The 121,896-nt window shown below is 39.5% G+C and overlaps 9 protein-coding genes across 9 annotated transcripts in view; 6 read left to right on the forward strand and 3 right to left on the reverse strand.

Moving 5' to 3' along the window:
• tspan4a (tetraspanin 4a) overlaps positions 1–13,997 on the reverse strand; it is a gene marked incomplete at its 5' end in the record, with an annotated part of 119,093 nt that extends 105,096 nt beyond the window's left edge. Inside the window, one exon of the mRNA XM_080041679.1 lies at positions 13,902–13,997. The remainder of the gene's footprint in view (positions 1–13,901) is intronic.
• Positions 13,998–36,361: 22,364 nt separating this feature from the next.
• Positions 36,362–49,601, forward strand: taldo1 (transaldolase 1). Its single transcript, XM_080033162.1, has 8 exons — positions 36,362–36,552; positions 40,401–40,524; positions 41,345–41,452; positions 43,218–43,349; positions 46,349–46,524; positions 47,980–48,177; positions 48,826–48,971; positions 49,124–49,601. Exons 1-8 carry the CDS (start codon positions 36,453–36,455, stop codon positions 49,154–49,156), a joined length of 1,017 nt encoding a protein of 338 aa, XP_079889288.1. The 5' UTR covers positions 36,362–36,452; the 3' UTR covers positions 49,157–49,601.
• Positions 49,602–50,077: 476 nt separating this feature from the next.
• Positions 50,078–65,576, forward strand: LOC307255858 (uncharacterized protein). Its single transcript, XM_080034664.1, has 15 exons — positions 50,078–50,154; positions 53,538–53,708; positions 55,013–55,203; positions 55,496–55,600; positions 55,986–56,124; positions 57,766–57,916; positions 58,325–58,457; positions 58,999–59,151; positions 59,680–59,717; positions 59,862–59,891; positions 60,010–60,176; positions 60,919–61,547; positions 62,063–62,162; positions 63,092–63,422; positions 64,160–65,576. Exons 2-15 carry the CDS (start codon positions 53,577–53,579, stop codon positions 64,240–64,242), a joined length of 2,382 nt encoding a protein of 793 aa, XP_079890790.1. The 5' UTR covers positions 50,078–50,154; positions 53,538–53,576; the 3' UTR covers positions 64,243–65,576.
• Positions 65,577–67,024: 1,448 nt separating this feature from the next.
• Positions 67,025–83,230, forward strand: LOC307252957 (paired amphipathic helix protein Sin3a-like). Its single transcript, XM_080030778.1, has 21 exons — positions 67,025–67,182; positions 68,957–69,173; positions 69,454–69,642; positions 69,853–69,959; positions 70,117–70,450; positions 71,137–71,388; positions 71,511–71,663; positions 71,810–71,977; positions 72,236–72,322; positions 72,453–72,571; positions 72,767–72,992; positions 73,259–73,375; positions 73,680–73,918; positions 74,036–74,219; positions 74,686–75,271; positions 75,794–75,963; positions 76,390–76,563; positions 76,666–76,758; positions 77,326–77,420; positions 79,757–79,964; positions 80,655–83,230. Exons 2-21 carry the CDS (start codon positions 68,979–68,981, stop codon positions 80,871–80,873), a joined length of 3,915 nt encoding a protein of 1,304 aa, XP_079886904.1. The 5' UTR covers positions 67,025–67,182; positions 68,957–68,978; the 3' UTR covers positions 80,874–83,230.
• Positions 83,231–83,477: 247 nt separating this feature from the next.
• Positions 83,478–90,119, reverse strand: LOC307271242 (cellular retinoic acid-binding protein 1). Its single transcript, XM_080053655.1, has 4 exons — positions 89,989–90,119; positions 88,478–88,656; positions 88,011–88,124; positions 83,478–83,692 (listed from the first exon to the last, which is right to left on the reverse strand). The coding sequence occupies exons 1-4, from the start codon at positions 90,056–90,058 to the stop codon at positions 83,642–83,644; spliced, it is 414 nt and encodes a 137-aa protein (XP_079909781.1). The 5' UTR covers positions 90,059–90,119; the 3' UTR covers positions 83,478–83,641.
• A 3,216-nt stretch (positions 90,120–93,335) lies between these two features.
• Positions 93,336–97,617, reverse strand: slc25a44b (solute carrier family 25 member 44b). Its single transcript, XM_080025282.1, has 4 exons — positions 97,444–97,617; positions 95,810–96,477; positions 95,402–95,529; positions 93,336–94,884 (listed from the first exon to the last, which is right to left on the reverse strand). Exons 2-4 carry the CDS (start codon positions 96,429–96,431, stop codon positions 94,693–94,695), a joined length of 942 nt encoding a protein of 313 aa, XP_079881408.1. The 5' UTR covers positions 96,432–96,477; positions 97,444–97,617; the 3' UTR covers positions 93,336–94,692.
• Positions 97,618–98,866: 1,249 nt separating this feature from the next.
• Positions 98,867–101,939, forward strand: thap11 (THAP domain containing 11). The gene is made up of 2 exons (XM_080025361.1): positions 98,867–99,588; positions 99,999–101,939. The coding sequence occupies exons 1-2, from the start codon at positions 99,183–99,185 to the stop codon at positions 100,439–100,441; spliced, it is 849 nt and encodes a 282-aa protein (XP_079881487.1). The 5' UTR covers positions 98,867–99,182; the 3' UTR covers positions 100,442–101,939.
• A 3,082-nt stretch (positions 101,940–105,021) lies between these two features.
• LOC307262423 (neuritin-like protein) lies at positions 105,022–109,138 on the forward strand (the record flags this gene model as incomplete). The annotated part of the gene is made up of 3 exons (XM_080043302.1): positions 105,022–105,076; positions 107,154–107,301; positions 108,832–109,138. The coding sequence occupies 3 exons, from the start codon at positions 105,022–105,024 to the stop codon at positions 109,136–109,138; spliced, it is 510 nt and encodes a 169-aa protein (XP_079899428.1).
• A 3,428-nt stretch (positions 109,139–112,566) lies between these two features.
• LOC307271342 (putative sodium-coupled neutral amino acid transporter 8) lies at positions 112,567–119,111 on the forward strand (the record flags this gene model as incomplete). The annotated part of the gene is made up of 10 exons (XM_080053762.1): positions 112,567–112,755; positions 114,370–114,568; positions 116,001–116,157; positions 116,252–116,356; positions 116,451–116,508; positions 116,823–116,937; positions 117,060–117,207; positions 118,110–118,312; positions 118,569–118,620; positions 119,009–119,111. 10 exons carry the CDS (start codon positions 112,567–112,569, stop codon positions 119,109–119,111), a joined length of 1,329 nt encoding a protein of 442 aa, XP_079909888.1.
• Between the last annotated feature and the right edge of the window lie 2,785 nt (positions 119,112–121,896).

Here is a 121,896-nt window from a genome sequence, read left to right on the forward strand (position 1 = left end):
GCTTAAAACCACAATGCTTGTGGGTGAATGTCTAATCTCTGGGTACTCAGAAAGTATTGTACTTATCAGTATCTCTGATTAGCAGGCGATCTATTATCGTTTCAGTTCTTTGTGTGTCTGGACTGTTACAACAAATGCTTTGGAAGCGCAATGAGACACACTGTGGAGCATATAGGGCATATTCATTTAGCAGAATGTGTTCATAATGCCCTAAAACCACTTATTTGTCACTGTTGTATAATTTCCTTGAATTCACTGGGAATATAGTTATCAATGCTTTGAATAAATCCACCGTTTCATTTTGCCTCAAACTCACAGAAAAACACATTGACATCTGTCCTCCCTCATTTATTTTTCCGCATTAAGAGAGAAACACATCAAAACACTTTCACAGCAAAATAAGAGAGAGAGAGAGATGGAGAGACAGCTGAAACCCCCCCTGGTATTAATCTCATCAGAGAAGTGTTCAGACAGGTGGCTGTGTGGAGGCAAGAGAGCACCGCACAGATAACCAGTGATAAGGTCCCCAGAGCAAACATGAAACAGCTCGCATCAAGCTACATCAACTGAGGCACAGGTTTGCCTTTGTGCACTCGTGTACAGGTGTTGACGTGTGTGTGTGTGTGTGTGTGTGTGTGTGTGTGTGTGTGTGTGTGTGTGTGTGTGTGTGTGTGTGTGTGTGTGTGCGTGCAAGTTGCATCCTTTCCTCTAAGGGCCTTGGTCCATCTTGTTCCGTCGATAGTTTTTTTCTAAAGCGCAGATGCAAACAACATTGCTGCAGTTTGAGTCCCAAGGGCGTCTGACGAGGCTTTATTTAACCCGACAGGCTGCGAGGAGCAGGATCCCGGAATGTTAATGTTAGAGTGTGTCATTGTTCAATTGTTTTCTCGTCTTATAGTTCAAGTTGTATTATCTCACTTGTTAGAATGATATGCTCCCATAAAGTTTAGATTAAGACCAGTTTATTTATCCACCTGTTTTTGTAAGCCATAAATCCAGACAATGTGATTTGTGTTTTTTTTTTGTTGTTGTTTGTGTAGTGCATTGTGGGTTGCCTTGTCGGTTGTAACAAGGAGCACATGCCATGGCTAGTGCTGATGTTCCAGAGCTGTGGAGAAATGAATAAACATATACTATATGGACAGAGATCTACTACGTTGTATTCTATCGATGTTGCAAAGGAAAAGGAAAATGCAACAGTCTGCTTTTTTTAAACTAATAAAATACTTCTTGCATAGTTCAAGACTTTCAAAAAACACACTCATTCAGGTTTATGGTGAAGGATACCTTTTGCAAATTCCAACAAAAGACCAGGCTGGAAAGGATGTGGGGCAACCAGCAGAGATGAAAATTCAAGAGCTGCAAAAAAGACGACCCAGAGCATTTCTCTTTTTTTAATGAATCCCGCTAGTGTGATAGTATTTTTCAAGGGAAACTGAGAACCAAAACTTAAAATCTGTTCAGATAGAGGGTCGCCATAACAGGAGATTTTGTAAGTTTATCCAAAATGTGGTAGGCGGCTAATTATTTGATTGTGTTTCTATGGCGATGTTACACCATCCGCCAAAAGTTGATGATTCATCCTCCAGGTGAAGAGAAAAGAAGATAACAACAGTTGGCAAGGTGAAAGAAAAAGCAGTGATTATTGTGTGTTTGTTTGTGTGTTTGTTTGTTTGCTTGCTTGTTGTTCACGTGAATGATTGGCCTTTGCTGACACATCCATCTGCTGCTTATTATTCACATGTGAGGAATGACTGAGAGTGGTTGTAGGCAAAAACTACAAACCCAACAAAGAAGTGGTTTATATTCAAATTAAGAAATGATTAGAGCTACTTAAATGTGAATTATGTTGCAAAGAAAAGGAATCAATCATGTTTCAGTTGTGGTCGTCTGTCATGATGATGTAATAGAATAAAATGCCTGGGTTTAAATGTTCACCTTATGCCGGGCATAATAACATGATGTAATGTTTTCTGATGAGTTCAATGAGTCTTGTGTTGGGCTTACTGGTGTAATCAATCAGCGATATTGTTAGACTCGAGAAAGGGCTGCACAACACAAGGTATATGACGTTTCACTATTTTTACTTCCAGGAACGCAGCAGACTTACAGAAAACAATTTGCCGGGAGCCAATTGCACAATATGTCTTTGTTTAGCCTAATTACGTTGGAATAAATTATACTAGTTAAAGCGCACTAACACATTCATTAAATATGATCTGATACTACTAAGTCTTTACACTCAGTGACTGTCAGGTTTCAGGTGTGGTAAGGCTAAGGTAATGTTAACGTGCTGATATAAAACCTGTTAAAACAGAAATATAAACATATTTAACCTGATACAATGCTGTTTTAAAATGACTGATAACAATGCTGTTAACTGATGATAAAATAAATTTCTCCAAAAACTAAAAATCAAATATGACAAACTGTTAACTTATAATATGTCTATATTAATTTACAATGAATCGGCAGTTAAGCTCAATCTCTGGCAGTAATGTTACAGCTTGTCCTGCTACACTGACTAAGTCTCTAAGATCAGTATTGATCTCTTAGTTCTCACCTACATAGCACCCTTGTCCTTTTTAATTAATCCTCCCTCTGATCAGCCCTGCCCCTGATCCATAGTGGATCAGCTAGTCAACGACGGTCAGTGTTGCGTAGTGAATCATTTGCTCTCGGAGAGAAAAGGGATAGATCATCAAATGTGTGCAAATTTTATCTGATTGAAATTACATGTTTCACTGAACAGAATCATTTTCTTTCAAGGAATTTTGTAACCCAGTACTCAGCAGTTTACTGGCTGTGTGCTGTCATGTAAAGAAAACACACACACACACACACACACACACACACACACACACACACACACAAACACACACAAACACACACAAACAAATGCAAATAGGCTTTCATTCTACCACCTATTGTGAAAAAATCCCACACGTCGTTTTGCTTTGATAACTTGTAATCATAAGCTATTGTGATCGCAGCTGCTATTTGGCCTTGAAACACAATGAATATTCTGAGGCGTTCTTTCACATGCACAATACGCCTCTGTAGCCAATTATCACCAGCAGCAATATGGCAGATCAGTTGTTATGTGAGTGAGTGTGAGGAAGGTGGCATTAGGAGTGTACGTTGTGTTAAATGCACAACAAACACAATAGTGAGTGACAGATAGAACTGCTGTGAAAAGATTACACAGCATGTTACTCAAGCTCTTTATTTTCCTGACCAAGCTTCAGGGTAAAATACTAATGGATTATTAGAAAAACCTGTGGGATTAAGTACCCAACACTTTACAATTAAGATTTTTACTTTATATATTTTAAATGCAGCTGCAGGTTTCATGAACTAAGATTTTAATATTTTAATCTATTTTAAGATCTAAAACTGTCATTGGGTATGTTTCCATCAACAAGTTCATATGCAAATTAAGTCATTTTGAATGAAAAATGCCACATGGAAAGAGTGAAACTATTGATTGAATTTCATTGATATCAAGTTTGACCTCACCTGATTTTCTCTTAATGGGTAAAAGGCTTATGCGATAAACGCTGATGGAATCATTATCTTCTGAATAAATTATGCACGGCCACACCAGCATTTTTGTGTGGCATTTTTTTGCATCTCAATCTGCATCATACTGACGTTATGATATGGTCGTTGTTGTCGTCTGATTATAGTACAATACTGTATACTATTCAATGTGCTAATATGCAAACAAAACAGCATGTGACATCATTACGCACAGGTGTTTTAGTCGTGCTGTGCCAATATATCTGCCATATGTCGAGTACGGGCTGATGCTGTGTGTGTGTGCGCATGTGTGTTTGTATATTGTATGTACTGTTGGGTATGGACACACCCTGATGCTCCTCCACATATGAAGTTCCTAACGGAAGAATAAAGTTAATTGAATGGAATTGAATTGAATTGAATTGAATTGAATTGAATTGAATTGAATTGAATTGAATTGAATTGAATTGAATTTATTTGAATTGAATTGAATTGAATTTATTTGAATTGAATTGAATTGAATTGAATTGAATTGAATTGAATTTATTTGAATTGAATTGAATTGAATTGAATTGAATTGAATTGAAACCAAGCGACAATGCCCAACAGTCTTGGCAGGAAGTTAATGAACAATGGTGGATTTGTTGACAACAACAAATATATAAAAATACAGCCTTTCTCAATTGCAGAAAAACTGTTAAAATTGTTTTTCCCACACCAAATGCAAAACAAGTATTCACCCTATGAATATGTTTTGTTATTTTTTTGTTTTTTTGTTTTCCATGCATTCCTCCTTAAAGGAATACTTCACCCATACGGAACCAGCGTTCTATCATTATAAAATAACTATTATAATATGATGAATGAGGTTTTTCTTCCATCAGTCTTCCCTTAGTCTTCCCTTGGCCCAGCTCTCCTGTTAATCCTAACCCTTACTGTGATGTCACAAGAAGGAAACTGTAGGGTTAGACAGTGAGACCATAAAACACTCTTTCTGCCTTTTCTCAGGCTAAAATGATCCGATTTCATTTTTCTTTGCACATTTATACTAATTAGGATCTCTGAGTTCAATACACCTTCATATTCCAACTGGTGAAGTAGGCCTTTAAGCATGAACACAGAGAAGTCTTTCAGCTCTGACCGTTCACCACCGACTAAATTAAATTAAATGGCTCATTAAGCCCCTAGTGGTCAACTGCAAGACTGCAGGCTGGTACTCCAGTCTCTCACTATTATCGACTTTGAGAAAAGAGGCTCTGATGTGTCAACCCGAGACACAAGTGTCAAAACAAAGCATTATAGAAAACGCCTGGATGTCCTTTGTTAATAAAGCCCTGACAAAACTCTATGACAAAACGAATGGTATTCAAAACAAAAGATTATGCAACTCATCCTGTTATTAACCCAAACACGTTAATGTCACTTTCTCTAAGTGTTTTCCAGACATGATTTGAAGCACTATTTGCTATTAGTTTTAAAGTAATAATGAGTAAACCAGAAAGTACAATCAAAACAATCTGAGAGGAGTTAGAAAAATGCAAATTACTCAAGGTTAAGGCGGGAATAACACAGAAAACATGCTGGAGCTCTTCAGATTGAATAATTCATGAAGGAATTATCAGATTAATTCATGCAAAGTCTGTGATGTTCTAGTCTGTTTTAAACATTGCACAGTTGGTTTTCAAGCTCTCCATCTGGTTGGCCATGAATCCATTACCACAAGTCAGATGTAAAATGTCAAAACCTCAACCAAAAAAAACAGAGCGAGTTAAAGGTGGTGTCTGCAATTCTGGAGACATGTTGTTGTCAAAATCACTTCTTGTGAAAAGCAGTTAATATCTCCTCACGATACCTGTCCATACTGTGTTCACATTGTAAAAAAACAGATGTTAACACACAGCCATAGGCTCTGTAAACAGGTATGTAGACAAAGGGTATGTAAACAAAGGGGGCCCACCGTAGCTAGCAACATGCCTGTTTACAGAGCCTAGGCTGTGTATTAACATGGGGCTTTTTTTCAATGCACACACAGATAGGTAGTGAGGACACATTCACTTATTTTGACAAAAAGTGATTTTGGCAACAAGTGTTCTCCGGAATCACTGACTGCACCTTTAATTTGAGGAATAAATCCAGAAAGCAAGAAGTGGATGGGCAGGATGAGGAATTAAACTCTTGAGATTTCTCCCACACACTTGTGTCACACATCAGTGAGTCCTCTGAGAGCTCCTGAGCCTCTGTCAACAACTCTCTTCAAACCTTTCCTGTAACGTATATCCTCCACTGAAGGAAGTAAACACAAGTATCTCTGTAACCTATTCCTCCTGACATCCCACAGCTTTGTTTTCATGGCAACTAATCCGCAGGCTGTGGGAGTTAAGAGATACCTTGTGAACTTCTTGATGAAAACAAGTCACAGAGGACTAGGAAGTGGCAGCCTATGAATTATAATTATATTGCAGACCGACTGTGAGCTGATTACTTACTTACTTACTTATGCCTCTTCTTCCCCCATGGGAAATAAGGCCGATACAGTGTGTCTCAGTGTGAGCTGATTGCGGATATAATTTTAGGATTAAAACAAGATTCTATTGGTTGTTATCATGCAACTCAGACTTGGAATAACCTTCCAGATTATAACAGACAAGCCAGGACTATGACTGTCAAAGCTAAACACGTTTCTATTTTCTAATGTCTATTCCACCCTGTAAATTAGCTTTTTAAATGTTTTTTTATGTCTTTTTATTTATTTATATCTTTATCTTTTTAGAAAAAAACATCTTATTCTGTTAAACTGTATACTTACTTTGTTGTTTGATTGATGTTTGATATTATAAATAGTTTTTCACAGTTTACGACTTTGTAGAGCACTTTGAGTTACATTGTGTACGACAAAGTGTGTGCTATAAAGTTGCTTTGCCTTGAAGTGGAATAAGGCAAATGGCAAATCAAGAAAATCCAATAAAAAAGTGGTATTGCTCAAAATCTTTCTTGCTGATCAGGGCAATATAAAGCAGTTCTGAAGTTAAGAGTTCAGCTTGCAGTATTAGTCTTCATCACCAAACAACTTCTTAAAGATAAAAACACTCTTAAAATTCATCTGAATTAGATGTCATTAGGTTGTTTTAGTTTGTGATCGACACTCACTAACCCATGCATGTTGAAGTGTGTTCTCTCATATGCATATAAAGTTGTTTACAAATCAATTAAAATGAAAAGTTCAAATGTTTTCAAGCAATTAATACTACGAAGCCTCGCAGTGACACTTCAAATCAACTTTGGGGGCATCCAATTTGCCTTCAATGTCTTTCTAGATTCTCTGTTTCTTGATTTAGCTTGTCGGCTTGCTTCTCAAATGGCTTGACACAGTTAAATTAAAACACACAACATACCGTTTACGGACCAATGTGTAACAGCCCAATAAAGTACGATGACAGAGCAGAGGGACAGAACGATTGCGTAATATCCAAGGGATTCAGAGAGAAGCACTAATTAGAAACTAAAATGTAAAAGCGCTCAGCATGTGGCATCGTTAGGGAAAATGAAAGCTACAACTGTGTTTCTTGTTTGTCCAGTCTTAAAATGAACTGAACAACAAAGACAAAGGAGAAAGAAAAATCCTGCGTAGGTCAGACTGAAGATCGAGACAAATAGGGCGGGTTATTTTGATGTAGCAGAGACATCTTAAAAGAAAGTTAACAAACAATTATTGAAAAAAATGTAAATCTGGGCTGGAAAAAGTTACATCTGGTAAAAAAAAGAAGGGGGCAACATGATATAAGCCTGGAGATGGCAAGATTGCTAGAATTATCATTGTAAAAAAAACTACTAACACTAACGGAACTTATAAGCTTTAGTAACCAGCTACATAATATGGAGACTTGAAGCAATAATAGCATCCCTGTGTATGTATGTGCATCTTTTGTTATAATCATTATCACATGGACTATTTTTCTCTTAGTATGTTATGCTACTTGCTGTAGTTTGGTCTGGCTTTGCGAGACTATGCTCAACATAGCTCTTACTGTAGCTCATAGCGGTTATTCCTAAAGATACCTCTAAAAGATTCTGTCTACAAAAAGTCATCCAATTCCTCTGATAATATCCAAAAAATAAGATGCTTTGGAATCTGAAAACCACAGAAGCATGAAATTATTCTGATTAGTAGCTATTTTCATATCTAGACAGCTACAACTGATAGCAAGGTACAGCTTTAAACCATCTACAAAGTGCATAAAAACCACTTATAATGCAAACTAGAGTAACTTAACAACTGTGTAAGAGTGACTGAAGGGAAAAAAACTGTCTTGAATGAATCACATTCAAATGCTCTGCACTGACATGTAGATAGCTGTTCACAGAGGCTCTGTGTTGAGCTGGAGAGAAACTGAACTTTTTGAAACAGTTATTACAAAACCTCCCAATCCAGATGGGACAAGTACACAAAGACACAGCTGCCGCTACCATTTCAGCTACACATTGTCCTTGTTTAAATGGACGCACCACTATATACCGCGAAGTACTTCAAGATTACACACATCATAATCACACATATTTAAAAGACAAAAAAACAGAGAGAGGGAGATTAAAGCAATTTAAAATCTTTCATTCTAACAGATAGTTTATTAGATGGTTGAGAACTAATTTCAATTGACTTTGTATTCAGTGTGGCACACTTCAGAGCATCTTGGGGTTTGGAAAGTTTTTGAAGCCATTTTTTTCTCTCCATCTTAAAGTCATGAAAATTGATTTTCACTCTGAGGATATCAAGATCTGTGTCCAGGGATCCAACTTCAATAAAGTTAGAATAAATCTATTAAGATCAGCAAAGACCGACTGCCGGAATGAATGTAAATGAGAGAGTCAAGCTCTATAGTTTTTGAGATGTGTCATTCAGTATTGGCTGCTCGCATAGAAGTCTGTGATTATGTAATCGTATCAAGAAACAGAGCGTGCAGAGAGAAAGCTTTGTGAAAAAACTGGATGAAAAATGAAAGCAAAGATAACCTTGGCCACACAAACAGAAATGTACAGGAAATAGTTTGACTTAGTGGGACGCAAAATTACATATTATGTAAAGTTGCACCATCAAGAGGCCTCAAAAGAACAAGCTAAATATAGACCGTGAATGCTCGCTGCTATTTCTGTCACCTACAAAGAAAACGAAGGAGTCTAAACAATAAATTAAAGATAACATATAGCTGGGAATGTGAGCCACGGAGGCGTAAATTACAGTGGGCAGACGCATAGTGAGCTACAGACATGTATTAAGGGGCAAAAAACAAACAAACAGAAAACAACCTCCTGCCTTGTATTTGGTTCTGTGTTAAACTGGGCGTGAGACTGGGAGTCAGCCGTAGTGAAAGAGTGTGTGGTTTTGGCTTGTGGTTTTGGCCCAGCACTAACATCTCAGCAGCGCTCTCGAGCAGGAGCAACAGAGGGAACAAAATAGACCCTTCAACATGTTAGAGCCCGGGCCCAAGCCTCACATCATGAGAAGACAGGCGGAAAAATACAACAAGCAACTTGTTTGACTGACATCAAGTGTGTGCAGTTAGGTGAACAAATAGTGTTGCTTTGGCAATGGACGTCAAGCACAGTTTGCCTTCTGTGACCGTTCTTGTTGTTGAGGGCAGCATCTTAAACCCGTTCAGAATCCAATTGGGATCCACACACAGAAAATAAAATGCTCACATAGATCATAAGCAAGAAGAAAATAGATCAATTACATTGTTTGTTATTTTTTTCGGTCCATTGGAATGAATGGCTTCAGACGAGAAACCGCCCAATACTAAAATCTCTGTCTTCTTTGAAATTAAATTGAAATATATTTGTTTAATTTATCAATGAATATGCCTAAAATAAAGTGATGCTCTCAAGCACATTGCATGTACATATTTATTATTTTGAGGTAAATAAATAGTATTACTGATTAAAAACAGCGGGTCAGTGCAGTCTCTTTTTTTCTATAATTCTATTATTATTTATATCTATTCAATTTATTGGCTTAATATCGAAATTGTTTATGTTCCACAAGATTTTTGTTTTGGGTATAATTTTGGAATATCTCATTTCAACCACTCAAATTCACTGCCTCTCCTCTGTCTAACTATCCTGGAATAGTTATGTCCATAGGAATGGACGGGGGATCTTAATGGGGTTTTAAACTTGTCTGTCTTAATCATATCATGTGTTAATTAACAGCTTTAGAGGCGCCTGTGAGTGGGTTCTGTTTCCAGTCTTCGTGCTAAGCTTTTATGGGCGATTTGAGATTGGTATCTGCCTCCTTATCTAACTAGCAGGGGGAACAATCCAATACGTTTTTTTTCCCAAAATGTCAAACTACTGCTTCAAGATAACACTATTGTTATTTTGTTAACAAAAGAGGAGTGATCCAAACATCCAGCCTGTATCACCTTATTTCACCTCAATCCTGATTTCCCATAAGATACTGAATGTTTTACATTCTTATGCTAATGCAATTCTATCTAACAAGGCAGGGGTAGAGATCAGAAAAATATATTAAAGTAAAAAAAACATTTGCATACGCTCACCTATATTCAAAAGCTCTTTCTTCTTCTGGCAATACTGAATAAAAGTGGGCTACGAGAACATGAGAAGATGAGGCTGAAAACTGCATAAAGGAATAAAATATATTTAAGGAACAAAGTGGTGCAGAACTGGCTGAAGATCTGGCAAAAGAAAAAAAATACCAATGAAATATGAAAAAAATAGCTCGAGTAAAGATACACACACTTACACACACACACACACACACACACACACACACACACAGACACACGTACGGCTACAGTATACTTGTGAGGACATTTATCGAAATAATGCGTTACCTAGCCCCTTACCCTAACCATCCAAACTAAATGACCTTACCTAAACCTAATTCTAACCTGATCCTTGAAACTTAGTCTTAACCCTCAAATACCCTATAAAGGCATGTCCTCACTCCTAAGTTCTGAAACTCAAATTGGTTCTCACAAAAATAGTTGTACAAGTACACAGGCACACACACACACACACACACACACACACACACTCCCCTACAGTCAGCAGTACAATGCAGCCTTGTTATATCCCCTTCAGTCAGTAGAGTCAGTGTTCAGGGCAATTATCCAGAAAGTCACCACACCTAGAGAAGCCCGGGAGTCAGCCACAGAGCCATATAGTTGAACAAACAACCCCAGCTACTGCAATTAAAAGTAAACACTCGACAACTCCTCTCCTCTCCTCAACGTGTTTTCAGTGCCTCCCTCTAAATAGCTGGATGCTGTTCATTTATATTGCACCTAAAGCTATAGTGCGTAACTTCTGTTGCCCCAATGAGTAATTCTGAGTAATTACAACAACACTGTTGGAGCAACTACATGAGGTAAGCCTTCGTGATCGCGCATGAATTGTATTCCTTTTGCTGTACGTCCAGGTTTTTTCTAAGCAGTAGAGTCAGCATCTGAAACATTTCGTTGGCGCTTCTTGGTATTTTTCCGAGCTCAACACCAATTTGTAAACGCTGAGAAGTGCAGAGAGAGAGAGTTATGTGGAGCTGATAGGCTGCATCTACTTTGTGTCAACTCGTTAGGACAATGGCCTGAATGTATCCAACATTCATTTATATGGAGAAGTTACACACTATACCTTTAAAACAGCATTGGGAGAAATGTAAGAGTCAGGTGTAAAACCTCAGCAGCAGCTTTGGTCTTGGCCGGAGTTCCCAGGCTAAATGTTAACAGTGTGCAGCTGCCAACTGTCCGCAGCACTCAGTCCATCAGTTCATCCCTGGTGGAGCTGATGAGATGTGGGAGGACAAGAGGAAGAGAAGCTGCCTCTTCCTCTTTACATGTCCCTCTGTGTGCACATCCTGCAATGTGCCCATGCAGTCTGACAGTCACTGTGTGAGCTGGAGACTGCAGCAGAATGCCTGAGACTAGCCTTTAGGTTATATATAGAACATGAGCTACTGTGCTTGTTTATGACAGGAAAATAAGGGCCTTAAAATTGTTTTATGCAGTTTGAGTCAGTGTGTTTCATCTTGGATCAGTTAAGGCCATTACAATTACATGTTCTGAATCAATTAATCTACATACATGTGTACATAAAATGTGTCAACATAGCATGAAAGGGGGGAATATCACCAGTCACAAATTTAAGACTTGCACTTCTCAATCTTGTAAGGTTGAGAAGGATTGTGATGCATCGTTTAACGCCATTTGAAGCTTTTAAATTTTTGCTATGGCTGCCAAAATAATTGCTTTCATTTTAGCAAAAAATCTCATCGCTTCTTCCGCCATGGGATACTTCATGTTGTAAATATGACTTATGAGACACGTTTATATGACTTTAAATCATTGCCTTATTCGTCAGTTTCAATTGTTTGATGCAGTTTGATTCGGTACAGTTCGGCAGTTATTCAGTGATGTAATCTACACATATTTTGCCTAAGGGTTCCGCAGCCTATCTTTGTTTGTTTGCCACATTCCCCAAGCTGCTGCCGACAATAACTTACATCAATGATTCATCTATTGATTGATATCGATTATCAATGGTGTGGGAGTTGGGAAATGTCAAAGTGGGAATGTCAATCATTTGTAGCATTGTTCCAAACCAATCTTCCAGATCAGAACCAGCCCTAAGTGCTACTCTTCTACTGATATTTCTGACACATATTGTTTTTTTCATCAATGTCATTATACTATTGACTAGTCACGACTGAACCCAATACTAAATGTCGTCAAGCTTATTTTTGTTTGACCAAAAATCCCTAGTGGGTAAATGATTGTTCATATCACTATAACACACTATAATAATAAAAGAATACATTTTGAGAAGAAAGGGAAAAGGCAAGTCCTCCTATTTAAGAAGCTTCAACCAGCAATTGCTTTGTTTGTAATTGATAAACTACTTAATACTTCATTGTTTCATTAACAAAGTATAATTATCAGATTCTTATATTCTTTAATGTCTATATGGGGAGAAGCGCCACAACATCATGGCCACCAACAAAACTCAGCAAAGCTTGTTCTAGCTCCGGCTTTAATTTCTCGACATTCTGCAGCGTTGCCACATCAGACCGAATAGCTTCTCTCGCATCCTTCTTCTCCATGGTCTTCTTGGTCTTCTTCTGACAACAACTGAAACTGGCGCACAACCTCAACATCATTGTTCTCAGCCGCTCCCTCTGTTCGCTGATTGGACAGCCAAAAATCTGTCTGAGAAAACCCACAAATATACCGCGGACCCAGACCATTTTGGTGTTTATTTTACTAAAACTTGTCTGTTTACATTTGTATATTTCTCCTATGCAACCATCTTGGCCAATATCTCAACAGGTTATTTTCAATATTCTAAACTGAAAATCTCAATTTCTAATGCACTTACTGCACAACATCTAAACTTTCCATAATAATGCTCAGCACTATATACTGAAGGTTATTACAGAAGGATTGCATTTTTAAGACGTGCAGATAATATTTTTTTATTTATAAACTCCAAGGTGAGGTAAAAGCGAAAATGTTACCCTACTCACCTGCTATGCAGTGTGACGCCTTGATCTGTTTTTAGGATAGATATCCCTTTGTTACGGCCTTGCTGCCTTCAGGAAAGTTGATATTAATTTTTAATGTGCCACATGTAATATAAAGGACGACTTAAGACCTCCGCTAACCTAGCATAAGGGCACATTGTATGGCAATGAATTCCTCCGCAGTCTGCCAGCAAGTCTTGGCTTTGAGAAGCCTGTGAGGCCTTAAGTTCCTGTTAACCCCATCCAGAAAAAAAGAAGGAAAAAAAACACTAAAGGGAGGGAATCGCTGGAGGAATGGTTGGTATTCTGAAATGTTGTTCTTCTCCACAAGGTTATTTCTGTCTTTCATCGAGGTCCAGGTCCAAAATTCCATCTCTCAGCCAATCAGTGAGCTCTATTCTCACCCAACATCACCCCATTTCCACAACCACTGATGAAAACAAACTCATTGTATAAATGGACAGCAACTTACAAGCTAAATATAAAAACATACTCTGCCAGTGTTAAAGAGTGGTTTCGTAAGCAATCCATACTTGTGGTGAACAGTAAACTCAAGTATGATTAATATAATCCCAGCCGTAAGTAAACCCAGTGAAGCAACCATTAACCAATTCACACAAGACAAATGGAACCAGGATATATAGTTTATCCCTTCTAATTAGACAAGCTCAGCACCCAGGAGCTCCCAATTTATCAAAGTTAAATCCCTAACACAAGGGCACTGGCATCTGTGTAGGAGCTACTAGAATATAGAATTAAGGAGAGAGGATAAGAAGGCGCAAAGAGGGTAAACAAGAGCTTTTTCGTCTTATTAGAATAGTAAGTAATGTATAAAATGACTTACCATTCACTTATCTCACAATCTACTCTCTCTCCCGGCCGTCACTTCTTCTTCCTACAGTGTATGACAAAACTTCCCAAGTTGCTCCCTTTCCATGCCTCTCTCTCTCTCTCTCTCTCTCTCTCTCTCTCTCTCTCTCTCTCTCTCTCTCTCTCTCTCCATAGATGCACATGTGACTGTCAATGGTCCACTGAGCAGCGAAATGGCGACATCTAGTGGCAAGAAAAAACTACAGCCCTTACCATCAATAATCATCCTTTGTAAAGCTTCACTGTAAAAGGAAAAAGCCAAGAAAACTAAAAATGTTAAGGCAGTGTTGAGGCCAACTAAACCTCTTTAAGTTCCAAGGAAAACTGCCAATTTGAGCCAATTGATTATTATTGTTGAGAGTTAACGTATCATTCATATGTAGGCCTAATACAACAGTTCCACATACTAAGAATTCAAAAAGTAAAAGAAAGCTGGGCCAACTACTGTTATTGTTTCAAATTGTAAGTATGAAACAAAATGTTTAGTTTTTATACATATGAAGGATACATTTTCATTATATATGTATGATAAGTTATCTCCACAAAAAATAATTAGGTAGCTGAATTGTGGCCAACTGAAGCTCTTAAAGGTGCTGTAAGCGGAATGGTTATTTTAGCTAACTTCCTGTCAGTTACTGCAGTTAGCAGTCCCCTCGCTCCTCCCTACATCACCACCATAGATAGTAAATAATATGGATGTAGCATCCGGGCTGACCTCAGTTATTCACATGGCATCCAATAATCCTGGTTTGTGCGCGTAGCTATCTTGTGAGATTTTTACTCCGCCTCACGTCGGGGGGAGGGAGATAGCTGACGTATACCTCCGAGGCAAAGTGAGGGACAACGGGCGGAGCGCTGTCACTCAAGAAATCGCGGCAATACATTTTGGTCCAAAAAAATTCACCCCCCTCAGTGTTGTCATGGAGATATGACCTAAACATACAGACTAAAACGGTTTTGTGGCCCAGGCCTGAAATAGGTTTAATAAGACTTTGAAAACGGCCTATCTAACAAGTGAGTCAAAGAAAAACTGCTCGGTCTTGGCACCACCCCCCAGTGGCACTTCCTGGTTACTACAGTTGTGGTCACTTCCTTATTGGATGCTGGTAAAAATCGCTGAGGTTGGGGCTTGGTCACCATACTAATGCACTGCGGTCTTCAAGCAGTAAGTTATCTAAAACATGATAAAAAACATCAAAACAGACATTGGGAAAGATTTTTACCTGCTCTGCCATTGTGGGCGAATAAACATTCGCCCATCTGTTGCTCTACGGGTGCCGGTTTGTAGCGTTCTTTCTTCTGATTGGATACCATTTTCGGGATCCCCGAACAATTTAATTTGCCGATTACATGCAGAGCGGGTGACTGAGAGATTGGAGGTATGAAACGTGCACACTATACAGTATAAGTGATCACTGTATGAATATAGAGTGATTTAATGCTTATATTAACCTAAATATATCGCTTACTTCACCTTTAAGTTGTAAGTAAAAACGGCTACATTTAAACCAACTAATGATCTTTAGTTGAGATTACTTATTGTTCATATGTAATGAAACTAAGACTTCCAAAAAATTAAAGTTGTGCCAACTTATTATTTTTTGTTCAGACAGTTTTAACACTGTTTAATGTTTGAATAAACATTTTGACAAGTTGGCCCAACTCTTACTTTTTGAAATCCTAATGTATGTAGAAATTAAAATTGGGAGTTTTTTATAAAAAATGTCATCATCACATATGAACGATAAGTTATTTCAACAAAACATATTTGTTAAAATGTTGAAGGTTTCCTTGAAACTTGAAAGAGTTTAAGTTTCATCCTCAAAAGTCAAACTCCAGTGCAGACAGCTGCCTTTGTAAATGTAAGTTCTCCTAACTTTTTACAGTGTACTCTTGGCTCACTGACATTCTCCAAAAGGAATTCATAGGCTCACTTGTTCCAATTCAGCAGGCGGTTTAAGGGCAGCTTGTGATGAGTACAAATGGCTACACATAATGAATACAAACAGCTTTTGCAATTCACCAACCCTTTTTTTAAAAAAAGAAAGTCACCAAAAGTAATATCTTTATCGTGTACTTCTGACAACTTATTTTCACACCTCATTGAATTAAAGACGTTGTTAAATGATCCTCATTCAGTAAAATTATTCTAAATGTAAATTTTAGGGAATGAAATAGGGATGTGATGTGGCCCTTGGCGTGTAATACAATTAAATATTATTTCGAGTCAATTCTGTGTCACAAATTTGCTTCGGGGGAGAGTAAAACAATATGTACAGCAAACGACACCATCTGTCCACAGAGCATAAACAATTGTAAAACATCACAGTGTGGACAATCAGGATGACAAAATGACATACAGATTGTTAACATTTAAAGGAGCAGTGTGTAATATCTGAGTATCTTTTAGCCTCATCTAGTGGTGAGATTGCAAAGCTCCATTGCTTACCCCTCCCTCTCGGAGAATGTACTGGAGCTACGGTGGCCTGCAAGGACAAGAAGCTAAAGATGGCATCATCAAGCACTGTCTCAAGTCTTTCCACAATAACAAGTGATGGGGTGAAGATTATTCTACAGTAATTCTTCTTTGTCTTCCAACAGGTGTATTTCTGGCGGACACCCACTATATATAAAACATGTAAGGCCTTTAAGTATGTCTGTTTGGTGCAACTGTAGAAACACAGTGGTGCAACACGCTGGCGAGCCCAGCTCCTAGATATAAAAGGGTAATTCTAATGTTATAAAAATACTTTTATTTTCAAGTTTACAATCATATTATAACATTCAACATACTTGTGATTCAGGAATATTATACTCCATTTCTACCAAGTTTGTTCTGATAAAAAAAGCCAGTACATTCTACACACTGTTCTTTTTGAATGAATGGATTCAGGAGCATCTTCCGTGTGCTGCTAAACACAAATGAGCCGCACAACCTCGTCTGCACCTGTTACGCCCCTGTAAGGGGGGTTATAGAAAAACAACGAGGACGCAGTATGTTTAGACTTGAAGTCCAACGTTGTAATGATGTTCACAATATTCAATAGACAGTGCATTTTTCATGCAATGGATCAGCCAACCAATCGTATAACGCTTGGTCGTGTCGTATGTCATGACCTGGCTTCTGGCGTTGCGTTCCAGTTGTACTTCACTACATATTGTAGTCTATGGATCTACCAGTGCCTGGCAATGCTAACTTGCTAGAGCCTAACGTTTAGATATTTGTATGAGAAATAAATAAAGGAACGCAGCATTCAACTGAAACTGGAGCGCGACTTCGACGTCATCGTTCTCAGCCACTCGCTCTGTTCACTGATTGGACGGAAATACATTTTCCTGAGCTCGAAAACATGAATTCACCGCAGCCCCAGACTGAAGGGAAAATTAAATTTGAGTAGGTAGGTGGGCGGAGCCAGGCTATGAAAAATGTACACTTGACATAAAATGCAGATGCTAAAGAACATAGAATATAGCATTGAAAGCAGATCTCGAAACAGCTATGAAAATATAAGAACATGTTATCAATTCTTTATTTAAAATGTGTATTAAAACATATTGATGTTTATTAGAGAAGGGAATTTATTTTGATTTGATTTGTAACTCCTAGTATACAGCAACTCTTCAAAACAAGGACAAACATCTAAATAAATAACATGGGTAGAGGATAAAGCTGTATGAATACAAATGTGTACTTTGATTTTGTTGCGGACTTCTTTTATCATCAGCTAAATGCCTGGAAGTATACCCTACTGTTTCATCAACTGTAACTTATCAATACAAATGCCTCATACGCAGCCTTGTCTTAGTACCTCTGAATACTGTTGTCCAGGTTCATCTGATCCACTAGCCTGTGGCGATGGGGACACTGGAGGTGTGTGCTATGAAATAAAGACAACCAACATTAAGTGTAAGGCTGTGTGCCCCCAAAAAATATGATCAGAGAGAGCGTACACATGCAGCATTGACTTAATACCTCACTAAGTACACACCCTTTGAAATGATTGATGTGCTCTTTGAAGTCTTTTTCGATTGATTTTTGTGTTAGGATTTTTGTGTTAGAAACCCCAAAGTCCATTTCTAGCCCAGGCATTTTTATTTTGTTTAATGCCAGTCTTTAGCAGGTCCTCACACTTTTTAGAAATCTGTTCGTCCAAGATTTCTGTTGTTTTGTTCTATTGAAAAATGAATCAAAGTTTATCAGAGTTTCATCAACAACATGTTGGAAATAAAATTGTGACTGTATATGTGTATCACTCCCTCCAGGAAATAAACGACACCATGGTTCTCGATACTGATGGTTTTATTGCTGCTCCTTGTCATCTCACCATCATCATATCCACAATCATCCACTTTAATATCCACAGCAATTATCCACCATCAAACTAAACAGTATGACAATGTAAAAATAGACACTTTCACATACATACACTGTAAAAAGTAAACATTAATATATTCCGAAACTTGCACTTTATACACATACCTCGCTGGCTGCACATAACCGTGAGGGAATGAGGTTTCTTCTGCAAAATACCTGGTTCAAAATACAAAAAGGAAAAATATCTTCATCACCTCTCTGCTCAACTTACGAGTGACTTCTCAAATTAACACACGGGGAAACGCTTGTGCTCACGTGCATTGGCTGTTACACCTTACACAGATAGTAACCCCAGTGACACGAATGAGGGGAAATCATGTGTGTATGGGTATGTGTGTGTGTGTGTGTGTGTGTGTGTGTGTGTGTGTGTGTGTGTGTGTGTGTGTGTGTGTGTGTGTGTGTGTGTGTGTGTGTGTGTGTGTCTTATGACAGCCAGTGCACGGTGTGCACACAGGAGACTAGTGCTCCCTGCAAACATGGACCCATGGGAATCAGCCACTGACCCCTTTGGGTCAGGCGTGTGTGTGTGTGTGTAAGTGCATGTGCATGTGTGTGAAAGTGTGCTTTTGTGTGTGTATGAGAAGAGGGAAATACAAGGGGTACAGATTTGCAGCCCTAATAGCCTATGACACATGCAAACACACACACCCACCCACACACAATCTTATTTTGTCATGGACATGCAGATAGCAGTCCCTACTATGCATTTTAAAACACCTTTGACATTTTTCTTTAGAATTTTTGTCACAGTGGCCAGTAATCCTGAGGTTTTACAGAAATTATGAAAATTCCAATTTTTTTCTTGTTTGTGTCATTAGGCATGTTTGTTCCTCAGTTGGAAACCATATGAAATAAATAAATCAACTAGATATGAGTTAAAACTTAAAATGTGATGCCTTGTCTTCAAAATGACTGCAAAACATTATATAAATTCAGATTTTATCTTGCCATGGCAAAGGAATCAAAAAAACTGGTTTTATGGCTTTCTATGAGTTTACGAAATGGCATCTTTTTACACAAGGATTTCAGTGTATTTGAGTACACACAGACTAACTCCTGGAAAATATTTTTTCACTTCAACCGTTCTGACTAAAATAGGTATTCACTAACTACACATCAAAACCATTTTAGTGATTTATTTTAAATGTTGTATTGGTTTACAGCCATGAATTACACAAGGAAGCCTATTTGTTGTAAAGGGTCACCATATAGGTCAGTGTGGGGAGGGGGGGGGGCTAAAATGGGGCAATTCTTTTATTGAGCTTATTGTCATGATCCTGCTTGGTAGTATGACATTGCCTGTCCTTGTCTTGTTTCTTTTGTTATTTCTGTGTCTTGTTTTTATACTGCTTTTAACTTAAATTGCTTGTTTGTTTTTTCTGTGTGTGTAATGCACTTTCAGTCGGCAATCCCAATTTCGTTGTATAGGTGACTGTACAATGACAATAAAGACTATCCTATCTTATCTTATCTTATCTTATCTTGTAAAATTATTTGGTTTGGTTTCATGCACATTAAAGGGTCAAACCAAAAGTATAACCTTTATCCTTATGAATATGTTTACAGTGCAAACATTGAGATAATGAATCAAACACAAACAAAAAAAGATGTCTCCAGTAGATATGAAGGGCCTGAAAGGCAAAGTGAAAATATCTATGTTTTTCTGTGTTCCTGAGTTGATCTAGTCTGGACGACATAACTAGGCCTGATACAATAACTACTAATAATCACTAGTATTTAACTTCGTTTATTTCTTTAACTCACCTTTAACTTTTTGTAAAAGTTTTTTCTGGTTTTAACAGGTTAAATTCCATTGTACATTTAGCATTGACAAGTGAATCTAATATTCTGTAAATTACGCTATAATTATTGAAATCTCTTTGCATGGTGAAACTTAGACAGGTTTAATATAATGAAGTGGGTTTACTGAAAAGGTAGAGAAGCGATGGCTCAATACTGTGTATATATTTCAAACAAATGTCTGATAAATGATTGACATTGATGGTAGTCGAGCAAGCTGACATCCTCATTGTCTGACAGGAGTTTGACTCCATCTAGTGTCTTAGTGACTCACTGACCGTCAGCCCTGCAGGAAGCCTGTTGGTTCAAACAGAACATCATTTCACTGATTGTGCACACACTTGTCTGATCAACCGCTATTTAAACTCAGGTGTGTCTTGCTGCCCACTTCATAATCATTTTGTGTGTTGCTCTGCGTTCTTCATATCGAAGCTCTCAGCAAGGTAAAGTGACTCCCTTCTGTGTCAACAGACAGCATGGATGTGGCTTATGAAGGGTTTGGAAGAGTGATTTCAGAAGCTAAATGAGATTTTGGACCATTTAAAAATGAATAATGCATGTAGTTATTTAGTTGAGGACTGTTGTTCATTCTCTCATATCTCACTCCTATTCATTACATTATATACATTTAAATGTTTTTGAAATCTGAATCACTTCAGAGTACACAAAAGCAAAGATGTGTTTTCAAGAAAAAAAACAGGATATTAGAGGGTCTGACATTTTGTACTGTCTAAATGGTGATGAAGCACTTATCAATTCAGTTTAAGAGAATACACTCATGCTTGCTGTAGAAATTTCAACTGATTTTAGCAGAAAAAATGATAGCAATGTTATGTTATTTTGACATGGTTTTCACTTGGTATAGCTGGTAACGCCTATAACATTTCCCTGTCCCTTCCTTTAGCTCATCTTTAAAAAAATGTATTGAGCAATAAGTAGATATCTCCATGTGTAGAGACAACTGGAAGCTGGAACTTTGTTTAATATAAAGTTGAACACTTCAACAACAAAAGTTTCCCAGAATTCCTGTTACACTTTTCAAGGTTTTAAATTGCTCCAATCAACACGATGTGGATGAACTTATGTCCTTGCTGTACCTCCATTCTTGTAGGTTGAATATGGCAACACTATCGGCTGTTGACCGACCGCCAGCAGCTCACCCAGGACTGAATGCAGGGGACCCACATGCTCGGCCCCACAGCGGTGTGCCACACTCTGGACAGCAGGATCCAGGCCCGTACAACCCCAGCCAGTATCCAGGTGCTTCATCGTCCCATCCCCAACACCACGCGCCTGCCCGGCCTATGTTTTATGTCCCTGCTCCATCTCCACCCCCTTTCCTCCACTACCAGTGGCCTATGCCCTTCTCCTATAATCCCTTTGCTGGATTCCCAGGCATGGGTGAGTCTTCCCTTTTGTATAATGTAAAAATATATTTTTCTAAATTCAGCTTGTAGAGATTGTGTGCTGCATACTTGACTCAAGAAGAACAGGTTGTCAGAATCAAAACTGAAAGAACAGCTGACTCAAAACTGTTGCTGCAAAAAGCAATTAAACTTGACTCAGCGGATTTGAACACGTCACTCAAGAGTTTCCTTTAGGTCAGACACTGTCCTGTAATGACATATGTGGGAATCACTTTAGTTTTGGTCCACATCAATGTGAAATGAATTGTATCGATTACATATTAATATTACCTGTGGTAAATACCAATAGACTATTTAAAAGTCTGTGCTGATATTTCTGACACGTCACCTGACAGGAATGAGTTCCAGTTTACTTTCCCCTGAGGCTCCTAATGTTGCAACCTGTGATTTTTATAGGTTTGCAGATATCGGCAACGCTTGTCACGATCCGTTACCTGGACGTATTGTGTCTGCTGAATTTATTCAATGTTAATACACAGCCTAGGCTCTGCAAACTGCTATGTAAACAAAGGGGACGAACATAGCTACACGCCTGCGGCCTGTTGCATAAAACTAAGATAAGGGATTAACCAAGTATATTTCGGTTATCCTGGCTTGCGTTAGCCATGATCTGGTTGCATAAAAGCGGAGAGACCTAAGTTACCATGGAGATTTATACTTTAAGTTTAGCCTAACTCGGGACCAGGCTAAACGTAAAGGATAAACTTATTCTGTTGCCTGATTGGTTCAGCCAGCTGTCACTCTGATCTGAAATCAATGTGTTTAACAGTAATTCCATGATGTTCTGTGTACTGCTTTATTTTCATTAGCATGTTTTAAAGTACCACATAAAAGACTGCATTGTCATTTAGTGAAATAGTTCTTCCTTTTTTGTTTATTTAACCTGAACAATTTATAATTAACTTAATTATAATTAGATTAAGATGAAATTATTATAATAATTTATGTGATGGTCTGTTCATATTGCAGGCTATATTTAAACAATTGATTATCGATGGCAGATGGCGTTGCAAATGTGGGTCAAATAAATTCACTTTGTACTTATAGCCATATACAGGTGCGTCTAAAACAAAATTGAATATCAATGAAAAGTTCCTTTTTTCGGTAATTTAATTCAATAAGTGAAATTTAAATATATTCTAGATTCATTACACATGAAGTGAAATTAATCCAGAATAAACATACTTTTCAGAAGGTCGACATTTCTGTATTATAAATCCTTTTTTTGATTTGTTTTATGTAATATTCTAATATTGAGATACTGGATTTTTTTTATTCAATGATCAATCAATCATCCAAAAAAGGCCTGATATATTTCACTTTGTGTAATGAATGAGTTACACTTTTTGTATGGACTTTCCATGATTTTTTTATTTTTTTGCATTTTTATGCTTTATTGATAGTGTAGAGACAGAGTTGGAATGGGGCAAAGAGGGGAGTGACATGCAGTGAACGACCGCGGGCTGGATTCGAACCCGGGTCCGCTGCTGGACGAGGCCCATGGGGGGACGCCCTACCAACTGAGCTAAGGGCGTCCCCGATATTCTTTTTTTTTAGATGCACCTGCAGACTGCTCACTGTAAACTATTTTAGCATTAATCAATACAGGGGCATCAAGATCATTTGGCAGATAATACAGGTCCTCTATGAAATGAACAGCCCCCTCACTTATGGTTTAAACTAGCAAGGCTTTGTGGGAAAATGGGTAGTCTTTTCCATTTTTACATCAGTAAATCTGTGTTCGATCGCTGGGTCTACTTCTGAAAGTTGGGGGCTGGCACTTAACAGAATAATTTACACTTGGCTTGACAAAGCAGCCCCTTTTCATCATTTATGCAACTGACTAATCCAAAGTGCCCAGGCTAGACTTGGTCAAGGCTTGCTTTATCAATCATCCTGGATATCTTTTTTCCACTTTTATGCAACAGGCCCCTGGTAACGGAGCCTAGGCTGTGTATTAACACGGATTCTTTTTTCACATGGTATGTTTGGATTGTGATGATCACTGATTTTGAAAACAAGCATTTGCCATCTACATGACATCTTGCTTTTCCAGTACAACCCTCTGAAAACAACTAAGTCTTGTTTGTGCACTTGATCTACAAATGATATATACATGGGTGCTGTTAATGTAAGCTAGTAGTTATTGGAGTTTATCACTGAAAGTATTTTTAAACTTGGTTTATTTGTTCTTTCCCCCAGGCTACGGTATGGTCATGCCTCCATTCCCTCCTCCCCCCTACATGGAGCATCCAGCCTACATTTTGCCCCACCCTCATATGCAACCAGTGGATTACAGGCGCTTTGTTCACCCCCAGGTCCCGGCCTACCACCACCCAAACCAGGCCCACAGAATTCGACCGGCTCATACTGGCCCTGTTCGAGAGACTGTGAACTGTGAGGTCCAAACTGAACCCACACAGAGGGGCGTAGGAGGTTACGCTGAGGGAAGCCCACTCGTCGGTGCAGATTCTGGGCATGGAACCGCCGCAAACTCTCCATCCTCCTCAAGCTCTGGCTCACAAAAACAAGGCTCTGCTGAAGTTGGGCACTACACCTCACCCAACGCTAATGCAATTAGCAAACCTGACTTTATCATTCTACATCCTACAAGGGAAAAGGCCGTCCAATCATGTACCGAAGGAACGCAGTCAAGCGACAAACATGGTGTTGGTCAGGAGAATGTTCCCCCTTGTAGAAACGTTCACTGCAATATGTGGTCAGTGGATTCTCCAGATGGCATGGTTCCTGTGTGTAGTTCTTCTCAACAAGAGGATGAGGTTGTCAAAGAGAGGCGTGTCTCTGTTCCTGACATCCTGATGAGTTGGGGTGGGGGCACACCACAGGCAATGAGGCTGAAGATGGCCGACGCAGGGCTGCCTCACAATGACCACAATCTGCCATCTTATGACACTGAAGTGGAGAATGAAAAGTCTGTTTTCCAGAGTCCAGAGAATGGTCAAGTGGTGGCGGACGGTGAATACGCTAATGACGATTCTGAGGGTAACTTCAGTTCTAAGGATACTGAAACCCTTCTCAAGATTCTTAAACTGCCTTACGCTATTCAAGAATATCGCTCAGAGTCCAGAAGAGAGGCTTCGGTTGGCTCTTCAAGGCACAGTCCACCCACCAGGGATGAACTGCTGCTTTCCCTGAATGATTCCCAGAAGCTCCCTGAAAATGAGACGAATCCACACGACACTACAGAGATCATTCCCTATGAAATGTATTTAAGTCACAGTCAGATGAAAAGAAGAATGAATGAGTCTGTTTGGTCTGTGGAGGCCCTATCCCCCTTCTTCCCCACTAAGGATTGGCTGCAGCAGAATGGCGTGTTTGATCCTGAGGTAATCGTAGAGATGCTGGAGGAAGCTGACAATGTTACTCCGACAAACCAAAATATTAGACCTATTGAGGGACTGAGTCGGAGTCGCAGGATTTCCCCTTCTGACTATGTTTCAATGTCAGACAGCTGGCTGATCTACAGCACCCCAGCTGAGAAACCAACGCCAGCAAAGAAGCCAGAAACGGAGATCGAAATGGATGCCTCTGAAAGGAGGGAACCGAGGCCTGGCCAGAGCATGGCTCCTTCACAAAAGGATCCCTTAACTTCCCCACCTTGTCATATGCCAAGTAAACTGATTTTATCCACCGCCACTGAAGAGGACATGGCCAGGTCTACTGAACCAGAGCCTTTTGAAGGCTCAAACCAGGAATCTCTCATTATAGATGAGCAGCAGGAGCAAAGCACCCACACTCCTGAACAGGAAAAAACTCTCCTCTTGAACCGTTCTTCAGAGAAGACCTCTCCTACAGGCCATCTGATTGTAAAGAATGGAATGGACATAGAAGTAGAGGATGGGCCATGTGGGAATGGACAAGTCAATGGAAACCAGAATCTGTGTGTCCCATCGGCTGACCAGAAGATAGCTGAAGTGTCTCCGTCAAAGGCCAATCTAGTGGACTGTGGTGTCCAGTGTACTGACTTCCAAGGAGTGAAGTGTCCATCATGTAATGAACCAAACGGCAGCATGGGACCAGTGAACAGAAGACCTCCTTTTAAATATTCAGGTGATCTACTTTTGTTTAACAATATGTAAGGAGCCCCTTTGCCTCTGGAGGAAAAAATGTGTTTTGCTTTAACTATTAAATATATTTATAGATGTGACGAAATCAAACGATGGCACAGCTGAAGGATTCTGCCCAAATGGGCACATGCAGGGACCACAGAACAAGAGGCCTGGTTATTGGAAGAAAAGGGGTCAAGGTAATGTACAATGGATGTAGACAATAGTGTGCTGTAATCAGGTCAAATTCAATAGGTTTTATTATGACCAGATACAGTTTGACAATCCCGTTTAAAAATGTTCTATACTAATTCTTTCAATTCCAATTGCGTCCCATAATAGGCTTGTATGCAAAACACAGATATGAACAAAGGTGTCAGCACTTACATACCTGAATGCTTCCTAAAAGTGTGTTTTGAACACACCAGTTCTTCAAATAACTTGACAAAATGTTCCAGAAGATGCATGAGAATGCAAAAGACGACCCAAAGCCAGAACATGCTGTTAACGTAGAATGCATTTAATCGGTTTCAGGACTGTGTGGTTTGATGCACTTTGAATGATGGGGACAAATGTTCACTTATAACTTTTGACTGGTGGATACAATACTGCTACCCCCCCCCCCCCCCCCCCAACTGAACAATACCAACTTTGAATGAGTAAGAACAACAAAGAGAAATTAACATAAATCAAATCAGTTTTATTTGTATAGCCCAATATCACAAATAGACATTTGCCTCAGTGGGCTTTACATTCCATACAATATGACACCCTGCCCTTACACCCTTAGCTCCGCTGAGGAAAAACTCCAAGTAAAAAAAAAAAAAAAACCTTTATCGGGATTAATTTTTTTTTTTTTTTAAATCTCAGGGAGCGTCGACAAAGTAGTAGTACACATACAGTGGGGTCTAAAAATCTGTCAAATCATCTTTGTCTACAGGAAAGCAGAACAACGGGCAGGAATTCAATGGCTACTATGGCAAACCTGGGAAATCAAGAGGTAAACATTAATAAATCTTATCATCCCTTGTCAGTATTGTTGTTTATCTGGTGCAGGTTGCTCTAGGCTTTCATTTCATCCAAAGGACAGAGTAAGATATTTTTTTTTTAGTATCATGGGTTAGTCATAACTCAAATTGCTAATAGATATTTAATATTGACCATCTCTTTGACCAGAAAATGCAACCAAATAGCACTAGAGGCTAAATCAGTTATCATACTAAAAAAAAAAGTAACCGAGCAGTACCTGTGTATTGCATACTTTGTAGTCCGGGCTGCTGGTCATATCCCAATACATTAAACAAATAAGCAGACTAGTGAAACTTCCTTTTTTCTCTTCTTTTTTTTTTTTAGTAAATGTGCATATTGCTGTCTTAAACGGCTACTCCAAAATTCTTCGGTTCATACAGTGGCTATAATTGAGGAAAGTTCTATCAGACTGCATTACATTGTACACAGGTTTCTACTGTTCTACTCAGCCACTAACATTTTCACCTTTTTTAATAGTTCATTGCTTTTTCTCCCAGGTGGAAATGGAAGGAACCCACGGTATGAGCACTGACGACGCCTGGTTTTAAATGATCAACTTAATATTCAAATGAATTTAAAATTAAATACTATTTTTCAATAAACCTTTTTATATTTGAAAGATTCAGTTTCCTTTTTCATTCTTCTTTAATGTCCCTTTTTAATAAAAAAAAAAAAAAGCCTTCACCTAGTGAACTGAATAAAATGTTTGGGCTTCAAGGTTCCGTGCTCGTTTTATTCTAGAGTAAGGTATGCCTATAGAATAAGACGATAGGTATAATTGTATACACAGAGGGCTTGCTACCTGTTACTACGACGATCTCAAACAAGACGAGCTAAGACGGTAAAAAAAAGTTGGAAGCTCTTTGACTGTTCAGCAGTTGTTGACTGAAGGAACTAAATGTGCTTCTTGGAACAGGCCTAGTCCAAGTTCTGGAGCATGTGTAGCCCAAGGAACTTGTATGGGAATGCTTTTGTTCAGAAGACAGTGTTGCATCAGATTAATTAACTATCAAAACATAACAGGTTTTTTCTTTAATATAGCTTACTGTACAAATGTAGTAAAAACAAACGACTACACGTCAAAACTATTTAGCTACACCTGTCCACAAAAGTGTATTGACTATTTAGGTGGCGTCACTGCCCTGAATTTTCTTTGCAATTTCAAAGCATGTGTGTTCACCATAGACAGTAAAAGATTCAGCTACAGCCCTGTTTATTTTCTGTGCTTCACATTCTTGTACAGTAAGTGGCGGTATGCACGAAGTTGTTTGCAATCTGCTATGTAAGTGATTTCTGTATGAATATAGAGCAATTTAACACGTATATTAACATAAATATATTGCTTACTTCATTAAAGAGGACCTATTATACTACTTTTCTGGTCTTAATTTCTTGTTTTACACTGCTATAGAGCAACCTGACACGAATCACATCACAAAAAACTATGTAGATTTTCGGGAAGCTCTTTCTCTTATTTTGGCGATCCAGCATGCACTGTAAACACTTTGCTTTTGACATTTCCGCCCCCTCCCCTCCCTTCCTGAAAACCCAACTTCGTTGTGATTGGTTACCTTCCTTCCGGAACACTTTCAGTGGTGGGAGGTGCGAGCATGGACCTATAAGGGCGCGAGGCAGACGCGAGTAGGAAAGTGGCAGCATTACCATACATGGAAACATCCGCGTGGTGACGACACCAAGTTACATGCGACGTCACGAAGTTACAAAGCGTCAAGCCGCTTTGAACACGTGACTTCTCGACTGGCTAGAATAGTGTCTCGTGCTCTGCACAGACACCCCAGACGGTAAGCAGGGAATACGTCGAAATGCATGTACGTCATTATTTGATAATCTAGTATGGTTAAACATGACTATAAATCATCATAACGTTTAATAGGTCATACAAGTCAAAAAGTATCATAGGTCCGCTTTAAGTAAAAATGTAACACAGCAAATGGTCAGAATGTGAATGACAGTTAAAACTACACATTGTGTCTTTAAAAAAAGGGTAATGTTTAATGCTGTAAAATGATCAAGTTTAAATGGTATAGAGGGACTAACGCAAAACTAAGTAATGGTCAAAAGGATGTGCAAAAATGTTACACAAGCTGGATACGATGTGGAGTAACTTGCCCAGTAAAACAATGTGGTCTCAAAGTGATTTTCCTTCAGCGCCAAACATGTCCTCTGTTCTAGTGTTCAAATAATTCAATGTTAGACTCATCTGTCCAAAGAACATTATTCCAGAAGTCTTGTTCTTTGTCCACGTTCTCTCTGGCAAACTTCAGTCTGGCCTAAATTATTCTCTTGTAGAGTAAAGGTTTCCTCCTTGCACACCTCCTGTGAAAGTTAAACTTGTGCAGTCTCTTTCTGATTGCAGAGGCATGCACTTTCACATCAACAGTGGCCAGAGCCTGCTGTAGGTCCCGTGATGACATTTTAGGGGTTTTGGAGACTTCTTTTAGCATCTTGCGCTCTGCTCTCGGGGTGAACTTGCTTGGACGACCAGACCTGGGCATGTTGGCAGTTATTTTGAATGTCCTTCACTTGAACACTATTTTCCAGACAATGGAATGGCTGATTTCAAAATCTTTTGAGATAATTTTAAATCCTTACCAGACTCATAAGCTCCATAAGGTTTAAATAGGCCAAACCTCCTTCAACATTCTGAGTAACAATGTTCTTATCATGTGCACCTGATCTGAAACACTTGAGTGTGATTTCAGCCATTTTAAGTGGAATAAATGTTGGGGTGTCCTAATTTATTCCTCAACAGAATTTGCATGTTTATTTTATTAAATTTTACAGAAAGTTTTAAACAGTATTTTCTTAGGTTTTACTTAGTTATGTATATTACTTGAATTTCTCAGTTTTTTAAAAATGTATATTAAATATCCATACGTCTAAAAACACACGTTTTCAAAGGGTGGTGACGATTTAAGGAAAGGTTGTCACTCCTTGTAACATACTTACCTGTGTTGGAACTAGTGACCACACCGCGGAGTTTCTTGCTATTGATTGAAATAAACCTTTTACTCCAGGTAGACAGCGCTGGAGAAAACAGTGGGAGAGAAAAATGAAGGGAATGCCAGTAATGAACTGGCAAAGTTTGAAGATATGTATGAGTTTAACATTGGAACCCTTTTCACTTGCAGTGACTCGAATGTTGTAAAAATGTGAAATACAATTTTTGTAAAGTGTTTGTTTAGAAGAGTTTTTTCCTGCCGTAACAAAAAGATGAAATCATTGAGGGCTTAATTTTTCACTAAAATCAATGCTGACAGGGCATTGTCTCCTGGTCAGTCTCATACAACAGAATTTAGTATTTTTAATAACGTAGCATGCATGAATATCCCTGTAAATAAAACTGAATCTCACTCTTTTATTTGTTATTCTTTAAATCTGCTTTGTGTCTCTGCATTTATCACAGCTGGATAACCTGCCAGAAAACCCCCCTATCAACATTGTGCAGACACCCATCCCCATCACCACCTCTGTTCCCAAGAGGGCCAAGAGCCAGAGGAAGAAGGCTTTGGCTGCCGCCTTGGCCACTGCTCAGGAGTACTCTGAAATCAGCATGGAACAGAAGAAACTACAGGTATAAATGACACAAGGGAGTAGCACATCACCCATTGACTGGGACTTGAGGAAGAACAGGATGGTGAACTTGTCCAACATAGATCAGGGTCAGGGCAAAGGGAGACGGGGGAAGGGGTGTGGGGTGGGGGAGAGGGGTAGGGGTGTGTGTGTGTGTGTGTGTGTGTGTGTGTGTGTGTGTGTGTGTGTGTGTGTGTGTGTGTGTGTGTGTGTGTGTGTGTGTGTGTGTGTGTGTGTGTGTGTGTGTGTGTGTGTGTGTGTGTGTGTGTGTGTGTGTGTGTGTGTGTGTGTGTGTGTGTGTGTGTGTGTGTGTGTGTGTGTGTGTGTGTGTGTGTGTGTGTGTGTGTGTGCGTGCGTGCGTGCGCGTCTTTTAAGAAACAGATTTACAGCGGGAGATTGTTTTTCTCTTTTTTCCCTAGGTTGTTTCCAATGTTTTTGTCACATTTTGCTAAAATGTTCTGCTTGACTAAACTTGACCTGTGGTAGGACTACAGTTACTAAGTTGGGTAAGGTAAGGTTGGTTTTTCCTTCTAGGTAGCTGCATAATTGTAAGCCTGGTGCGATTGCCTTTATCACTGCATCCACTATATCTATTTCAGGAAATCCTTTACTGATGCCTTGCTCAATTTGGTGTGCTAGACTGGAGAAGGTGAGTTTGTCTTTTTGGCCTGGATCACCAATCTGGCCTGATATTTTGAATTCTTTTTTCCACTGTACTGAGATACGAGATTGAGGGGTCTGCTGAGAATTGGCATGGGCTTGTCTTGCATCATTAGCTTCCCCACTCACTGACTTTTTGTCTCCATTACTTTGATTTGACGCTTTTTGCAGAGATAATGCTAACTGTAGTGTCTATCTCTTTTAGCAGACGCTGTTCTTCTGAGGCCTCTTGCACCAAATCAGTCTGTTTTGCATTTGAGGCTGTTTTTTCTTGTGCAATTTTCTGAGCAGTCTGTTGCAACTCGACAATTTGGTCTTTTAGAATCAGTAGCTCTGACATGCCTTGATCTTCAAGCTCATTTAGCTCCTCTCTCTCTAAGTGGCTTGTGATATATGAGATGAGAAAGGATCGACTTTTGCCTGTTACCTTTTCAAGGTTTAAGCCAGCGATAAGAGAGTCACAAACTTCGATCAAAGCTTCTCTGGTTAATGTGTACAGGGCTCCGCCCACTTCTAGTTTCAAATCCTCCAGATCTGAAGAATCCATTTTAATCTCTGGTGGACAATATTAGTGTAATGCAGAACCTTTTCTTTGTAGAGTGAACGACGCAGCTCTCTTGGTACCAGCGGTTGACCTCAGATTGCATGCAAGCCTCTCTACGCAGCTGTTGAACCACGAAACACTTTTGTCCACCTTGGTTGTAGATGTAAGAGGTTGATGATGATCGGGGACGTCTATCTGGGACAGCTGGTCCTCGCCACATCAATCTCAGTAGCGCCTCCAAATGTTACGCCCCTGTAAGGGGGGTTATAGAAAAACAACGAGGACGCAGTATGTTTAGACTTGAAGTCCAACGTTGTAATTATGTTCACAATATTCAATAGATTCAATTCATTTTTCATGCAATTTCAAATATTAGAAATACCTGTACAGTATTCATAAAATGGCCTTTTCACAATATGCAAAACTCAATAACAGTGCCTTTTCACTTTCAATGTTCAAAGATCACAAATTCCTATAAACAGTTTTCACAAATAACCTTTACAGTTTTTATAAAATAGCATTTGCAAAACACATCAGAATTCTACCTTTAACTTACAAAATGACATGTGAATAAACAGAATAATAAAGTGTGCATTGTTTGAGTACTAAATACTACATTTTAAGCTTTTACACATTCCACATTTAAGTATTGCTTCAGCTAAAACACATTTGCAATACTCTTTAACAACGCTTAAACTGAAAGAAGCGCCAGCTTATACAATAACAGATTGGCAAATATTTTACACATTAACTAAATAAAGCGCCAGCTTGTACTATACTACGTTGGCCTATATTTTACACATTAAATGAAAACCGCGCCAACACGTATTGTCGTGGAATGGCGGACACTTTCTTACCACGCGCCTGCCCGTGTGTTGCTGCTAGCAAGCACGCTACGGCAGAGTGACTCCTCCGTTTTAAACAAACTAATCTTTTAAACATCTCATGCACAGCTATTTTACTCTCGGCATGTTCCCTAGCATTAAACATATACATAGACAATTTCACAGCCACCGTTCTTACCTGTAAGGGGGGTTATAGAAAAACAACGAGGACGCAGTATGTTTAGACTTGAACGTTGTAATGGCCGAGGAGACGTCGGCGAGCACGCTATTCCCCTACAGGAACGAGGTAAACTAAACTAATCGAACCCAGAGCATCTACAGATAAAACTAAAAATAACGTGAAATAAAGAAACACTGCAACAACTAATCTAATTTAACATTTCTGAAAAGTGTTGTAGTAAATAAATAAATAATAGATCCTAAGCTAAACATGAGATTACACAAACACATATTTCACCGGCATCCCATTGCATCTAAAAAAAGGGGGAGAGCAATAGATAACAGATAATGATAGTGCTAAATCCGTTTTTGCATTTAAAAGCATTTCAGAAGAAACACACATCTTTATAACCATTACACACCAAGGAGACTTGTAAAGAGGACAGGCCGTACAGAAACACACAAGAGGCAACGCTCAAGAACACCATTCATACAGAGAGGAGGAAAGAGACACACACACAAAGAGACAGCATGCACACAGACCACCGTGTTCATGTTATCAGTGACGGTACTTGAACATATTCCTGAGTTTCAGACTGGAGCGGAGCCATCTGCTATTGTGTGTGTACTGTCAAATACTCGTCTCGTTTTCTTTACTTCTTCATTCTGTTTTTTATATATAAGGACATCGCTCAAAGAATCACTCCAACTTGTTCTGCAGCAAAAATCTACTCTGTTTCGTGTAGATAGAACAAGAGTAACTGCCTTGCTAGCTCAGTGAGCATTTAGGCTACATATATGGACTTTTGTAGATGTTTAAATATTTCCCAGAATAAGTTGATACTTTGACCCACTGGTTGCGATAGAAGAAAAAGAAAACAGATCACAGGGAATTCATTGGGGACCAAGAACATGCCAACCAAATGTACACAGGAATCCATTGGAAGGTGGTGTATTGACCAACAAACAGACATCGACCCAAAGGCCACACTGCTAGCAAACAAACTGTATACCATGGCCTGGTGCTTGTTGCTTTAACGTGGTCCTCCTAACTGAATATAACTAAAACTTAAATAGGTAGTACAGTATATACTGGGGGGCAGATATTGGCAACAGAAATCCTTTTTGTTCTTGTCAACAATTAATCCACAGCTTTTCAATGTATATTTTAAAATCAGGCATAGTACTGAATGGATAATAAGGTACTCTATTTACAGACATGGGTTGATTTTGTTGCAGCCAAGCTCGGGAATTGCTTTTGACCTCCCACGGCTGCTGTTTAACTATTCATGATCGTGACCTATGTGTTTCTCAGAAAGTATTCAATGAGAGAAGAGAAAACATTTGTAAAATATTATTTATTTCTCAAGTGCTCCCTGAGTGCAGCAAACAATATCATAGATGTAAAAACAAGAATAGTCGTTGGCCTACAGTAATTATTTAACAAACCAGAAAACCTGGCAAAACTGCAGAGAAATTTGTGTCAAACAGACACACTGTTAGTGTTTCCATAACGGCACTGAAATAAACAGGCGCTTGTTTTCTTTTCTTTTTTACATTTTACTCGTCATTTTTTCCATGTTTATTGCATGCCCAGGGAAATTGCCTATGTGAAAACATACTTGGCAATAAACTAGAGTCTGGTTATTTTTGCCCATTGGGTGAGAGTTGTTTGTTTTCACACATGGATAAACATGCAGCTCTTTGAAAGCATTCAGGTGTTTATTTCGAATATTCTCAGCCCTGCTTGGTGCTGACTTTGGTCTGCATGGCTTTGTGACATATTGTTAAATATTAATGTGTCAGTAAAGCAGAGCCTCAAGGTTGGTAATAGAGATGGTGACAGTATCATTATGCTGCTGACGCCTGAGGGTTGAAGTATTGCTTTTTAATACAGACTGGTACACTGAAAGGCGATCACACAGAATGTAATGGTTTCTTATATTAAATCGTCCCCCATATTATTGCAAATAAGCGTCACGCTGCTTGCTGTCACTGGAGGGCAGGGAGATATTTAAGTAGCAGGAGCCTCAGTCCAGTTATTTAGACATCCAAATCCCACAATTGAATTATATTGTGTAATTCACAGTTATTTAAATGCTAGAGTTATAAGTTAAGGATGGCAACCTAAGTCGTTTTAATAAACTTTATTGTACCAAACATACCATGAATTTAATAGCTAGGCACACTCAACAAAGGTACCACCTGGCTGTCTTCTGATACATTAGATATACTGTAGGTTCATAAAGGTATTATATTTGAGGACACTTAGGACATGTCAGCATTGCGTCCGGATATTTCTGTTTTAACAACCCCTGGAAAGTTTGTATTCTACAAGTACAACCACATTGCAGTGCTTGAAATTCAATATTCTCAGATTTGACTGTTTAAGGCAAAACAATGTAATACAAAGAGGGATTTTAGGGATTTTTTTATTTTTATTTTTTGCATAGCCTACAGAATTGTATTCTAGCAGTGTGGAGAGTTGTTCTTCAGCAGCATTTAATCAGCCTTAATGAGAAGCGATTGACACGGTCACACCACTGCAGGAACAAGATGGTGTCAACAGATAAAAACAAGAAAAACAAGAAGGTAACAGCATTAAGGTTAAACCCTTATTTCCTGCTTAGATTGGTGTAAAACATTTCTCCTTTGTCTCACAGCAATCTTTACGTTGTCTTTCTTTTACAATAAATGACTTGTCATATGTGTTTGCCTTGCCATTACAGTTCGCCAATGTCTTTTAAACTAGGAAAATCATTTAAAACTTTGATGAATTACTTTATTGTTATGGCACTTTTGTTGACAAGGTTAGTCAGTGCTTTGCAGAAAACATTGAACCGATTAAACTACACATTTAATAACATGTCAAATGTAGAACGCCCGGGCACACAGGGAGTCAATAGATCCTTGATATCATTTGGAGCGAGGCCATTTGATGCTTAAAAACTGCTCAGTGGCTGTTAAAATCAATACAGAACCAAATTCGCCAATGCAGATTGGCAAAGGAATAGTAGACCTAATGTTTTTGCACCTCTTAGTGTTCGTTAAAAGGTATGCAGGAGTGTTCTGTACCAATTATGATCTCATCCATCATAATTAATGTGGGCTAAGTTTAAGAGGGCGAGCATCCAGAAGCTCCAGGTTGCGTACAATGATGCATGCGCATATTGCTCAAGAAACCAAGGTGATGCAGTGCGAGTGAAATGTTCTGTAATGTAGGTGTTCACACTTTCCATAGTCTTTTAAGAATTATGATAGGTATAAATGTATCTGTTAACTGAATGACTCTCCCAACTATATAATGATGCTGCTGACTAATCCTGGTCTCAATACTGTACGTTACCAGTCATCCATGTGGAAATATTGGTATAATTCTTTCCTTTAACATGTATATTGTATGTCTTTTAAATGGACCTCGAGTCTCTTGAATAAAGCTGATTGATTGATTGATTGAATTACATGTCAGGAAGTGTTGAGACATCCAGAATGTAATATCACTGAGGCAGGTAAAGAGATGTTCCAGACTGCTGGAGTTATTGGAGAGAGAAATAAACTGTGTTAAATCTGTGTTACGGCTGAATGATTAGGCTGAGAGGAACCGTGTTTATTAAAAACAACTCTTTGCTAAGAATGAACCCTTGAGACAAAGAAAGTTCAATTGAAATTATAATATTGCATTGTTTTTGCAGCCTTTTAGGCTATAGGCCTAGATATCAGCACTTCTTCCTGTTATTTCATGTTGTAAATAATATGATTTATGATAAGACAGATTTATATGATGAGTCCCATTGCTAAATCATTGCCTAATTTCCCAGTTTCTTTTCCTTGTCCGCGGTCCGCACCCTTTATTACAGGTCCATGGTCTTAACATGAGCTTCCTTCTTCTCGTCTGTCCGGAACGCGCGCTCCCGCTGACTCTTTAGTTCCCTCTTCTGTCGCGCGCTCCCGTCTCGCTGACACTCAGTCCGCCTGCTGCCCTCACGTGTTTTCTCTGTATAAAAAGGTCCCAGTCTCCGCTCAGCATGTCGAGTGTGTCACCAGACAAACGGCGAAAGATGGAGTCAGCGCTGAACCAGCTGAAGAAACACACCGTGGTGGTGGCAGACACTGGAGATTTTAACGGTAAATAAAAACCCCGCTCGTGCTAATGCTAGCCGGTTAGCATGCTAACTCACAGAGCCAGATTTAATGTGAATGACCGCGGTGACAATATTACGTAGTTTGAGGGGTTGAGCCGCAACTAGTAGCCTGTTTAATCATTTACACCCACTGGGGCTAATGTTTGCTAGCTAAAGTACCATCAACTTCAGAAGGTTTTCCCGTAGTTTACTTCAATAACAGTTGTCAATACGATAAGCCGATTACTTGCTATTAGCGTTACTTAAGTAACAGTATTGTTATTGCTATTTTTACCTGGGCCACATTAGCAAACTATGCTAGCTGATTAACCAACATGACGTCTGTGCTTATTCTATTAAGAATGCAAGTCATGTCTATACTTTCAACCTGTTATCAATGGCATTCATAGATAACAACATAACATGAAAATACTCAATGCACTCGTTAAGCGCATGTACGTGGAGAAAATAAAGACCATGTGGTGCCAAATCTAATAGGGCTACAAATTATATTACATTATAGACGGCTGTGCAATCGACAGTACACAGAAGTGTTAAAGAATGAGATTTTCCTTCCTCGTTTGTCGCTTTCATCATGCCACAGAGGGAGAGGTCATGTTTCTCAACGGTTCACACAATGAGGAACATTGTGTAGTGCAATATTACGGTAATGATGCAAAGCGAAGCACCTAGTTCCTCATCCAGTGTTTGCAGACTCAGGATGACATGACAGAACTGGTTTGTGTGCAGCAGAGTGGAGACGCGACAATGGTAGTTTCATTCATTACACAGCTGTAGTTTTGGGCATAGACACCTTTTGTTCCACTTTTTTAGTAAATGTTTCTAAAAAAATATATTTTCTTTAATAGACAAGGGTATAAGTGTGAAGATTGAGGGAATGGGTACAACAACATGAACAGCTGTATCTGTCCAATAGTGCTGACATTTTCATGTTCTCAACAGGAAATTAAATTACACATTTTAATGAGGAGTTAATGTTTTCTATCAATCAAGCAAAAACACCAAGTCTTTAATTTTCTCTCTCACGTTATACTGTTCATACAAAACTTAATAAAGTTGATTTTGTATAGTATATTTCATTCCTGTTAGTGTAACTCAAAGCTCTCTATCTATGATAAAGTACAAACATAAGTAAACAACTTAAAGCCATAACCTTTCCTTCCTTTTACATTTTTCACTTTTTTTAGTATACATTTTCTAGACTAGAAAAAAATCATTAACCAAAAATACAAAAAGGTTAACCGTTCATGAATCATTAGTTTGTCCAACCCAATCCAACACTGAAAATCAACAGGGTTATTACAGCTTTTCCAGTCTGTGACAAATAATTCTCCGCAGAACAATGACCCTCACATCAACAGTGTCTGTCACACAGTGCCAATCTTCCTTTCTAATCAAACGACTCTCAGCCTTAGTGAATACTTCTGTTAGCACTGACACTGTTAGCTCTGGCATTGAGGAAAATAAACAAGTGTGTGATAAGAAGAGTGGTTACTCAAGTTCTTGCGCAGCTATTTGCTTTTCTTACACAAATGTACTTCTGGTTTAAGCAACTTCGGTGTTATCTTAAATGTTGTACAACTTCTCTGGATTCACTGGGTACCAAATCAAGCATTACTTGTGTCATGTAAAAATGCAAGACCGTGGTCAAACATGTTGTAACACCACTCTCTTTATGTAAGTTGGAGGGGCGTAGGACTAGTTTTAAAGTGAATAGAGTGGGCTGATTAGATAATTACGTAATGTATTAGCCTACAGCTATTAAGGTTATTTTAAGATAAAATGTTAATTTCTATCTATCTATCTATCTATCTATCTATCTATCTATCTATCTATCTATCTATCTATCTATCTATCTATCTATCTATCTATCTATCAAAATTAGAATGAGGCCCAATCTGACTCATTTTAAAGTACATTATTGATTTGTTTAGTCAGTTAAGGTTTTATTTGGAATATAGTTTGATTTGATTTCCTTTTTTTTTATTATTAATGCTCCATAACTCTCACAGAATGATGAACATACGTTTTTCTGTGCCTAATACGTTTCTTAGGCATCTTTCTGGACAATTGACTTGACTCCAACTAATAAGCACAGCAAAGGATGTAAATGACCTTACAGCTGCACCTTACAGTAGAATAATCTGCTCATTTGCAGTAGTATATTTTGCTGTTATAAACATGGAAATAAAGTTGGTGCACAATTGCACATAAATCGTCAACTTGTGAATTACTAAAAAAAATTAATAATTCTAAGGATTTTTATTTTTTTTCCAAAATCTTTTATTTGTGTAAGTTAGTTTTTATCTTGACTTCAAGCTGCATATTGGTCAAGTTGTGAGCCTGTGTGTGTCGGTGGAGATATATTTCTAAAGGCTGTTAAAATACGTCGCAACACTTTTTCTACCTCAGATCTGTCGGGAATACTCTGCTGTAATCAGCCCTACTACAACTCCAATCTCTAGTGTCTCTTCTTGAACTGATCACGAGTATCCAATCCAAACCCAGCGGCGGCTTGCAGAATGATCAAAATGTTTTTGTTGTATGGGGGAGATGAGAAAAACCCTGGCTCCAGTACAGAGACAGGCTTTGTTCTTATAAACTGTAGAGCTGGCAGCAGTGCCTGGACTTGGCTGCTACAATCGAGTGCTGCTGAAATAAAACTACTGTTCCACATGAAAAGCTCCTGCCGCTCATGCATATTTAGTTGTATAAATCTGCAGTTCAGTTCTGTAAACTATAAGAGGATGTTAGACTGAGAGTACAGCGTTTAGGGTTGTGGAATACATTATTACAAGCCTGTAACTTGTTGCTTAAAAGATTACTTTACTATTTTATCACTGTGAGAACTATTTATATATTTTTTTGTGTTTGTTTAATTTATTTGTAATGTGCAGGATCTTAAAAGCATTAGAAAACATTTAATTGAATATTCAAAAGTCTTCCATGTAACTTGTAGATCCCTGGTACTCTATGTAATACACATTTTGACCACAGTGTGGCAATTACCTTCCAGTGTAAGGGGATTAAGCAGGTATGGTGAGGGACGCCAGGTGTTTTTGAATGGGGCCGGGAGGCAAACAATTTTGACTGTCCATGGAGTTTTGATAGTGTGACAGGGATTCTCTCAGGTGTGTTTGATACGTCTTAAAGTTATACAGTGGTTACCTGATACATGAAGAGTGTACTTTGTGTTTACTTAATGAAGCATCGCACAATTGACAATGGAGTGGATATCGTTCAGTTTGAGCGTCTGGGTATTCAGATGCTACGGTATGCGTCACAAATGATCGCCTATATGCAGCTCAAGTCACTTAATGGAAAGCTATTACAGTCATTTTATCAAAACTATTCCCATCATATTAATATTTTTTATCAAATCCCTATGCAAGTCTTTAGAATTCCCAGCAGCAAATAATCAGCCTTTTAGAAATATTCAAAAGACAATTAAATAATTTATAATTTCCCTATTGTAGGTGTATTCTTTCAATCGGTAAAAGGAATAACGATATCCGTTTACTACTTTTATTTTACTCAATAGTTTTAGAGGAGGGTACAGTGAGGGTACAGTAGATGGCGCCATTTTCTACAGCTGAGGTACATTTCACATTGCTCATGACTGTTCTACCTTTAATTCATGACTTATTTTTACCTGTAGGCAACATTTGAAGGAATGGAAATATTGGGAAGTAAAAAAAAATATATTATCTCTGCAAAATAACTGTCCGAGTTGTAATAAATCCCACATTGTGAAAGCCACCTTTGTCCGTCCTCTTCATGTTTTTGGTGTGATTTTAGGCTTAACCTTTGCTCTGTGTTCCTGTCATGCAGCCATCGACGAGTACAAGCCTCAGGATGCCACCACCAACCCATCTCTCATCCTGGCTGCTGCCAAGATGCCAGCCTACCAGCAGCTGTTGGACCAGGCCATTAAATACGGCCTCGCACAGAAAGGGTAAGGGGGTTGTGCACATATAGGAGCTACACAAATTTAAAACCTTTTGAAAGTTGGCACATTATTTTTTTAAATTAACTTATATTTTTCTCTTACAAATGTTTTTATTTACAAATTAATTTTAATTTTATTTTATAACAATCTGTTTTCTAAACAAATAGACATTCCAAATTTTGCCTATTCGGCTTAGGACGGGTGTTCGGAGCACTTTTCCAATACCTTTTTTTTTGTTGCTTTTCAGACAGTTGGGGTTGACATTGCATTTATAATTTTCTTGTTGGCTTTTGGACTTTTTTGCACTTTAACATCAAATGTGTAGTTGTCCTCTCCTCTGCTCCACTCTCTCTCTCTCTGACTGTGTGTGTGTTGGGGGCAGAGCCCTGCCCTTCACAAAGCAGAGCAGAGGAGAGAATGTAAGCAGTATACACCTAAACATGCACATAAATGGGATAAGTAGCACAAGAGTTTATTTAATAAAATAATACCCCTGTTCTACCCACCTGGATACATGACTTCCATTGTGATTTTGTGCTGGGGAAACACTGGGGGAAAACACTTCTCTGAATGAAGAGATGTTAATGTTTGACTCAACATCCTTATTGGTTGAGTACCGGAGCTGTCACAATTCAGTCACACACCTTCAATTTGATTATCCATCATATTTTCAGTATTTTGAACTTGAAAATGGAAGGGCTTTTAATTTTACAACTGAAGGATTAACATAACTAGAAAAATTTCCAATTGCATAAAATTGTGTTAACATTGTAACTGTGAGTGGCATTAAGTTAACCGTCTGAACATTGTGTTGCTCTCTGTTCAGAACTGAAGAGGAGCAGGTGGCACACACCATGGATAAGCTGTTTGTCAGCTTCGGGCTGGAGATCCTCAAGAAGGTCCCAGGCAGAGTGTCTACAGAGGTGGATGCCAGGTAGGTGCAAACATGTCACAAGGTTCCAATTATGAATGAATTATGAGTGCAGTATTGTTTATGAGGCTAGACATTTCAACAATTCAAGGAAGCTTCATTGCCATGGCATGTACTACACAGTAGGGCCCGATAATTTCGGAATTATCGGCATCGGCCGTTTTTTTTTTGTTTTTTTTTAAGCAATCGTGTGAAAAGTATTGCTGCATTAATGCTATAGCCTATTTACAGCAGCAGCAGGTGTGTTGTAATACATTGGATTAATTTAAACTTGACAGTTCCCCCTGCAACCAATAGCAGAGGCATTGGTCATTGCTTGACAGTTAATAATAATAATAATTGATAGAATTTATATGGTGCTTTTTTGGAGGTCATTCATCATAGAGAATCATACATGTAGAAAAAGAAAACAAAATACAGAAAAAATTAAAATAAGGTTTGAAGTGGAGTCAGGTGTGTCATTATGCTTCCTTAAAGAGGTGACTTTTGAGTTGACATTTTTTTCTTTATTTTCTTTTTAAAAATTTTTGGGCATTTTTATGCTTTTTATTGATGGTGTAGAGACAGAGTTTAAAATGGGGCAGAGAGGGGAGTGACATGCAGAGAACGACCGCGGGCTGGAATCGAACCCGGGTCCGCTGCTGGTCGAGGCCCATGGGGGGACGCCCTACCAACTGAGCTAAGGGCGCCACTGAGTTGATTTTTGAATGAGTTTATTGAGTCTGAGATGCTGATGTTTGGGGGGAGGGAGTTCCAGAGGGTTGGGTGCAGTAAGATAAAATGCATAATGTCTGAATTTAGACATATTTGTTACACTTTATTTTTTTTAATTTAAGGGTTCAAAAAATTCAATATATATTTTGGGGATTTTTTATTTTTTTTATCAGCCGATTTAATCGTAATTTCTCTGAAAATAATCGGCATCGGTACTCCAAAATCAATATCGGTCGGGCCCTACTACACAGGGAGGGAAGCTAAATACTATTTACACTACACTCCCTAAGTGAGTGTCTAAAAAGAGACATGATTTGAAACATTCCGTAATTTTGTCAGTAGCAGTTGAGATGAGCAGCACAAATACACTAGACCACAAGTGTTTCATTCATTCTTAGAACAGATTAAATTAGTGATCTTAATAGTGTTTGCACTTAAATTATTTAAACGTGAGGCTCTGAAAAAAGTACATGTTCTAACTCCACCTCTTACCACGAGCAGCGGGCCTCTACAGTTTTTGTTGTTTTTAAGTCAGCTGCGCTCAGTTTGACAAACGTGACTTTGCATTCCTAACCATGATTTAGCACCATTTTCAAAAAACAAACAAAATGGCGGTTGTGGGGTTGCTTTTTTTTTTTTTTCAGGCCTCTTGTCAGTTTAAATTGATGATGCCACGCCCAGACAGATGATAACGCATTGTAGTCTTCCACGTGCTAAACTCTAAAGCTCAGCTACTGATGTTTTCTCTCCTGAACTTGAATTAGCATCTTGCTTATTTAATGCTGAATATCTAATGTCATGAGGAAATAGCTGTTAGGGGTTTGACAATTTAAGAGACTGTATGGGTGCTGATGGGGTTACATTTTAATCGTACTGTATATTTTTTGATAGAAATAATTTTTGAATAAACGCTTGAGACGTTATCGAAATATAATCGCTATCTGTATATACTGGCCCAAACATTACATTTAAATAAAACAAAATGATTGTGCAATTGTTAAATTTGGGCAGAATGTTACATTTCTTCATGGCTGTGTTTGTCTTCACCCAAAAGGCTTTCTTTCGATAAAGATGAAATGGTGGCCAAGGCCCTGAAGCTCATTGCGCTCTACGAGAAGGCGGGCATCAGCAAAGACCGTGTGCTTATCAAGCTCTCATCTACATGGGAAGGAATCCAGGCTGGCAAGTACGTCACATTCACTATATTACCATTTCACATGTGCCATCATATTTGTAACGGAATGGTTTTGAGTTCTGATGGTGATGATTTTTCATATATGTAAAGCAATATAGATGTAATCTTGGCTGACTGACGGTAGGTACAGTAGGGAACAGCGTGTTACAGTTGAAGCGTGTTGCCTTACCATGAAAACCATATGAAGTCGACCAAGCTTACATAAACACACCTGTGAATCTATGAACGAATGAGCCATATCCATCCAGGGTATTGTAAACCAATTGGCATGAAATCCTTATGACACCCATCATCCCTATGAGCAGGTCCCCGTTGAAAGTATGGTTAGAGACCTATGCATCTTTCGCTCCTTTATGTTTTTATTATCTGTAATATTGTTATAATACATTCAAAAATACTTCAACATAATCATGATAATTCATCATCGGTTGGACATAAATGCTTTCAGGAACAGCCCTTAACGGATAGGCCATTTCTGTAAAGCGATGTCACATGATGCACCCTGACACTTACGAGTAAATCATTCATCTGTGTATGTCATAGTTCTTTAATGCCATCGACGTGTGTGGCAAATAGATTGTCTTGAAATTAAGTTATTTATTATTATTAAATTATTTAAACGTATGGCTCTGAAAACAGTGTTCTTACTCCACCTTTTACCATGAGCAGTGTTGCTCAACAAAGCCCAATGCCATGTGTCAAATGTATGTGTTTGTGAACCGTTTGTGCAGTTTGAAAAACGTGATAAAACGTGGCCACACTTGTGTTTTCAGGCGCCTGTCAGTCAAAATAGATCATAACATGCAGACAGACAGTTGCGTGAGAGCATTCTGACTGTTAAACCAAATAACCTCAGCTATTGATTTTCTCTTTACTGAACTTTTATTTTGCAAGTCACTTTATTTAGTGATGAATACTTAATGTCATGGAGTTATGGATTTTACCGGCTTTGGTTTGATACTATTGATGGGCGTTAACTTTTATTGTAGTATATACTGTAAACTCTATACAGATATAATTTGGTAACGGTCTGTATAATTATGGACTTTTGGGCTTTTATCTTTTTTAGCTCCAATCTCTTGATTAAAATGTTAAATGATGAATTAACTGAATATAATTAACGTTGCAGCAATAATTGATATCATATTGTAGTTTTAAACTCTATATATATCATTTCAGTTAGGTGTGTGAAACACAGGTAGGGAATAACAAGCAATGTTTTATTTGTTTGTTTTTGAACAAATGATGGGTTTTGGCTTATTACACAACAGAAAAGGAGGAGACTATGTACAGTACAATGTTTTGGAAATGAAGTCATCCTCTTGGCGAGACACTCCAAACATTCAAGGCATCTGAGTTCTGGGGAGATGGTATCCTGTCTTGACATTTATTACATGTGTAGAGAACGTGCATACAGTGTACCCTTGTCATACTGTTCTTTCCTTTATGGTGGTACTTAAAAAGCTATGACAGCCGTTTCACATTGAGGAGGACCGTGCAGGTGTTTGAGAGCCGGGGTGGCGTGCGTCAACGCCCAAAACCCCTCGTGGCAAATGCTTCCACTTCTTGTAAACATGGGAATATCACGTGCTCTGAAATGTGACTGGAACAAAATGTATTTATTGGTTTACACACATGTGGGTGTCACTGTAAATACTGATGTTTTGGTACAAATCTACCTTGATTTACAATGCACATCTTTGTTAAGTGGACTGCCTCAATTTTTAATCCCACATATTTAACCTGTGCAATTATACAATAGCTCACTTCAGGCCGTGGTATACGCTTATTATATCATAGTTAAGCGCCGTGCTGTTTGCAGCAGGCACAGCAAAAACCTAACTGATATAATAAACGTATACCAATGCCTGAAGTGAGCTTCTGCTTTTATATATGGTTACAAGTATTAGGGATGGGGCCAATCCAGTATCGGTATCGGGTCCGATATGGCCGAAATCTGCGTATCGGACTGTCAGCTCCGATATTTAAAAAAAATCTATGAACGACCGAACAAGCCTGTGCGAGCATGCGCCGACACCACTTTCTAGTTAGACATACAGTACATATCAGTTTGTTAGCTAACCCAAGTCAAGGAAGTGGAGAGGCTTCTGCACTGTGACAAATTCTACTATGTTAAATACAGCCAGAGAGAGGAAGACTTTGCAGACAAACACAACACCACATACTGTATTCTAGTGGGGCAGAAGTGATCATTGAGAAGGATTATTTTTGTGTGACTCTAAAATTGATATTTTCATTAAAATATTGCATAGTCTGCCTTTTAAGATAAACCTATATGCATTTGTGTATATATCTTGCTCTTTTAAATTAGAATTGCTTAAGCATTCCTAACCTTACACATAACATCACCACCAACAATTTTTTTTTATAATAATTAGAATATCGTATCGGCCGATATCCAAAACCCAGATATCGGAATCGGATCGGAACTAAAAACAGTGGATCGGTGCATCCCTAACAAGTATGGCAAAATGAAGTTTGTCAGCCTCTTTATTGAGCTCTGCGTGTCATTTGATAGCCATTCCACCATAAGAAGGCCGCCTGGGTGCAGAAAGATTGACTGACAGGGCATTTTTCTGACATACATATGTTTCCGTCTAAAGAAAGGCGAGGGCCGTACCAAAACTGCAGTGTTTTTATACCCTCCCCCTTTATAAGTGACCCTGCAGAGCCACGAGTGTCACTCCACACAAAGTGAATACGTTTTGCACTATTTGTTACCATAGACTGTAAGGTTTGTTAACTAGAATTGGACATTATAGTCTTATACGCCAATGATACCACTACTATGAACCAATTGGATCCCTTGATTTAAAAAGACTGCACTATAAGAAAACTAATATCTCATATCCTGTGGCTCTTTCTCTCATCCTATCAGGAGGTTCTGGTTGAAACTGAAGCAAAAAAAAAAAATGCATATTTGACCTTTTTTCTAAATGTCATTTTCTGTTTTGTTTGTGTGTGTACAGGGTGCTGGAGGAGAAGCATGGTATTCACACCAACATGACCCTGCTGTTCTCTTTTGCTCAGGCTGTGGCCTGTGCAGAAGCAAATGTTACACTCATTTCCCCGTTTGTCGGACGCATCTTCGACTGGTACAAAGACAACACAGACCGCAAGAGCTACGAGCCACATGAAGACCCAGGTAATCAAAGACATGCTTAGTGCATTGACACCTGTGGTCCTGTAAACAACTGTCATGAGGAGAAGCTGGTCACACTGTAGGACCAGATAAGACGGCAAGGTGTTGAAAACAACATTCTTAACCTAAAACAACATTCTTAACATAATGGGCCGGTTTCACAGACATGGATTAAGCCTAGTCCTGGACTAAATGGAGTTTTGAATGGAGATTGTCCATTGAAAGTACAATTTAGTCCAGAACTAGGCTTAATCCATGTCTGTGAAACCGGCCCAATAACCCAGAGTGCTGTCCATCCCTTAGAGGTCAGAGAGAGGTCAACCCCTTCAGTTTATTACTTTGAAGTTATGAGGAGACATAACTTCCCTCAGTGTCTAAGGGAGACGATGGGACAAACCAGTTAAGCAGGGATCCATAAATAAGACATTTAGGGCCAGTTTCACATGGATTAAGCCTAGTCCTGGACTAAAATGTACTTTCATTTTACAATCTCCATTCAAAATTCCATTCAGATCAAATCAAATCAAATCAGTTTTATTTATATAGCCCAAAATCACAAATAAATTTGCCTCGGTGGGCTTTACATTTCATACAATATGATATATGATACAATATGATACAATATGACACCCTGCCCTTAGACCCTTAGCTCGGCTGAGAAAAAACTCCCAGTAAAAACCCTTTACCGGGAATAAAAAATTGAAGAAATCTCAGGGAGAGTCGACAGAGTAAGGACAAGGCTTAATCCATGTCTGTGAAACTGGCCCATATTCACTTAACATGCATATCTCTACTCAGGCTCTCTCTAGTGTCAGTGCATTGTGTCGCCATCTCTAATGACAAACATTACTTTTCAAGTCCAGATGGAACGATTTTGACCTGACTGAACCTGCCTGAGGCCAATAGCTTCGTCTTTATCACCTAGTAACCCTGACTGCTTTCCATCCTTCAGTGGTCACAGAGAGTCACACCAGTCTATTCCTCTGAATTTATGAGGAGGGAGACAATGGGGCAAACAAGTTCAGCAGGGATCCTATAATTACACATGCATTCACTTTACAGCCAATCTCTACTTAGTCCCTCTCTAGTGTTGGTGCATTGCCTCGGCATCTCGAATCAGGCTTGAACTGACTCAAAATGATAGTGTTGCTGTCCACTTGCATTTCAAACATCTTATGAATTTCTAAATGTATATGAATTACTATGATTGAAACAAATCCTATCATGTTGGTGTTAATATTGTCTTGTGGACGCACACAGTTGATTTTATGTATGCCTTTTGAAATTTTAGTTTTGAAGCTTTTTGATAGCAGAAAAGTTCAACAAAGTTATGATTTTCACTTTTAGATTATTATTTTTTTTTATGAAGCCTTTTCTGGAGAATAAACTTAAAACCCCTGAAACAAACCCCGAGTCTTTCCACAAAGTCATATATTTTCTTCTCTTGTCCGTCCCTAGGTGTGGTGAGCGTGACCAAGATATACAACTACTACAAGAAGTTTGGCTACAGCACGGTGGTGATGGGAGCCTCCTTCAGGAACACAGGCCAGGTCAAAGCTCTGGCCGGCTGTGATCTGCTCACCATCTCCCCCGGGCTGCTGGCAGAACTCAGCCAGGACCACAGCAGCGTCACCGAGATGCTCACTGTAGAGAAAGGTAAAATACTGCTGTCCTATTTAACTGTGGCGGCTTTATTTATACTGTATACGTGCATTTAGTGAACTAGAAACAATAAAAGGGAAGCCAACGGATTACATCCGTCAACAGACCAAAACCAGATGATTTGTCTGATTTTGCAGCATCATGTTGGATTAAAATGAAAACATACTGTATTTTCCTTCAGTTGTATTGTACTCAATGTTCTTTTAGATTTTGTTTGTTTTGTCTCGCTGACACCTGGTATTAAAATGTCTAATCCAACTTCATTCTTGCGTCTGACAGGGCCATTGTATGGCTTCTATAGGTTGAGCTATAGAGCCCGCGGCTTCGTTGTCCTTAAAAAAAATTTTGAGCACACAGTGGATGGTAATTCTGATATATGTTAAAACCACATTGACGTACAGAGGCAGCCATATAAACTTTTCAAATTAAAAGATCATGAATACAAGCTTACAGCACAAAGATGAGTTTAACTATGATTGTTTACTTACGTTGAGCAACTCTGACACATCAACTCCTACCTCCATTTTCTCTTTATTCGTGAAAGACAGTATTTTTTTAACAGACTACGCTCTATACACAGTTTTGTATCTATACATAAAACCTAAAGCCACTTATGTCCACCTTGCTGGTTTGTGTTTGCAGCCAAGGCCAGTGATGAGGAGAAGATCCACCTGGATGAGAAGGCTTTCCGCTGGCAGCACAACGAGGACCAAATGGCCGTGGAGAAACTGTCTGACGGCATCCGCAAGTTCGCCGCTGACGCCATCAAACTAGAGACCATGATCAAAGTAAGACCGTGTGTTTGTGTGTGTGTGCGCATGTGCGTGCGCATTTTTAGTATTGACACACTGTTTACTAGAAGTCAGTATAAAGAGTGTTTCAGAAATGCACATTGTTTCTGTGGTTTGTAAACCATTTTTTTTATTATTTTGTTTTGCAGGAGAAAATGCTCAATGTGAAAAACGGCAAGTAACGGACAGATTTGACTTCTCCTGCTGCGTTGACGTTAAGTATAAGGAGTTGGAAGGGCGGCCTTCTTTATCAAAAACTACCTGAGAAAAGGTCCAAAGGTTTTCTGGACCAAACTACCGGGACTGCCCCTCTGCTCTTAGGCTGGTACTGACTCTGTGTGTTTATGACCAAATGTAAAATGATGATCAATGCTAATGTGAGAAAAATAGTCTTATATTGCCTAGAGATTTGACAAGAAAGGAAAACCTTTGCAGAGAAAAATGTCCTTAATAAGACACCCTTGATATCATTGAATAATATCATGACCACTTTTTTAGCAGGAAGGGACCACAATTTTGCTATCAACATCGAGAATAAAGGGTTGAGGGCAGAACTTAATAAAGACATTGTACCATCATTCCTCTGAATATAATATTTTCTCTATCAATAAAAAAAATCTGTCTTTACATTGTGTCTGGGTTGTTTTTACCTTACTTTTTGTGTGTTTGTTTGTGGGAAACAAAACAAAGGCAGCATGCATTCAATCCATACAGCAAAGACATTTTTGCAAACACCTTCAATGGAGTTTGCCGTCCCGTCCCCACCCCAACCCAGTGCAAAGCAAGACATGCCAAGTAAAACAAAATAGAAAAAACATAGATAAATAAATTAGTCATAATAGAGTAGCATGAATATGCAGCATGCAATCTTTGCAAGTCTTGCAGCAGGGCATTTTATATAACGATACATCAGTTTGCGATAAACTGTTATCATTCTTACCCATCTGACAGGGCAAGCCTCTTGACTTGGAACTTTTTGTAATCACTATTTCACGATGTCTGGTCGAGCCAGTTTAACTCCATTCTGTCACTGCACAGAATTTTTACTCCACCTCCACTATATATCCCAAAGACCTTTCGAGAAGTCATTCACAATTGTCAACCTTGTCGATAACAGACTAAAGCTCAACATTAAGAGAGACTCTGAATAGTTGGAAGGGAGTTTTGAAGGAGATTTCAGGTAAAGTCATTTGATACTTTTAATTGCTTTAGTTGGATATGTTTGCTTTATTTCTATGTCTTTATTCAATGGAGGTCGGGCTTTGCATCGACCAAATCTTGTGGAAGTTTGACGAATTGGTCTGTTCTGTGATTTGAATGTTTGGGTAGTCGCAAAGATTTAGCACAATTCTTATTTGGGAAGAGAAACGTATTTACATTTTAGGCACGTAATTAGGGGCACAGATTTGTTTGTAATAAGGCCAGAACTTACAGTAGAACAAACGGTCTCGATCCACCATATACGAATAATTCAAGTCTTATAACAAAGAATTATTGAGTGACGAACTTTGACAAGATCTGAACAGAATTATTATTTTAAATTTTGTTTTAAGGCCCGAATTTGAGTAAGAAACTCTGTAAGGTCGTATATGTTAGTTCAAATCAAAAAAAAATAAACAAGCCTTGTTTAAAACACAAAGTGTGTTCAAACTTGTTTTTAAACTCAACGTGTGTCTTGAGCTGAAGGTGAATAATTTGCCTCCTTCAAATATTTTGTTAAACTCACCACACCTGATGGTTAGCCATGCGTAGGAAATGTCTAAGTTCCTGTTTTGGAAAACGTCCAAAAAATACCCAAAGTCAAAGCCCTGGGCCTTTCAGCGCGGTGATAACAATACTTAAACCTGTTTATTCTTGACACTTTTTACCGTAGAAATGGCTAGATCATGTTTCGAAATGTGGCGCTAATAAACCTTTTACGCTAATTTTATTACACAAGGCCAAGATCAGATGAAACTGCTAAAAGGGCCCCAGGCAAAAATAGACAAAGGGCCCCTCCTGCTGCTGCTCTGTCATCACAAAACAATAGAAATGTCATAACTCCAATAAAGTGGAGGAACTGGGTCTATTTTTTAGAAATGGAAAACAGGTGGATGGAAATGTTTGCTTCTGGAACCAAGCATTTTGATTTTGACTAGCATATGGTTATTGAAATCATAATGATGTTAATATTATATTTCACTTCAAACCGCCTTCCAAACTCTGCTGCTTTTGGCTTTAAAGTGAACAAGACATGTGAAAACCAACATATTATTGTTACTTAACATTAGTGAATTATAAAAAAACATGTTAAAGACGAAGATAAGCAATGAAATGGTGACCAGTTACACAGCCATTAATGCTGTTCTTGTTAAGAATTTCAGTAAGTTAATTGAAATGCAGACATTTAAATTTATTTACACATTTGAAATAAAGGAATGAACTACTCTACCACCTCTGCATACCCACACAATCTGGCGTTCTAGTTTTAAATATGGCAAAAAAATAACTGAAGAAATACTCGATTACAGCTCAGAGACAAGTGTTCAAAACAGAAAGGAAGATTGCCATAAAGTCTTTTCATTGGGATTCACAAGTAGAGCAATCACCTTTGTGTAGATATTAGAGATGATACGAGGGATACATCAACCCTTATTGTGTCTGTTTCCTACTTTTAGTTTTTATCAAGTGTCTAAATGTATCTTGTTCCCTAGTGTCTACCTCTATAATAGCCTTGTTGAGATACATAGGGTTTCACCGATAAAACATTTTGATGTTAAATTTGGACTCAGAGATTCTGGAGAACACTTCTTGTCAAAATCCCTTTTTTGTCCATTTGGTGTTTTTTTGTCTCTCACAAAGACAAGTAGCAGATTGTGATGCATTCACCGATTTCACTGATATTGACAACGAGCATTCTCCAGAATTGCCGACTCCACCTTAAATAACATATGTTACATTATCGTCCAATCATATATGTCCACGACCAATCTCTTCTAACAAGGCGGCCCATTCACTATAGTCATATCATTGTTACCTCTAGAATACTCCCACTGCTCTTCCAACAGGTTACATGGAGATGTTTGATTGGCAGAATCAATGACGCACAGAGAGGGTTCACGCTTTGTTCTCCACAGACAAAATTTAATTTCTTAATTTTTTTATTCATTTTGTGGCTCTGATTAAATCTCTCAGCTCTGGTGGTTTTTGATGCTTGGGTCTCTGTATGCACTTAGATATTTGGATTTCTTTATTTTAAAAGGAACAGTGCACATTAATTAGACACGAGAGCACTAGAATCCATCACGTAAATGTGACGCATTTAGCCATACACGCATACAAAAATGTAATACACGAAGGCTCCTCCGTGGCTCACTCGGTAGAGTGCTTAGATGGCTTAGTTAAAGGTGCTACGAGGAACTTTCAAATATTTCTGAAAAAGTCAAATTTCTCCTCTGATGATCATAAATGACATGACAAACGAGAACATCAGTGCAAAAAATTCTACTTTTATTTAGTTTTTCTTTATGCCTTTGTCATGGGTACGCTCACCCAGGAACAACAACTGGAGTAGTAAAAACACAAACGCTTTTGTCCAAAGGTGGTGCAAGAATTAACACCAACTGAAAGTTCCTCTGAGCACCTTTAAGAAATCATAGTTGATAAAGAGTTTATAGATTGTATAATGGTGATGTGAATTTGACTTATCTCACTACTTAGATGTTCTAAGCGTCACATGCTATCAGAGATAAAAGGCTGATAATAACATACCACAAATGAGCAAGGGCTGCTGGCTGTCATCACTCAATTATTATCTCTGTCATGTCAATCAGATACCTATAGGCCCCCCTTTGTCTCGCCAATTTCCTGTCACAGACGTCAGACAACAGCCTTGTTTCACAAAGTTTTGAGACTCATTTTGCTGGGTAGATCTGTGGATGTGTTGCTAATTCATATGGATTCATATGGTAAAAAGAACATAGCTTAACAAGTTCACATACCCCACCCATTCCAAAGGTCATTACTGGTCCAGGATGCTGAGACGGAGGAGAAACAGGAAATTCAAGAAGTTGCAATGAGATATTCCAACAATTTACCCAAAAGTGACATTGTGTGGACCTTAAAATACTTCAACAGGTTTAACTGCTGTTATATTTAGCCTGAAAACTGGCTACAGAAAAAAAAAAGTATAATAGCTATGGTATACTATGGTTATATATCAATAACAATGTTAAAACAATGCAAAATAAATTAAACGTGCTTGAAAGCAACATTTATTTAATGATAATGGCAAAGCCTATCCATTGATAAAAAAAAAGATAAACATGTTTTTTGTTGGATAAAAAGAAGGTCTCCAGAGAAATTTTGAACTGCTTTTCACTATTTGGTGTTGTTTTGTGTTAAGTTTCTGCGCACATACCAAAGCATGTGCAGAATAACACATTTATTTATTTTTTATTGTTGCTTATGATCCTTTTTATGTGTGTGTTTGGGTTCTAAATGCTTTAACTAACATACACTGAAAACAACAACTTTAACATCCTATAATGAATGCTGACTGCTTTCCTTTCTGTATCTCTTTAGGTCTCTACCTTTTCTTTCCTTTGTGACTGAGGGCTTGAGATGGTAAACACATTGAGACTGAGCCTCCTGCTACAGGGCCTGACTCTGTGTGTGTTGGGTCCAGCCTGCGGAGCCTCTTCTCTGGGTCTGACCGTCCACGTTGTGCCCCTGGACAGCAATGGAGGGCAAACGGTGGGTGTTACACTTTTTGGCCACACTGTCTTATTTAATATCTTGTTATTTATTTGTGTATTGTGGGATATTAGGTGATACCCTTTTTACGCTGATTTAAAGGTTAAAAATAATTGAATAATTGTAGTTATCATTTCATCATGTTATTTGCTTCCAAATTGGTAAATTTGAAGGCATTTCTATGCCTGTTGTCATTTTATTTCTCTACAAACTTCCTTAAAAAAAATCTAATATACACAATGACACAAAGCTCCATGGAGGCAGGAAACAAATACATATTATCCCCAAACCACACATTGATTTAATTTAGAAAAATAAATGATTTGAAACTAAGCTACAGTGGGCCCAGTCCCACTTTGTTTAGATACTCTTGGTTTACATACCCGTTTACAGAGCCTAGGCTGTATATTCCCTCCAATTTTTATTTCAGGAAACAAAGTTAGCATATCGTGATGAGATATACACTGATTTTCACATCATTTATTTTGACAAAAAGCATTCTTCAGAATCGCTGACTCCACCTTTTATCTTTAGCTGCCTTATCGTGAGAATTGAACCGTTCGCCCTGCACTTCAAGTCATGGAGAATGTATGTGAGACAGGTCAGGTGGTTACAGAAACACCAATTATCTCATGAGTCAATTTTTCCATATGAGACAACCTGTTGTCTTCACCTGTCATGTTTTTAGTGTCTCCCAAAGTCCCATTATACTAACCCGTAGCCATTCATGGTATTTGGCAAGACCATGAATGGAGCTATAGGCTACAGCACGTCAGAAACGTACATAACCCATAGCTTCCAGTAAGAGGACATACTTTTTTTTGTCTTTTTGTTTTTTGTTCTATTACAAAGTGCCACGTGTTGTCATTAAATGTAATTTCATCAGTTACAACCTGTTCTGACCCTTAATGATGGTCTGAGTGGACGTTTAGGTCCCCACTTTTTTTATGTACAAAACAGCGGGGGGAATATTACCTTATTTACTGTTCTCTCCAAAAGTGCCATAATACTAACCCTTACCTTTTATCAATATCACTTTAAATATATTAATCTTGCTTGAATGACAAATTCAGAAAAATATGCTCTGTTTTACAGTGTACTGTTAAATGTCACTGGATCCAAGATAAAAATAAATAAAAAATAAAACTATAAAATGTTTCAGTTTGTATTGATAGTCAGAAAAGCCAACAGTATAGCCGGAGCCTAATGTGTTGTGAGCTACAGACAGATGACTGCAGAGGGAGAAGAATGAAATAAAGTCATAAAACCACATCATTGTAATCTTGTCTCTTTCCTTCCTGCAGGTGCGCGCTCACTTCAGTGCCATCGCTCCCTCTCCCTGTCCCTCCCTGTCTGGACTGTGTGCTACAGGAGAAGACTGTCTGGTCCACAACACACAGTTACCTTTCATTGGCACCAAACCGGCGCCGGGCTGGTGTGTTCGCCAGTGGCAGAAAACTGTCCCCAGTGATTACAACGGCACCATCAGTTTAGGGTATGACACCTGCACACACTGTCTTCCTTTTATATCTACACATTTCTATCCCCAATAGCCTCTCATACTGAACAAAAAGAAGAACGTTCTGTGTTTCAAGTTCTGCTTCTTTCTGCTTTGTGATGTTTTGGGGTCAAATATTCAATAGAAATTCAGATGCTGCCTGTGCAAAAGAATTTCTGTTTTACTCTGTTTTTACTTATATTCGTCTGATTAAAATCAGGCCACCTCAAGTAGGATCAGTAAAATGAGCAGCAGAAACTTTAATACACCCTTTTTCATACATGTGCAGGGACAACGCAGACATGTATGTAAAACTGGAAACAGGACCAAAGATTCGAGCAAATAGCGGGAAACTCAACCAACCTCCTTATGTTGCTCTCCTTCCTCCACTAAGGTAACGAATACACACACACACACACACACACACACACACACACACACACACACACACACACACACACACACACACACACACACACCTTTATGCAGTCCCCAGAAGTTAATTTCCTGTAAGATAATTCTTTATTCAGTTATTACTAGTTAAGCTCTTACTTTGAATTGCTATAAAACCAATTGAGAGACTCCAGGAGGTTATGGTTCCCATTGCCTCTCTCTTTACTGTAATAGATAACACCTTGTTTATCAGATCTACATATTTCACCATATTTACTTTTGCTTTGATCCTTTGTGTGTGTGTGTGTGTGTGTGTGTGTGTGTGTGTGTGTGTGTGTGTGTGTGTGTGTGTGTGTGTGTGTGTGTTTGTTGTGTGCTGGGTTCAGGGCGCGTGTGAACTGCCCTCACCACTACTATCTTTCAACCAAAGACCTGGACGGTGATAAGGTGCGATGTCGTTTCGCCCGATCCAACCAGTTAGAGTGTGTCAACTGCACTCAGCACTCTTTTATCGAGCTGGACGAGGTGAGAATAACTTCAGCACACACAGTAGCACAACACAATTATTTAGCACATATTATTAATGCCTGTGAGTTTGGGCAAATCTTCAACTCAAATCAATTTAACTTTAGTTATTATAACTAAGCTTTCTTTTTAACTTTTAAATAGCCTGCTCGATCCCGTGCAGAATTTTTTATTTTTGTCAAAATCAGTAAACATCTCGTCAGATTCCATAACCTACTGTCCGTGCTCTGAAAATAAAATAAATAATAATAATCTGGTGTCAATACACAGCCTAGGCTCTGTAAACTGGTACGTAAACAAAAGGGGCCCACCATAGCTAGCAACATGATAGTATACACAGCATACAAACAGTTTGTACAGGTAGGATCGTGAGGAGATATTCACTGATTTTGACCGCAAACGTTCTCCAAAATTGCTGACTACACTTTGGCTTCAAGTATCTAATATAGTTATAGGTATGTGATATCAACAGTGGCTTAAGTGAGACGGTAACTGTGTAACAGAATAAGGTGGAAGATTGAAACATAAACCTTGCCCTTAAGTTAGGAATACAAAGGACGTGTTTTATATCATCTTACAACAGATAGCAGTCTCAGTAAATACATCTGGATCACATCAAGGAGCCCAACAGTGTTGGCTTCCTTACAATAGTAAGACAAGTTACACTGAACACAGAGGCTGCCAAAATGTCTCTACATTCTCTGAATTATTGCTTGGCAAGCTAGTCACAGGCCAACTGTTGCACCTTGAAACCACTTGGATCACTATACCAACAAGCTATAGAATAAAATACTAGACAACAAAAAAAAATTAAAAAGCTCTTACGCACTGCTCAATTTGAATAATTTCCACCTTTAAAGTAGGGATGACTTAATGATGTATGCAAACATGTGCTCGGTATAAAAAAATCATTCACAACCTATGTTACCTAAATCAACAGAAGAACCAGTACTACTGATAGTGACACAAGCATAGACTGTACAAGAACACAGCCTTTTTCTAATATGTATTTTTTGTATATTGTATTACTGCTTTAATTGCTCACAATAAATGTGGCTTGTATAATCATTGTACTCTCTGCTGTGTAGTTTTACCTTGTAACCTGTTCTGCTTTGTGCTTTGATTTGTTTGACAATCTGTTTGGCTCTGTGCCTGCCATGCCTTGTTTTATGCTAATTGCAGCTTAGCCTGTGTTGTCTTTTTCTTTCTCATTTCTCTCCTTGCTTTTTTGTATTTGAATAAAAATCCTTTTTAACACAGATAACAGGGTAGATGACAGTAGCTTTTTTTTTGTATAATCATGTGTTGTATGTATTAATAAACACTGTTCACTTCTAAAATAAACCCAAGTGAACCACCATCAGCTCCCCTGATAATATTCTTACATTGAAAAGCCCACTGACCTTGTTGAGGGGCCTTTTTATCATTGCAATTAATTCTGCATTATTAATGGGTTTGACCTCAAACATTCAAGATGTATCTCTTGCAATCACACATTTTACTCTTTATATTGTCCACAAGGAATTGCTCCGTTTAAAAAAAAAAAGCAAAAAAAGCTGCAGACCCCATTGTGGACCATTTTCTGGTCAGTGAATACTTTACAGAGTTAAACTTTTTCTTTTGTCTGAACTCTTTTACCAGGAGAAATGCCAGTTGGTGTTCACTGGAGAAGCCCCAGCAGGCCAGTACTTCATCTACCTGATGGCGGAGGACTTCATTCCTATTCCAAAGATAAGCCACGTCACAGACAACAAAGCCTTGAGCTCTGTCCCTGTGCATCTCTCTCTCACCGGTGAGTCTGTGCATTAGGTAACACACTGTAGCAGTAATAATGTGTCTTATATTTCACAAGACGTACAGAAAATCAGGAGAAATTAATCATACCCTTGTTTGTTGTCAAAATCCACAAGCATTCTCCAGAATCGCTCAGTCCACCTTTAATTCCAGAGGTTTTTTACTTATCAAAGTGATTCTTATTGTCTAATTTATTGACATTTGTCTGATTGGTGGAACACTGACTCCTTTTTTAAATCATGTTTTATCATGTTTGAGAATGTTCTAATTAGTGCTTTTTCATAGTTAGTTGACTTGTAATTGGGTGCCTTAATGTAATCATCTTGCTGCAAACAAATCTACCCACAGGTATTAAAGTAACCAAAACCTCTCAACCTTAAAATGTCCCTTCTCTGCTTCCTTCCAGTGGAGGAGTCAAACACCCTGTGCAGTGATGAACCCATAGCAGCAGGTGAAACTCCCAAAGAAGACTCCACGCTGTTTATCCTGCCCTACCAGGAAGAGAAATTCAGAATCCACTATACGTCACAGGCTGAAAGGTGCGTCTCCTCATTTGCATATTAAAACTGTGCAGTGTGAAATGTATGTTGCCATGGGGACCTTAAACATTCACACAATGGAATGGGGAAAAAAAGGAGTGTTCACAACAGAATGCTATATTTAGATGTTAAGTGCCATGAGTGACAGAAACTCCTGACACAAAACGTCAATGATTCTTAAGGGTCAAATATCTCAGATAACAGGTCTTTACAGGGCAATCTGTTGAGTGTCTATTAGAGTGTGTATGAGGTCGTAAATAAGGGAATAAATGAGGTTAGGGTATCGGTTAAATTAGGGTTACAGCAGGCAAGATTATAATATTATTCCTCGTGGGCACCTTTTATATGATACTATTTAGGTGCAAATATTGCTTAATCTTGTTCAGCTCAGTGATAGCAGCATTGAGCTGAAAAAGATGGGGCGATACAATTCAAATCTACTGCATGCGTTTATGAGAGGGATCCATGTGGTATTTAAGCAAACTGTAATAAATATGGTTATAAAACTGTTGACATTAAAGGTTTCCCTCTATATTTGCAGTGCTGTAGAAGCAGCCGTGGTGGGCCCCCCTGAACTGTACAGAGTGGGGTTCAAGGCGGTCGGCCCCCTGGCTATGATGAGCATGGCTTGGGTCCGCTCTGAAAACAACCTGACCCGTCTGCTGCCCATCTGCTTTGCTATCAATACCAAGAGGTAGGTTGTTCTGTGAGCTTAATGCTGCCAGACACGGTAGTCGATGATGTACTAAGCTGATCTGAGTAACATATAGTTTGATTTGAGGCAAAACAAAAATTAATATTTGAAAGGGAGCAGAAAAGCTCATACAGTTAATAATGGCAGTATACAAAATAGCAAGCTTAACAAGATAAAATATTGACAAACACTTAGTTCGAACTTTGTATTTTCACCTTTACTTATTACACAGTCTTGTGCACATAAAACGACAAATAAAATATAAACATAATGCACAATAATGTAACTCAAGAAAGTCCATGTTGTCTGCGGTTTATCTTAAACATCCTTGGTTAAATCCGGACATAAACCTCCCTCTCATTCTCCTAATTCTCCTTCCTGTATATGTACTGTATAACTATCCAAAACATGCAGTTTTTGTTTGTACAATATAGTGTAATTATACCTTCCAGTCCACCGTCTAATGGTTGAAAAGAGTATATATAGGCCATGACGTGCTGACTGATTTTGCCTTTCTTGTCTTTCCAGTTTGCAGTCGGAGCCCAGGTGCGTGTGGCTGTACCAAAGTAAGACCTCAAGACTGAAGAATGCTAGTTATGCTACATACTGGCTGTAGTCTAGAGTACACAACTCATGACCTCATATTTTCAGAAGCTGTTGACTGTTAACTATTGCCAATTGAAATAAGCCTCTTTATTTTACCTTTACAGGGGAAATGAGGACGCTACCAGCTGGAACAGGTTAGAGTAAATGATGAAATTGTTATAAATAAATGTTCATATTTCTGAGTGACTTACTGTATGTTTGTGTGTGAGCATGTGTCACTAATTTAAGAATGTTGCTGCTGTCTGCCTGCAGAGCTGAAGTGTGAGAACACAGAGATGACCCTGATACTCCCTATCAGCACTCTGACTGAGATCAACCTGGATGAACTGCAGCTCAACAGCCCCACCTGTCCCGTCTTCTACAACAGTACACACCTGACTGCTACCATCTCCCTGAGTGGCTGCGGCACCAAGACTGTGGTAACATACACATCCATCAATTCTTGTCTTCCTCTCTTTATTTCTCTGTCTATGCTCTGTCTTTATTAAATATCTTTGTCAGACTTCAGAATCAGACATATTTCATTGAGCTGAGGGGGATATAGGGTTTCCTTAAAGTTGCTTCAATTTAGAATAGAAATAGAAAAGAAAGTGTGGAGTGTAAAATAACGATGTAGGCTATGCCACAATACATAGTGTAACAATGAAAATCTAACAATAGTAATATAAGAATAAGAATTAATAAATATGCATACTCATATAGCCTACACAATGCAGGCTTTCAGGCAGAAGAGAAAGGGGGATTTAATTATTGCATGTTTTGTTGTGTCCGCAGCCCGTTTGTTAAAACATTCCTGCAACAGAAATGTTAGCCTGGAAATCCAGACCCTGTGCAGCAAATTTAATTTGCCAGCGCCTAGTGGCAGGTCTGGGAATGCCAGGCTACAAAAACATGCTCTTTTTCACATATTACACCCTGAGTAGCCTACAGGTGTAGGTGCAGGTGCAACGGAGCATACTTCTGACCCGTTCTGACCACACCAAATATTCCAACAGTCTAGAAAAACTTTTAAGCAAAAAGGGCGGTAAACACTGCTATTCAGTCTATAGTTAAGATACTTCTTAAATTGAAATATATGCTACTTTGTCTTGACAATGCATTAAGCTGAATATTGACAATACATCCTCTTCCTCTTCCTCACCCTCTCTTTCTTTCGAGCAGCATTCTGGTTCAGAGCTGGTTTACACCAACACCTTGAAGAGTGTGCGTCCCTACGCCATGGTCAGCCGCCAGCCCTCCTTCGTCCTGCCGCTGGCCTGCCGTATCCCTGCGGTCCAGGCCAAGGGCCCGCAGTACAAGATTGGCATGCCCACGGAGAAGGAGACCTTTGGAGAGATTAGCTTTAGTATCGAGTTTTACCTCCCGGGAGAAGGGCCCCTGGCAAGATTCACCAAAGTCGCAACGCTTCGCTCCCGGCGCCTCCCACCGGTGAGCAACCCCCGACTGCGTCGAGAAGCAGGATCCCCATCGGCCAGAAACGGCACGTCAAACAACAACTCCACCACCTCTTCCAATAACAACGCCACTTCTACAAATAGGCCTAACACCGACTCTACTGGTATCAGCAGTTACACCAGCTCTGCTCCTTCCAGCGCTAACAGCCCTGCTTCTACCATCTCTACTACTGCTGCTACTACCACCACCACCTCGGCCATCGGCTCCAGGATTAACCAGCTAGACCTCCACGTCTTCTCCAACTGCAGCCTCGATAGAGCCGAGATGATTGTGAGCAGTTGTGTCGAGTCAGAGACCGAGGACTTTGCAGTATCCTACCCCATTCTGGACCAAGGGTCAGTGACAATCCACTTAAAAAAAGAAAAGATCGATCCACAAATTATCATAACAAAGCACAAATATACAAACAAACAAAACATACATGCATAAATACATCGTACTGCAGGAAATAAAATATCTATGAAGAGTCAATTAATCTTTACTCATGAAATCAAAGAGAATCACAACTTTCCGATACAGTAGCCATGGATCCCCATTTGTTTATATCAAATGTGTTAGCTTTACCTTTCAAAATGATTCTTTCCTGTAAATAGCCTAATAATGTCCAAAATAAGAAATAAATGAAATCGAAATGAATGACTTTGAATTTTTATAACATTTAAAAGATAATCCAATCAGAAGAGCATTAAGCAATGCACTGTGATCCTGAAAGCCCAACATGATATTACATTAAAAGGCAATCCACTTGTTTCCTGTATTAGTTTGACTCTGCTTTGGCCACAGGAGTCGCATCTGAATTTGAAGAATATCATATAAATTGAAAGGGTTCTCATGCTGTTTTTCCTTTCAGGTGTACGACTTCCGAAAGCACATTAGAGGTGATCACATCACAAACAAATACCAAGGTTTACCGCCTTGATTTGTCCAGCGTGGAGACCCAAGGATCAACGGTCGGTGCAAAAACACATATAATACATTGGTGCAGTTCTCTTCTTTTGGTTATTGTTATAAAATCTTTCTACACAAGACTAAGGAGAAAATGTAATTGACATACAGTATACTTCAAATGTGTATTAAACAGTATTCATTAATACTATTTTTATAGAGTTATTATTAATGCGTTTGCACGGGTACGATCCCTCATCCTGTGTTTATGGCTTCAAGAATCACCATAAACTGAAAGTTCCACTTCAGTTGAGGAACTCTATATGGGATGTTGTAGAGATTTAGCCCCCAAAAAGCCATCTGGAACAACTGGGACAGATGTCTCTAATTCGACTTTTTATGTCCATGGTTGACAGAGGATGATTCTTACTGACTCTGGCGATCCCCTGACTTTTGACAGCATGAGGTTGACATTTGTAGTTTTAAGTGAAATGTCTCAGTAACTATTGGACCGATTGCCTTCCAATTTGATACTCACAAATGTTCGCCAAGTTATGAGTTGTAATAACTTTGTTGATGTTCTTCTAGTACTATCATAAGATCCAAATATCAAACTAATGACATTCCCAGCAGCCTCAATTGTACTTTTTGTTTTTTTCTTGAATAAGTTAATGCTAGCGTGCTCAAATGTGCTTAAATTAGATGGCAACCAAGGTTAATATTATCCGCATGTTAGCTCTAAGCACTGCTGTGCCTATGTGCAGCCTGGTACAGCCACGCAATGCTTTGCTGAAGAAAATTTGGCTTGATTTCCATTGGTTCAATTGCCATTTTCCAGCAGTGCCGACTGCAAATGTTTTGTTACAGATTTATGTCAACCATTCATCTACAGTATGTCTGATGATCAGTTGAAGTTATGTTGTAAAGTTATGAAACGTATTTCAGCGATCCCTCCACACTGCTAACTTGTATGTATTTGTTGTGTGTTTTGCAGATGTATGTCCGTTGCATAGTCAATTTATGCATTGCCACCATGCCCTCGGATCAGTGCCCTGACCTGTGCTCACGCTCGTTCAGTGAAAGAGCTCTGGTTGGCAGTGTGTACACCAGCGCCTACACCATCACCTCGAAGGCTGTAAGCCTCTTGGTCACCACTGCTGCACCCGTCACGAAAGCCGTCACCATTCCTGTCACCACTGCTGCTGCAACAACAACAACAATTACTACTACTGCTGCAACAACTACTACTACTGCAACAACTACTACTACTGCAACAACTACTACTACTGTTGCTGCTACGGCACAGGCCACTACCACCTCACATGGTAAGATGATATCTTCTAAACAAGCCTACGTCTCTTTGTTGTTTCATTTGTGAGAATGTATGGAATGAATGAATGATAATAAAAAATTTGAATAGCACATTTCATACAATAAATACTGCTCAAAGTTAGCCTGGAAATCCAGACCCTGATATCTTGAACGATAGCAAATTTAATTTTCCAGCGCCTAGTGGCAGGTCTGGGAATGCCAGGCTAGCTCAAAGTGCTTTACGATAATTCAATGACATGCATTACAAGCTTCACACTAGCTTTGTAAACTAGTAAAATGACTTCAACATCAATTCTGGAGGAAACAGGGAGCCAGTGTAGAGCGTAATTTAAGTTTGTTAAGTGGGTTATGTTTGTAACCAAAACCTTTTGTGTCTTTACATTTTTCCAGTGAAGGTCGTTTTATCTTAGAGGAAATGCAAAGTGCTGGTTCATGTTTAGCTCTTCGATATAGTTCAGCTGCTTAGCCAGCCAGAGGCACAAACAAATTAAGAAAAATAAATTGCTGCAGGCCAGCAGTGGCCCCAATTAAAAATGTCTATCAAGGTCTGCTTTTATTATTTACGTCATTTATTATACAGATTCGTATGAGCTATTTCATTTTTCCATAATTTAAATATTGTTTTAAGCGATATTATCAATTCTTAATGTCTTCAAATTTAAAATGTACTGTACACACAGTAACTGTGTATGCTGCTGCACTCTGTAACCTCTCCTCTCTTCTCTTGCAGCTCCAGAAAAGGCCCCAGCTATGGCATTAGGAATGATTTTAACAACTATCTGCATATTTATTCAAAACGTCTTCCTTCACTGAATAGCTACACTGCTGGACAACGATCTGTCAGAAAAGGAAGCACATTTGCCTGTTTGGACATTTGAAGATGGGAAGACACACAAAATGCCACTGCATGTCTTAAGCATGCTTTTAGTATGTACAAAAAAACTATTTTCTAAGCGTATTAGTTTGTTATGATGTTAAAAACACTTAAAGGTGCTACGAGGAACTTTTAAATATTTCTGAAACAGTCTCATTTTTCCTAACACAAACTGAAAGTTCCTCGGAGCACCTTTAATTCCATGTATATAGATCTGGCCATTTGACTACTATTGTTTATAGTAGAGAGTAGGTTGCCCTTCAGAGAAAAAGTGTTTTCATCTTTGTCCGATGCAAATAAAAGCGAGTGAGCACATACATTACTACTGAAAAAATAAACGAATGTAGGTTTTGCTACATTGGTCACATTGAATGATCCTGACTTATTTATCTCAGAGTAGTGGTATGACGCTTAATGATGTCGCAGAAACGAAATTCCACGATTGAAAAATGTTAAAAAAATTATATATTGCATGTTATTTTTATTATATTAATGATTAAAAATATATTATTTATATTAATTTACGACTTTGCAGTGCTTTTTGTTTCCTTCTTATCTTTGTTTGATGTACGTATATAAAAAATTTACCAAAGCAAATTCCTTGCAGGCCTATGTGAAAACTTTCTTGGTGACACCTGATGATCTGAAATGCCGTCCATGTAACTGCAATATCCCTGTTTCGAGTCTATAGACTTTGAATGTTATTATTTCTTTATTATTAAGTGTTATAATAATATGTATCATTTTTTTAAATTCATTAACTATACCGCTGATCCTTTTTGGAGGGTTGCGGCAGCTGATATTTGAAAATAGTCCCAAACTTCATAATTTTGCACAATATTGAGTGGTTTATTAGTATAGGCGTCAACTTCAATTTATTAGAGTACATTTTTGGGCATATTTATGCAGCATTTTGTCTGCAAACTATTAAAAAGCCTAAATATGGGTGGTAGAGGAAAATGGGGCCGACTAGTAACCACAAGGTCGCTGGTTCGATCCCAGGCACCGGACAGGAGTGTGTTATTTGTAAAACTAGTGGTGGCTGGTATTACATAATCAATGGTGCCCACCATCTCTACCACTGTGTCCTTGAGCAAGGTACTTAACTCCAAAACTGCTCCAGGGGTGCCTTTACTTAACTTAACTAATTAAATCCAGCCAAATGGCTAACCAATCTGTATATTAATAGATGTTCAAAACTTATGACCATGTTACAAAAAAACAGCACCATTCTTTTCCCCAAAAAATCATTAAGATGGCAGGTTTGAGTGATGTGCACACATCTTTAAATGTAAAAATATATTTTTCTAAAATAAATGTGTTGGAATATCATTAATATATTATTAAAGACTTTGTTGTATTCTTTTTTCTTATCAGGAAATGTTTTAGTACATATAATGTGATGTAATGTTGCATGAAGAAGGGCAGTATAAAGAGTATATTAGCATTTTTTAACATAATACATTATATTTTCACCTTACTTTGTCATTGACACTATGCGCATAATGCAGATAGCACTAATTCTGCAAATGTTCTGTGTGATGGAATTATTTTGCCCTTTTCACCTGTAATCATAGCCTATGTTGTTGAAATACTGTTTTGTTTTTATATCTCTAGTATGTTGTCAGGCACTACCTCTGCCCTTTTTTAATGAAGCACATCTAAAGGATGAGTAATTAGGCCTATAGCCAAGGGATTAGATTATTATATGACACACACCATTGTCTTTTATATGAAAAGGTTGGGTGGTCCTCCCTTAAAGAGAGACGTGACGAACATTGGCAAATTTTTATTTACAAAGCCTTGACCGGGAAGCCTCCTCGTTATTTAACAGAAATGCTGCAAATCTCAGATGGGCTTTATCAGACCCGCTCCACTGACATGCTTATGCTTTATGTCCCACAAGCCCGGTCTGAGCTGGGAGACAGCTTTTAGCTTCAGTGCCCCCGACTCCTGGAACAACTTACAGCAACAAATTAAACTAAATACCTTCATATCCTTTAACCAATTCAAACAAACTATCTTAAATCTGCCAAACTCTACCTGTAACTGTTTTAATTAGGCTATATTGTACTTTCACCCATTTAATTGTAATTGCTGCCACTCTTCACCACTATGTAAAGGTTTCAATTGTTTTTTTCTCTTCACCTGTTGTTGTGTATTTGATGTTTTTGCATTGAATATTGTTTATGTATTGTTGTTTTTCCGTTGAATTTGTTTTGAACTCGATGTCATTGTAAATGAGGGTCACCCCTCAATTGGTCTCTCGAGGATAAATAAAAGTTAAATTAAAAATGAAAATGAAAATTTTACTATTAAATTCAGATTAACATGTTGCAACCATGTATAAAAACATCTATGTAATATAAAAACAAGTATAGGTACCTTGCAAATTACACATATAGGCTACAGAAGGTACATTGAAGTGGATGTGAACATCTGTACATCTGAATGTGTCAATCAATTATTTCAGTTAAATCTATCATAACGAACGACTAACATTGAAGCTGTGGTGCCGAAAGCGTGAAGATAACCCTGTATTTGGCATGGCCATAATCAAACCAGACGCCTTTAACCAAAGATACTGGCTCTATGCCTTCAGTGTATTTGTTTTCATTCTGCAGAGCCGACCAATCCCAGTTTGGACTGGGAGGAGACTGGCCCGCCTTCATGTTAGACACGCCTCTGGTTGAGGGAACACCGCTTCATACATACACTGTTGTTAGCGACGTAGCCTCTACGGCCAACCTCATTTTTTGACATTTCCACCTGCGACCACCTCTCAAAACTTCACTTTTCCGTCGGGACCGGGTGAATGCACTAGTAGCGGTTCGCCCTGCTCTGGTGTGCCAAATAGTTGCTGGTGGCAATCCTGCGAGGTAAGTTAAAGTAATGTTAGCCCGTTAGCCTGTACTGATGGGGGGTTGGTTGTTGTGCTAACGTAGCATTTAGCTAGCTGCTATATAACCTTGCCGATCCGACCAGATGGCGATCAAACTCGGGTTGCCTTCCTGCGATGGCCTTACATGTTGCCGTTTGTTCGTCTTCCAACAAAATAACATGGTATTTTCGTCGCGGCTACATAAGCTTGCAGCGCCAATAAGTTAAGCGAAGCTAATCTAAGCTAACAGCGGCGACCATGAATTAGCTGACATGCTAACGCTGACAACATGCAATTTTGTGATTAGTTAGGTTTTTTGGCACATTAAACTATACAGTCTGTGTCTGTGTTGTTTACATGGGATGAGCAGTTTGTGTGACATCTGTTGTATTTTTTTTGTCTCGCTTCACTCGATGTTAATGTGGCGTTAACGTTGTGGAGAGGCTAGTGTTAGCTTTCCGGCTAGCTAGCGTTCTTCCTGACCTAACCAGCTAGCATGGCCGGAATAAATGACCCGACTATCTAACTTTATTTGACTACATTGGTGTAGATTTTGCCCGTTCGTGACAAACTAGGCGATAGGCTGTAATATCGCGTTGTGAGTTGCAGTGAAAGCATTGCATGTGTTTCTTTTCGACAGCTAACAGCAAAGGGTAACGTCAGTTAGCCAGCACGTTCAGCTCATCTGGATTTTTTTTTAAACATTTTTTTCTAAGTAAGCGGAGTCCCGTTTCATTAAGGAAAACCAGATAAACCGACACCCGTGAAGTATATTTGCAGAATAGCCGTTTCAATCTGCAGATGTTAAAATGCTCGCTGTTTTTTGCTTGCCACATAACTTCGAGGTGAAGCCAACGTCAGCCATCAGGACGAGCGAAAGCGGTCATCTCACCGACAGACGCGTTTTAAGCTCCGTGTTTGGCGGAGAGGGGGAGGGGATGAGGCAGACAGAGACAGCGCCTACATGCCTGTAAAAGGTTCTCTGTCGGCTAAATGTTAGCTTTTGTGGTAGCGTCAAAGGCAACCAATATCAGCCGTCTTTAATTCGCGTTTCGATTTGGAGTATTTTAAGCTGGCTATATGCGACCTCGGCGACTAAAGACCGTGCGCTCAGCCCACCGTGTTTTCCGAAACTGGTGGTGCAGCAGGGCAGCGAGCACAATGTCTGCTGCCTCTCCGCTGACCAACTGCAATGACGTTTCCAAGGGAGCGTCAATAAATTACTTTTCCCCATGTACGCGTACGGGAATGCAGAAGGCCACATAGACGGAGGTTTAACGCAGGTCCTTAACCCCTTCATGAACAGTATGAATGACAGCTGACTCGCTCAGGATTTTTTTCCGCTTTTTCATAAAAACAAATAAATTCATTTTTTTTAAACATTATTTTTTTAAGTAGTTTTTCAACAAAGATATAAGATAGACCTTTATTCATCCTAAATGAATTCATTTTGCTAGGTTGCTCCAAGATTACAGAAACATAGACGAAAAATACCAACAAGTGAAATATAAAAAATACAAAGTTTAAAGTAAATTTCCTTCTTTCAAGTTTCCTCATTTAAAGAATACTTGTTATTTCATAACTCTAAAAAACTGATCTCTTTGTATTTATATTACGTTTTAAAATAACTACTTTCATTCCCCAATTATTTATCTCGCTCTCTTACTGTAAACTAAATAACAGTAGACTGCACACTCTTGAACAGTGATTGTTCACATACTGGTTTAAATTCAACAGGCTGTTTACTGTCTATCTGTCTTTGTACACTTCAGCCCCTTTGAGTATGCGTATACAATGAAGAGACGTGTGGAGGACCAGGAACCAATATTTGCGCCCCAGCAACAGCCGTCCCGTTGCCCCCCAGTTCAAGCGATAGCAGACAGCTTCCAGCACCGGGCCCTCGCCCCGGCCCCTACTGTGATAGAAGCAGCTGCAGACAACATGCAGCCATCCACCGGCATCCAGTATTCCCTGCCCCAAGGCTACCAGGTAGGATGGTGTCAATGCATTTGCCTTCAACAAGAAGAATGCTGTTAATATTCACTTTGATTATAGATTCATTTTGACCAAGAAACTAAATTCCATTAAAATGAGCCATTTTAGTGGCTCTATGTATAACAGTTTTCTGCTATGCCATCTCAAAACCTAAATATTGTGATAAACAAGACATTATACCCATACAGCCCTGTTTTTAAACATTTCTATATGAATAATTTTAAACCTGCTTTGTTAATGCATCTTAAAATTCTACTTATTTCTCCCTACCAAGGTGCCCACAATGCCTCAGAGCACAAGTGGGCATGGACATGGTCATGGACAGAACAACACTGCACCTCACGTTGGTCCCCATGCCCACACCCTGGCAGTTCAGGCCCAGGGCCCTGCAGTGGTCCAAGGGCACGTTCACCCACCTGCACCCATGACTTCAGCTCAAGGACAGCAGTTTCAGCGACTGAAGGTACCCCTACAAGTGCAATAATACAAACTTTATATATCCACCAAATATTCATCTGGGCAAAGTGTGTTGACATTACAATAAAAAAAAAATCTATTTCACATTGTCAAAACTTTCAAGTCTTTTCTTTTTTAATTATTCTGTTTTTTAGTTATAGATTGTATCATGTTTGGTTGGGGGTCTTTAACTAATTTTTCATTATTTACTTTGTAGGTTGAAGATGCCTTGTCCTATCTGGATCAAGTGAAGCTGCAGTTTGGGAATCAGCCACAAGTCTATAATGATTTCCTTGATATTATGAAAGAGTTCAAGTCACAGAGGTAAATTCTTTTAAATTTTCCTCCACATATGAGAAAAATCCATAAAACAGTATTTCTTGTATTATAAATGTAGGATTTCTGTGCCCGGTTTTAAACATATAACACACCTGAATCGGCATACTAAATTATAACCAAATCATTCTTTCTGTTACTACAGCATAGATACCCCTGGCGTGATCAACCGTGTGTCCCAGCTCTTCAAAGGCCATCCAGACCTCATCATGGGGTTTAACACTTTCCTGCCACCCGGATACAAGATTGAGATTCAAACCAACGATCTAGTCAATGTGACCACGCCAGGTCAGATCCACTACATCACCCCTCAGGGTATCTCGGTTCACAACATCCCAGTGAGTGGAGCGCCCAGCCAGCCCCCGGTGCACCACCAGCACCAGAGTCTGGCCCAGCCTGGCCCGCACACTACTGCTGCTACCACCACCACCACTACTCCACCCGTCCCCACCCAACCTGCTCCTATTAAAACCAGCAAGGTAGGATACAGGCCTTTCCATACTGCTCCACTGAATTAAGTATCACAGATTATAACGTGTGCTTGTCTTTTTTTCTGCTTACTTTTCCAGACTGACATATCTAACAAGGTTTAAAGTGATTACTTTCAAGAACTGTAACAATACAATCGGCGGAAAGACCGCACATTTTCTTCATTCTTGTTTTTTTTTATCATTATTTTTATGAATGTCTTTGCTTGGGTCGGTTTCCCAGGACATCGGATGAAATGATTTAAGACAGGCAGACCGGAACATCCTGTTTTAACCAAACCGTACTAAAACTTTGCTAGTTGTCAAATATGAATGAACGACATAATTGCCATGCATCCTGCGGTCTTTCTTTTACTAGCTTCCTGAACAACTGCATGTGCTGACAGCACCTGCTAGCAAAGATCTTCAGGACAGCCTGTGTTGGTGTCTTTATAAAACCATACCGCTTTTGTCCAAAGGGTGGCGATATAATCAACCAACTTTAAGTTCCTTGCTGTCACTTTAATTAAACGTTCTGTAACTTTAATTAAGTTAAAAGTAACTGTTAGTAACGGCCGTCTTTTAATTGTAAAGTTTGTTATTTGGAGACATTTCTAACATGATTTTCTCGCACACCAAATTGAATCTTTACTTCTATTTAATGACACACTTGTGCTCTTCTCTGTCAATCCCAAAAGCCAATCCAGTCTCCAGCCCACACACCCACCAGCCAGCCCAATCCATCCATCCCTTCCTACGCCTCGCCGCGCTCCCCTTCAGCCCAGTCCCACACCCCCGTGGCCAGCACGCCGTCTGGGGCGCCCCCTCTCCAAAACAACCAGCCGGTGGAGTTCAACCACGCCATCAACTATGTCAACAAGATCAAGAACCGCTTCCAGGGCCAGCCCGACATCTACAAGGCCTTCCTGGAAATCCTGCACACGTACCAGGTAAGAAAATACACACAAATCAAAAAGCAAAGTAGCTAAAAGGACTTTAGTTACCCAGCGACAAGTGTGTTTTGTCTGTTAGATAAAATTTCACTTTTTTTTTTCAATTAAATATTTTTCAGAAGGAACAACGAAATGCTAAAGAGGCAGGAGGCAACTACACTCCAACACTGACTGAGCAGGAGGTTTACACTCAGGTGGCAAGGCTCTTCAAGAACCAGGAGGACCTGCTCTCAGAGTTCGGACAGTTCCTGCCAGATGCAAACAGCTCAATGGTGAGTCTCAGCCGTGGAAACCGCTGGCCGCTTTTTAAACCTTTTTTTTAAAATACATTTTAATAGAATAAATCAAATGTATTGATTTAGAAGTTTCTCTGGTGCTGTTTTTATTGATACACTTTAATGCTATGGCAAATGTGTAGTTCTCCTCTCAGCTTCTGTGTAAGGCCACACCGGACCGGGCCGACTCGGTGCGTAACGATCATGGCGGCACAGTGAAGAGACCTTTACTCAACAACAAGCAGAGGCTGAGCCAGAACGGCCTGCCAATCAGGAGACCTGCTGGAGTGGGGGCCACGCCCCCTGTCAAGGTACACACCTTTCTACTGGCTGGCTGTCTGTCTGTATATATTCAGCTGTTTACTTTGTACAATTTATATCTACCTGCTATTTAATATGTTGCAAATAAAATAAAATAAATTAAAAATATTATAAAAGTCCTCACAAGATCGGTTAAAATCAAGTGTTAACAACAAAAATAGCAGTTCTCTTCTGTATGAACATTTCACATTTTTAAAACATAACTATTTGAGAGACAACCATCTCATCACGTCTTTATACCCTTGCAGAAGAAACCCAAAATCATGGGGAAGGAACATGGTATGACTGAAGCCAGCAAACACAGCACCAGCACTGAAACTATGTTCTTTGAGAAGGTCAGTATTGTTTATTCAAAAGTTCCACAATAACGAAATGGAGATGATAACCAAAATATAAATGATGTGATTTAAAATGATCTCCAGAGAGAGTTTTTTTAATTAATTTACTACTTTTTCTGGATAACAGGTGAAGAAGGCTCTTCGGAGCTCTGAAGCGTATGACAACTTCCTGCGGTGTCTTCACATTTTCAACCAGGAAGTCATCTCTCGAGCAGAGCTGGTCCAGTTGGTCATCCCATTTCTTGGGTGAGTTTAAACACACACACACACACACACACACACACACACACACACACACACACACACACACACACACACACACACACACACACACACACACACACACACACACACACACACAGTCTGTCAGTGCTGAAGTTACCCAAACCAACAATGCTTTGCTGCCGCTCTTAACTGTACTGTTGTGCGCTTGATTGACAGAAAATTCCCAGAACTTTTCTCCTGGTTTAAAAACTTCCTGGGCTACCGAGAGTCCAGTCACGGCGAGCCGAGCCACACGGAGAGTTTGCCTAAAGAGCGGGCGACTGAGGGCATCGCCATGGAGATTGACTACGCCTCCTGCAAGAGGCTGGGCTCCAGCTACAGAGCACTGCCCAAGAGCTACACACAGCCCAAGTGTACCGGCAGGACGCCGCTGTGCAGAGAGGTGAGTGCTTCAAAACACGTGGAGTTGGTGCAGTGCTTGTTAATTAACATACCATTTGCTAGTATTAAATAGTAAGTTACCTATTCGGCGGTTATACAAATAGGGTTGCAGCAAAAGATTATTTTCATTTTGGATTATTTTATTTACATTTTTTTATAATTATACACAGTTTGATTTTCGTACCGGTTAAGTGATGGCTTGCTGTCAATTCCCTCACACAAAGTTTTTTTGCTTGAACGTTTAGTTAACTGAATGTCCGATTGCAGGTTCTGAATGACACGTGGGTGTCGTTTCCATCATGGTCTGAAGATTCAACTTTTGTGAGTTCCAAGAAAACCCAATACGAGGAGCACATTTACAGATGTGAGGATGAGCGCTTTGAGGTGAGACAATCAGACATAACACTTATTTGTTAAAGTTGGTCTCAGGGACTATCAGCTTTTGTTCATTCTTGCATGCACCCCCTTTGGACAAAAGCGGTAGTGTTTTTTACTCTGCCAGCTTTAGTTCCGGGGTGAGCGTACTCATGACAAAGGCATTAAGAAAAACTATATAAAAATACCATTATTTCGCTGTTACATGTCATTTATGATCATCAGAGGAAAAATTAGACTGTTTCAGAAATATTTAAAAGTTACTCGTAGCAGCTTTTTTCATGCTTAATGCTAATAATGCCATCCCCGTCAGCTGGATGTTGTGTTGGAGGCCAACCTCTCCACGATACGAGCCCTGGAGACGGTGCAGCGGAGGCTTTCTCGCATGTCGGCTGAAGAGCAGGTGCGCTTCAAGCTGGACAACACAATGGGCGGCTCCTCAGAGGTCATTCACCGCAAAGCCATCCAGAGGATATATGGAGACAAGGCCCACGACATCATCGACGGGCTCAAGAAGAACCCCGCTGTGTCTGTACCCATAGTGCTGAAAAGGTAACAGTCTGATTTGAAGTTTCCGTGTCTGGAACAGTTGTTCATATATTTTATTATATTTTATACTTTTTGAAGGATTACTTGAGGTTGTGTATAACTCCTTTGTGACTTTTTCAGGTTAAAAATGAAGGAGGAGGAGTGGAGAGAAGCCCAGAGAGGCTTCAATAAAATCTGGCGTGAGCAGAATGAGAAGTATTACCTGAAGTCCCTCGACCACCAAGGCATCAACTTCAAGCAGAACGACACCAAAGTGTTGCGTTCAAAGACCTTGCTCAATGAAATCGAGATGCTATATGATGACGTAAGGACACATTTTCTCTAGACAATAATTTGATCCATTCCGGTGAAAAACAAAATGGCTCATCGTGATTTGCGGTTGATGGTGCTGTATTTGATACAATAGTTGACATTTCTTTAAGCTTTTAATGGGATCACCAGCCCTTTTTACATTGTTTTGCTCTTAGATTAGAATAGTCATTTGTACATGTACAACACCATTGGCTGCAGTGCCATCAGTGTGAACATCAGAAAAGTGCAAAACGGATATATAATATAAAAATACTATAAAAACAAGCCAGATTAACCTAAAAAGAAAATAAGTAAAAACACAACATACCACACATACAAAATATTCACTGCATGATTCATCCATTCATAATATTGCGTCTGGTGCAATTATAGCTCTTGGATTAAAAACATTGTTTTAGTCTCTGTCACATAGTTCCACTGTCTTATAAGATAAATCCCTCCACACTGTTTGCCTTTAGCGCCAGGAGCGAGCGTCAGAGGAAGCAGCCACGCCGGCCCCCAGCGGGCCACACCTCACCGTCACCTACGACGACAGCCAGATCCTGGAGGACGCCGCCGCTCTCATCATCCACCACGTCAAGAGGCAGCCGGGCATCTCCAAAGAAGACAAGTACAAGATCAAACAGATCATGAGCCACTTCATCCCAGACCTGCTGTTTGCCCGACGCGGGGAGCTGTCTGACGTAGAGGAGGAGGAGGAAGAGGAGGAAGACGAAGACATGGAGACGGACCAGGACGGTCCCAAGAAGCACAACGGCCTCCCAGGCAGCAGCCCCACCAAGTCCAAGCTCCTGTTCGGCAACACAGCGGCCCAGAAGCTACGGGGCATGGAGGACGCCTACAACATGCTCTACGTCAATAACTACTGGTATATATTCCTGCGTCTGCACCACATCCTCTGCTCCCGTCTGCTGCGCATCTACGGCCAGGCGGAGAAACAGATAGAGGAGGACGCCCGCGAGAGAGAGTGGGAGAGAGAGGTGCTCGGCCTCAAGAGGGACAAGAGTGAACACCCAGCATTCCAACTGAAGATGAAGGAGCCAAGTAAGTGTGATAACTAAACCAGTGGTTGGATATTTGTTCATCTTAAAGCTAAAGTGTGTAACTTTTTCCTCTAAATGAACGTTGGTTACATTCAAGCCGTCGCCAAAAGAGTTGACACAAAGTTGATTTTCAAGCCTATCAGCTCCACAAAACGCTCTAATCTAGAGAGGATGGCGGTTTTTACAAGCGGGTTTCGCCCCCGATTCTGGTGCAGGAGCCCAAGAAGAGCCCACGAAATGTTTCAGTTGTTCAATCTACTGCTAAGAAAAATTCTGGACGCACAGCAGAAGGAATCAAATCCATGCCACTCACCAAAGGCTTAGGCCAGTAGCTGTGCGGACAGTGTTGTTGTAATAACTCAGAATTCCTCAAGGGGGCATCAGAAGTTACGCACTATAGCTTTAAAGTTTTAGTAAAATTGCACCTAAATCCTCACTTACATTACAAATGGATTGATGCCAATACACATGATGTATCATTTGTTGCTGTATACTTAACATTTTAAATGTTTTCTCCCTGCAGTGGACGTGGATGTTGAAGACTATTACTCAGTGTTTCTGGAGATGGTGCGTAATCTGTTGGATGGGAACATGGAGCCGACTCATTATGAAGACTCCGTGAGGGAAATGTTTACTATCCACGCCTACATCGCCTTCACCATGGACAAACTCATCCAAAGCATTGTCCGGCAGGTCAGCACATTCAAGATTATATCATTCGATTTACGTCGCACCATAATACCCTATAGAGATCTTAACTTTTGTACTTCATACCGTTCAATTCAGAGAAAAAATTAATTATTTTACTGTGCAAATAATGTTTTAATCACACCTTCCTTTAAGCTGGGGTAGAGGATTTGGGAAGAAAATGGCAATGACTCAAGTAGGACTACATTTAAAAATTCTACCAAAATGAACTCTGTATAGCAACTCTAATATGAGCAAAGATAAAATATCTCTTGCTTATTTAAAATCTCTGATGGATGACTGAATATGAGATCAGTCATTCAGCTTACTGCTGTCGCCCATGTCCACATGCTGGTGGAGCTTGATCGTAAAAAGCAAATGATTTGCGTTTGTGGATAAGGCTGTTGCATACTAAATCCCTTTCTTTCCCAGCTCCAGCACCTGGTCACTGATGATGTGTGTTCGCGTGTGACGGACATGTACCTGAGTGAATGTGCCAACAAAGCCACGGGGGGCACACTGTCCACGCAGGCGTCCCGGGCCGCAGCAGAGGGGGCCTACCAGCGCAAAGCAGAGCAGCTGATGTCTGACGAGAACTGCTTCAAGGTAAAACAAGACCAGAAAGTAGTAAAGATATGTGTACATCTCACTAAACTACTTTGAACACTCTTTTAACTGACGGTTTTTTTCTGCTTGTGTTCTGTGCAGTTGATGTTCGCCAAGAGCCGAGGGTCTGTCAGCCTGGCCATGGAACTGATGGATTCAGAAGAGGACAACTCTGATGAGCCAGCAGATGGGGAGGTAATAACAACTACAGTTCACACACTAAGTTTTAGGTAGAACCACATAGCTACATCCTATTGCATAGATAACGGCATGTCCATAAATTCACCGAAACAGTGGGAATGTTGCAATCTACAATCTCACCACTAGATGCCGCTAAATACTCTGATGTTACTCTACTTTTAATAGGGATAGTGATTAATAAAACGTTTGTTTTAGAGATCTGTGACCAAGATATATACTGACTGCAACACTACAGCTCTTTATTCTCTTGAATGTTTTTAAATTTCATTAATTATATCTTTGGCATTCCTGTACTGCAATTTCATGTTGCTTATTGGCTCTGTATATGCCTTTATGAATATATCTGCAAGTCAGGCTTTAAACAGTAATTTTATTAAGAGTCAATCTATAATGTCCAAACCAAATGTGGACACTAGTATTGAAGATACAATATTCCAAATTTGAAAGTCTAATACCCACCTCATGTTTGTCTTAATATAGGGTCAAACAGTATCTCTGTATGCTACTTTATATGCACTGCATTTTATTTATTGATTTTTCTTTGTGCTCTGTCCTCCACAGAGGTGGTCAGACTACGTGGGCAGATACCTGAACTCAGACTCAGCGTCTCCAGAGCTGCGTGAGCATCTTGCCCAGAAGCCTGTGTTCCTGCCCAGGTGAGGCCCCAGCCATGTCTCCTTCTAGTCCCCACACTTTAAGCTTCTGTCAGCCCCAGCAGCCACTCCACTGTTGACAAGCCAAACCAGCTGCCAAATACTACAACACATTTTCTATAGGTAGAAACAAGTGGCACTTCTGCACAAAGTCTGACTTAGGAAGCTCTCTTTCTCTCTTATCACAAAAAAAAAACATTTTGGGCGATTTTTAGTCATGGACGACCGGCTTTGAGAAGGTTGATCTAAAAATGGTAACTCCACAGTTACAGTGAAGTGCGTGCAGTCTCCTGTCTGTTAAGAATACTGGCCGTGAAAAAGGAAGTTTTCGGTTTCTGACCTCTGCCTCACATGAAAGATTGCACTTTACATGGCCATCTTTTAAAATTAAAAAAAGAAAGTGAAATTTATTTATTCATCGATTCAGTTCTTTTTAAAATGGGAATTTTATTTATTATTAGTAAAAGGGTTTTTTAAAAAGTGGTTTCGGCTTGATCGTGGGTATTTGAATTTCTTTCTTAGCAGACGGCGCTGATAAGGAATCATTTGGTTTTGGATTCTTCACATTGTACTGAATTTGAATTGTTTTCATTGTGTAACATAAAAACAAAAGTCACTGAATGGACAGACTGAACGAAAAACAAAATGGTTTCCAACTTCTTTTTTTTTTTTTCATATAAGATCTCATTTTTCTACAATGTCTTTTGACCTGAGTTTGAGAGACTGAAGCTCTTGTGTTGGACCTGAGAGACTTTGTTTAAAGAGAGAACAGTGAAGTCATGGTTTCCTTTTCTACCGTATCATGCCCCTTTGTTTGTGATTGTATTCAGAATCAAAGGTCCTGTATGTGACTTACTCACTGTTTGCAAAAAAAATTGTAAATGTTTCAAAAATGTCAATTTGTTTAAGTCTGTTATACTCAGTGTTATGTTTGTAATCACTTTCAGTGGAAAACGGTGCACTCCCGTTGCAACTTTTTTGTTGTTGGGTGAGGGTTTTTTTTTCCACTGGTTTGACAGAGATTAGTGCTCATAAGTTTTTAACAAACTCTGGTCAAGCACATTATCTGCAACACTTGTACAGAGGCGTAGGGTTTGTAAATAAAATGATTGTCTAAATTGTATTTCCATGTTGGTGTATTTCTTTCCCGACACCTCGGGAGCTGTGCATGGAAGCTGGGGCTGTGTCCGCTCCAGATGAGTGTTGCACATAAAGCCTGTTTGTCATTGACTTCTAGTACATTTCATTTTTTTTTGTTTCTCTTTGAGATGGCTGTCCATTACCATAAACATTTCCAGGGGATTTTCAAAATCTAAAACAATCTTGCTTTTAGTTAAATCTTATTTATTATTAACCCATTGCATAAATCTGGTACCTGACTATGATTTCACATCGTGTCCTTTCATTTTTTTTTTCATTAAATCTATGAGAGATCAGCAGCGCAAAAGGTCAGAAGACCTTTGTTTGACATCAATCTTAAAATGGCAGTGTAAAAAAAAAATAAAAAAAATCCAGCAGTTTTTTTTTCTCCAGTTGTGTTGGGTCTTCATCTCATGATCATAACACTCTGTACATTGTTGGTGAAAGTATGTGCACATCAAAGAAATCTCACCATATAATTTTGATTGGTATCCGAATCGGGCAGCAATTTTTCTAGTGTTTGTTTCTAACAGTTTCTACTTGAAAATTGGCCTCACTGTCATGTCTTTAAAGTGGAGCCCTGAATGCAAAAAATATGCTTCATGGTTTCAGTCCCCGCTCACCTCTACCCTCAGTGGTAAGTACACATTTAAAACTTTCATTCCGGTGGGGTGAATAATAATAATTGCATTATTTTTTTATAACCTGCACAAAATCTGGATCAATTTTCAAACACTTGTTTGCCAAGCATATTCAGATTTGAAATATGTGGCTGTGCGACGGAAGTGCACTGTACAGAAATATTACGACTGCTGCCTCTGCTGCTCTTATAGATCCACATTCCCCACGAATGATTTGACTCCCCCTATCTAATTCTGTCACTCGGTGAGTTGCAATGCATGGGTTTAAAAAAAATATTTGTTTAAAGGGACAGTCCTCTCAAATTTGACTATGCTGTTCTAAAATTTGCTTAAATGTCTTGTTTATTGTGCCTGACCACATCCCTTTTGGCTTAACAGAAAATTGTGCTTTATATATCATGCACCATCAAGTTAAAAATGCAATTTTATGCAAATTTGTGCGTACTTTCCCTGTAAACTTGATGCACCCTATTTTTTTTCAAGTGTGGAGTAATCAGAAGAATTTCCCCGGGATCATTCCGGATTATTCACGGTTGTCTTATCTTTTATGGCTTCCAGGAACTTGCGTCAGATCAGGAAGTGCCAGAGAGGCTGGGAGCAGCTGCAGCAGCAGAGGATGACCAAGGTTCCCTCGGACAAACAGCAGGACGGCAGCAGTGACATCAAGATGGAGTGTCTGTTCAAACTCAACTCCTACAAGATGGTCTACGTCTGCAAGTCAGAGGACTACATGTACAGGCACACGGCGCTCACACGGGCCCATCAGGTAAGCAAATAATTGAATGTATCTTATTACAAATTGTTCTGGTTTATAGTTATCACTATTTTGTTTTTATCTATATTTCATTGTTTGGTTTCATATAATTTTCTTTTTCTTTTTTTTTACTTTTCTTTTTGTTATTTTAATATTGTCTGCTCATATTTGATTGCTTAGCGTGCATTGGTGTCCACATCCATTTTGGCTTTCTTCCTATAGTTCAATCGATGTAAAGCACTTTGAACTACATGTGTCTTGTTGAAAAATGCCATATAAGTACATTTTGATTGAATGATTTGAAAGAAAATATTAATTTCATACTCGCCACTGATGTCATCTGATCCGATTCCTTTATTACTTGTTCAGAGTTCAATAGTCTGACTTGATGACAAATCTCAGAATCTCTTGAATATTCAAGTGTGTTTATTTCAACATCCTGCAGCGACAACAAATTGGTCACAGCAAGTTCAGCACATGAATAATGCATTGTATTAAGGATTTAAAGTATTGTTATTGTATTGCGTGTGAGAAAATAATGACTTCTTATTAATATCAAAGAGTTTCAGGAGTTGTGGAAAAATGTAGTTAACATAACTGAGGCGACTCTTTATAATCATATTTCCGTGACTTTCTTTCTGAACTTTTTAACTGGTGTCTCGGCAACTAACCTTTTGAAATTCTGCTTGTTGTCTCTTCCAGTCCCACGAGCGAGTCAACCAGCGCCTGCAGAGACGCTTCAACGCCTTCCTGGACTCCTGGGCCAAAGATCACGTGACCAGCGACATGGCAACCAAGAACCGCAAGTGGCTTATGGGCGAGGAACAAGAAGACATGCGCTCCTGCACCACCACCCTTAACCCAGAGGTCCTCCATTATCTCAACATTAACAAGTACCGCGTCAAGTACAGAACACTGTAGTCTCTTTTCATTATAGAAAGATAAACTGCGGCAGCCTCTGTCTTCACGCCACAAACTGCCACTGATGACGTCATACACACGGTAGCTTCGTGCGGACTTTTTCACAACCTGCTGTTACTGGAATTCATTTGCCAAAATGTTTTGGGTTGTCGATCCACAGTTTAAACGAGAGGTAAAAATGTTCAACTTTTTTTTTTTTGCGAATGTGTCAGGAACTTGTGTCCTTACTTTTAAGCTTACTTCTGCAAACGTACAGTATGTGAAATAGAAGTTTTGTATATTGGGAAAAACTTTCTCTCAGCAATCCCGTTATTATTATTATTATATATTTAATGCAGATTTTTACATGAGAAGAATATAATGAGAAAAAATGACAGTGTCTTCTCTTTGGAGCGATTCACAGTTTGAACAGACAAAAACTGGTTAGACATTTCACAACTAAAACTCAGCAACTTAACAATGAAACAAGTGTTTTTTTTCCGAGGGCCGCCTCTTCATCTTACAGGAAATAAAAAACAGACAACCTCAGTTTTTCTTTAAGCAAGAACATGAATATATACCCGTTACTTCTGTTACAATGTGTGTCCACACATTTGAAGACTAACTGGCCTTCCAGCTGTAAACTTGTATAGCCTGTGAATGTTTTTCTCTTTGGTGGTAAAGGTGCAATAAGGCACTAAATATATATATAAATATATATACAGGTGCATCTAAACATTTCGAATATAATTGAAAAGTCCATTCAGAAAGGGAAACTTTCATATATTCTAGATTCATTTAAAAAGTTAAATGTGTCAGGCCTTTATTTTGTTTTGATTTTGATGATTACGGCGTACAGCTCCTGGAATGTAAAATCCAATATCTCAAAATATATGAATATTACATAAAACCAATAAGAAAAATATACATATAATACAGAAATTTTAACTTTCTGAGAAGTATGTTTACTCTAGGTTTATTTCGCTTTGTGTAATGAATCTAGAGTATGAAAGTTTCAGTTTTTAAACAAATTACGGATTTTTTTTTACTTTTCATTGATATTCCATTTTTTTTAAGATGCACCTGTATATTCAACATCTCTGGCGACTGCTGGGTAGATGCTTGACATCAGTTCAATGCCAGCCGTGTGTATCGAGTACAATAATTTATGACCGCCCAAACACTTTGTGTAAATATGTTGATTATATCTAGATTTTTTTCTATTATTAGATGTCGTTGACGAGTAGTGCACATTAACACAAATAGTATCAATATTTAGCTAGAAGTTGCATTAAAGGAAGTTTATTAAGAAAATGCAACATTTTAACTGTTTTCTACCAAAGGATGTTATTTAGAGACCTTCTTCCTTTGTGCTTTGTTGAATGTTTTTGGTCCCCTGAAGTCTCTTGTTTAGATGAAGAAATTCCCCTTTTATACGTGTTTGGACCCCTTTTCTCTGCATTTCTACCTTCAATCGTTGGCATCAGTATCACTCGTGGTTTTAAGATGAATGAATGTAGCTGAGCAGAAATGTCTCCTTTTTGAAAGTACAGTATCTGTCCGATTTCTCAAAGTACTGGAGTCTTAACACAGTACCTTTTCCTCTATCTAAACTTTACCAAATGGCTGGAATCTGTACGGCGGGTTCAGTAGTCTCACAATGTATCGCCTTTTTACAAAAAACTGTACATAAGTTGTGTTTTAATGCCCAGTGTTGACGACAAAAACTGACTGATGTATAGTGGGGTCTATACATGAATGTCAGCTATGTGACTTGTGTACAGTTTAAATGATTCAGAAAACTAGCAAGCAATAATTCCTTCTGGCGCAGTTCAGCAAACCTATCAGTTTGTATTTATTGCTAAAATACAAATGTGAATGAAAGAGGGATTTAAACTTAAGGATTCTTATTTGGCCATGTAGATATTGCAGGTAAGGTAACCTGCAAATATATCTGCCTATCACAGTAAAGTGTGTTTCACAGTGGAAAAAAAATAGGAAACCAGTTAAGATCCTTTTCAACTTCCACGTATGGATCACAACATCAACATGATAGAAGCAAACACACCAAAAGTAGAAAACAAAATAAACAAAGACTAATAAAAGAGAAAAAAATAACCTGCCAGATAAAACGTTATCCTTCGACTCTTTCTGTCAGTAACATAACCAGCTACAGACAATCTTGGAACCGTTTATTACCTGGGTTTTTATTTTTATATTTCTTGTTTAATATGAAACACAAACAGGAATTCCCTTAGCTGATTGTACATAAATACATTCGTTTGTACCTCGTTTAATGTGTCTCTTCTCTTAACTTTTATGATGTTGTACATGAGTGTTAGTATGGTGTTTGGCATAAAACTATCCTTTGAATAGACTCAGTGCACCACTTTCTTGTTCATTTCTGCCATTGTGTTTGCGTGATATAATAATTATGTTTTGACCAGAAAGTACTTTATGAGGTAATGACGGCCATATTTAGTGCTCAATTAATGTCTGCTGATTTTTTTTTCCCCACCACTTCTTGGTTTACACTGTCCTAAGATCTAAGGCATACATTGAATGATAAGACAAAGACATTTTTTATTTTTCAATGCATGAAAAAAAATATACAAAATAGAGTGATGTCCAGATAAAATTGTGATTTTTCATAAAGATGCAAAAAATTGAGCGTCAAAAAAACAGATGGTGTGCAATTTTGAATTTTATGTGAAATTCACATTGACAGTTCAGACGCTGAACAATTATTTGTTTGAGGAAATTTGAACTCTGAAGGACACAGACTCCTGCTACGCTCGTACGTAGACCCTCGTGCACATCACGTCATCGGCTCCAAAGATCTGAAACAAGAATGAACAGGAGAAAAATGTAATCACTTCTTTAGTAACAGTAGTGTGAAGTCGCCACGCTTCACTGAATTATTTCCGTAAATCCTGAGATTGATTTTCCAACTTGAGAACACACACAACACAGGGAGTTTTGGACCGTTCTGACCGTCTACCATTATCTTGTTTTCACCACAGTTCTGTCTGAGGTTGTTTCTTTTGTAAATTGTTTTACAAAATTCAATATTAACTCCTTTTGTAGGCAGACATTTCAATAGAGAAATATACATTTAAAAAAAGACATCATGAGAGAACCTGTATGGAAGCCCTAAACAGACAAAATCAAACATTGTATTTCCTCTGCTTTCCTTTTATAAGTTAATTGATAAGTTAATTTAAGTTAATCTTGTGATAAGGAGATAGATAATAAACTGGTGATCTCAAAGCTAGTTTCCACTCATTACTTAGAAGCCGTTATCTTGACATCACAACTTAACTGTTATCAGGAGAAAAATAGCTTTATCTCGAGATAACGTGATGATCATCCCATCACAACAAAAGGTTGTTCCCTCAACTTGTAAACGGCACATATACCAAGTAATGAGTGGATACGAGCTGTGTTATCTCGTGATAACAAATGAATTATCCTGTTATTACTGGGAAACAGAAAATAAATGCCTGTGCTTGTCTGTTAAGGGCTTCCATAGCCTAATCATGTGTATTCCTGTAGCAAGAAGACATTGCAGTTGAATTAGGCCTAATGTCCCGTTAAATCTTATTTTAAATGCACCATATGGTTTGTTTTGAATACTACAATCTGATACATAACGATACACAACGTTCAAACAGCACAAATAAAATATTACAAAAATGTTGGAGAATGAGCCATGACATAAGGCTCCACTGCAATTTATTAAACTGTTCATTTTCATATTCAGATACAATAAATTGTAATCCCCACTTTTCTACCAATAAAAACAACGTCCTCACATTCTGCTTCCATATCACCTAAATGCGGGCTAATATCACAATCTTAATTGGTGCAATCTGGGCACAGCTGAGCTGACACACACACTGATATGCAAACAGGGCAGAAGAGACATTTGCTGCCCCAGGTTATGGGTGGATGTGTTGGACTCCAGTAGATGTATGTGTGTCCCAGAGGGCGAAGCGTAACGGCCCGCTGCAGCGCCGCCACACATCATCATTATCTCCGTCCGGGCCGCCCGTGTGCAGGCGGGACAGGGGGGGGGGGGAACAATGTGAGAAATGGATCGGGAGGCGGCTCCATCTGGCACGTGGCGCGATGCCGAGGGAGACATTAACTGGAGCTAACACCAGGGTCCATTGGCATTTCTCACCGGCGTGATCAATGAGACCAATTAAAAGCCCACAGACGCGAGGACACACACGCGCACACAGATTTAGAGCCACACAATTTCATCTGGCTCCATTCCACAATCATAAAGTAGCCGATGCAAGACTGCATTTATCTTTAAAAAAATCAATAGTTATTGACTTGAGATGCAAAGGATGTTTATGAGGTTCCCAGAGTGGTTAAGTTAAATAAGTAGTTTTTCATTCTCAGGTGTTCATTCTCTTCTCCTTTTCACTGTGGACTCTCCAAATGGTCGTTATAGTAATAGTTCACACGTCTGAGCACGGTGAGCCCCATGTTGTCTTCATTATGCTCTGAATACATCCATCTTTCCTAATGAGAGGCCTAATGTCCTCTTCTAGAGTTTATGTGCAACATTGTCTTCTGTTTAGCTGAAGGACCATTCTAGGGTTGGAGTATCGCGTTCTGGAGTCGGACTGGAATCCTAATTTTTGGGACTCGTGACTCGACTTTAACTTGTTCACGATGACTCGGACTTAGACAAGTTTGGTGTGCTGGGACAGGGTAAAATTTGATATGCAATTACTGGCAGTATAAAACAGACACAATAAAAGGAGCGAGAAAATAAGTAAAGGATGAAAGCAATGTTGATAAGATAACTATACAAATATTGATTGATAAAAACCAAACCCTTATCCAAATCTAAACAAATATATCCACTCTGATTTAAAATGGGATGACTCTGGATCATGACTCGGATTCAAAGTCAGTCAATGATGACTCAAACTTGGATTCAGATTGGAACACTGGGGACTCAAGAATTGGTGACTGGACCGATCACATTTGTCTGAGCAGGACAGGAGAGTGAACTATTGTTAGTAGTAGATGAGATCTGTTAGTGTTTAGCAATGTGAGTTTACGAGTATCAAACACAACGACAGCAGGGGGTTTACACATGGTCCCATGTTGTCAGAGCTGTATAGGTGGTGTTATGTTCCTAAGATTATACCGTATTAAAAATGAACTATCTTCATCAGTATTGTCAGTCAGGCCTGATTTAAAGATGTAAAGCTGCTTCAACATCCTTCAAATCTTGTACAATAAGTGAGGTGTAACATCTTGGTATTTGTGTTTCATTTACAGATCAGTAGGGAATGTATCTGAGCTCTCCCTCCTCACTGGTATCGCTGTAAAAACTAAGACGTATATACACACCCTTATCTTGAATACAAACAGATTGGGTCCACATAAAAGCTGTGTTCCCAGTTTAAAACCGTGCGTCTGGTCCAAATCCCAGGCCCCCTTTCAAATGCCTCCCTGATTACAGAGTCCCAGTCGGTAAACGGGAGATTCCCATCGCAGCCAAACTGGACTCTGGCTTTGTTGTCCATCTGGTCAATAAATCCAACCAGGTCCAGATGTTTACAGGAAAACCTGCTTTGTTTTATTGATATTGTTGAAACTGCCAGGAATTGGACTGGAGTGTTTCTGAGGGATTCAAGAGCATGAAGTGTTGCCTAACAACAAGCGTATGGCAGTGAAATGTTAATTTATTCCTTTGAAATCTGCCCAAGTTTCCCTGTGGAATTTCTTTACAGGTGGTCCTGCAAACGGTAACAAATAATGTATTTATTTCAGCCTTTTGTGTATATTTAACATGATGCAATCAAAAGCAAAAATCAACTTCATATGATGAAGAAAGGCAGAACCCACCTTTTCTGAGTCTGACTTTCTGGTCCAGATTACAGACCTCTTTGAGATAATCTCTCTTTACATATGATTATCTATTGATGTTGTTCCAGAATAATGCATCATGATCATTTACTGCTCCACCAATGAAGGCATGTTTATACACACACCCTCATTTGGCAAAGGATTGAAATAGGATAAATGGTTGATTTCAGCAGATGGCCATAGAAGATCATAATTTTTCCTAGAAACTACGTAGAATTATGGAAAATTATTGACATCATCATTTAACATTTCACATCTGGGGTCACCACCCAGTTATGGTCAGTTATTGGCTTTCTTTGTGGGGACTTAGTAAGGATTGATTTGTGTCTTAACGATTACTGTGACGCTTTATAGATATGTGTGTACAAACTAGCGCTGCAACAAACATCTATAAGATATCTGCAAGTGTTTGAAAAAAGCTGGAAACCATGAATATTTGCCACATTGGTTTGAAAGATAATGATAATTGCACTAAGCCATCTAGCTGTTTCCGCCAGTATCTAGACTCTATGCTAGGCTAAGCTAGCCATACAGACATGAGAGAGATATCGACCTTGTCCTCCAACTCTTGCCAAAAATAGCAAATAAACCATTTCCCAAAATGTCAAACGTTTCCCTCAAGGACAGGCAACACTGGAACTGCCGGAACAATAAGTGTATTTCATACAAAACTTCAACCTTCTCTTTTAGCCAATCCCCTGTTTTCTTATGAGGCGGAAAGATCAACAGAAAATGGATCTGGTTAAAGACAGCCACCTCCAAATATGACACCTCATCCCACATCAAAACAGACAAACATCTGTTCATTGAGAGATGAAACTGGGAGTCATTGTGTACATATCCTCCTTCAGGCACTTGGGAAGAGAGCTTTTGGGAGCCACACATTTTATGAAAGAAAGTTTGGAGGAAACTTTTGACTTTTATTGAGAGAGGGTAATAAAAGGGGATGATGAGGTGACAGACTCAAAGCGAGTCACTGCATATGAACAAAGTAAAGTTTTTAACTTAATAGATATCATCATGATCTTTGCCAGTTGATTACTTACATTAAAACAAATATTTTTTGTTTAACACATTTTTCAGAAATCTTGGATTAGCAAATTTGACCATTTTACTACAGTATGTCTGTGTACATTAGCATCTGCAGTGGTTTGTCTTTAGAATGTTATCATCTACAAGCCATGCCTTATGCACTCGATTACTCTCTGACATATCGGTCACCATATTTGTAGTTACAGTAAACTTTATAAAACTTCTCACCAGTACGAGTTCTTCCCCTTTCAGCTCTCGGCTCCAGAAGGTTTTGGGGCCGTTGGCGCTCAGTAGAGTCTGTTTGCAGTACATCTTCTTTTCTGTTTCCCAAGTGGCCAGGCTCTGTTGATAGTAAAGCAACACTTTAATGAGGTTTCATGTATTTATCCCCTCAGTGTCACCTGGCTATGGTGTCGGCAGTTAAACAACATGAAGGAACATGAGATCAATGGCGTTTACACCTTTGTCTTGCAGAGGGGGTCTTACATTTGCATGTTGGGATGTTTTAGCATATTTTAGTTTTCTGATAACTTACATTTGTGTATTTTGACCTCCTGCTGCTATGCTCCTCTAATCTCGACACATTTCTTACACAAACTTTTACTTATTTTTAAATGTCAGAAGACGGCTAATAAATGAATACAAAGTTAAAGTTCAGATTTGTGCTGTTATCATAGTGTGTTGCAGTAGATTACCTTACACTTTCTCCCGTCCACTGTCTCCTCATTGAACTCCTCTCCGATGAGGAAGTTGATCTCTGTGGTGCGGACTGTGGTGGAGGTCTTGATGTAGAAGTGTTCTCCGTTCTGTCTTATCTCCACGTGGGGTTTGGACGCAGCGGCCACCGCTACTTTCCTCAGCATGGCATTCACACCTGAAAGCATGAGCAAACTGTGAGACAGCAGTATGAATGTATCAATATTTAGTGTGTGGGTGATGAGTTTGTGAAAAAGTTATGGTGGCAGTTTGAGATGCACCGATCCACTATTTTTTTGTTCCCAGCCGATATCTGGGTTTTGGATATCGGCCGATAATGTTGGTGGTGATATTATATGTGAGGTTATAAGGGCTTAAGCAAACCAGCGTTATACTTTAATAGAGCACAAAATATATACCAAAAGGTTACCCATGATAGCAATATTGGATCAGATCGGTCCCATCCCAAGTAGCAGTATCAAAAGAAAAAAGGTTATCATTACAGGATGTGCAAAACCACTTTGTTTCCCACCTATAACGAGACCTATGCTTTCTTCTTATTTGATCATCTGACCTTGACTTGTGTCACATTTCTTTGTGTCTGCCTCTGGCGCCAAGAGGATGGCAAGAGGAAAACTCCTGTTTGAGGGATGAAACCAGAGGAATGTTGAATACCGTCTGAAACGTCTATCTCAGACAGTGAAAACAAATCACTTTCTAGTCGTCAGGAGAAGATTTTACAGTACAAAGCAGTTGGCTGATTGTTATCAGCACATGTTGCAAATATGGAGGGTGCATATGACAAGGTGATGAGACGCAGGAATGCCGGCGTACTCTGCTTTGTTTAGCTCTCTCCTGTACTGTAGACTGTGATGGATTCTGTTTCTGTACATTTCCTAATGGGCGGAAAAAACCCTATTAACCCTCTCCACTCGCTTACAGTGCAAACAATTAGATGAGAGAACGCTTGGGTCTGTTTCCGATCCATCCTCATGTAGTGTTATAGACTGTATATAAGGAGCCATCACTCAAATTCAGCAACCATGCAAGTTTTTACCGTCTGCTCCTGTGATTAAAACCAGTTGTAGTCCACTTTGGAACATGCTGCTCCAGTGTTAAATTTGCCTAATTTTAACCACAATGCCATATGGAAAAAAACTCGAATCTTTTGCAAAAACCTGCGCTAATATGAGGCTAAAATTTGACATATTGGACTGTTGAAATATATCTTCATTTCAAAATGTGAATTTAAATCAACTTTTACTTTTTAATCTACATATAGTCTTTGTTAGTATGAAGAAGTTTTTTACATTTGAAAATCAAAACTCTATTCACTTAACCTCCACTCAACTCTGCATGCATTTGAGACACAACCCTTCATTGCAGTCTTATGTCTGTATTCCACAGTGCAGATTATAGATATATTACGGTCTCCTCATTAAATTCATTTTCAGTCAACACATTCAAACCTCAATAGAAAAATTAAGTACAAATAGTAAATTGTCCTCACCCAGGGCTTTGAGCAAGTCTTCGAAATTCTCGCTGCTTTTCATTTTCCAGTTGCCGTCAAAATTAGACATTTTTTCCTGTTGTGGAGGTTTTGATTGTGTCTCGTCCGTCTCCTCCGTTCTCTTTATCCTGGCTCCTTCTCTCCTCCCTGTGTGCAGTGAGCCCACACAGCAGACCGAACCCCCTCACACACACGCACGCACACACACACACACACACACACACACACACACACACACACACACACACACACACACACACACACACACACACACACACACACACACACACACACACACACACACACACACACACACACACACACACACACACACACACACACACACACACACACACACACACACACAGTTAATGGTTTACTCTCAGTGGAGATTTATGCTGCATGGAGTATACTCTGCTTGTCCCTTTTAATATGGAGGGTTTTGGGACTTTATCTGGGTCTATTAAAGATAATGAGGATTATCTCTTTGTTCGTCTGTCCAGTAAAAAGTGTCCACAGTGTTAACTGGTTTGTATGGAAGAGTATTAAGGTCAGAGGACAGAGAAAAAATTAATTAGAGGAGGGACCGGGAGCTTATTTATTTTTCATAATGCACTCAAAAGTTTCGAGAATAAGCATATGGAGTAAAATCTCACTGACAGATTTGCTCAGGTTTTGGGCAAATAAATCCTAAATAGATGCAATAGCAGTGGATTTAAAGAGACACAAATGTATGCATAATTAGTAAGATTTTGCCAAATTTGCAACTGGCAAAGTTTCATGGTCATGTAACTATAAGTTAATAATGCTTACCCTATTCACCTCCCTTTAAAGGTTTGCCTAAAGCTGCAAAAAAAGATTACACAACACAGTCTATTAAATGCAATTCTTCTCACGTCGGATCCATCAGTGCTTTAACCATGCCACCATCTATCCTACACACACCCACACATTCACAAACTCCCACACACACACACACACAACTACCTACCAGCGTCACATCCCATGAGAACGGGAGGCCCTTCCTCTAACCCCGGCCAAGTCACAGATTTTTTTTCCCCCTTCATCAATCTTTTTGACCAAGTGCCGTCCCCGACACCGCCTGATAATTAATGTAGAGAGCGGAACAGGGAGCACTCTGTCATCCTGCAGTGAACTGTCAGCTCAGAGCGGCCTCCGTCTTTCTCTCATTCATCAGTAGATTGGTCTCTTTCTGCCTCTGGGTGGTTTGGTTTTCTGAAAGGGGGAAAGTCAATGTTTGAGGATTAGTGACGACAAGCATCAAGGGGAAATGGGGGATAGAGCATTGTGCTGCAATCTAACTTTATGTGTGGCAGTGGTGGCCTCTCTGACTGACTTGCTGAAGACGAAGTCCAAATACATCTGGTCCACCTCATGTCAGAAAGCCTTCACTGATGTTAAAACTTTGTTATGCTCTGATCCAGTCCTTCTAGCTCCCAGACTTGATCAGCCATTCATACTACATGTTGATGCCAGCCATGTTGGAGCTGGTGCGGTACTCCTCCAGGCTGATGGAAAAGGTATCGAACATCCCGTTAGCTTCTATTCTAAGAAGTTTAACACTTACCAACTGAACTATTCAGTCATTGAAAAAGAAGCTTTGGCATTAGTTTTGGCTCTGCAACATTTCAATGTGTACCTGGATTCTGGAATGCCAATCGTTGTATTAACGGATCATAACCCTCTTACCTTCTTGAACTCTCTGCAGAACCCTAACCAGAGGCTAATGAGATGGGCTCTGTTGTTGCAACTGTACAACTTAAACATCCGTCATATTAAGGGCACCCTTAACATCATGGCGGATGCTTTGTCACGTGCTCCTCTGTCACTTCTTGCACCTATGGCATCTCTTTTATCCTCTGCAGTCGGTTTCTCTTCCTCTTAAATTGTTCCACAGGCAAAGGTGGCTGGGGATGGAGTTGCGGAGACGGGAGAGAGGTTAGAGTCATGTTCTTTAAAAGGGGTGTTTGAATTTTTACAACTGAATTCATGAATGTTAACAGAATAGTGTACATTCATTTATGTCCTTTATTAAATTACGGGGTAGAACTCCGGTCTTATGGGGGGGAGTGTGACGGCCACAGGGTTGCCTTGAGGTGTTGTTGCTTCTAGTGTGATCTGTCTTGCAGGGAGCTGGTGGGCGGAGCCACATCACCTAGCGAGATCAGCTCACCTGAGCAGGTTTGGCTCAGGAGTCTATAAAGCAGCCCGGACAGATTGACTCGGCCCTTCCCTGGCCTGCAGCCTGCTCTTTTGTTTCCTTTATATTTGGTTGTTCACATTATTCTTTATTAAATTCCTTATGTTTATCTAAGACTATGTGTGGCCTCCCCTTTATTGTTGCAAAGCGTTGAGCCAGGTTGTAACAGGAGTAAGAGTTTAATGATGAGTGGATGGACAAATGAGAAAGGCGTAGGGCTTTATATGTCTCTACTTCCACATACTTGGACACTGTTACTCTTGTCTTATTTTTTGTTGTCTTATTTTTATGTTCGAAATGCATAAATACATTTTTCTTCAGCGTAGTTATAGGCTTACATTTTTAATGTTTTAATTGAATGCTTTGCAAGTTTTATTAACTACATTATTTGAAAACGTGTAGTACATTGCCTTGACACCAGAACCCTTGAAATTGCATTGCAGGTTACATTTTAAATGTTTTAATTTAAAGCTCAAATTAGCCAAATCTATCAGGTCATTTACCAAAGTTGACTTTCCCTTCAGTAGATCATTTCCTCTCATTAAGTAACTATTCATAATGAAATATGACCTTGGGTGTCAGACACTGTTATTATGAGAACATTTACTTCTCCTCCCAAACCGTTTGTAACTGCAAAGTGAGCTCCCTGAGGATATCAGGATGTGTTGAGTTGATGGGTCCTTTTTTTGTCAGATAAAGCCTCTTCCCACATGCACACTGTTTAAAGTCAATGTGTTTATGTAATATTTGTACATCAAGGATTCTGCAGACTCACAAATTAACTCCATATTTGCTTGTTTTTATATTTTAAAATACAATTTCTTTGAACAATTTGTCTGTTTTCACAGAAAGGCAAAATAAAAAATATGTTTTATCTTGATATTGGCAACAACCGCAAGAATGTATGTCATGCTGTAATAAGTGAGATGATTTCATGATTATTTTCTAAATACTTAAATTGTGTTACTTACTGAAAACTAAAGTTGTTTGTAATTGTAAAGCCAGTGATGAAATGTGAAAATGAACATAAGCTTATTCTTACTTATATAAAGTAAAAACACATTTTTCTTTGTCGAGAAGCCATGTTTTATTGACCAAATACATGAACCTAGGACACACTGAGACAATGGGAAACCACATGAATGTACCAGTTCTGATTCTCTGTCTCTCACTGACCGGAGCAGCCATTTGTTTAGACATAGAACTCTGAAATAGAAATATTCCTTCAAAGTAAAACAGCCGTTGACATTCTCCATTCCTCCTCATGCAAATACCCACAGTGAATACATCTAGAGGTGTCAAATGTTGAAATAAATAAATATGGTCAGTATTAATCACATTTCCTGAAAAGCTGTTTTAAAAAAAAATCATCATGAAAGAGGGTAACTGCATATTAAACAAACTGAGAAAAAAAAAACGTATTTTGAAGTTTGGACACTTCTGTGGTCACAATCCCAAAAACTATAAGAAAATAAATTAGAAATAATGACATGTTTTTCACACAATAAAGAAATAAAATCACATTTTGTGCTGAAAAAGGATAAAACATTATTGCACTCAAACATTGACTGTCACAATAGGGAAACAGCATTGTTTCTGCTAGATGGAAAAACTTCTGTTCAATTTCCTCATAGTAACACCAAATCAGTCATCATTCACCTGCATGATCACTGCAATATATTCTAGGTTACATTTTTTTTTAAATAAAATAGTGTACTGTATTCACACTGTGTATGAAATCCTTCTGTCATATCAACTGTAAATTAATAATACCGACTATGCATGATGCACAGTTCTTGTCACGTATTGAGCAATTAAAATCTGTCTGTCTTGTTCACACTATGAAGGCAACACTTTAAAAAAAGGCAAAAACAAAGGAACTACACATAGGAGCTTGGCGAGAGTCATGGAAACTAACACTTGAGGAGGATTTGTTTCCTACTGATGTGAATGCATCATCACGTGTTACAGGACCTTTTCTCCAAACCCTGATCAACAGCAGATTTTTATTTATTTATTTTTTGGGTGAGACACGGCTTGTCTTAGGGAATCACAAATACAGGTAACTATGGTAACTATCTGGCTAGACACACACACTATTAAAGATAATAGGTCCGTCAGCAATCAATGCCACTTTTCTCTCCACGGCAAAGATGTCTGCACCTGATTGTAGAGCGTGTGTTGATGCGTTAACTTTTCGTCTTTTGACCAAATATAGAAAATCACTTAAATTGTCTGCATTTAAAAGCATTGAAACAACTTCACAACTTTCAAATGCACTAAAAAGAGACAACAAACCTGTCAAGCATCAACACACGTAAACTGTGAACACACAGGCGTTGTGTATTTAAAGTGGCCTGATTGTGTTTTGTTCCCCAGGCTGTTAATTCAAACAAACCTATATTTCATCAGTGTTTACAGTCTGATTTGAGGGCTAAAAATGGCACATGGTCCATACTGTATATAGTCTGTCCAGGCATCTTCTACCAGTGTCTGGAGTCCACCAGCTCCGGCCGCAGACTCACTCTTTTCAGTGTCTCGTATCCGACCACCATGACGATGGCAGTGGGAGTGGATGAGATGATGCGGGCAGACAGTCCTTTGGTCAGTCCCCAGCCACCCTCCTCTTTGATCAGCTGCCTGAATGTCTCGATGACTGAATTCCTCCCTTCAACCTAAAACACAACAAACCTATATAATTACCGGTACTGGGTAACCACAAACCAGTATCACAAAGGTTTCATTAATTATGTTGATTGAATTGGGTTTTTGTTTTCTATACAAAGTGATAACAACAAGTAAAACTTTCACCAGAATATAACCTTTCCTTTCTTGAAGTGGACTGGAAAAGCTTGCTTGACATGTCAACATATGCGAATTACAATAGAGTCCTATGGTGACCTTGCAATTGATTATTAATGTTTATTGGATCAGCTATTAAGAAATATCTACCTAAACATAACAGACTGTGCAACTTAGAGCTCTTTTTATGACGGCTTTCTCCACATCTTTAAACAAATCCCATCTCTTGATGCTTTGAGCACCATATGATAAATGCCACTTGTCTCTATGCACCTGGCAATAGGCCAAACATTAGAAAATTAAACAAAACTATTTTTCCTTGCTGTAAATCATTTAACATAGCGGTTAGACTCTACACCCTTCCTGATAGATGTAGAGTAAAGTGTTTACCTGCACTCTGGCTCTGACCACATCCATTGGGTTAGTGATGCTTGAGGCAGTAGCAGCGGCCAGCGGTCCGGCCATGCCTTGTAGAAGCAGATGAGGGCAGTCACTGGGAGCCAGGTTAGAGAGTTGCTCTGTGGAGAATTGAACAAACAATAAATAAGGATAAAACACATAGCAAAGGACTGATTAAAGTCATTCTCATTACAGATCTACAAATGCATTGGGTAGGATAGATAGATAGATAGATAGATAGATAGATAGATAGATAGATAGATAGATAGATAGATAGATAGATAGATAGATAGATAGATAGATAGATAGATAGATAGATAGATAGATAGATAGATAGAGATTAGTGCTTTTCTTTTCTTGTGCTTTACTACTTACAAAGTATGAGTTCCAGTCACTTACCGGCATAAAAGTGATAGAAAGGCCACCAGACAGCGCTGTTTGGGATGTAAGTGAGCAGAGAAGCCACGTATCCCCTGTAGAAGCCCCGCAAACCATCGGCAGCAAAGATCTGACCTATAATGTTCCTGGTTTGACCAAAGACTTTTTTGGACTTTCCGGACTCCAAGTTAATCCTAAAGCGACTGAGGTGCTGCCCTTGTCCCTGCATCATCAGCTGCTGGGAGACGATGTCGATGGGAACGGTGATTGTCTGAGCCACCAGCGAGGCCGAGCCGCCCGCCACCAGTGACTTGATGGTGTTGTCCTGCGAATACTGGGAGACGTGCTTCCTCACCAGCTCGTAGGTGGTGATGTAAGCCTGACCTGAGATCAGCGTGAAGGTGTTGACCATGAAGCCGCGGTAAAGCCCCCGCACGCCCTCCGACCGCAGGATCTTGAAGAAGGCGTCAAAGGTTCCGTTGTAGAGGGACGTGCCGCGCTGCACCTGTAAGCGGGTGCGAATGAGCGTCGCCGGGTAGACGGTGGCCCGGATGGTCATGGTCATGAACACCCCGAAAGAGTAGAACTTCCTCTTGTCCAGGTCCTCCCATTCTATGATCTGGATATTCCGTTTCTCGTGCATCCTGCCCAGTCGTATGTGCAACCCCCCTCATCAGACTGATTCCTCCCTGAAAGCGTAAACAACAGTAAGGTCAGCAGAATACTATTTCACTAAGCATGGGTGGTGTTCATTGATGACCTTGGAAATTGTAGTATGACATTTACGAACACAACATGTGAATAGTTTGACATCTAGTGGTAAACTGAGCAAACTTCACTTTACAATGTGTCAATCTGCTTTGCAACCACTTCGGTAGGATTTCTGAATGCCCTGCTAGAAGTGCGATTTGCTTGAAGTGCTGGTGACTTCAAGCAAATCCTATATTGTTTTTGCTCATCGATATGAAACACTGGCCTAATATAGGAAGACATAAATCTATCTCTGAAAGATGAAAAACCTATACTGCCTCTCTGTATGTCTCCATATCCCTCAACACTATTGTCTACAAACCAAATCATCTGCCACATTTATCTTATGAGAGAGAATAGATTGTTCTTAAACAGAAAAATCCATCATATAATACAATTGTTTGAAAACACAGACTCCAAGGTTAATCTGCTGTAATTATCTCCTAATAATATGAGATTACAGCCCCCTGAAGTCAAGTGATGTATGATTATATCACCAGTGTATTTCTGAGTGAGAGTTCAAAGGTCATGCTGAAGCATTGGATTTGTCTCACCTCACGCTAGCTGCATTAAAGAACCAAGGCGCTTTGGTAACAACAGTGAGGCGTGTCGGTGTTATTACACATGTCAACACTAAACTAACAGCTAAACATCATTAGCCTCACCTGTTTGTTATTGACACTGGTCAGAGGACACAGTGTCCCCCGGTGTGAAGCAAAGAGAGAGCCGTCGCTGTTAGCTAACAAGAGATATGACCCAACGAAGTAAGACAAACACAGGGGGTGGTAATGAAAATGTGTCCCTGCCGTCGCCTGCTGGATGTGTTCCGCTTGTGTAAGCTGACAGCGAGCTAGCCCTAGCGTTAGCACTGATGATACTATGATTTTAAGCAGCCAGGCACTTACCTATTCGGACAGATGTTTATCACAAAACCATGTCCGTGGGTCAGACTTGAAACATCATGTTATAGAATGTGCATTTCTTCTTATCGTCATTCAGCTGCGTTCAGATATTGTAACAACAGAAGAGTTTAGCTAGCTCCCCTCCTAGCTGGTTAGCTAACAGTCACATTCCTTCCTGTTCCCATTCCCATTCAAACGCCCTCTCGAACGATACCGCGTTCGGCGTCTGCGTGGGACCGTGACGTCACGCCGCAGTGCCTTCTGTCTTATTTTACAGCCTAGATAAGACCAATCAAGACTTGATCAATAGCTTGCCTGCAAAAATTACCTACTTAAATAAATGTGTCCTATAAACAGGGAACACTGTTTCACCCTATTTCAGTTTTTTTTTTTTATCACCAATGAATGTTAACAGGAACTTATTGCTTTTTTTTCTGGAAAAGAAAAATGTTGAATTGATAACCAAACATCTGTTATTTCATATAAAAATACTGGTATTGATAAAAATGAATTAATAATGGTTAAAATTCCAAAAGGCTCAAGGGGTTCACAAACTTTCAGGCAGCACTGTACCTGAAGATATTGGGCTGAATTAAATGTGTAGTTTTTTTTCACTGGGGCACAGCAGACCAACACTGCGGCACGTGCCCCAGTAAAAGGAGTCTAGTAACGGAAACAAGTGTGTGAATTGGTGTGCAACGCTTAGGGAGGAAAATGATTGTACATAATGCAGATGTGACATTCAAAATGTCACATCATGAATAAATGTCTCAGATGGAAAGACTAAAGAGAAGAAAACAGATTCAAAAGTCAGAGTTAATACTTCTTTTTTAAACCTATAATGTTTCTGTCACAGGGAGAACGTTGAATTCCACCCTCCATGAATGTTTGATCTGAGGCAATACAATTACGTAAAATATTTCTGAAACTGCTTTGAAAAACTGTGAGACTATGCTCTCAATATTATGTTTTTATCAACACGTTTTAAACCTTGCATGTTATTTCGATCATTCCCCAATTAGTTATAGCAGAATGTTCTTTATATATATTAAATATATATATATATATATATATATGTGTATACAAACTGTAATTATTATTTTTTTAGAGCTCTTTACAATATTTATGGATTTTTGAATGACTATTTAAAACTATTTTATTTTGATAATTTTTTCCCCAAGCAAAACATACAAAGTGCTTCATAGAATAATTAATATATATATAAAAAATAATAATATATATATTTGATTGTTGAATATAGCATAAACAAACTAAACTTGAGCTGGGCTGGAAGCTGCGTTACCCCCATCTGACCACCAGGGGGCGGTAGTTCACTAACGGACCTGGACCGGAAGCGCGGTGCATCATGGGACTTTTAGTTCTCTGTGGAGGTCGGTGGGCTTGATAACACCGCGAACAACAAAACAAGACAAAAACCAGCGAAAATAAAAAAACAGCCTCGGTTTCAGAATAACTAAACGCTCCGTATCCTTTGAGTCGCGGTGAAATTCGGTGGATTGAGTCGCCGCACGAAGAAAAGCGTATCACTTTAGGTGGAAAATAAACAGGAAGTTGTTAGCGTTGTGGGACGTGTAGTTCCGCTTGCTTGCAGGCCACTGTGGGCTTAATAACAAACGCGTAGAATAACGAAAAAAAACAATATTATAAAGCCAGAAGTAGGAGAATAAACAACACCTTATAAAGGTAAAGTTGATCAGAAAAGCGTGTGTGCAGCCTAGAACATGCCCGGGTTTACGTGCTGTGTGCCCGGCTGCTACAACAACTCGCACCGGGACAGGGACCTGCGCTTCTACACGTTTCCCAAAGACACTGCGCTGCGGGAGCAGTGGCTGAGGAACATCTCTCGCGCTGGGGTGAGCGGCTGCTTCAGCACCTTCCAGCCCACCACGGGCCACCGGGTCTGCAGCGTGCACTTCGCTGGCGGAAGGAAGACCTACAGTATCAGGGTGCCTTCATTGTTCCCGCTACGTGGAGTGAACGAACGTAGGAGCCGGCGGGGCAGAGGCAGAAAGGTGTCCACGGGGTCCGCCGTGGTGGTGCCTACTAGTGCCCCCACCTCCGGGGTCGTCTTAACCACCACCAGCATACTTGCCAACACTGCAGAGGGAGGAGACGGCAATGGCACAGGTGTTTTATACCTGTGTTTTTATTACTCAGAACTTTTTTATAACTTTCAGTATTTCATGAACTGTAACTGTGAATGAAGCCCATGTAAGCCCAAATCAAGAACATCCTTCTTACTATGTAATTGGGGAGTTAGTTGCATGATAGTAAGCATCTGAAAGAGTAAGCAATAATTATCAATCTAAATTAAATATATTGTCATTTCAGTTATAAGTTTGATAAACTTTACAGAAATTTGGTTTAGATGAGGCTGGCTATGCTCTAGCTCTTATTACACAATAAGTGCATAATATAATTTATATTGTATGTGTGAAGATGAATTGTGGCAAGTAAGTTTTTCTGCTGCAGTGGCAACGGTTTGCAGTGTGAATGCAGTAATTCTATATCTTGTCTAATGTCTTATCTTGATGCAGGCGGCGAGGTGGCTGAAGACAGCATCACGGTGGTGCAGATCGGTCATAACGGGGAGTACCTGGGCACAGCGCGGCTGCCCGCGGCCACCGAGAGGACCTGTTTCACCGCGCCCTTGGATGAGTCTGACATCACCGCTGAAGAGGCCACCGTGGAGACAGAGTCCACTCTGTTGAACCAGACGCCCGTGCAGTATGTCAGCGTCACCAGCAGCCCCCTGGATCACTCCTACTCGCTGACCACGGGCACCACCTCCGCAGAGCTGCTACGCAAACTGAACGAGCAGCGTGACATCATCGCTCTGATGGAGGTGAAGATGAAGGAGATGAAGGCCACCATCCGCACGCTGCATGTGGACGAGGCCAAGCTGCAGGAGGAGCTACGGGAGCGCGACCGCCTGCTCTACGGGAACTCTGTGGCCTTCAGCATCAAGAAGAAAATCTGATGCTTGATCGGTGGACACACACCTTCTATTAGGTTCATCATGTGGAGACGACCCCGTTACAGAGACACTCGAGACTAAAGGTGGAGCCAGCCATTCTGGAGGACGCTTGCCGTCATAATCACTTTTTGTGGAAATAAGTGAATATTTCCACATGATCGGCCACCTGTCTGTACTCTGTGTGTATGCTGAAAAAAAAAGTGTTATTAATCTGTTTTATAGATATGTAAACAAAGGGGAGCAGACCAACCCACCATAGCTAGCAACATGTCTGTTTACATAGCCTAGGCTGTGTATTAACCCTGGAATTTTTTTCAGCACACACACGCACACACACACACACACACACATACACACACACACACACACACACACACACACACACACACACACACACACACACACACACACACATTTACACACACATACATAGTACGGGCAGGTAGCAGATTGTGAGGATATTCATTGATTTTGATCAAAAGTGATTTTGACAACATGTGTTCTCTAGAATCGCTGACCCTACCTGAACGTGGCGCTCAAAGACAGCAGATCCAGCCCTATTTTGTATAATACTGCGAGCGATGACAATTTATTTTCAACAAGTAGAACAGATTTTTCGTAGGCCTTGTGTAAAAAAGATGTCTGGTTAGTTCTAGTAGCTTATATTAGCCTAATAATAACGTTATGCTGATAACTTAGAAACATGCAAAGTCTACTACTGACCTTCAGCCCAAATACAAGTTAATAACACATGTTCCATTCATTCAACAGACTCACAGGTTAGGCAGGCTAACACATTCATAACCAGACTGATCAGGAAGATGCTCAAACATGCAAATACTGCCTTGTTGCATAGAAAGTTTTTCTTTTACACTGTTTTTATCTCCTGACTTGTAGATTTAAATGAGGAGGTTGTTGCAGGAAACATCGTATGACAGATTCTGGACTTTAATGTAAAGTATCCAAAGGATTTCTGTGTGAACAAAACACTATTTTTGACGCTTGTTTGGTGTAAGTCAGTTAATTAAAAACCTGCGTGACTTTATCTGAGCTGCCCCCTTTAAAGGGACATTATGATGTTTTGCCTTTATCTCTGTTGCTAAAGACATTTTGTGCAACCGAAAATAAAACTGACTTTGAATTGGAATTGGAATTCCTTAAAACTTGAAGGATGATTCTTTGAAGTCATGCATTAAGTTACATTTGTTCAGCTTTTGTTTTTATGAAATCTGAAGTGCAAATGAAAACATTTTGTCAACATGATTTCTGCAACTTGAACATGTAGTTTTCTTTGTGATTGATTTATTGATTTAATGTTCCTGTTTGTGGTCCAGAGTTTGTAGACAGGCTGCTTTTCTCTCGTCCTGTTCATGACTGTTTTATTCACTACAGGATTTGACATACATTTCAGACTTTTTGGACTTGGTCCGACAGCTGTGCTCTGCTCTCATTTTTGAAGTAAATTTCCTTTTGAAATAGTGCTGATTCAGGCTGAATACTTTTTTTCTCATCTGGGAGGAACTCTTATTTGTATTCCTTTAGTAGTAATATTTTTTCAAATTGAGTTGTGCAGAAAGTAATAAAATCTGATTCATATGAAATCCTCAATCATAAAAACTTTGGATGGGAACAAAGCCTACGTTGCTGCCTTATTGTATTCACCTGTGTACCTGTACACAGGTAAAGGTTATCAATGCATTTTGTGTATTTATTTGTCTTTTTCACAGATCTGATAGAACATACTGACTTGCACTAGAAACATTAGTGTGTCACTGTCTTCTGCAGGTTGAACTGTAGTCACATGTTGCAGTATGATCTTTCCCACTCTAGATGGCGTCCTGATGAAAGCCTGAAGAGTAGAGCTTTGGCAGCTGTGTCTTTGGCCTAATTTGCTTTATGTTTGTATGTGTGTGTGTCTGTGTGTCTGTCTGATGGCAGCTTGGATGCTCATTTGCCTGATTGTCGCCCGTATTAAGGCTCTGACGTGTCGAATGTTGAAGCCGTGGTGCAGGCAGCTGCTCTAGTAATGTGTAGTTTTAAACACCTATCGTGATAATGACTGACATGAAACAGAGAAAGAGTGAGAGACGGAGGGATGGATAGAGAGATAGAGAAGGACCCAGATCCTAAGCTCATCTGGATTTATTTGTATTTATTTATTTTTTTGAACTCCCAGCAGTGTTACATAATGCCTTTAATCCAGTGCTGTCCATCAAACTTACACGGCAGAGCCCTGTCTTCCTTTTTTCAATGGCTGCTCCGGTTTACTACGACATATTTACATTCAGGCCAAACAACAGCTCCTCGTGTCGCATTGTCTCGTCCTTTGAGAGGAATTATGTGATGTGAATGAAGAGAAAAAACATTGAAGCGTGATCCTGTAATCCAGTGTTTGAGATAAGCAGCAGAAAGTGTATGATTTTATCTCGAAAATATAATATCTTAACGAAAATATGAACCCTAGTCTGTCCTAGTCTTAGTTTTGTGATCTTGAAGATTCTATTAGCTGTATGAAAGTCTTATTCTTACTTGAGAATTTGTTTGGTCTGCATTTTCATAACACACATACACAAACGAACACGCAAACACATACATTACTGACACATTTAAAGGGTTGATCTATTTAATCCTCATTAAAGTTATAGTGCATAACCTCTGTCGCCCTCATGAGGAATTCTTAGTAATTACAACAACACGGTTTGCGCATTTATATGATGTAATCCTTCGGTGATCGCACATGGATTTTAGACATTCTGCTGTAATTCCAGTTTTTTTCTTAGCCGTAGAATCAACAACTGAAAAATGTATTGGGCACTTGTTGGGTTTTTTCCAAGCTCCTGTCCTCCAACACAAGTTTGTAAAAGAGTTATTTCGAGCCGAACAAGTTTGTGTCAACTCGTTGGCTTGGATGTAACCGACATTCATTTACATGAAAAAGTTACACACTATAGCTTTAAAAATGGCATGACACAAACATACTGCGGTTTTTACTTGATCGATGCTGCGCACATCTGTGAGGTAAGAATGTATCAAACGCTGACGTATACTGAGCTCATACAGATGTTTTGACAAAGGGCTCCATGTTTGAAAAATCTCCCTACGTCAGTACGAATGTATTGATTTAGACAGATTATTCTGCGGTTAATGGTTGTTTTAAGCCGGAGATTAACAATGGGTTACCATTTCTCCTGTGTCAGTCTACAGATGTGAACATGGACTTATCCTAATGCACAGTGTGGGTGTGAGCCATCTGTGGGTGGATGGGCGGACGTGGAGCAGCGGATTTGGAGGAGGAGGGGGATGTAAGACGGAAGCTTAAAGGTGGAGTCAGCGATTGTGGAGAACGCTTGTTGTCAAAAACACATTTGTCAAAATCAGTGAATACCTGTCTATACTATGTGTGCGCTGAAACAAAATCTGGTGTTAATAAACAGCCTAGGCTCTGTAAACTGGTATGTAAACAATGGGTACGTAAACAAAAGGGGCCCATCATAGTATAGAGGGTAATGCCGTTTACAGAGCCTAGACTGTGTATTAACACTATTTTTTTCATTGCACACAGTACATTAAGGTATACAGATAAGGAGGAGATATTCACTGATTTTGACAATAAGTGATTTTGTCAAAAAGCATCCTCCAGAATCGCTGACTCCACCTTTAAGTAAGGTCAGTTTAGAGTAAGGTCGATTAATTGCATTTCCTCATCTAAATAACAGGGTCTGCGTATGTGTTCATCTTTAGTTTGAACTGTTTGACACATCACAGCATATATAACAACACTAATACAATCCCCTGCTGAACCTCAGAGCTGTATGCCTCTCTCAGGGCACATTGATGCTATTCTCAGAGGGCGTCAGCATCTATGTTGGATTCCCAGGTGAGCTGGATTCCTACATCCGCTCTGGGACATTATCCATCTGTCCACATGGAAAAAAAATAAAAATAAATCCTTCTGCCAATTCAGAACATGTTCCCTTCTACTATTATATGTGACAAACTCATTGTACTTCAATTTTTTGCAGCAGAAACATGGAAATGTATTTGTATGTGATCACCAGTAAACTGTAAATCTTTAATTTTCATTTCATATTATAAATGTTGGAAAATACTTAAGACCGGAAATGAGAACGCTCTAATCCAGTGATGCTGTCATTGGTCTGCTGCTTTCCAAGCCCTCCACATCCACACACACACACACACACACACACACACACACACACACACACACACACACACACACACACACACACACACACACACACACACACACACACACACACACACACACACACACACACACACACACACACACACACACACACACACACACACACACACACACACACACAGCATCCTCTTACTCCCAGTGATGCCTCTGCCTCCACACACAGTTAATCCAGCAGGGTTGTATGTCTCTGTGCATTGCTGTACTTTTGCAATCCGATGAACTCCCGACCGATGTCAGAGCACATCATATTTTAAAGCAGGACATTTTTTCTACATTACTTTTTTTGGATTTACAGTGAAGCTTCACATCAGAGCCTCTGGTTCAGAGGTGGGACTGTAGCTCCACGGGACAAACCATGAAGTCCCAACAAGGAGCTGCTGCAATGCTGCTGCCCATCGCACTATGCCTCAGTAAGCATATGTCTGTACATTGTGTGTGTGTGTGTGTGTGTGTGTGTGTGTGTGTGTGTGTGTGTGTGTGTGTCTGTTCTTTTCACTGTACATATAAGTTTCGTGGGGAAATACCTTTGCTTTTGCCTTTTCGGTTCAGTTATTTTGATGTGTGTGTTTTAGTCTTCTCTTCAAACTGGACTAAAGTAGAAACTCAGGGTGATGGCAAGTGGCATGACAGTAGTTTTATGAAACAAAACAAACATAAAGCTCAATGTAGATAAGATGGATGATAACAGACGTTCCATTCAGCTTTCCTGAAACTGAGGAGAGAAAGGTTTTACAATTGCACTTACCTTAATGAAATCCTCACTGACCCATCATGTTATGATTGTCTCTCTCTCCTCCTGTGTGTGTGTTTGTGTGTGTGCGTGCGTGCGTGCGTGTGTGTGTGTGTGTGTGTATGTGTTTGTGCATTCAGTGTGCAACATCATGTATTTACCTGTTATTCTTCTCTCTATAATTGTTCAGTGCATTTCATGTTTGTTGGTTTTTCCAGTAAATGAATCTGCGCAGAACAAAACAACTATTTAGGAATGTCACACTTGTGGTTGTGAGATTGACAACAACGACAGCTTGTTACTCACGTGGACATTCTCTAAAGAACATCACAAAATCCTGCAAAAAAAAACTGGAGTTAATAGGAAAGAATGCAACAACAACAACAAAACAGTCTTAAATATATTTATATATGAATAACAAACTCCTCGGGTAGAAAAACTTAATCAAATCCAACATAAAGGAAATCTACTTAAAATAGCACTGTAACAAATGTTTATCAAAGAGAGTTGATGGTTTCCAAAGATTTGACTTTTTCAGGTAGAAGTTTCTTGTGGTTGCAAAGGTTGGCTGCTGTATAAACTGTATGACTGAACGTATATGGACATTACTATCCCCTTTAATTACAATGAGGGAGGAATGTTAATGCTACATCAAACAGTTGATGCTTCCAGTCTTGTGTGCACTCTGTCCTGATATGCTCCCAATAAATGTCTGACTTTGGTTAGTGGTTCAGGGAAGGCTTAACCCCGTCCAACACCTTTATTACAATACGTTGGGTGTAATCACCTGCTCTAGAGGCTGAATGGGAGCAAATCCCTGCAGCCAGGATCCAGTATCTTGACACCAGAATAAAGGTTGATAGAGAAACCCATTAATACTAATGGTTTTGGAGCGACGTTTTTTTTAACAATCATCGACCATGTGTTGTGTCTACATACTAAGGCTACTTCTGGCTCATGAAACCATTCAAGCTAACCCCTGCTCACACCTGTGTTTTCCTCTGGGCCGATGGTGCCATGCCATATACGGCTAATTATTTAGACTCAATAATCCGACACATTTCCCATTTGACCAAAAGGCCATCGGTCCGACGTTCTGTTATCCCGAAAAAACAAAACCCATAGTTGGATTTGTTTTTTCATGTTAAGAGAGAGAGAGAAAGAGAGAGAGAGAGAGAGAGAGAGAGGGGGGTGTCTGTATTTATTTCATTTGTGCCATATTGGCTTCTTTTATGAAACAAAGCCACATAGTTTATACCTCAAAATACATTGGAAATATGTCTTGAGTATTGAGCTGTCAGAATAATTGGCCATTGAAACTAAGTGCAGTCCTCAATACCAACTTTCACCTCAAAGTCTTTTTGTTCCAGTTCAGTGTTTAAATATTTTTCCAGGAACTCTTCAGTGAAGACTCAATCAAATCCCAGAGAGGACATGTTATCTCTGAGCCGAGCGATGGCCTCAGGGCAGTCCCCATGTGGTCTCATAGTCCTTCAGTGAATTTGGCTTTGAGGAGGAATAATCCCTCCAGATGAATGGAATACAACGTATTTCTGTATTTGTTTTAATCCTTCTAAACATATAAACATTGTGCGTCAATCCAGAAGATGAAAATAATCTACTGATTTTATTTCTATCTCTCTTCCACAATGTGTTGAATTCCTTCTACACGCACATGCACTTCTACAAACTGACAATATACACACACATGAATGATGAGGTTAACATATATTTCTCTTGTCCCTTCTCTAAACCAGGCCTGGTCTCTGTGTGTTATGGAGCAGCACTTCCTGTTCAATGCGGCTCCATCTACAAGAGTTTTGCTCAGTGTTTACTCTCACTGGGAGACAGTCTGGTGGAAACACAGAAAGACCCGAGCACGCAGGACATTGATGCAATCTGCAGGTGAGTGTGTGTGTGTGTGTGTGTGTGTGTGTGTGTGTGTGTGTGTGTGTGTGTGTGTGTGTGTGTGTGTGTCAATATGGTTACCATTGCGTGACACCTTGTCTGTCTCGACACAGCTTTTCTCAAAATGTTAAATGTATAATCCTGCTCTAAAGCTAAAGCTGCTCAAATTAATAGTCGTAGTGATGGCAACGTCAGTCGCTCAGACACTCTGGTCCAGACTGAAATATTGAAATAGTATAGAAGCCCCGTTTTTCAGAAGATGGATCTTACTTGTTTAGCCGATCCCCTGACATATTGGGCTTTTAGTGAAATGTCACAATAGCTATGGATGGATTTAAGGACCAATATCGGTTTATGTGTATTTTCAAGAAACAATAAAAAATGTATAAAAGTGCAGTGGAAACAATTCATGACAGATGGTGACTTAAAGGGGCAGTACATCAGATCTGTGTGGAGTGATAAGCAGACCTTTTTCAAAGGAAAACCTGACACAGACATATTTCCATCGTGTTTTTCCTCAATTATTTTGCCCAGTTTGACAGCACTCTCTTCTTCTGCTATGGTTTAATTGCATAACGGCTTGAAAATCAGAACCACCTGCTGCTGTTCTTGATAACCAACTTCTGATAATGTCATGACTGCTAACATGGCTGCAATGGATGGTTGTGGTAACAAGCCTATCACCAAACTCTTCAGTTTGTCGCATTGTCTTGGGTTTAAGGGCCACTAATGTATTGTTTTGGTTCAGACTCATCCGACTCATCAGCGTTTTTTTCATAGATGCAGCAGGTAGATCATCTCTCTATAAAAAAAACAATAAAGGTGAAATGTTCTCCTGCTGCATTTTTGCCCGATTAGCTACACATTTTGTGTTCTAAAAGTGATCAATAAACATGGCTGGAAAGTTAAGAATTTAAACTTCTCATGCTCCCTTAATGCTGTTCAGAAATGGTATTTGTTGCACATGTGACCCCATTCCAACAGTGATGTCACAGGGTCCTTCAGTACACATGCGTATCACTGAAGCAATGTTAAAGCAACAGAGGTCGACAAGGTAACATTTTACAATAAGGGTACATTAATTAACTGTTAGTTAATGCTTAATAAAGGCCTAATTAGCATGTACTGAGCATTACCTAACTGTTCATAAATGATGCTTAGTAAATGCTTAGTAAACGTAAACTAAGCATTAACTAACTGTTATGCTTAGTTTATGCTTAACTAAGCATTTGTTAATGAAGCATTAACTAATCCATAACAAATAATAATTAACACTTACTGAATGCTTAATAGGCATTAACTACGTATTCACTAACCATTAATAGCATTAACTTAGCATTAACAGGTAGTAAATGTACCCTTATTGTAAAGTGTTACCGTCAACAATAACAAGGTGTTCAGCAGTGTTAATTAGCCTACTTGTACAGTATATAGCCTCATCACTGTATTATTGTAGTAGGTATAATGTAAGCCATTCCAGTTCTCCATACAACACTGACTTCTCCTCGTGTCCTGGTTTCCTCCAAGGTCCTGGAATGCGTTCCACGTTTGTGCCAACTCAGCTCTGGTCGGTTGCCCCGGAGACGCGGCGGCCGTGTGGCAGTCTCTGAGACAGGAGTCCAGGAAGACGCAGTTCTCTGGTAACCTGTACGACATGTGTGCCAGCCGCAGCACGCTCCCTCCCAGCACCCTGCCCTCTGCGCCCCAGAGCCCCCCAACCAACGACCAAACCAACCAGGAGACTCTCAAGGGACACACACACAAGCACAGCCCGCCACTGGCCTCACTGCTGCTCCCTGTGTGTAGCACCATGCTAATTCTGCTAAGGAGTTAGGCAGTTTATTTAACAAAGCTGTTCAGTTATTTAACCAGCTCTGTTAATCAGCATGATGGCAGATGGATGTCCTGCTCCATCCTGCCATCCAAGTCATGATTACATATTGATCCTAAAAATACATTTAAAAAAAGGGGATTTTTAATATCTGGATCACAATGATTCAATGAAACATTTGGTTCAGTGTTTTTTTACATGGACAATGAGCTGCATCTATTTAGACATTAAAGACATTTTAATTATGATTTTTACAGGCAGTTCTCTAAGAAATGTTTCTTTTATTTTGACGAGAACATATTATACACACACATACTTGCAGCTGTGTCACTTAAGACTAAGAGTTTCATTGATTGGTGACAAAATGTACATTATGCACTCAGGCTTGGTCAAGCTTTTACAGGCTGGAGGGACAGAGGTAATGTTGGTTGAAAAGTAAAGAACCTCCAACTTAGCTGAAAAATATCAGTTCTAAGTTAATATTTGTTGCAAACACTGTATTTTGTATCACTACCACAGTACATCAGTGACATGATTTTTAAGGACCAGGTGTTGAGATCTGCCTGTGATCCAATCAGCTGTGATCCAGAGGAGAGTGTTATTACAGCGTGCAAAGCAGCGTTTTCGTGCGTTCATCACTGTGTTTGATTGGTTTAACATCCGAAAATTAGATTTCTGTGCAACAGATGCATTTGAATTATTTTATGTGACCCATTTTGGTGGTTTCCAAATCTTTTTTTCAACAAAGTTACAGTATATGTTGCTTTTTGGACTCTGAACTCCTTCTTACAGTAAAGTTAAATTTCAAACAATTGAATAACGTCATGCATCTCCTAGAGGGGCATTTACAAAGGACTTTTATGGGATTTTTTCCTGAGAGTTCCCGAAGTTTCATCCTTATAACATTAAAAGTTGCTGTAACATTATTTATTGTATAACTTCTCTTTATTCACCAGTTCTCACACTACTGATGTTTTTAATGTGTTATTTTCAGTTTTTATTTTAGTTATTTGCATTATTGTTCTATGTTTTCACATCAGTATGGACTGGCACAGGCCTCTTTGTCTCACTATGATTTTATAAACCCAGAAACTGAAATTAAAGTTCTGCTGATGTGCACGATGCAGTTATTCAACTGTTACTTTTCTTGAAGTCATGGGCATTTGGGCCAGTTGTATGTGTGTGTGTGTGTGTGTGTGTGTGTGTGTGTGTGTGTGTGTGTGTGTGTGTGTGTGTGTGTGTGTATGTGTGTGCGTACATGTGTGTGTGTGTGTGTGTGTGTGTGCGTGCGTGTGTGTATGTAACCCTCTTAAGCTGTTTCATAACATCAGAATGATGATTAGATTAATCTCATCCGTCTTTATTGATGCGCAGGGCAGAAGGTTGCACCTCGAAAACCCTTAAAAACCTTTTCAGATGGAGGAGGGATCCTGTTTTTGGGACATGACTGAATATGGTGACGGTGCTTGTTCAGTTTCTTTTTTGTATCAGAGTTGTCATGATGTCAACATGATGTAAGAGGGCGTCACAGCTAGACGTCATAGGTCATGACTCCATAACTGATGGAGTTAAGTAGTAATGCTCCAGAGGTCACTGATAACAGGTGGTACGGAAGAGTATTAGAAAAATGAAAGGAGGACGGTTTTTTTCATCATGCACTTCCAGATGTTGACAGATTCAAACTTCCGGGATCAATAACTCATGAGCAAAATGTTACTTAAAAACACAAACGATCCATATTTGCTACAACCACATTTCTATCGGAACGAGATGTCCTCTAAGCTCCAATAATAACTGCACTGTATAAGAGTGAAGGTATCGAATGTTTCTCTCTTCAGTGTTTCCCTTTGTAGATTGTCCCTGTGCTCTCGTCTCACAGCCCGCTGCACATAGAGGTCAATGTCATTAGTCGAGCTTAGAGGACGTCTTCTTTCAGTAAGAAATCTCTCAGTAACAATGAGCTTCAAAAGGTTGTAGCTCATTGTCTGGATTACGATAGTAGAAAATATGCATCTTTAGTGTTTTAATTATGTTTTGCTTATGGTTTATATGTGAATCTGTCAATATATTTCCAACTATACCACACTCTTTAACTTCAATTTATTGTTATTCACAAAATTGATTTAATCTTTATTACGGACATTTTGACTTTTTTTTTCAAAGTGATCTCCTGAGATATTTCTGGAAACAACACGCCTGGAGGATTAGCTAAGATCTTGTCTTTCTAACAGAGTGTCCCCACCTCGCTTTGCCTGCTCACTCTCATCCCTCCTTGTGCTGCATTTCATCTCCATGAAATCTTTTTAAGGTTCCCCTGAGGCTCTCACATTCTGCGCCCAGCTTGTTGAAATTTGTATAATACGAGTGTTTTCCTCTTAAAAGAAAATGCTTCCTCCTGCAACTGAAAGTCAGTGAAACAACAGAACAACGTCAGTGGGATTTTGCTCTCAAACAGATGGTGTGTAGCATAGAACACAGCTGGGATTAAGAAATCCATGTGTAGTAAATTGTTCCATCTGATCCACGTGAATGGGACTTTACCGAACGTTAATAAATGTGATGGGAAAAGCAGGGCCGGCCGTGGATGTTTTCGGGGGTCCTAAGCAGGATTTGTCCATCCGTCCCCAATAAAAAAATTTGTGGATCCGATGGGGATGGTAAATCCTTTAAGTTTGTCATCGTATCTTTAAATTAGTGCCAAAATGTATTGATTTGTGGCATGTTCTAAATGAATGTATGTAAAAATAGAATGACCTTGCTGAGCAATGTGGTACTGCAGCATTTTCCTTTTTACCCTAGAGGCCCCTAGCAGGTTATGTACATTTTTCTTTTATTTATCGTTTATTTTCTTCTAATTTTCATTCACGGCTTATTTATGTATTGGCAAACAGAGATACTGTAAATACAAGAGACAGACAACCTAAAAGGAGGAGAGAAAGAGATTAGAAGGCTAGAGGGAAGACAAGCAAACATACTCACTTTGGTGTCACATTTGTCACCTCAGGGTGAAATGTTTAATAGTCAAAATGTCCAATTAGACCACGTGAGTCGTGTGAGCGCGTGGGTACGGGCTATATATCTGCATGCTTTACAACTCAGCAGGTTTACTTCTAAAGACACTCTGGAGAATGCAGCAAAGGACTACACCTGGACTACAGTGGAGAAGTTAGTGGTAGCCTATTGAACTGCTCTTTAGACAAAGAGCACTAGTTAAATCCTCTCCTTTGAGTCTGGGTGAGAGCTATATATATTTGCATGGTTTAGGCCTACCATTCAGCAGGTTTATTTCTAAAAAAAAAATAATAATAATCAGGAGAATGAAGCATAGGCCTACAGCTGGACTACATTGAAGAAGTTAGTTAAAAAAAAGTAAGATAAAAAGCATCAATTAAATACTCTCTTTTGATTGGTTTGAGTCTTGGCTGTTGATCATGGAGGAACTTGCCAAGATGAGCATCAGCTACATGGCGCGCTCTGCGTCCCATGCCGACCCCCCTCGGCTGGGCTCGCTGGGTGCTGTCTTCATCATGCTGAAGTCTGCCCTGGGAGCCGGACTGCTCAACTTCCCCTGGGCTTTCCAGAAGGCTGGGGGAGTCAACACCGCCATCAGTGTGGAGCTGGTGAGGAAACCATCAGACACATGCCACATATACACTGTGCTGCGGTTTGTGCTTTGATTTAAAAAAAATTGTTAAAGTTATAGTGCGTAACTTCTGTTGGCCCCATGAAGAATTCTGAGTTATTACAACAACACTATCGGCGCATCTACATGAGGTAAGCCTGTGGTGATCGTGCATGGATTTTATTCTTTCTGCTGTACATCCAGGTTTTTTCTTAGCAGTAGAATCAACATGTGAAACATTTCTTGGGGACTTCTTGGGTTTTTTATGAGCCCCTGCGCCAGTGTCGGTGTGCAAGTTTTAAAGACTTGGTCAACTTTATGTCAACTCATTTGCCAATGGCTTGAATGTAACCAACATTCATACTGGAAAGCACGCACTATAGCTGTTGGGGATATTAAACCTTGCGTGTAAGACAAGACCCCAGGTGTTAGTTCAAACAGACCAATGAGACACAGACACAAAGATACACAGAGACAAATGAGCTCAGTTTCTTGCAAACAAGGGGAGAGGTAGGCAACTCAAAACCAACTCCGCCGTCCCTCTCTCCCGTCTGCCTTTTTATTCACATCGAATTGTGGTTACAAGCGTGTTTGAGTGCGTGTCTGCTAATGCTAATTAATGATGCTGGGAAATTCCTGTTTATCAGCGTTTCCTGCCTGGTAACCGACAGCCTCGGTCAGCCAGGTCACGGGAATCTTCAGAAAGTACATAGTTCACAACAACATGTGGTTATATAAGGAGTATATGTTTACACAATGAAAAATCCACTCTCACAATAGCTTTAAAGGCTTAGTGCACAGAAATTCTTAATGTTTAATGGAATAATTAGGACTGGAAATACCTTCACTTTATTGACCTGTATTTTTAAATATGTTGATATTCAGAGGCATTAGTGCCTGGGCTCAGTTTGCCTGTGTATGTAGGCTAGACTCACCAGACAGCGGTCTCTCCCTGGTGTGAAAGAGGCTCATCTTTTTCACAAGTGAGCTCTAATGAAGCTTCCAGTTTAGAAGAGGACCCGAACTTTCAATGCACTGAATCAACTGACTGACACAAAAAAATGGCTATGTGTGTGTGTGTGTGTGAGAGAGTCTCCTTGATGGATTTCTATTCATTAGCTTTCCAAGAAAAGGGTGCCCAAGGAATCCAAGGGGCCTTCTAAGTGATGTTCACTTTGGGAAAATATCAAATTCTCTGCACAATTTATATACAGTGATACATTTTGAACTAATTTTGTGTCAATGAATAAATTATAGCTCAAACATATATGTTTAAACTTCATGCTTATAGCTCTGACTGCAGATGTTAATATTTGCAATAGTAATTTGGCAATAAGATATACAGTATACGTATATATATATTTCTTCAAATGACAGTTATACAAAGAGTCAAGGGAACTTTCCGTTCAGTGAATGAAGATATAAGGTTTAAACTAAATACTAGTTTTTGTTGATCAGGTTGGATGCTAATGTAGCAACTGGCAAGTGCTGAGATGAGCTCAAGTAAACAGATAGAGGGTGCTTAAAGCGGAAAGACGTCACACTGCATTGTGCAAGAGGAGAATGAAGATGAACTGTCTGTGACTTGTCCTCTGTCTCTTTGCCCCTGCAGGTCTCCCTAGTATTCCTGATCAGTGGTCTGGTGATCCTGGGCTATGCCTCGTCCGTCAGCAGACAGAACACGTATCAGGACGTAGTGCGGGAGGTGTGTGGGCCGGCTGTGGGTCAGCTCTGTGAGGTCTGCTTCTGCTTCAACCTCTTCATGATCTGTGTCGCCTTCCTGGTGGTGGTGCAGGACCAGCTGGAGAAATGTAAGGGATGGATCTTAATTACGTGCATATCTTTCTCTCTCTCTCTCTCTCTCTCTCTCTCTCTCTCTCTCTCTCTCTCTCTCTCTCTCTCTGTCTCTCTCTCTCGCTCTCTGTCTCTCTCTCTCTCTCGCTCTCTGTCTCTATCTCTGTCTCTCTCTGTCTCTCTCTCTTGCTCTCTGTCTCTATCTCTCCTTTATCATCCTTTTCTACTATCCCTACTAGGCATAAAATGCTGAAATCTACTGTATATAATATGGCCCAGACAAGAGACAAATCTTGACTTTATTTGGCAGCTGCATCAAATCAGAAGGATCAGCTCAAAACACTGCAGATGGGAGAAGTGAGTGATAGCTCAGAAGGAAACTAAAGTGTTCGTGCAGCAGGGGCCAACCGTGTCTGCTGATCTTCGTATAATAATTCTAGAAAAACTTCCTGATAATTCACTAAATCAACTTAGTTCACACAACACAACACAAACATTACATACGTACATAATTTGACATTAAAATAATCATTATAACGCACCAGGCTTTGGTTTGTGATGTTCCATACCAGCTGCCAATAATCATAAGGCACATTCTACTGTGTTTGATTGTTCTCATGTTATCAAAGGACCCGACAGAGTTATATATATCAATTGAACAGCCATTTCCTATATCAAAAATATTAATCTCTTTGGCACACCACAAATCATCCGCACTTTAATTTTCATTCTAGCTCATATCACCAGGGTGAACATGTGACTGGCGGTAATAATGCATTGTGACCCTTTTTTCATTTGGTACGTTTCAAATCTCTGTTCCGATTTTTAACAGAGAATTTGATTGGATTCACACACACACACACACACACACACACACACACACACACACACACACACACACACACACACACACACACACACGCACACACACTCCAAAACAAAAAAAGAAAATCCATTTGATCAGGAAATACTGCACAGATGGTGAGACTTAGATGCATTACTAATACATCTTTAAGGATGGAAATGCTTTAAACGCATACACATGCAACAACACACATGCAACAACAAACATGCAACAACAGCAAATATTTCCTTCAAACAACACAACGTTCTCAAATCAATACACTCCTTCATTCAATCATTACACGATGGACAACATGTAGCATTTTGTGTGCAGGTTTTCAATTTACTGTAGAACATTCATTATAGCACTGCTTTTGTACTGTAAATATACATCAAATAATCTAAATGCATGCAAAGAAAACTTTTGGAAATATAGAAAAATAACTCTTCTTACGGTAAGAGCCTATTTGATATATACTGTACTTGCAAAAAGCAGTGCAGAAGTAGCATCTTTTAAATGATGGAGAAAAAACTGTAAGTCTTCTGTGCTGATGCCTTCATGTTGCAGCAGATAATGGATGTTAATTTCGACCTGTTCTGCCCCAGTGTGTATTTCTCTATATGAGACGGTGACGGGCTCCAGTGAGGGAGAGGTCCCGTATCACTGGTACTTTGACCAGCGCTTCCACCTCTTCATCATGTGTCTCATCATCATCCTCCCTCTGTCCATCCCCAAAGAAATCGGCATCCAGAAATACACCAGGTACACGCCACCTATCTGTAGACAGAGTTACATGCACATTTTGATATTTCTTTTTACTGTGAATTGACTGTTTATCCTTTGTGTGACGTGTCAGTGTGTTGGGGACGCTGGCTGCTACATACCTGTGCGTGGCGGTGATTGTCAAGTATTACCTGATGGACACGCACGATGCTGTATTAACTCCAGAGCACAGCGAGGGGTCAGTCACTCACAACATGTGTTTTTTCTTATATTTTTTCATACAGCTTTTGATGTTTTGTGTATATTAGTGAAAGTGTCTGTGTGTTTTTCAGTATTGGCTCATGGGCTTCGATGTTCAGCGTCGTGCCGACCATCTGCTTTGGCTTTCAGGTAAGATCAACTATGAAATGCTGCTTAAAAGTGGAACTTCTGTTATTCAGTTTTCAATGTCAATAGGTCAAATGATCTGTGCATTTGGTGTTCACTGTTCAAGGGGTTTACTATCTAAGTAGTTCATTTTTACCTAAGCATGTGCAGATGTGGCAAATTAATCCAAATGTTCATATTTGGGGGACAGCATTAGCAGATTTGTGTACATTTTAAAGGAAGTCTCAAAGTACTCTTTTGGAAAACTAAGTAGGAAAACCCCCCAAAAGTAATGATACTGATCCCAATAATCATAGTGCCTGTGTGTTCTTCTGCAGTGCCATGAGGCCTGTATAACCATCTACAGCAGCATGGAGAACAAGAAGCTCTCCCACTGGGTGCTCATCTCTGTGCTCTCCATGTTCTTCTGTTTACTCATCTACACTCTGACCGGTGAGTTCACCCTCCACATCTCACCACTAGATGACGCCAAAATACACCTTTATTACACACTAGACCTTTACCAAACCCTCCAGTGTTTCATGTGCTTTACCCAAAAGCTTTCTCTCCTTCAGGTATTTACGGCTTCATGACGTTTGGAAGATTAGTTGCCTCAGATATTCTGATGTCATATCCAGGAAACGACGTTGTCATGATCATCTCCAGGCTGCTGTTTGGAATATCAATTGTCACCATCTATCCTATTATTCTGCTGCTGGGGAGGTGAGACACACCTGAGTTTATTTTTCGATCTTAGTCTTGTGAGTTTATGCCCCTCTACCTTAGCCTGGAAATCCAGACCTGCAGCTGGCAAATTAAATTTGCTCAGCCTGTTGGTCTGGACACTCTCCATTGAGGCTCATTAACTATGTCGGAAAATTCGGAGTTGCCAATCAAATCGTCCTATCTGTTATGGGCGGGCCAGAGCCCTATGTATGGTGCTCTGGGGTGGACGTAACCGGATGACGACAGTGCTTTGCATCCGCCGTCAAAGCCATGATAGTAAACACTAAAGATGGCTGTGAATACGTTGTTTGAGTTTGAAACGGCTTTGGCTTCAACACTGAACGATCTGGAAGATGGCAAGTAAATCTTAATTAGCTCTGATTGGTCTTAGTGCTATCCAATTGCGTGCAGTGGTATTTGAAATGCATGCATAGGTGCCGCCCTTTGAGTTGGGAAAGTTAATTGATCGTGGCAAGACCCTATATCGTTCTAGATGTGGGTCTGGATTTTCAGGCTCCCTCTACCTAACATCTCGTCCATGTGTGTGTGTGTGTGTGTGTGTGTGTGTGTGTGTGTGTGTGTGTGGTTATGTACGTGTACAACTATTTTTGCAAGAAGTTTGAGTTCTAGACCTTGAGTGAGGACTATTTGGAAAGTGAGGACATTTTGGCTGGTTCTCACTTTGGGACAGACATTTAAAGGGCTGTTTGAGGGTTTAGGTTGGGCATCCAGTTCTGATGATTAGGCTAAGGGGAAGGGGCTAGGGAATGCATAATGTCAACAAGTGTCCTCACAAGTATATCTTTACGAACTTGTGTGTGTGTGTGTGTGTGTGTGTGTGTGTGTGTGTGTGTGTGTGTGTGTGTGTGTGTGTGTGTGTGTGTGTGTGTTTGTAACAGGTCTGTCCTCTTGAACCTGATTCTGCGTATTCAAAGACGTCGTGAGGGGATCGTCAGTCACTCGTTTGAGCTGCGCTGCAGAGTGGTGTTGACTGTGATCTGGATCAGTGTCACTCTGCTCATCGCCATGTTTGTCCCAGACATGGGTGACGTCATCAGCGTCATCGGAGGAATCAGCGCATTCTTCATCTTTATATTTCCGGGTATGTACAGCAAACAACCTGAACTTTAACATGTGACTATGCATGTCTACATGTGTTCATTTCTCAATTATTTATACTTGCTTAGTTCTTTATTATTATCTTGTCGTGTTCAACTGGACTTATAAGTTAATTCAAATAAAGTTTGATTGTCTGTGGTGTGTGTGTGTGTGTGTGTGTGTGTGTGTGTGTGTGTGTGTGTGTGTGTGTGTGTGTGTGTGTGTGTGTGTGTGTGTGCGTGTTTGTGTGTGTTTTGCAGGTCTTTGCTTAGTGTTCACGATGCAAACTGAGGCTGTGTCTCGAAATGTCAGGTGAGTGAGTGAGTAACATACTCACATGTGCATTCAATTAAAAATGTTGTCATGCTTATTTTAACAAGTCTGACATTTCTGAATTATTTTCCTGGAAGGTTTTTACTGATTTCACCAGCAACAGTTTAGGTTTTAGGAAGGATGAGGGAAAGATCTTGTTTTGAATTAAAATGAAGACTTGGTGAAGGTTATTTCCTGAAAAACCTGTCAAATGATATGTTGCTGATACTTTGAGACTTAAAACAAAACGTTGATTTAAAAAAGTCAAACATAATGGTAGCAAGTGAAGACTCTGAAATGAGATGAGAGGGGAATAACAGAATAAAACAGGATATTACTAAATGTTGCTGTTAAGAGTCATTTGACCGGACTGTTTCCTTCTTTGCAGGTTGATCTGTACCATTTGGGGAGTCATAACAATCGTAGTAGGAACCTTCATCTTCGGACAGAGCACAACCATCGCTATCATGGAGATTTTCCAAAAATTCTGAATTTCTAATCATCATCATTATCATCATCATCATCATCACCACCACTGTGTGCAGCTGCTGCTTCACTGGGACGCCGGAGCATTTTGTGATGCTCGGCTCTCTTTCTCTTTTGCACAACTGAAAGCTGCATCTGTTTGGTGGTTTTAGTTTAGTTGCACATATGAGCCTCGTCAAAATATGGATATAAAATATATTTACTATGTGAGAATGTAATATTTTAGTTTGTATAATACATAAATGTTGGATTTATTATTGGACTGTTAATGTATAATTGTATAATCCAGAGTCCTTTTAAGGTTTTTAATTGTTAATGATGTGCATAACTAAATATTTATGTTTGAATACGTGTATCTGTGTGAGTATTTTATTAATAATACACCTACAGTATGTTGTGTTTTCATTTGTAAAATACTTGCACACACTGCCAGCCAGGGGGCAGTATTGTACCACTGAAGTGTTATTTATTTAACTGCACAGTCACTCATTCTTCATTGGCTGGAGCTGCATATTGGCCACACAGATAAGAGAACAACCCGGTCATATCATGATTATTATAGTTGCAGGGTTAATTTTTACAAGAGAGTTATACCTTTAAAATGACTATAGGCCAGACAATACATTTCTTTAAAGTACCTTGATGGATTCAATGCCCTTGAAATACATATTTACATCAACCAAATGATAACGTGAGGGAATAACATTATGATTTTTTTACTCTTCAAGTACCAGGTTCTTATTTCTCCCTATACATTTTTTCATTATCTGTCTGCACTGACCTCCACATGGCCTGAATCATGTGGCTGATATAAATCAGCAGCTTTCATTGAGCACAGATTGATGTCTGAGGTATGCTGAATATTACTGTTTATTGTTTATTGACTTCAAGCTTAAAGGAGTTATGGCGGGTTGCCTGTGAGCGTGCACGGGCACACACACACACACACACACACACGTGTGTTAATGTAAGAGATCGAATAATGATTTACAGTAAATCCAGAAAATGGGTGCTGTATATGAGCCTGCAGGCGGCACATCAGCCATGCCAGCTTCACGTACTCATCAGTCTGAATACACACACACACACACACACACACACACACACACACACACACACACACACACACACACACACACACACACACACACACACACACACACACACATTCATGTACTTCTATCTTTGAGAGGACTATCATTGAGATGATTCTTAACCCCTAACCCTAACTATTAGAACTAAATACCTTACCCCAACACTCACACTAGCGCCAACCAAAATTAACCGATGACTCTAACCTGAACCTTAAAACCTTGTCTTAACCCTTGAACAGGCCTGTGAAGAAGTGAGGACCTAGCTAAATGTCCTCAATATCCGCAAATGTCCTCACTAAGACACTTAAAAACTTTGACTGGTCCTCACAAAGATTCCTATAAAAGCACACACACACACACACACACACACACAGCACGCGCACACACACACACACACACACACACACACACACACACACACACACACACACACACACACACACACACACACACACACACACACACACACACACACACACACACATACACACACACACACACAGATTGAATAAGAACTTTATTAAAAACCAAGCACACAGCGGCTCCTTATCGACGCTCCAGTTATGTAATGGGTTTATTTCATCTCGTGCCGCGTGAACATCCTTAGAGGAAAACCCTCAAACTCTGATACTCTACTTGCGTTTAGCCGATGGGATTATATTGCAACCTCCTGACCAAACGACTAAATCCAATATATGCTGGAAAGAAATCCTTGAAAATCACAGAAACTCCTTATTGAGTCCCTACAGCCGTGCTCACTGTGCACACAGATGTGTAAAGAGCATCTTACAAAAATACAACCAGCAAACACAATGAGTTTTGCATTTCCGCAGCCTGTCTGTGTAACCTATTTCAGACTTTTCCGCCTACCAAAAAAATGGAAAGAATGTCTCAACTGATCTCATGTATAACTTCAGTCAACCGAGATTCCTTGATTAGATACTAAGAAAAAGCATTGAAATGGAGAATGATGTTTTGAGTTAAATGCTGACATGCTTCGCTTTGATAGGTTTAGACCGGTTAAGAAGGTCATGACAACTGCAATAATCATCTAAAATGACTCATTTCTGTGTCTATCTATCTATCTATCTATCTATCTATCTATCTATCTATCTATCTATCTATCTATCTATCTATCTATCTATCTATCTATCTATCTATCTATCTATCTATCTATCTATCTATCTATCTATCTATCTATCTATCTATCTATCTATCTATCTATCTATCTATCTATCTATCTATCTATCTATCTATCTATCTATCTATCTATCTATCATAAAGTAACAAGAGAATACTCCCAGAATCAACATCTATATCAAAACGCTGGTAATGTTCACTGTCTGAGTTTAGCGTCTTAGCATTCTTATTAGCACTAAACGCAAAATAATTGAATGAAAATGCCATTGAAGGAAGAGTAAGGTAGTAATTATACTTTGCATGATTATTTGTGACACGTCATGGCATTCTATCCAATAGTTGTATTGAGACATTTCAACGGAAACCACAAGTGGCAACCTCATGGTGAATAATCCATCCAGTAGTTGTTGAGTTATTTCACTCTGAAGCAAAGCGACCAACCATCCCTGGAGCCATACCCTCGAGCTTAAAATCATCCATTATCCTCTGCATTAGATTATCTTTTCATTTTCCCCGTCCTCTGAAAAAAAAAAATTCCAGCCCTCATTATGAGGCT

This window comes from Ammodytes marinus, assembly GCF_949987685.1.
Source record: "Ammodytes marinus genome assembly, chromosome: 1".
Classification (NCBI taxonomy): Eukaryota; Metazoa; Chordata; class Actinopteri; order Uranoscopiformes; family Ammodytidae; genus Ammodytes; species Ammodytes marinus.

Bases quoted from the DNA above. Each gene is read 5' to 3' on its own strand.
- taldo1 (XM_080033162.1), top strand. From the start codon at position 36,453: ATGTCGAGTGTGTCACCAGACAAACGGCGAAAGATGGAGTCAGCGCTG. The intron at 46,525-47,979 runs GTAATCAAAGAC...GTCCGTCCCTAG, and splicing joins CGAGCCACATGAAGACCCAG to GTGTGGTGAGCGTGACCAAG. The intron at 48,178-48,825 runs GTAAAATACTGC...TTGTGTTTGCAG, and splicing joins GATGCTCACTGTAGAGAAAG to CCAAGGCCAGTGATGAGGAG.
- LOC307255858 (XM_080034664.1), top strand. From the start codon at position 53,577: ATGGTAAACACATTGAGACTGAGCCTCCTGCTACAGGGCCTGACTCTG. The intron at 56,125-57,765 runs GTGAGAATAACT...CTCTTTTACCAG, and splicing joins CTTTTATCGAGCTGGACGAG to GAGAAATGCCAGTTGGTGTT. The intron at 59,892-60,009 runs GTTAGAGTAAAT...GTCTGCCTGCAG, and splicing joins GACGCTACCAGCTGGAACAG to AGCTGAAGTGTGAGAACACA.
- LOC307252957 (XM_080030778.1), top strand. From the start codon at position 68,979: ATGAAGAGACGTGTGGAGGACCAGGAACCAATATTTGCGCCCCAGCAA. The intron at 70,451-71,136 runs GTAGGATACAGG...CAATCCCAAAAG, and splicing joins CTCCTATTAAAACCAGCAAG to CCAATCCAGTCTCCAGCCCA. The intron at 72,572-72,766 runs GTGAGTTTAAAC...CTTGATTGACAG, and splicing joins TTGGTCATCCCATTTCTTGG to AAAATTCCCAGAACTTTTCT.
- LOC307271242 (XM_080053655.1), bottom strand. From the start codon at position 90,058: ATGTCTAATTTTGACGGCAACTGGAAAATGAAAAGCAGCGAGAATTTC. The intron at 88,657-89,988 runs GTGAGGACAATT...TCATGCTTTCAG, and splicing joins AGACTTGCTCAAAGCCCTGG to GTGTGAATGCCATGCTGAGG. The intron at 88,125-88,477 runs GTAATCTACTGC...TACTATCAACAG, and splicing joins TGGACGGGAGAAAGTGTAAG to AGCCTGGCCACTTGGGAAAC.
- slc25a44b (XM_080025282.1), bottom strand. From the start codon at position 96,431: ATGCACGAGAAACGGAATATCCAGATCATAGAATGGGAGGACCTGGAC. The intron at 95,530-95,809 runs GTAAGTGACTGG...AATTCTCCACAG, and splicing joins TTTCTATCACTTTTATGCCG to AGCAACTCTCTAACCTGGCT. The intron at 94,885-95,401 runs GTAAACACTTTA...GTTGTGTTTTAG, and splicing joins TGGTCAGAGCCAGAGTGCAG to GTTGAAGGGAGGAATTCAGT.
- thap11 (XM_080025361.1), top strand. From the start codon at position 99,183: ATGCCCGGGTTTACGTGCTGTGTGCCCGGCTGCTACAACAACTCGCAC. The intron at 99,589-99,998 runs GTGTTTTATACC...ATCTTGATGCAG, and splicing joins AGGAGACGGCAATGGCACAG to GCGGCGAGGTGGCTGAAGAC.